Source organism: Dasypus novemcinctus, chromosome 16, assembly GCF_030445035.2.
Source record: "Dasypus novemcinctus isolate mDasNov1 chromosome 16, mDasNov1.1.hap2, whole genome shotgun sequence".
Classification (NCBI taxonomy): domain Eukaryota; kingdom Metazoa; phylum Chordata; class Mammalia; order Cingulata; family Dasypodidae; genus Dasypus; species Dasypus novemcinctus.
The window spans coordinates 7,786,501-7,930,679 of record NC_080688.1 but is presented as its reverse complement, the minus strand read 5'-3'; the positions used below and the strand labels follow the sequence as shown (position 1 = coordinate 7,930,679).

Sequence of the window (144,179 nt, the reverse complement as noted above, 5' to 3'; positions counted from 1 at the left end):
TGTCTATATATAATAACAGGAGTTAAAAATGCTGTTTGATGTAAAGTAAGGGGGAAATGGAAAGGACAAATGAGTTCATATGGCTGTGAGTCTCTAAAGAAGAGTCTGGAGGTTGTGAGAAGGATAGCCCTTATGCACACCTGAGCAGAGTCTCAGAGACAGATAAAGTAGATACAACCCCAGGTTTTGGTCCTTTTGAGGGCTAAAGAGACCCACAGGTTCTATGGTCATGGCAGATGGGGTTCACTGCCATGTCAGTTGGCCCTTCTTTGGAGCTGGTGTTTCTGTGTGATGGAGCTGGATTCAGATGGGATCTTTCTTCACAAGACTTTCATGCTACTTTACTGGAATTGTAGTTGGTGCTGGGGCTTAAGACATATCTAGGGCTTTTGAATCTCTGGACTGACAATAGGATAGCCAGGCCCTGAATCTCAACAGACTTCAGCTCCTACACTCTGATTTATTGAACTTACCCCACTCAGCTAACATGGAATTGAAGAAGGTCAACTACCACACCATGGAGCCAAGAGTGCCTACAACTGAAAGCAGGAGGGTTGCATCCAGCATCCATGTGGAATCTAAGCCCCCTCTTGACATAGATGTGGAATGGACACAACCTAGCCAAGGTCTACAGGAAGGAGGAATACAGTAAGGATGAGAGTGGACTTAATGATATCCTATTCATGAACTATTGTGGTTAATGATCGAGAAACTGTGGCATTGGTTTGGAAAAAGTGGCCATGGTGGCTGCTGTGTGTGGGGAAGTGGAGGAAGAGATGAGATGTGTAGGCTTTTTTGGGACTTGGAGTTGTCCTGGGTGGTGCTCCAGGGACAATTGCCAGACATTGTATGTCCTCTCATGGCCTGCTGGATGGAAGGTGGGAGAGTGTGGGCTGTGGTGTGGACCACAGGCCATGGGGTGCAGCTATGCCCAGAGATGTACTCACCACATGCAATGGATGTGTCATTATGATGGGGGAGAGTGTTACTGTGTGGTGAGTTGTAGGGTGGGAGCAGTGGGGGTGAATGGGGACCTCATATTTTTTTAATGTAATATTTTTAAAGGAAATGAATAAATAGAGTAGAATTTGAAAAAAAGGAGTTACCTCCTGAGAGTCTACATGTTGCTTAAATGTGGCCACTTTCAAAGCCAAACTCAGCATGTAAATGCATTATGTTTCCCAGCATGGGGAATGACACCTGGCATAAGCCTTCCTGGTGCAGAGTGATTACTAACAATCACTACCTGGTAATGCAACTAGAAAAAGACCTTGAATAAAAGGGGGATATGGTAAAGACATATGAGTTTATATGGCTCTGAGGCTTCAAAATGAGTCAGGAGGTCATCAGAGGGGCTGTGCTTATGCACATCTCAGTAGGATCTCAGAGAAAGCCAAAGTAGATACAATCCCAGGTAGTGGTGCTTCTGAGGGCTACAGAGACACCCAGGTCTTATAGTCATGGCAGATGGCTCTGGAGTTCAGTGCCTTGTCAGTGGGCCCTACTTTGGAATTTATGCTCATGTCTATGATGTAGTTGGACTTTGATGTGACCTCTCTACATATGCCTCTTCTATCACATTTCCTGAAGCTGTGGTTGGTGCTGAGGTTGCTGTATGCTCAGGAGACTTGAATCTCTGGACTGTCCATGTGCCAGCTGGGTCCTAAACCTCAGCAGAGTTGCAACACCTACTCTCCAATTTGTTAGGCTTACCCAGGTTAACTAGCAGGGAGGTGAGAATGGTCAACCACCAAAACAGATAACCAAAAAAAGTCTATAACAAGCAGGAAAATCACATCCATCAACCATGTGGAATCTAAGCTTCTTCTCAATTTAGAAGTGGAATGGACATTGTCATCCCAAGATTCAGAAGATGGAGGAATAAATTTTGGATTGGAGTGAACATACTGGTAGTCTACTATAGAGTGATTGTGACTACAGCAATGGAAGAAATTGTATCATTGATGTGAAGAGCAACCACCAGAGATGCTGAGGGCAGGGGAGGGAAGAACAGGTGTGGTATGGAAGCATTTTTGGGACTTGTAGTTGTCCTGAATAATATTGCAAGGACAGATGCAGAGCATTATACATCCTGCCATAACCCATTGAATGGACTGGGGTGGGGAGAGTATAAATTATAATGTAAACTATAATCCATTCTCCAAAATGCATTCATCAAATGCAATGAATGCACCACACTCATGAAAAAGGTGGTTTATGTGGGAGGAGTGAGGTTGTAGGGAGTCAACTATATGGGAATCTTTTATATTATGTAATTAACATTTTGTGCAATCTATGTATCTTTTTAAAAAGTCAATAAAAGTTCATTTTCAAAATATAAAAATGATGTAATATAAATCTTATTCAAACTCTTCCATAAATCTGGAACAGTACCAAGCACATTCTATAAAGCCAAAATCTTCCTAATACCAAATTCAAAGAAAAATATTAGGAGATAATAGGGCACTTTCCCTAATTAATATAAGCACAAAATATTCAACAAAATACTAACTTAATAAAAAAATTACATTAGAAAAGTTATACATCACAATCAAGTGTGTATTATACCAGGTATGAAAGGGTTGTTCACTTTACAAAATCAATGTTATCCACAACTTTAATAAATTGAAGAATACTGCATTATAGTCTCAATTAATGCAAAAAGGGAATTCAACAAAATACAACATCCTTTCTTGATAAAAAACACTCCAAAATATAGGAATAGATGGAAACTTTAAATGATAAAGCACATATATGAAAAATCCACAGCTAATATTGTACTCAATGCATAAAGACTGAAAGTTTTACTGCTGAAATCAGCAACAGGACAAACATGCTCATAGTCACCACACTTAGGCAATATGTGCTAGAATTTTCAGCCAGAGCACTTAGGCAAGATAAAGGAATAAAAATCAACCCAGTATGAAATGAAAAAGTATAACTTTCCCTATTCACTAATTATATTACCTTGACCTAGAAAATTCATGACAAAACTACTAGAAATAATAGAATTTATCAGCAAATTGGTTAAAAGATAAAAGAGTGCTACACAAAAAATCAACCATGTCACTAATGACTTACCTGAGGAGGAACTCAGATAAACATTTTCATGTTAATTTCTATTCTCTTCCTCCATTTGTCATTTTATACTGTGTTTTGTACATTTTAGGATGTCTTGTAAAGTTATTTTTCTTTATTGAAAGTTAGTCAGGATGTACAGAACAAAATACATTGAGGTAAATAGACTTCTAGTGTTCTTTTACTTTCTAGGCTTCTATGACAAATAAGGGTTGCCTTAACAAGTTCATTGGTTCATGGTTTCATAGACTAGAAGGCTTGCTACTTCAGCAGATCAGTTCCATTTTGACCGGCCAGTAATGTATGGCTTCCTTCAATAACCCCTCAAATAGAAATGTCTGGAAAATAGATGTAGCTCAAGCAGTTTTGCTCCCATTTACCATATAGGAGGTTGAGGGTTCAGTGCCTAGGGCCTCCTGGTGAAGGCACACTGGCCCAAATGGCAAGCTGGCCCATGTGGTGTTCTGGCTGAGGACAGGAGTGCCACCCCATATATGAATGCCACCCTACATGGGAGTGCCCCTCTATGCAGGAGTCCTGCCCCACACAGGAGTACTGGCCAATGTGGAGAACTGGCATCACAAGATGAAGCAATAAGAGACACAGAGGAGAGACAATAAGAGACATAGCAGAACAGGGAGCTGAGGTGGTGCAAGAAAATGAGTGCCTCTCTCCCACTCTGGAAGGTCAAAGGATTGGCTCTCAGAGCCACCTAAAGAGAATATAAGCAGACACAAGAACACACAACAAATGGACACAGAAAGCAGATAATGGGGGTGGGGGTGAGATAAATAAATAAATAAATCTTTTTTCTAAAAATAGCAGTGTCCTCTCCTTTCTCTCCCAAGATGTTTTGACTTACCACATTACTCCCTCAGGTGGCTTTAACTTCATAAAATCTGATAAACCTGATTTAACATGATAAAAATGTCCTATTTACAAACCCACTGTAATGGATTAAGAGTGAACATATCACAGTCTACCCTCAAAATCTTCAAAAGACATGTTTTTCCCATATTCAAAATGTACTCCTTCCATCAAATAAAAAAACCTTAATCCTTTAAATAATTCTGCATTAAATATCTCCTGAAAATCAGTTAGGGTTAGGCTATGTCTTGGGGCAAAATAACTCTATGTCTGATGGACCTGTGTAACCTAGAAAAAATGTACTTAAACAATAAAGTGGTGCCATAAGCATTGGATAAGCTTTCCCATTTCAAAGGGAGAAAGAAGAAAACAGGGAACATGGACCCCAAGGAAAGTAAGAAACACAACAGAAGAAATTCCACTAAAATTGCAGTGTCTAAGAGTTATCTGTTCATCAATGCTTTGCCCTCCAGGAATCACTGAACATCAACCCCATGCTCTCCAAGTGCTTTTGACAGGGCCCTGCTTTATCAGAGCACCAGAGAATATACCCCATCATCTCTGAACTTTGGAATGTTGGACACACTCTGAATACATGGGTCTGATGAGTCTTTTTATTCCATAAATCTACATCCATGCTTCTGTCTCTGACATTCTTTTGTATTGAAGTGGAAACTTCTCTCTCCCTTTCATTCTGGGTTTGTTATGCTGCTGTTTAAAACAATTTTCCAAAAACTTTTCATAACATACACAGTTGAAGGGGTTCAAAAATCAGATAAATGTATTTTCATGGCTCTTTTCTAGACAACTGCACTTTGATTCATGACTTCTACTGAAATGCCTAACTGGGTCCATGTTTAGCCATATCTTCATTAATAAAGTTTATTCAGTTAAATCCTCACATGGAGCCTAGTTCTCTCAGGAGTCATGTGCTGAATAATCAGGTTGTTCCCTGATAGAGACCTTTTGGCCCTCATCTCACTCGACATTATCTGGATAGGCTAATTAAATTCAAAATCAACCACTTGTGCTTTCTGTAACTTATCCATTGCCTCTAGAAATTTAACCCAAACTGAAAGAAGAACCAGGCTGCAATTTCCACACTTAACTGGGAAATATCTACAGCTAAATATTGAAAGCCATTGCTTACAAATTCCACTTTCAATTCAACATTAAGAAATTATTTAACAATTTTGTCATCTAACTTATAAAAAGATCACTTTCTGTCCAGCTTCCAATAACACATTCATCATTTCCTTCTAAATCCTCATTGCAGTACTTTTAATATCCATATTTCTATGAACAGTTTGTGCAAGGAAATCTATGCTTTTATCTGCTAAGTAACTCATCATTCTTTCAGTCTTTCCAGTTCCCCATTTCCAAAGCCATGTCCACATATTTAGAATTTTAGTAACAGCACCTCAATAATCAGTGATGAAAATATGTTAGTTTTCTAGGTAGTATGAAAAATATTACAAAATATTTTGGGTAATCACCAGCATTTATTTTCTGATAGTTTCTGAAGGTAGTTTCTATCCTCCTGGAATTGTTATCATTTTGGGTGCCTGTGAATTCTTGATTTTCTTTGCTTTCCTGTCATGTCAGTATCACCTCCTTTTTCAAGTTCTGTTGATTTTGAGCTTCTCCCTTCCTTGTGACTTTCTCCTATTGAAGTTCCTAGTAATATTAATAACTCTGAACCTCTGGTCAGTTGGATCACACCTTAACAAAAATAACATTTAAAAAGATTATATTTACAATAGCTTCACACCCACATGGATATATGAAAAGTAAGAACACCTTCCACCCAACCCATCCCAGCACCCAGTGTGGGTATATAATTTTACTATCACAAGTGTGAAGTTGTATATTTGCCTAAGTGTTAGGCTGCATTTACTGTTCTGTTGGTATTAGAGATGAATGATTCCCCAGACTTCCTTTGTGTGGGATCCCAATATTTGGCACATCCTAGAGACTTCTTAGCAAAGATTTCAGTATTTTACATTTTTCTGTTGTAGAGCAGGTTTTTATCTAAAAACTTTTGAAATCTTTGGGAGATATTGGAAAGGGTATAACCAGTATATAATATTATGATTTTGTCTTTCAATTTTAGTTAATCTTTTCCTCAGATCTATGACCTTAAAAAATAATTCACAGCTTTGTAAACCACCATCACTTCAGGTGACACAGGAAAACTTGAGTGAGAAGTATATGGCTTTTTCCTATCCCATACATCAAAAGGTAGGGGAAGACTAAATTCAGTATTTCTATACCCCAACAAGGAAGGGTGTAGGTGGCTTTATATTCCTTTCCTCCTGTCACTTAGATTTTGGTCAAGTTCAAATTTGTTATTGTCTAGTAAAATAGTTTGATTTTCATGTAGCCAGTTTTAGAATAGATCACTTTAATCCTATTCAAAATGGTTGATTTTCCATCTTCTACTGGAAGTACAACGAAACTTTTTGTCTAGTCTTCAGAAGGATCCTTGTATATCCCTTGGAGATAAAATTCGTTAGTGCATGTTCCTACTTCCTAAGCTGGGTTTCCTGGAGAATCAAACTCTCAAGATTGCACCGCTGATCATTCACATTTTTGTCAACTTCCACTGAAGCATTTCTACTCATACTACATCCAGCACAGCTCTTCAATATCTATCCTTCTCCTCTAAGTTAGCAATGATTCACATTAACCACAACTATTCTGTTTTCAGGGCAATACTTTGCCCTATGACTTAAATTAACAGATAGATATAAGAAGAGTGGTTGTTTTTCAGATTGCTTAGCATTTTTCTTATTATTGATATGTGAATGATAACTTCCAAGATGCTTAATTACTGGACCAGAAATTAGAAGAATGAGAAAAGTATTTTATTTTCTAACATCCCAGAAATATAAACAAATGGATTTTTAGCACTTTTGAAGATTTTTCAATACACTACTGTAACACACTCATTACCCTATTAAAAAAAACAAAAAGATAAAATAGCATCAAAAAAGAAAATTACAAAATTATTTCTATAATGAATATAACAAAATACTTGCAAACAAAATCCTAACACACATCAAAAGAATCTTCACCAATATCCAGTTTATTTTATCTCGTTTGCAAGTATTGCTCAACAAGAAAAAACAATATGTATAATAAACCACATTAATAAATTGAAAAACCACATGATACTCTCAATTGATGTAGAAAATTCACTTGATAAAACATAGCATATTTTCTTATATATTCCAAAAGATAGGAATAGAAGGCATTTTCTTAACATTGGATATATGAAAAACCCACAACTATCATTTTAATCAATGCTAAGAGATAGAAGACATTCCTGGTGAGATAATCAACAGAAATCATTTACACACTGTCACCACTGTTATCTGATATTGTACCAGAAGTTCTAGCTTGAGCAATTAAGCAGGAAAATGAAATAAAAAGCATATAAATATGAAAGGAAGATGTAAAACTTTCACTATTAAATAACAACATGATCCTATATCTATAAAATCCCTAAAAAACACAACAAAGCTACTAGGAATAATAGATAAGTTCAGTATGGTGGAGAGATACAAGATTAATATGCAAAAATGCATAGTGTTTCTATACACTACTTATGAGCAATCATGGGAAGAAGTCAAAAAAATCATTTAAAATAACAATTAATAAATGAAATATTTATGAATAATTTTAAGCAAATACATAAAGTCCCTGAATTCAGAAAACTATCAAACATTGTTTAAGAAACCCAAGAAGATCTAAATAAGTGGAAAGGCATTTCATGTTCAAGTATTGGTAGATGTTAAGATGTTAATTCTATCCAAAATGATTGACAGATTCAATGAAATCCCAATAAAATGCCAACAACTTTTTTTGGAGAAATGGAAAGCCAATTATCAAATTCCCTTGGAAGAGTAAGGGACCCAAATAAAAAGAAAAATCTTTGAAAAGAAGACCATTGTTGGAGGACTCTTATTTCCCGACATTAAATCATATTACTTGGCTATAGTTTTAAAAACAGCATTGTACTTGCCTGAATATACATATATTGACAAATGGAACCAAATCAGGAACTCAGAAATTGATCTTCCATCTATGGTCAAGTGATTTTTGACAAGACTCTAATTCACCCAGCTGATTCAGAACACTCTATTCAACAAACAGTTGTAGAAGAAGTGGATATCCATACCTAAAAGAAATAAAAAGGACCCTTTTCTTATGTCTAATGCAAAAATTAACTCAAAGTAGGTCAAGGCCATAAATATAAAAGTTATAGCCATAAAAATCCTAATAGAAATTGTAGGGAAACTCCTTCCAGTTCTTGTCGTATTTGGTAGTTTCTTACAACTTACAACTTCAGCAAGAGAAATGAAAGAAAAAATTACATAAATGGGATTTCCTCAAAACAAAACACTTTTTTAAAAGATTGATTTATTTATTTCTCTCCCTCCCCCACCCCCACCCTGTTGTCTGTTCTCTGTGTCTATTTGCTGCGTCTTCTTCTTTGTCTGCTTCTGATGTCAGCAGCACAGGAGTCTGTGTTTCTTTTTGTTGCACCATCTTGTTGTGTCAAAACAAAACACTTTTGTTCTTCAAAAGACTTTGTCACAAAGGTCAAAACCCAATCAATGTGAGAAAATATTTTAAAACCCCATAAAAGATAATAGTTTGATAGCCATGATTTTTAAAGCGATCATACAATTCAATCATAAAAAGGAAATCAAACCAAAAAAAAAAAAAGTGGGCAATTTCTTCAGTATGTTCTCCCAGTGTCTTTTTAATATACTTTATCTCTTCCTTCACTTCATTAAATTGATTCATTATACTTGATTGGGTATCTCTGATTAATTGTTCCACCTTTTTCATATCCTCCTGGTATTTATTTTGTTTATTGGACTTCATCATGTCTTCCTGTTTCTTAACATAGTTTGTAATTTTTTTATTGGTGTCTGGGCATCTGTGTATCTTGGGTTTATTTAGGCGATTAGTTTTTCTCTCTATTCTTTGCTTTTATTTTGTTGTTTTTATGTCTTTAACTTTTAACTTAGACACTTCATTATTTTTATTCTATTTACTTGTTGTCTATGCTCCCTTAGAAAAAAATAATAGGACCAAAGATAAGGAAAGAGTCAGGGAGAAAACAGAATAATAGTAATAATAATAATAAAAGATAGGGGAGGAACTGTACAAGAAATAGGAAATTCAAAAATTATCATGAAAAGAGTACAGAGGAATAAGATTAGAAAAGAAAAATAGAAACAAAGAAATGAGAAACAAAATAAAGATACATAGAAAGAATTAAAATGCCAGGATGGTGAGAAGAAAAGAAAATTTAAAAAAAAAGAAGAGAGAAGGAAAAAAACTCAAAAAAGCAAGAAAACAGAGAAAAAAGGAGAGAAAGAATTAGAAAAAAGAAAAATTGGAAACCAAACAAAAGAAATGGAATAAAATAAAAACAGAAGGAGAGAAAAGAATTAACACAGGTGAAGAATATTGGTAATAACAGAAACAAAAGAAAAGAAAGAGAAACAAAGGAAGGAGAATCTACAAAAAAAGAAACAAAACAGCAGTGACTTTTTTTAAAAAAGGGAGATAGTGGGGAAAAAAGATAAAAACATAAATAAACACAGAAAAATAGCTTTATGTCCTAGACTCCTACAGATCTTTTAAGGCTGCTGAGGTTCATAAACCAATCTTCCTGAAGCCTGCCCCCTGCATGTATTGAATCAAGTTTTAGTGAGTAAAATAAGGAAACTATTTTTAAAAAGATCATTTTCTTTAAAAAAAATAAAGGAAATCCAAGAAAGGCTAATACAAAAAGAATGTTTATATGCATTCCCTGTCATAAAGCTTCAGTTGGATGCCTGATATACCACTGAATCACTTTTCAAAGAACTGGGAATCAAAATCAAACCTTTTCAGAATGCTATCAAATTATTTTCCAATGGGTAGATTAGATTCCCTGCAGTCAGCCAGAATACCCTGCTGATCAGCTGCCTTTCTCTGCCTCCAATCTGATGTAATTTCTCTGTTTAACTATGTGGCTAGGCAGGACAGCCTGCTGAGATCACATTCCCTTTTCACTTTTGAGTCATGGTCTCTTCCAATATTCAAGGGGAGACCACAGGCTAGACTCACTGCAAAGAAACCCCTCTCCAACCTCCCAAACCCCTCTTACTCCCAGGGAATCTGTCATCATACTCCACTTGGAGCAAAGAGCTCCACCTAAGCTATCAGCCCTGAGCACAAGGAATATGTGCTGCATCCAGACACTAAGAAAAGCAACCAATGATTTTCCCCTGGCTTCCCTATCTGTCCAATAATCTCCTAGATGACCCTGAGCACCTTCCCATTCTATATATATCCAAAGAAGATGGCAGGGAGGAAGACATATGTTCTCCTCTCAGTTAGATACAATTTGACAAGAGTTCTATCTTCACTTAATGTCTTGGCAGTGGGAGAAAGGAGTCCTTCCCAGTGGCCAAGAAGCTTAATAAAGCACAGCTTTTTGTTTTGGCTTCATCATCACTCTGTCCCTCACTCTTCTGGGAGTTTTGAAGCAGTGTTTTTGACTGCTGCTACACAAAGTGGGTCCCCAAGGCAGATTCTGCCTGTTTCTCTATTGTTTTAGTGAGACCTCAGCCTTATCTGCCTAGCCTGTTGGCCAGGTTCCCCTGCAATTGTGAATATACATAAAATGGACATGATGGTGGTGAATAGCAAAATCCAAGAAATCAGAAATACACTGGAAACACATAACAGCAGATTTGAACAAACAGAGGAAATAATAAGCAATGTGGAAGACTTTACACCTGAAATCAAGCAGATAGTAGAAAAGATAAGCAAAAAGATGGGAAAATATCCAGCAAGGACTTAGGGCTATGCATGATAACATGGAATGCACAAATATATGCATTATAGGCATCTCAGAGGAAGAAGAAAAGGGAAAGGGGACAGAAGGAGTGTTGGAGGACATAATGGCTTAAAATTTCCCAACCCTATTGGGAGAGATGAATGAACATATCCAGAAAGTGCAACACAACCCAAACGGTATAAATCCTAACAGGCCTACTATAAGACATTTGCTTGTCAAATTGTCCAATGCTCAAGAAATGAGAGAACACTGAAAGTAGGAAGAGAAAAGAGAACCATCACATACAAGGGAAGCACGATAAGGTTAAGTGATGATTTCTCGTGTAAAACTGGGAAGGCAAGAAGGCAGTGATAAGATATACTTAAGGCCTAGAGAAAAAACTTCCAGTCAAGAATTCTCTATCCAGCAAATCTGACATTCAAAAATGAGAGTGAGTTCAAAATATTCACAGATAAACAAAAATTAAGAGAGTATGTCAATAAGAAAACTACACTTCAAAAAAAAGTAATTGTTACATCCATATGGGCATTGGCTCACAATTACCATCTTCCTTTCTATTTTCTGGAAATCTATCTTCCAGACAATAGCTCTCTGTGTCTGCTTGATTTGCTTAATTGATGTTAGTGCTGTCTTGTAATATTTGTCCTTCAATTCCTGTCTTGCCTCACTCAATATAAGGTCCTCATTATTTTTCTATTTATCCCATGTGTCAGCACTGTATTCCTTCTTACAGCAGAGTAGTATTCAATTAAATGTATGTACCACATTTTGTTTATCTATTCATACGTTGTGTACATATATCTGTTCATGTCCCTGTTTTTAAGGCTTCTGAGTATATGTTCAGCAGTGGAATTGCTGTATCATATGGCAGTTCTATAGATGGTTTATAGTTTGAGGAACTCCCAAACTGTGATCCAAAATGGCTGGACTATTCTTCATTCTCATGAGCAGTTAATGAGGGTTCCCATTCCTCTACATCTTCTTCAACACTTACAGTCCTCTATTTTTAATAGCCATCTGTCTAATGGGTGTAAGATGATATCTCATTGTAGTTTTGACTTGATTTTTCCTAATAGTTAGTTATGTTGAAGACATTTTCATCTGCTTTTTAGCCATTTTTATTTCTTCCACGGAGAAGTATCTTTTCAAGACAGTTGCCTATTTTTAAATGGGTTGTTTGTTTATATTTGAGGTGGAGGATTTCTTTTTATATGCTGGATATTATGCTCATCAGATATATGGTTGTCAAATATTTTCTCCCATTGAGTAGGCTGCCATTTTACTTTCTTGATAACCTCCTTTGAAGTACAAAAGTTTTTAATTTTGAGGAGATCACATTTATCTATTTTTTCTTTTGCTGCTCGTGCTTTGGGTGTGAAGTTCAAGAAATCATTTTGTATTACAAATTCCTGTAGATGTATCCCTAAATTATCTTCCAAGGTCTTTGTGTTCTTGTCTTTCATATTTAGATCTTTGATCCATCTTGAGTTGATTTTTGTATAAGGTGTGAGATGGTGTTTCTCTCTTATTCTTTTTCATATGGATATCCAGTTCTCAAAGCACTATTTGTTCTGAAGTTCATTCTCTCACATTTGAGTGGGCTTTGTGCCCTTGTCCAATATCAGATGATTTTATATGTTAGGATCTATATCAGAACTCTAAATTAAGTTCCATCATTTGGTATGTCTATCCTTGTGTCTTTGCCATGCAGCTTTGTCTGTTTATTTTTATTTTTTTCTTTCTTTCTTTTTACAAAATGCTATGTCCAAAAAATATGAGGTTCCCATATACCCCCCAGCTCCTTCACCCCACTTCTCCCACATCAACAACCTCTTTCATCATGGTGGGATATTCATTGAATTTGTTGAATACCTATTGGAGCACTGCTGCACCACATGGATAGGCATTTACATTGTAGTTTGCACTCTCCCCCAGTCCACCCAATGGGCCATGGCAGGACATACAATGTCCAGCATCTGTCCCTGCAGTGCCACCCAGGACAACTCCAAGTCCTGAAAATGCCTCCACATCATACCTCTTTTTCCCTCTCCCTACCCTCAGCAGCTACCATGGCCACTTTCTCCACATCAATGCTACAATTTCTTCTATTGCAGTTTTGACAACTATAGCTTTGTAGTATATTTTAAAATCAGGTAGTGTGATTACTCCAAGTTCATTTTACATTCTAATATGTTTTGGGCTTGTAATCTATGATAAGATGAAAGTGTGTAGTTGGGCATTGAAAGGTTATGACAGGAGGATAGTGATACTACTCAGTTGGGTGGTGCAGGTTTGACAGGTAGGTAGATAGGGGATGGTGACGTGGGCAGTCTATAGAACTTGGAGGAGGATTGGGGGAGGGAATATGTGACCACTGTGGTTTGGTGGGTATGTAGTTGAAAGTACAAAGTTAGGAATGATTTTACGGCAATATGACAAGGAAGAGTCACTGGTTTAGGGTCTTGGATGGGGGGCATTTGGTACAGGGTGCACCTGGAGTAGGCTTCTAGGGAGTGGGCATTTGTTCATTTTTGTATAGTGTTTTGTATCAGTGGGTGGAGACCCACATAATGAGCAGGAAGGAGTTGGACTCCCATCCTGGGGAGGGCAGATATGCTAACAAACAGAAGGGCAGGAGTCTCTCAAGAGCATAGATGGTTCTTAATAGGAGAGGACAAAGCAGTCTTCCAAAACCTTACTCCTGTTGCAAGTAACTATGAATCTTGTCATACAAGGAGTTAAGCCAGGGGGTCACTGTTGTCAGTGAAGGATGGGGATGGAGATATAGAATAGATGGAACAGGTATTTTAGTGGGCAGTGGATGTGTTCTACATGATCTTGTAATGATGGACACAGGCCATGTTAAATAATATCAAAATGTATAAAAGTGTACAGTCTAAAATGTAAACCATAATGTAAACCATTCACCATGGTTAATAGCTATGTTTCACTATTTGTATATCAGTTGTACCACCCACATATAAAAATGTATTAATTGGGAAGGGGGAAAAGGAGAGGATATTGGGTATATGGAAACCCCTGTACTCCCTATGTAAATTTACAGTGACCTAAAACTTCTTTGAAACAAAAGGAAAAGAAATAAGACACTGGAAAATAAAGAGAAGAAAATGTTACTCTACATAAAGGGCAACAGATATTACAGTGATAAAAGGCAAATGACAAAAAATTTAAAATATTTCTCATTGTTTTTAATATCCTAATCTTTTTATTGTATTTTATTTCTAACTTTTAAAAATTATGTATTTTATTTATTAAATTTAAACCATCATTATTATTTCATCTTCCTATTAATTGCATTTGGCTACTAATTTATTAGCTTCATTTATAAAGAAGCCTTGGATGATCTAAAGTTTATAATTGGGGCAGGGAAGGACCATTGACTTAGGGTGTCAGTGATGGATGACACATGGGAGGAAGGTCACCTGGGCAAGCATAGAAGGTATATAAATGTGTTCAAATGTTCATGGGGCATTTTCACAATGGGTGGAGACACATGATAACTGAGAGAATACTGAATTCCCATCCTGGAGAGCTACAACATGTTTCTTATGAGCAGCAATAGTCCTCCAAGTATGGGGACAATGACTGGCAAAGAAAGATGGTCCATTGATGGGCTCTTGATATTGATGACTATGCTTGAGAGTCTATGCTCTTGAAAGCGAAAAATAGTCTAGTGTTGTGGGATGCCTAAGAGTTGCCTCCTGAGAGCCCCCTTGTTGCTCAAATGTGACCTCTCTCTAAGCCAAACACAGCATATAAATGCATTATCTTCCCCCACTGTGAGAAATGTTTCCTGGGGATGAGTCTCCCTTGCACTGATGGATTACTACCAAGCACCAGTCAGCAATGCAACTGGAAAAAGACCTTGAATAAAAGGGGGATAAGGTAAGGACAAATGAGTTTTTATGGCTAAGAAACTTCAAAGTGAGTCAGGAGGTAATCCCAGAAGTAACAATTACACATATCTCAGCAGGATTTCAAAGATTGCCAAAGTGGATACTACCCCAAAAAGTGGGGCTCCTGAGGTCTCTGGAGACATCCAGGGCTATGCTCAGGGCAGATAGCTTCAGAGCTCAGTGCCTTGTCAATGGTCCTTACTTTGGAATATGTGCTCCTGAAGGACACAGTTGGACTCAGTTATGGCTTCCCTACTTATGGCTTATCTATCCCTTCTATTTAAACCTATATTTGTTGCTGGAGTTTGTGGGTATATGTACAAGATACTGGAATCTTTGGGCTGTCCATGTGCCAGCATGGTCCTGAGCCTCTGTAGTTGCAACATCTACTCTCCTGTTCATTGGATTTATGCAAGTAAACTAACAAAGGGGTGAGGATGGACAACAACCATACCAAGGAAATGAGAGTGCCTACAACTTCAAACAAGAAAGACCCATCCATTGGCTGTATGGGACCAAAGAACCCCTCTAAATTAGAGTGGAGTGGACATCACCATCCCAGAATCCTCAGGATTGGGGAATGTACTATAGACTAGAGTGGATTTTCTGGTATTCTACTAGAGATGTACTGTGATTCTAGCAATGGAAGAATTAAAACATTGATATGGAGACTGTGGTCACTGAAGGCTTGGAGACAGGGAGAGGGAAAAAGCAGGTACAATATGGGAACTCTTGTGGGACTTGTGAATCGTCCTGAATGACCTCACAACAACAGATATAGGCCATTTTATATCTTTCCATAACATGCAGAAATGCATGGGAGAGAGTGTAAACCACAAAGTGAACTACGGAACTAGCTCAGTGACAATGCCTCAGGATGCATTTACGACTTGCAATGAATATACCACATTAATGAAAGATGTTTATGTGGGAATGTGAGGATGTGTGGGGAGAGGGACATATGGGATTACCTATATTTTCTGCATAACATTCATGTAATTTAAGTATCATTTAAAAAATAAAAAATATATTTAAAAAGTATGAAGGATGACACAATATCAATTAAAAGGTACATTTGTAATCTTTAATGGTGAATACATAATTTAAAAAGAAAAAAGAAATAGTAGAAATAGTTTTGCAGATTGAAAGTAAATCATAGGAAAGTTGGAATCGAGTGAAAGAGGAATTAAAAAATATGAAAAGAGAAATAAAAACAACATATTACCCACAAAAACTTAAAGAACATAATGCAAACTTAATAAATCCTTGACAGTAATATCACTGAATTTTAATGGATTAAACTCATCAGTCAAGAGACACAGATTGGCAGAATGGATAAGGGAATATGACTCCTCTATATGTTATCTACAAGAAACTCACCTTAAATAGAAGGATGCAAAAAGGCTGAAAGTGAATGTTTGGAAAACAATTTTATAAGCATATGGTAACCAAAAATGGGTGGGAGTGTTATATTAATATCAGTCAAAATAAAGTTTAAGTGACAAACTACTGTAAGTGATAAAGAAGTACACTATATATTAATAAAAGAGGTAATTAAACAAGAAGAAAGAATAATCATAAATATTTATGCACCTAACCAGGGTGCCTCAAAATTCAGAAGGCCAACACTGGAAAAAGTAAGTGGAGAAAGAGATGCATCTACAATTACAGTGGAGAATTTTAATGCATCACTGTCACCATTAGAGAGAAGATCTCAATAGAGAATGAATAAAAAAATAAAGAATTTTAATAATACATTAGGGGACTGGATTTAATAGATATATACAAAACATTACACCCAAACACATCAGGATATATATTCTTCTCAAGTGCATATGGATCTTTCTCCAGGACAGACCATATGCTAGGCAATTAGAACAACTCTCAAAAAATTTTATCAGACAGATAAAAGTTATACAAAATAATTTCTCTGACCAAAATGGAATAAAGCTGCAACTCAATAATGGGCAGAGAAGTGGATTAGGCAAAAACATATGGAATTTAAACAGCAAACTCTTAGACAAATAGTGGGTCAAGAGGGAAATCTCAAAAGAAATCAATAACTACATTGAAACAAATGAAAATGACAACACAGTCTATCCAAAGCTATGGGATCAGCAAAAGCTGTAATGTGAGTGAAATTCATAACAATAAATGCCTATATTAAAAAAGAAGAAAGAGCTAAAATCAAAGACAAACCTGCATATTTGGAGTAATTATAAAAAGAAAACAAAATAACCCCAAAGGAAATAGAAAGAAAGAATGACAATATTTAGGGCAAAACTAAATGAAATTTGAAATACAAAATCACTGAAAAATATAAAACAAAATGTTGCTCTTTGAGAAGGTAATAAAATTGACACACCCTTAGCTAGACTAACAAAGAGAAAATGAGAGAAGATGCAAATACATAAAATAAGAAATGAGGAAGGGGATATCATCACTGATGCCATAGAAATAAGGAGCATCATAAGGGAATACTTTGAAAAATTATATGCCATTGAAATAGATAATTTAAAAGAAACAGATAAATTCCCGGAAACTCAAACAGCCTATATAATCAAAAAAGGAAAGGGATGAACCCAACAGAAACATCACAAGTAAAGATATAGAGTTACTCATGAAAAACCTCCCACCAAAAAAGAGTCCAGGACCAGATCACTTCGCAGGTGAATTCTGCTAAATATTCTGGAAAGAACTAACACCAATTCTCTTTAAACTCTTCAAAAATTAGAATTAGAGGGAACATTGTCTAACTCGTGCTTTGGTGCTGAAATCACCCTAATACTATAGCCAAAAATAGATGCCACAGGAAAGGAAAACCTATCTCTCTAATGATCCTGGATGCAAAAGTCCTCAACAAAATACCTGCTAGTTTTATTCAACAATACATCTAATGAATTACACACCATGATCAAGTGGGTTTCATGCCTCTTATGCAAGGATGGTTCAAAGTAAGAATATCAATGTAACAGAACACATAAACAGATCAAAGGAAAAATAACATAAGATCTTCTCTATAAATGGAGAAAAAGCATTCAACAAGATAGAGCCCACACTCCTGATAAAAACTTTGCAAAAGATAGAAGGAAATTTCCTCAACATGACACAGAATATATATGATAAACCCATAGTTAATATCATATGTGTTGGTGAAATCTTAAAACTTTTCTTCTGTGATCTGGAAAACACATGGATACACACTTTCACTACTTCTATTTAATATTTTGTTAGGATTACTTCCTTCAGCACTTAGGGAAGAAAAATACAAAAAATGCCTCCAAACTGGAAAGGAAGAAGTAAAAATTTAGTTGTTTGCAGATGACATTTTTCTATATACAGAAAGACCTAAAAAATCTACAACAAAACTTCTAAACTCTTGAAAGAGTTCAGTAAAGTTTCAGAACATAAGATCATCATGCGAAAATTAGTAGCATTTCTGTACACCAGTAATGAGCAATCTGAGGAGGAAACCAAGAAAAAAATCCCATTTTCAATACTAAATAAAAGAATCAAATACTTCGGAACAAATTTGACTAAAGTTGTACATGACTTATATGCAGAAAATTAAACAACACTGCTAAAGGAAATCAAAGAATATTTAAATAAATGGAACTTAAGCAAGTTCATGGATAAGCAGACTAAATATCTTTAACATGTCTTTCCTGCCCAAAATGATCTATAGATTTAATGCAATCCCAATAAATATCACCACAGAATTTTTATTGAGTTGTAAAAACTAACTATGAAATTCACTTTGGGAAGGCAAGAGGGCCTGGATAGTCAAAGAAATATTGAAAAAGAAAATGAAATTAGAACAATCACACTATAAGACTTTAAAACATGCTATTAAACTACACTGGTCAAAACTACTTGGTACTGGGACAAGGATAGACATACTGACCAAAGGAACCAAATTGAGAATTCTGATATAGATCCTTGCATATACAGTCATCTGATATTCAACGAGGCCACCAAGTCCACTCAAATGGAAGATAATAGCCTTTAGAATAAATAGTGCTTTAAGAACCAGCTATCCATATCCAAAACAATGATAGAGGAACAGCATCTCACACCTTATTAAAAAACCAACTCATGATGGATCAAAGATCTAAATATAAGAGGTAAGAACTTAAAGGTCTTGAAAGATAATGTAGGGTTGCATCTACAGGACTTTGTAATAGGAAATGGTTTCTTGAACTTCACACCCAAATCTCAAGCAGCCAAAGAAAAAAAATAGATAAATGTGATCTCCTCAAAATTAAAAACTTTTGGAACTCAAAGAGGTTATCAGGAAAGTAAAAAGGCAGCTTACCTGATGGAAGAAAATATTCAGCAGCCATATATGTGTTAGGAGCATAGTATCCAGCATATATAAATAAATCCTACACCTCAAAAAATAAACAAACAATCCATTTTAAAAATGAGCAAGTTATTTGAACAGATACTTCTCCAGAGAGAAAATACAAATGGCCACAAAGTCCAAGAAAAGATGCTCAACATCCCTAGCTATTAGAGAAATGCAAATCAAAACTATAATAAGATATCACCTTATACCCATTAGACTGGTGAACATTATAAAAACAGAGGAATCCAGATTTTGGAGAGGATATGGATTATTGGAAACCTTCATTCACTGCTGGTGGGAATGTAGAATGGTGCAACTATTGTGGAGGACAATGTGGCAATTCCTCAGAAAACTATAAAACTTCCATATGATCAAGCAATTCCACTGTAGAATACATACCCAGAAGAACTGAAAGCAAGGACATGAACAGATATATGCACACAATTGTTCATAGTGGCATTTTCACTATTGCCAAATTTGGAATTAAATGCCCTTCAACAGATGAATGGATAAACAAATTGTTGTATATACATATAATGAACACTACTCAGCAGTAAGAAGGAATACAGTATTAGCACATGGAATAGCATGGATGAATCTTGAGGACCTTATGTTGAGTGAAGCAAGCCATGCACAGAAGGACTGATAGTACATAACCTCATTGATTTGAATTAAGCAAATTGGGCAGACTCACAGACCTAGAGTCTGGAAGATAGGTTTACAGGAAATAAAAATGGAGAAGGAGGTTGTGAGGCAACACCCACATGGTAAAAATCTATGGTAAGATAGAAGTGTGTAGTTGTGCAGTGGAGGAGCATGACAGTGGTACAATGATAATTTTGGATTGGGCAAATTTGAAATTAGTTGTGGTTTCCCTACACATAGCTCTTCTCTCCTGTTTGAACCTATAATTAATACTAGAGTTGCTAGGTGTCTGTCCACAAGACTTAAATCTTTGGACTTTCCATGTGCCAGCTGGGCCTTGGATCTCAACAGAGTTGCAACACCTACTCTCCAGTTCAGTGTTCTCATCCAGGAGAGCTAACAAGGAGATGGTGATGGGCAACTACCATACCAAGGAACAGTGTGTGTCTACAACTGCAAGCAAGAGAGTCCCACCCATCAACTCTATGGGATCACAGCCCATTCTCAATTAGAGTTGGAGTAAACATCCAAATATCAGAAGCTTCACAACTGTGGAATGAAATATGGACTAAAATAGACTTATTGGTATTCTACAATGGACTTATTGTGATTCTAAAAATGGAAGAAATTATATCATTGTTGTGGAGGCAGTGGCTACTGGAGGTTCTGAGGGCAGGAAAAGAAAAACAGGTGAATACAGGGACATTTTTGTGACTTGTGAATCATCCTGGATGACATTCCAATGACAGATATAGTGCATTACATATCTTGCCATAGGGCACAAAATTTTGTGGGAGAGATTGTAAACTACATTGTAAACTATAATCCATGCATACTGGCAATGCTTCAAAAAGTTTTCATCAATTGTAATGAACATTCCAAACTTATGAGGGTGTTTTAATGTGGGGTAATGTGGGAAGTGTAAGCAGGGGGGCATATGGAGTTAAAAAATAAGTGTGCAAAATACTTGAATAGACATTTTTCTAGAATGGAAATGCAAATGGCAAAAAAAAATCACATGAAAAATGCTAACATAACTAATTAGGGAAATGCAGATAAGAAGTAAATGTTATATATTGGCCATTTTTTAAAAACAAAACAGGAAACTGAGCACTGAGAGGATGCAGAGAAATAGGAACACTCCTTCACTGTTGGTGGGAATGTAGAATGGTGCAACCTCTTTAGAAGTCAGTTTGGTGGTGCCTCATGAAGTTGAATAAAGAATTGCCCTATGATCCAGCAATCCTGTACTAGGAATATATTCAGAAGAACTTAAGGCAAGGATGTGAACTGACTTTTGCACATCAATTTTCATTGCAGCATTACTCACATTTGCTAAAATAAGGAATCAGCCCAATTGTCCATCATCCTATGGATAGGTTATATTAATTCAATGGAATACTATTTGGCTGTAAGAAGAAATTAAATTGGCATGTAGATGACAACATGAATGAATCTTGATGACATAATGTGGAGGGAAATAAGCCAGACAAAAATGATAAATATTGTATTTTGTCACTAATATCAACTAAATATGATGACTAAACTCACAGTGGTGAACTCTAGAGTATAGTTTACTGGGAGATAGAATGTGGGTTTTGGGAATGGGAGTTTATGATTAGTGTATGTTAAATTTTAATAAGATTTATTATAATAGCATAGAAATGAATAGAGTTGATGGTAACACAAGATAGTGAGTAAAACTAGCACTGATAATTTTTAAATGTGATTGTGGCTGAAAGGGGAGTTTATGGGTGTAAATATCAATAGAAATTAAGCTAGAGAATAATCTAGGGATTTTATAACTTTGATTTTACTTGTGGATGCTAATTTTGGTTAATAGCATACATTTATGAATGTTCTTGTTTTCCAGGGTGTTAGTAATATGGTGATAAATGGGAAAATTACAAGTAATGTAAATTTGTGGGCAATAGTTCACAGTAATATTGTAATATTTTTGCAGAAGTGGCAAAGAAGATATATCAATTCTAAGGGAAAAAAGGGGAATAAATGGGTATTATTTTTCTTTTGAGTAATGAAACATGAAAACTGACAGCACAACTGAAAAAAAATTGTCTGTATGGAACATACACTGAATGGATTTTACAAAGGATGGAACTGCATGGCATAGGGAAAACTGGGGTGAAAACGGGCTATGGTTAACAAAACAAATATGAGTAAATATGTTTTCTCATGAATTATATCAGATATATAATATTAATCCAGGGTGTTTGTAATGGGATGGGTTGAGGGAAAATACACCAAATGTAAGATATTGGCTATAGTTAGTAATACTAATTTTTATACATAATTTATTTTTATTTTTAAAGAAGCTTTAAGTTACATAAATGTTACCTAATAATATAAGGGATTCCCATATGCCCCACTCCCTCCTTCTCCCACACTTTCCCACATTAACAACATCCTTCGTTAGTGTGACATAATTATTACAATTGATGAACCCATATTGAAGAACTGCTAATAACCATAGACTACAGTTTACATTGTAGCTTACACTCTTCCCACACAATTTTGTATGTTATGACAAAATATACAATAGCATGTATCTATCACTGCAATGTTATGCATAACAAATATTTTCATGTTGTAGTTTCATAGATTGGAACAAATGTTTATCAACAATGCAATGTTTGGGAGCCATGTATGACGATAAACATTTGTGTTTTATAAGGTCACACTTTTACTGTATATTTATTCTTTTTATATGTTCTTATATGAATGATATACTACAGTAATTATTTTAAATGAAGAAAAAATCTAAAGCAAGAGTACTAAGGTTTAATATGAAGTCACATTAGATATAATTAATCAATTCCAAGAGATATTTAAAAATGAATGGAATAAGGCTAATATCTACCTGGATGATAGACTTTTATCAAACAAAATTGAACAATAGGGTAGCAGACAGATCAAAATTCAAGTTAGGGAAGAGGGGTGGTGAAATACATGCAAGTAAATTAATAATAAGCATCAATTATCTAAATGGTTTTGCTTTCACAGTCAAGTTTAATGTAGTGATTGAATCTCAGCATTATGTCCATCAATCAGAGAGAGAGAGAGAAGCAAAACTTGCATCTTGAAAAACATTTCAAAAGATCCACTTATATATACATATACATATATATATATAGTAACAGCTCTGAGAGAAGGAAAAATGAGAATCATACAAAATGTATAGAAACAAATTAGCTGGACATGCAAACTAAGCTATAATTCACCCAGAGTTTAAAACAAGTCACAAATTTCAGTTTAATATCAGTGGGAGGGGGAAGAACGACAAACAAATAATACACTCTTAAGCAGTATGTATATTTATTCCATCACGTATTCAACTAGCAGGTTTACTGTAATAAAATATTGGAAATTCAGTATAATTTTCCTTGGCATATAATTGTTTTTTCTGTTTTTTGTTTTATCATTAAACATAATAAAAAGAATATTCTGTTTTGGATAGAAACTTTTATTTGTTTGCTCTGGATGATATGCAACTAATTCTTTTTTTTATTCATTATAAAGTGAATTTTGATTGCTTACTTTCCATATATCAAGCTAAACTATGAAAACATCTACAATTCTTACGAAAGTAAACCTATTTGCTTTACATGATGACTTAGCAGTTAAAATAACAACATATGCTATATGGTAGACAAAGATGTAAAAAAAAAATTCTTACCCATCAAAAAGAATATTAACACACAAAAATATTAGCCAAGTTTAAAAATCAATTTTAAAACTTGGAATTATGCATTTAAAAATTATGTCATTATTGATCAAATGCAAATTCAAATATATATTAACCTTAAGCAAATATAAAATATTAATATTACAAGCAGGGAAATGAGCATTCTCACATATTAATAAATGAAAGATAAGTGCATATTAAATTATTTCCTTTCTGGATATTATTTTCTTAGTTTCCTGGTGCCAGTCTAATAAAGGATCTCAAACTGAGTTGTTTAATACCCCAATAATTTATCAGGTGTTTAAAACACAGTTCTAAACATTAGAACTCCTTATCCAAGTGTTGGAAGAGTTAGAGGTCTCTTGGGTTCTGAAAATGACAATTTATGACACAACTCAATATCTGCTTGTTCTCTCTCGTCTAAATTTTCTCTGATAAGTAAATTTCTCTTATAAGGAAATTTGTCAGTCATATTGCCAACACTTTCCAGCTTGGCTTCATTATTACTAATGATATCTTCAAATATTCTGTGACTAAATAGGATTACATTCATAATACTGAGGAGTATACTTGAACAGATGATAATGGGGGACAAAATACAATTCATACCATGATCAAGCTTAGAATCATGTATATGCCAGTATTGAACAGTTTAATTTCCTTTATAACACCTCGAGGAATAGTGAAACATTAATTATAAAAGACAGAAAATTGAATGGCACAGATTCCTAGCTAATATCAGACATAGTCAAAAAGACACAGTAGTAGAAGGAGTCAAATTGTTGGAAGGGTTTCCTGAATGAGCCACAAGACTCTTCTCATCCCCAACTTATATTTCCATGAGTCTATGTTGTCTCACAATTTTCTATCATAAATTTATATTTGTATGTGATACATTTTAATATGGTTGAATTGGTTTTCAAACAATTTGAAACTGTAAAATTCTGTGATAATTTGAATACTTTCCTTGGAAGAAAAACTTGGGGACCCCTGATTTGCCAAAACATTTCAAATATAAAAAAGCCCAGGGAAGGGAATAATTCATCCTGGCTTAAATAAATGTCCCTTCCTTGATCAGTAATTGTTGCTAGGCAAATGGATTAAATGTTGGCTCATTTTGAATAGTATGTTTATTAATTTTATTATGAGTTTAGAATCTTATTGAGGGTTGCCAACGTTTACTCACTGGAAAGAGAGAAGCAGTTTCTGAATAAGAAGAACTAAAGTTAGCATAGATACAGCAACAAAATTCAATATTTTTACATGTACTCAATTAGTCTCTTATATTGTACTTAAGAAGACCCTAACATCATATAGGGTGGGTTAAATTTTTGGATACAGGGTGACAGAAAGAAGAATTGGGCTTTTTAGTACACATCAGTTTATGAATTTTATTACAGTTTATAAATATTGACTATCTGGTGAATGTGAGGAAACAAATAATTACATGAGCTGAATCAATGTTAAAAATTATAGTGGTTATTGTATGTTGTCTATTTCATTTATACATAAATTTAATGTTATCTTAAATATATACAACTCATAAAATTATTTGTTAAATATATATTAAAAATTATATACTTGAACTAATTATTTTCACTTTTAAATATATATCAGGAAAAATTTCCATAGAAATTGGGAGTGCTATTTATATAAACATATATATGTGCATGTTTATATATGTATATGCACACATATATACATATACATCTGTATGCATCTATCTATATATTTCTATAAAGACACTCTTTAATTTAATTTCTTAGGATACAAAAATACCATGAAATGATTTGGCATAAATAATGAGACTATGTTTGCTCACAGATTGGATGTCAGAAATATGTCCAAATAAAGGAATCATCAATGCAATACTATCTCACAGAATACTGTAGTGTTCTACATTTGACTCCTGGAAATTTACGGTCTTAGTCCAACACAGGGCAAGGAAATGATGGCATCTTCTAGTCCTTCCTTTCTCAAATTCCATGGATTTCATCTACTGGCTACTTGGTCTGTGGCTTTCTCTCTTTTTCTTACACAGGTCTCCAGTATTAGGAAAAAGACTCATTGTGATAGATTTGATGTGCACATAACTGAAGTAACCTCAATAAATGGTCCTAGTTACAATGGCTTGACAACCACAAAAATGAATCAATCAAAAAACAGATATATTGGGAAGCATACAGTTCCAAAGCACAACAGGTACATATATAGACATACATAAATATCTCAATAAACTTGTACATGTATGTGTAATTATATATAGGATATAATAATGGATAATATTTTATTGGATTACTATATTTAATAGACTAAACTGTTATAATTTATTGGTAATAATTTATTATATAGAATAAGAAAATATGTGCATCTAACAGTTCAAAAGTCAAATATCATTTCCAAAACAAAGTGAAAAGAGGAAAATGTATATTTGTGGGTCACACTAGAAATATATACTTATAATTAAATGGTACCTTAATGGTTGGAACACTTCAGTTATAATTTAAAATATACATTTTTTAATAATGTATATTTTAAGTGATGTTATAATAATAGGATACTTCTATTTAGAGAGAGAACTGTAAAACAGTATAAGGTTTATATTGCTGAAATTTAGCATCTTTCTTACTTTCTAATATCAAAATATATTGTGTTCTCTATTATTTGATGATACCTGAAAATTTGGGGTGTCTTCTGACATAAAGAATTGTACTTATTCATTCTGTGAAGCTCAAATGAGTCTCAGCAGGAAGAAGTACCTGATGCATTAGGATTTTAACCAAGAAGAGGATGATGGAATTTGTCCATGACTTGTCCCCAGAAAACTTATAGTGGTTATTGTATGTTGTCTATTTCAGTTAGTTATACACATACATTTCTGTATATTAGTTCCATCCTTTCTGGTCTTATTCTCAATAGCTAATGAAAATTTAATGGAGTTTTACTTTCCTAGAACTTTCCTGAGGGCTCCACCCACATCTTTGTTCCGAAGACTGTAGATGAGAGGGTTGAGCATGGGAGTGATGATGGTATAGAAGACTGTTACTACTTCATCTTGCTCAGCAGTATGATAGGCTTTGGGGAGAAGATATTTAAATATTGCTGTACCATAGAAGAGAGACAGCACAATCATATGGGAAGAACAGGTTGCCAAAGCTTTTCTCATACCTAAGTTTGATTTTAATCTAGAAACAGTAGAAAATATCTGACTATATGAGGCCATAATGGCAGATATAGGAACAAGGAGGAACACAACACCACTAACATAGATCCCGTTTTCATAATGAGATGTATCAGCACAAACAAGTTTCAGGAGTGCTGGGAAGTCACAAAAGAAAAGATTAATTTCCCGGGAAGCACAGTAAGGGAGATTCAGTGTATAGGTGCCATGTACCACAGCATTGAACAAAGCTCCCAACCAGGTGCCTGCAACCATGAAAGCGCAGACTTTAGGGCGCATGAGAAATGAGTAGCGGAGAGGGTGGCATATAGCCACATAGCGATCATAAGCCATGGCTGCCAGGAGAAGGCACTCTGCTCCAATAAGTGTTGAGAAAATAATGAGTTGAATTCCACAGTATATGAAGGAAATAGTATTCTTCCCAGAGAGGAAGTCAGTTGCTATCTTGGGTACAAAATTGGAGCTATACAAAAGATCCATGATGGAAAGTTGGCTGAGAAGGAAGTACATAGGAGTATGGAGTCGTGAGTCTAACCTAATGAGAATAACCATCATAAGATTACCAACAAGGGCCACAAGAAATACCAAAAATATGAGAGAAAAGAGGAAATCAGGGGCTTGAATGTGCTGAAACAGTCCCAGAAGAACAAAGTCAGTTCTAGCACTCTGATTATACCATCTCCACATTCTCTGCTTCCTTATTCATTATCCTGGATAGATTAGATAAAAATATTAGTCCCACCACAAATTGGTCCCTCCCTTATTTTACAATGTGTTAACCTCCATTTCTTCCCTAGTTATACAATTATATATATATATATATATATAAAATGGGTTTCAAATATTCTCAACACTAGCCTTTTACCACACAGATTTCTATTTCTTTGATATTGCATTGTCACTGTATGCTGATTAAAACAGTTTAAACAAAATTAACCAAGTCATTACACTCTCAGTATTTAAAGGAAAGAAAGTTAGACTCCTTGGTGTTTGATAATTTTTTAAGTAGTTTTTAGGCAAAAATAAAGTTTAGACATCTCTATATAATCCTTTTCCGTGTCTAACATACATCTTCTTATCTCTGTACTCAGCAACTCTATCTCTCTAACTCTCTATATCTCAATCTCTCTATTTATCCCTATTATTTTTATCTTAGGTATATCTTTTTCTCTTTTATGAATATACCCAAGATAGTTACTTAAAGACATTCTAAGATTTTGCTTAGTTTAGCTTTGCAAGGAATTGGAACTGCATAAATAACATTGTAGTCATAAGAAATCTTCTATACAAATATGTTGAAAGTGTTGTTTTTCACGTGTCAATTTCATCTTACAACAACTTCAAGGGGATACTTTCTTGTTTTCAAGACAAGTTAATTTTCAGAAAGATCAAGTAATTTTGTATATTTAGAAATCAGTTAAAGTACCAGGACCATAATTATATTTAAATGTTTTTGGGTTCTCTTTTGCTTTGCATTTTACCTAATGTGGCCTTAAAATTAGTAATCTTACTAAGGTGCACTTAATTTTGAAAACATGATAGTTAAATTTCCCATTACCTTTTTGTGATTTGATAGCTGAAAACATGAAACCATCTAAAGAAGGTGAAAAACACTACTGTCAAACAAAATGTGTGCTAGTGAATTCAGTAATTTCAATCCACATAATTGAAAGACTGTTGAGAATATGACAAAGTATAAAAACAACAGAAACAAATGAACAAGCAAAAACTCCTTTAGTGGTATGATTTTGTCAGAGTTCTACACTTAAACTAACAGAACTCTGTGTGAAAGGAAACAGTTATCTCTCCAAACTGTCAACAACCTAGCTTGAAGGGAATTAAATGGAGACAACCTCTATAAACTGTATAAATGTAGAAATAAGATTGAAATGAATTGATTGGTTAATTTTCCTGATTTACAGCCATGATGTTATTTGAGATATTCCTCAAATTCGGGTCATTATAAAAACACAAAATCTATGACAGCATCAAAAAATAATTTTCATGCAACACAGTAGACTAGTCTATTTTTGGAAAGCTATGGTAACACTTGTTACCACACTCTATAGTGATCTGCTTCTTATATTTGGAAGCATGCCAACTATTAAAATATTCTATATAGGAAATACCATAAAATTCTATAAAATTCATGTATGAACTTATGGCTATAAGAATATTGCATTATATTAATTTATTTTGTGTTGTATAGCATGTATATCAGCACATATTTCTCCAAATTAAATTGAGAAAATTGAAAAATAACTGATCATTAGAAAGTTGTTCAAAACACAGGGGGTGAAATTAATATTGGCTTAAGTTATGGGAAGATTTTCCTGGTTAAAATAAAGTGAGTTGTTGTTACATTTTAATAATGTATTTTTTTTTTTTACAAATTGAGTGTTATAAATTCAAATCGATGGAATCATTACTGACACAATTAAAAATAAAATATATACTATTTTTAAAATAAAATACATGCATGAGGTTCATTTGAGAGTACTTTTCCAAAATGTTTTTGAAATTTTTAAATTTAATACTGCCAAATTTCTTTCATTTCTTTTATACAATATTTCTAATTTGAATATGCAAATGCAGATAGATTAATGAATTAATAAATAAATATTAATCTGCCCATTTTTGAAGGTGTTCAGTAACTATGTATTAACAATTTTTTTTTCTATTTCAAATACTGTTTAAGAAAATATTTCTCCTCTTGCTACTGAAGATTCACTGAACGATACATGGCATCAACATCACATAAGTAGCAAATAAATAACATTTAAGAGCTACTCAATTTCAAGTATATTTATACTGATTTCAAGATTAGAAGTGATTATTATTTTACATTAGTTTGCTGTCCTAAAAAGGCTGATATTGCATGAACTAGTCATTTGCATAATAGTAATATTATCTCCAAGTCTATTATCCAATTGAAATTCCTTGCTTTAAGTAAATTCAGTTTTCTTTTCAGAAACATTAAATAAAGAAAAAATTACCTTTTATGTTTTTCCTTAAGATATCACCAGAAATCTAGTTAGTTAATGGCAATGTTGCAAAGAAATGTGTCCACAGAGATTCACCTTCCTTTGCTATCAGAGTCATATATTAGACAGAACTAAGGAGGTTAAATACAACAAGAATTTCTCTACCATAGAGGTTTGGGACAATTTACAATTCAATCAGTAAGGTCCTTTGAGAAAATCTACATTGTCCCTTATTCCATTAGGTAGGCCTAGCACAATTTCTCCATTTGTCCTTCAAATGCCCAGTTAAGAAAATCTGTTGTTTAGAAATGAGCAAACAAAAATATCATTCAGTCACATAATCATTCATTCACCATCCCAAGCTAACACCATCTGAGAACTGGAAAATTGCAATGGTAAAATCCCAGGACATAATTCAACAGCTTCTGCTATGATCCACAGTGAGTGATATTCCTTCCTGACTTCACCATTATTAGTGACTTCAGATGTATTACTTAACTTTTTTTTTCCTCTCTGGTCCATCGTGTAAAAATGGGGATGATAAGAATATACATGTTATAGGGTTGTTTGAGTTCAAAGTGAATTCATTCAAGCAACATGTGTGGAACATGGCCAGGTGCTTGGGCGAGACAAAATGTTAACAATAATGAAGATGAGATTTAAAATTTTATGTACTGCAAAATCATTCAGGGACATTATATATCCTGCCATAAACCAATAAATGGACTAGGAGAGAGCATAAATTACATTGTAAACTATAATCCATGCTGTGTAACAGTGCTCCAAAATGTATTCATCAAATGCAATAAATTTGCCTCAATGATGAAAGAGTTTGGTGATGTGAGATTAATGGAGGAGTGGTGAGTGGTGGTATGCAGGATCCTCATATTTTTTAATGTAACATTTTGGATGATCTAAGTATCTTTAAAAAATAAATAAAAATATATTAAAATTGTATGTATTACTAGGATGATGTGCAATAATTTATCCATAATAATTAGTTTTATTTTTCTGTTGGTATCATCAAATTTGCAAATTAGAAACCTGTATAAAGTAAAACATTTTTTAAATATTGGCCTACATGTGGCTCCATCAACTAATTGGCTATGAGATCTCTAATTCAGATATAAACCATGAAGCAATATACATTATTCTCTATATGAGTAAAGATACTTTCTTTGTCTTATTCATTTTGAAATTAGGATCATGACTGTTATTTTTGCATGTATTTATATAACTGTACAATTTCATTAAAGATATCTGAGCATTCTAATCAGAAAATGATTTCTTATTTTTTCCTGTATAGACATAGAGGATGAGATGAACATTGATCCTAAGAATTGAACTTGGTTATAGAATAAAATCTCTGGCTGTGTATGGGACACAGGGGACTTTATTTTGGGGTAGAACTGATTTTAAGGTCTTGTGCACATAAGCTATTAAGTTAATTTTAACTTTAATTGATTATCTCTAATTTGCTGGTCAAAGAAATATGTGCTTTATTTATATATTCAATCCTCAGAACTCCCAATATCTCTTTTAGCTAGGCACTAAGAACAATGCCTACATTTATCAAATGTAGACATTGTCCATGTTCACAAAGAGAGCAAGTAGTGGAGTCATATGTATCCCATCAGAGTGCTTGCATTCTTCTTGACCACATTTTATAGAAACACAACCTATAACACACCACAGAATGAGTTTAGTATTCTTTACTCTACTGAGATAATTTTAAAATACAGCTAAAAAAACAAATATAACAAGAATTAGCAATTGAAAAGTGCTTCCACACAACTGAAGTTCATTACATCAAACATTAGAAACAGCCCATCTATTATTTTCCCATGAGCATTTTGTGCTGGAATAACCAAACCATCTACTAAAAGCAAAACAAAAATAATAGCAGTATAGATACGAAAGCAAAGGCAAAGTTTGAAAAAAAGTTTTGAATTAATTTGGTCTTTTTTAAATTAAATTCTTTTTTTCCCCAAAATCCACGTTTTATTTCTTGCCAGTATTTGAGGTTAAAATGGAAGCTAAAGGAAAGAAGAACCTGAAATAGATGGATTCTTTTCAGTCAGTCAAAACCCAGCACCTCTGTTTTAGAGAAGGTGTTGAGAGTGTAGGAAAAAAGACAAATGACACTGATGGAGGTAAGCCTCCACCTGTTTTCACCTTCTTTTTTTTTTTTTTTTTAAGATTTATTTATTTAATTCCCCCCCCCCTCCCCTGGTTGTCTGTTCTTGGTGTCTATTTGCTGCGTCTTGTTTCTTTGTCCGCTTCTGTTGTCGTCAGCGGCACGGGAAGTGTGGGCGGCGCCATTCCCGGGCAGGCAGCTCTTTCTTTTCACGCTGGGCGGCTTTCCTCACGGGCGCACTCCTTGCGCGTGTGGCTCCCCCACGCGGGGGACACCCTTGCGTGGCACGGCACTCCTTGCGCGCATCAGCGCTGTGCATGGCCAGCTCCACACGGGTCAGGGAGGCCCGGGGTTTGAACCGCGGACCTCCCATATGGTAGACGGACGCCCTAACCAGTGGGCCAAAGTCCGTTTCCTCACCTTCTTTTTTATTATCATTTTTTAAAGAGACATAGATCACACAAAATGTTACATTAAAAAAAATATGATGGACGTGCATGTGGCTCAAGTGATTGGGATCCTGTCTACAATATAGGAGGTCCAGGTTTCTATTCCCAGGGCCTCCTGGTGAAAGCAAGCTGGTGCTTATGGCCAGATGGCCCATGCAGAGTGCTGGCCCAGTATCAAGCTGGCCTGAATAGAGTGCTGGCCCATGCAGGAGTGCAGGGCTACATGACTGCTGGCCTGAGTGGATAACTGGCACAGTAAGATGATGCAACAAAAAAGGGACAGAGAGAAGAGACAATAAGACACACAGCAGACCAGGGAGATGAGGTGGCACATCAGAATGAGCTCCTCTCCTGCACTCTGGAAAGTCTCAGGATTGTTTCCCAGTGCTGCTTAAAGAGAAGACAAGTAGACAGAGAAGAACACATATAAAATGGATGCAAAGATCAGACAATGAGGAAGGAGGGGAATAAATAAATATTTTAAAAGTATAAAAGATTTTCCCATATATCCTTATTCCCTATACCCCTCACTCATCCCACATCACCAATCTCTTTCATCAGTTTGGCATATTCATTTCATTGATGAATACATTTTGGAACACCACTACACAGTCACGGCATGGATGGTAATTTACATTGTAGTTTTACACTCTGTCCCAGTCCATTCAGTTGGTTATGGCAGGATATATAATATCTGGTATCTGTTCCTGCAATATCATTCAGGACTAATTCAAGTCCCAAAAATGTCCCTTAATAACACCTCATTTTCCTTCTTTCTGCCTTCAGCAACTACCATGACCACTGTTTCCACATCAATGATATAATTACTTCCATTGCTAGAGTCACAATAATTCTATAGTAGAACTTCAGTAAGTCCACTCTAATTCATATTTTATTCCTCTGGGATGGCAATATCCACTCCACCTCTAAATTGAGAGGGGTTTAGATCCTACCTAGCTCATGAATGGTACTTTATGAGTACCATGCTTGCAGTTGTAGACTCTCTCGGTTCCCTGCTATCATTGTTGACCATCCTCACCTCCCTGTTAACTGACCTGGATAAGTCTAATGAACTGTAGTGTAGGTTATCCTCAACTCTGCTGAGGCTCAGAGCCCAGCTGGCCCATGGCCAGTCAAGAGATTCAAGTCTCCTGAACACACACCAACCCCCATGCCAACCACAGGTTCAGTAAAAGTAACAGAAGAGGCATGTTTGGAGAGATCACATCTGAATCCCTTGGTCTAAGGTAAGTTTCTTGTAGACAGCATATAGATGGGTCATATTTCCTTATCTGTTCTGCCAATGAGAGTTTATTGACAGATGAGTTTAACTCATGAACATTCAGTATTATTACTCTCAAGGAATTACTTACATTAGCCATATTTTCTTTAGATTTGTGTGTCATATGTTGTTTTTATTTCTATTTTGTCTTTTTATATGTTCTTATACTCTCCTCCAATTCTGTCTCTTCTGTGTTTTTTTCTTTCATCTCATCCTGTAGAAATCCCTTTAGTATTTCTTGAAAAGCAGGTTTCTTATTGGCATACACTCTTAGTTTCTGTTTCTCTGAAAATTTTGAACTCACCATGATTTGGATGGTCAGCTTTGCTGGGAAGAGTATTCTTGGTCTGAAATTTGTCATACCACTGCCTTCTTGCCACCATGGTTTTAAGTGAGAAATCAGACCTTAATTTTATTGAGCTTCCTTTTTGTGTGATGGTTCTCTTTACTCCTGCTTCCTTTAGTATTTTCTCTTTGTCTTTAAGCACTGGAAAATTGGACAAGTGTAAGTCTTGGAGTTGGTCTGTTGGGATTTATACTGTTTGGGGTCCACTGTCTATCCTGGACATGGATATCCATCTCCCTCAATATGTTCGGGAGGCTTTCAGCCATTATTTCCTCCAACAACCTTTCTCTCCCTTTTCACTTCTGTTCTCCTTCTGGGATGCCTATAATGCATATGTTTGTGCGATTTGAGTTGTCATTCAAATCTCTAAGTCCCTGATGGAATTTTTCTATCTTTTTATTGATCAATTCTACTATCTGTTCAAATATGCTGTTATTTGCAGAGGGTTTTTAAATTTTATTTGATTGTGCCATTCATAACCATCATATCTGTGATGTTTTGATGTATGTTCGTAATTTATTCATTATGCTCTCCCAGTGTTTTCTTAATATACTTCATCTCTTCCTTCACTTTATTAAGTTGTTCCATGATATTTGTTTGGACAGCTTTGATTACTTGTTCAATGTTCTGATCCTCTTCCTGGTTTTTAATTTGTTCATTGGACTGGACCATTTATTTGTGATTATTGGTATGGTCTGCAATTTTTTGCTGCATTCTGGTCTTCATTTTAACTTGATAGGTTTGTTTAGTAAATTAGCTTTTCCCTCTAATCTCAGGTTTTATGTAGGTGCTGTTTTTTTGTGTTTTAAGTTTTCTCTTTGACACTTTGTTCTTCTTATTCTATTTCTTTGTTGTTGTTTAATTTCCCTTGAAGGAAATTGATTAGGGCTGGGGAAAACAAATGATGTAAGAACAGAAAAAAAAATGTAATGATAGTTTTGATAGTAAATGTTAGCAGAAGAACTGTATAATACCTAGGAGTATGAATATTAAACTCAAGTTAATAGTGTACAGTTATAGGAATAAAAAGTGAAGGGCCTAAAATGAAATGGGAAAATGAATATGGAGAAGAATACATCATGAAATAAAAGGCCAGTGTGATCAGGAGAGAGAGAAAGAAAAAAGAAGGCGAAATAAGATAAAGAGTCTATAAAAGAGAAAAAGAATAGAAGTGTTAGGAATAAAAAGCAAGAAAATTTGGGGGCTGAAGAAAGAGGTGGAATATAAGAACAACAGAAGGTAGAAGATGGAAAGATGTAGGAAGGAAATAGATAACATTGGTATCCAAAATCAGTATAAACAGAAAAGAGCAAATTGGGGAAGAGAAAGCACAGCAAACAAGAAACAAGCTGGTAGTTTTAATTGGAAAAAAATAAGGGGGTGGAGGGATAAAGAAGAAGGAAAAACAAGAATACAGAAAAAAAAAGACAAGTCCTCAAGCAAGGTGTCAGTCAAACATTAAGAAAAAACAGACTTCCCTCTAAAATCCCTGTGGACCTTGTAAGGCTGTTTGTGTTTATTTATCAGTTACCCTAAAGATTTCTTACTGCAGATGTTGAAGTGGGTTTTAGTGAGTAAACTCAGTTAACTTATGTAACAAATTAATCTTTTTGGGGGTGGGCGGGAATTTGCAACCCAAGAAAAGCTAATACACAGACAATGCCTATGTTTTCTCTGTCCCAAATTATCAAGCAGATGTTTACTCTCCAAATGGATCAATACTGTAAGAGGAACTGAGACCTGAACCAGAGACCTTGTACCTTCAAGGTTGGAACTCCTCCACTGAGCCAAACCCTCCCTCTGGGTCAACCTGCTCTTCACAAAGATTCCCCTTCCTGTGTAAGGGTCAACTCCTTGAGACTAAACAAATTGATTAGAAATCTGTCCTTTCCCTTTCTCCCTCCCCCCCCTTCCCTATCTCCCAGGGCAGTAGGAAGCCCACATGAGTGCTTCCCTCCAAATTTCAAATTGGACCCTGGGAAACCTCCCCACCACAGAAAAAAATGACACTCAGTCTCCTCAATAGAGAGCACCCACACCTTGCCAGGAACCTCAGATATGCTCCTGGAAGGCTACCAAGCACTTCCCACTCTCCTCCTCCTCAGATTTGCTGCTCAGTACCAGTCGATTGCCTGGCTCCACTTCCTCCCAGACCAATTCCACTTATTCCACGGAGTTTAGGCAAATCAGACTGCTTCAGCAGGTTTGCTTATACCCTCTTCCTGGTTTCTCTTTAAGCAATCTTATTTGGTCCTCAAATCTCAAAATGGGGAGACCAGACAATTGAAACTGCCCTTGCGGGAACCCTCTCCACCCTTCACCCTAACCTTCCCAGTCTCGGAGTTTGTCTCCTCAAGCTTTGTTACTGTCCACATTCAGGGAATGCTGGAGCTAACCTGCCCCAAGAGAGGATATCAGCCACACCACAGTTCTAGCCTCAAGCTCCAGAAACTAATGGATTTATCTTGAGCAATCACTCTTCCTGTCAAACTCTCACCAGATTGATGTTCTGAAATCTCATGCTTTGTGAGTTGCCAAAACAGCTCACTCAGGCAGGATTTTGTCCCCACTCAGCCACTTTTTGCAGGAGAGATAATGTGGATACACTTTCTCTGAAGTCATCTTGCCCTGTCTCTCCATCATTATTTATTAAGTAATTTGGTCCATTGAGTTTCTAAAAGAGAGAGATCACGCTTATGCACAACTCAGGAGGATCCCAAAGACAGCCAAAGTAGATACAACCCCAAGTACTGGTGCTGTTGAGGATTATGGGGACACATTTGTTCTACAGTGATGACAGATGGCTCTGGAGTTCATCACCTTGCAAGCGTGCCCAACTTTGGAATTTGTGATCCTGATTGTGATGGAGTTGGACTCAGATGTGAACTCTCTACACATGCCTCTTTTTCACTTTTACTGAACCTCTGATGGCACTTGTGTTTGTGAATGCTCAAGAGACTTGAATCTTTGGACTGACCATGTGCCAGCTGGGCCCTGAACCTCAGCAGTGTTGCAAGACCTACTCTCTTGTTTTTTGGGCTTACCCAGGTCAGCTGATGGGGAGGTGAGAATGGTCAACCACCACAACAGGGAAGTGAGAATGTCTGCAACTCCACGCAGGAGAATCACATCCATCAGCCATCAGTCAATATGGATTGGAGTGGACTTGCTGGTATTCTACTATAGAACAGTTGTGACTCTAGCAATGTAAGAAATTTTATCATTAATATGGAGATGGTGGCTGCAGGATTTACTGCGGGCAGGAATTGTTAGGAAGAGGTGTGATATGGGGCTATTTTGAGACTTGGAGTTGTCCTTAATGATATTGCAGAGACAGTTGCAGGACATTATATATCCTGCCATAATCCACTGGATGAACTGGGGAAGAGTATGAAGTACAATGTAAACTATTGTCCATGTGGTGTGGCAGTGTTCCAGGTTGTATTCACCAAATGCAATGAATGTGCCTTATTGATGAAAGGGAATATTGATGTGAGAGGTACAGGGGTAGTGTAGGGAGTGGGGTACATGGGAACCTCTTATGTTTTTAATGTAGCATTTTATGCAACTTATCTTTTTAAAAAGACAATAAAAGTGAACAAAAAAGAATTAGTACATAAAAATTTTAGAATTTACTTTAGGAAGCCTCAAGATTTTTTCTGATTTTTTTTTTGTGTGTGTGTCCCAATCATATATTGGAGATTGAAAATTTTCCACTGATGATTCATTACATTAAATTATCATAAATTCTTCTACAGATAGCACCATTTCTAGCAAAGGATCTTTCTTCATTTGCTAAGGTATCTCTTGTCAGGGGCTATTATTTCCACACAGAACTTATTTGTAACTTCACAGCAAATGGAATACAGACACTACATATCCCCAAATCCCATTTTGTACACAATTCATGTTTACCATCTATTAACTAGATGTAATCATGTGATTGGGAAGATTTGAAAAAATGAAAATGAGTTATTCTCCATAGCAGCTGACATGTGGACAGTTTCAATACAAATACTGATACTGATGTTCTTTTTTTTTTTTTTTACTTATGATTATTTAAAAATAATTTCACTAACTGTATTAGTCAGACAAATGGGTGTTGATACAAAGTACCAGAAATCTGTTGGCTTTTTTAAAGGTTATTTTTGGGTTAGAAGCTTATGTTTCCAAATCCATAAGAGCCAAACTTAAGGTACCATAAGATGTACTCTCTCACCAAAGATTGTTGCTAATGTCTGTGAGGGTTCAGCATTTCTTCCTCCTGTGGCTCCATGTTCCCAGCTTCTTCCAATCTCAGCTGTAGGCTTTCATGAGCCTCTTCTCTCTTCCTGTGGATTTCTCAGTACTGTAAGGTATCAGGGAAATGGCTCATCTCTCCCAGAGGCCTCTGCTTTGCCTATGGAAATGCCTCTCTTCCTTTCTGTTTTTCTTCTGTCTCCTTGATGGAATGCCCATTTATATGGGCAACCAAGGTAGCACGGGTTCAATGATTTGACTGAATCAAAGCCATAAACTTGATTTAATTAAGCAAAGGTAACACTGAATTTAATACAGTCAATGGATGTTACACCCAGAGGAACAGACCATTTTCAAATATAGTCAAGATCTCTTGTAGGAATTCATAAATAATATCAAACTGTCACACTCCACCTTCTAAATTCCAAAAAGGCATTACAATATTAAAAAAAAATTAAATCAGTAACAATGCTATGTAATAAATCATATTACAATCAGTATCTAGAAATAGATTTTGTCTCAGGACAGAGTCCCGAGGCCTCTGAAACTTGCAAAATAAATTACCTGCTTCCAATATACAAAGAGGAAGACAAAGAATAAACATTTGCTCTACCACAAGGAGAATTTTGGAGGGAAATGTGATTCATTGCTGCCCTAAGTTCCATAAACCTGCAGTGCATACTTCATTAGATGTCAAAGTCTGAGAACAATTCTCAGGATAATAGTTTCTTCTCCCTAGACCAACATGGGCCCCACCCTTTCCATAGGCTCACTCAATGGCCATTTTCTTAGTTCCACCATCATCAAGCATCGGGGTGGTGACTGGGCTGCAGAACTCAACCACCAATAATACTGGGATAATGGTCATATTTACCCAAACTTTGGGGTAGAGTCTCAACCCCTTTCGTGCAATGAAAGGAGGTAAAACTCCCCATAACCTCTGGCCTATAAACCCAATCCTCTCAAAGCCATGAGTTGGTGATGTGGCCTTCCTAAATCTGTGGTGAGGCAGGCCCACCCCTCTCAGATCTATGGAGAATTAATCTTACTTTCCACAACCATTGGCAAACTAATGAAACTAATGAAAATCACAACACAACATATCAAAACTTATGGAATGCACCAAAAACTGTATCGCAAATTCATTGTCATAAATTCATATGGCAGAAGAAAAAGTTAAATCAAAGACCTAACTGTACACTTGGATGAATTAATAAAAAACAAAAATCTAACTCCAAATGAAGAAGAAAGAAAGAAAGAACAAGGATCAGAAGAGAACTAAATGAAATAGAAAATTAGAAAACACTAGAAAAATTTTTTAAAAATAAAAAATTTACAAACACTTAGGTGGAATAACAAAGAAAAACAGAGAAGATGTAGATACACAAAATAAGAAATCAGAAGGGGAACATCAGCACTGAACCCACTGAAATAAAGAAAATATTTAGAGGATAATTTGAAAAACTATATGCCAGGAAGGACAATCTAGAGAAAATGGATAAATTCCTTGAAACACATAAGCAGCCTACAGTAACAAAAGAAGATTTTGATTATCCCACAAACAAATCACAAGAGATAGAATCAGTCATTAAAACTTCCCAAATAAGAAAAGCCCTGGGACAGATGGCATCACAGGCGAATTCTACCAAATATTCTGGAATGAACTAACACCAATCTTGCTTAAATGCTTCCAAAAAATTGAAATAGAAGGAACTTTGCTAATCATTCCATGATGCCAACATTACCCTAATACCAAAGCCAAAAAAAAAAACAAAACACCACAAGAAAGGAATATTACAAACCAAATTCTAATGAACCTAGATGCTAAAATCCTCAACAAAATTCTTGATAGTCATATTCAACAATATATCAAATGAAATATACATAATGACAAAGTGTGTTTCATCCCTGATATGCAAGGAAAGTTCAACATAAGAAAATCAGTCAATGTAATACACCACATAAACAGATCAAAAGAAAAAATTATGATTGTACCTATAGGAGCAGAAAAAGCTTTCAATACAATATAGCACCTCTTCTTGATTAAAAAAAAAAATAGCAAAACATAGGACTAGAAGGAAACTTTCTTTACATGATAAAGGGTATATATGAAAAACTCACACCTAACATCATCCACAATGGTGAAACCCTAAAATATTTCCCTCTAAGATCAAGAACAAGACAAGGTCTGAAGTAGGGACAACTGGCAAGCACCAAACTGTGGAGCCATCAGCCATGACTGTAGAACCTGGGCCTTTCTGTGGTTCTCAGAAGCACCACTCCCTTTGGTTGTATCTACTTTGGCTGTCTCTGAGATCCTGCTGAGATGTGCATAAGCATGATCCCTAGAATGATCTCCCAACTCATTTTGAAGTCTGTTAGCCATATAAACTCATTTGTCTTTATGATTTGACTGATTTATTCAAAGTATATTTTCTAGTTTTATCACCAGCTGGTAATGGTAGTATTCCCTTGGCACCAGGGAGCCTTATCCCTGTGAGTCATTTCCCACACTGGGGGGAAGATAATGTATTTGCATGCTGAGTTTAGCTTAGAGAGTGGCCACATTTTAGCAACATGGAGGCTCTCAGGAGGTAATTCTTAAAACACTGCAACTCTAGGTCTAGTTGAAATTTAAAACACACAGGCTTATGAGCATAGTCATCAGTATCAAGGGCCCATCACTGGGCCATTCTTCTTCACAGTTCTTTGTCCTTACACTTAGGTTATTGTTGCTGTTCCTTTGGGGAATGTGACAGAGCTCACCAAGATGGGAAGTCAGCACCCCATCAGTTGTCAGGTGTAACTCTATCCACTATGACAATACCCAGTGAACATTCGAACATATCTATATGCCCTATATGCATGCCATGGAGAACTCCTTCTTACCTATGCATCCCCCATCAATGACACCCCACACCAGTGCTCCTCCCCTGCCATAGTTGAACCCCTCTGTGATCCAAAACTTCTTAAAAAATAAAGCCTAATATATTGCTAAATTCAATTAGAATGAAAATAAAATAATATTGACAGGAATAAGATTAGAAATAGAATATATAATAATTTATAAAAATTAAAATAAAGTAAAAAATTAAAAGTGGTATTAAAAAATGAAAAATGTCATAAAACTTTGTTTTTGACATTTTACCTTTCACCAAAGTAGTAGGTGTAGCCCTGCATGTACAGTGGCAAGGCAATCTCTTCCATTCCTTCCTCAGTGTCTACACCTACTATTTTATTTTTAACTTTATCTTATAAAAAGTTTTAGATCACAGTAAAGTCACCTATACAATATAGGGTACTCACATATACCCAACATCAAACTATTTTCCCACTTCCCCAGCAATGGTCTTTTTACATGTTGATGTTATATTTCCTACAGCTGATATGCAGATATTGAAAAATAACTATCAACAGTGATTCCATTATGGATTACCTTATCATTTATATTTTAAACTGTACATTTTTCTAAATTTTTGGTTACATTATGCTTTACATTATGGTTTACATTTTAGACTATACACATATATTTTGGTGAAATTAAACATGACATATATACATTGTTGCACAAACTTGTGGAACACTTCCAATGTCCCCAGTTACCGCTACTTCCATCTACTCTCTTCCTCTCTCCCTCTCCCATCAGGGCCCACAGTGACAACTAATCTTCACTGATTGAAGGACAAGATTCATAGACACTTACAACAGTGCTAGAGAGCTGGAAACTCTAGTCTGTCCTCCCCCATTGGTAGGCACTCATGCTCTTGAGAGACAGCCACTCCTGTCTCTGAGAACTCGAGTCCACCCCAGGATGTGGATACGACAATTTCCTGCTCATTGTATGTGTCTCCACCCACTGATCTAACACAATATGACAAAATAAGCATTCACACACTCCCTAGAAGCCTGCCCCAAGTGCACCCTGTGACATATGCCCCCATCAAATACCCAAAACAAGTAACCCATCCTTATATTTTCTAAAGAATTTTCTCAACATAATAGTTTCAACCACATACCTGACACTCTCCCTTGTTCATCCATTCACCCAAATCCTCCCCCCAATTTCGTGGACTTTCTGACCCATCCTCCCAACCCTAGAGCCCCTCAAGATTGCAAAGCCCCACCCAATAGCATTCCTGTTCTCCATCTTATCCCTTCACTGCACAACTACTTACCTTCACTTTATCATAGATTTTGCCCATGTAGGCATCAGTTCACATCCTTCCCCCCTGCCTATTTTCTATAACCCTATCATCTGGCCTATAGTTCTCTGAGACAGTTTGATTTGCTTTAATTCATATCAGAGAGGTCCTGTTTTATTTGTCCTTCAACACCTGGCTTGCTTCACTCAACATAAGGTCCTCAAGATTCATCCATGTTATCCAATGTCTTAATACTACATTCATTCTTAGAGCTGAGCAGTATTCCATTGTATGCATATGCCACATTTTGTTTATCCATTGATCTGTTGATGGGCATTTGGGTTGATTCCAACTTTTGGCAATAGTGAATAAGCTATGAACATTTGTGTGTCCTTGTTATCACTTCTTTTGGGTATATACCCAGCAGTCATATTGCTGAGTCATATGGCAAATCTATAACTAGTTTTTTTAGGAACCACCAAACTGTCGTCCAGAATGACTGGATTCTTCTATGTTCCCAACAGCACTAGAGGAGAGTTCACATTACTTTGCATCTGCTCCAACACTTTTAGTTCTGTTTTATTAATAGCCACCAGCCTTATGGGTATAAGATGCTATCTCATTGCAGTTTTGATTTGCATTTCCATAATTTCCAGTGATGTTGAGCATATTTTCTTTTTTTTTTTCTTTCATGATATGGCCATTTTATTTTATTTTATTTTTAATTTTTTATATTTAATTCATTTTTAAAAATTACATTAAAAAATATGAGGTCCCATTCAACCCCACTGCCCCAACCCCCCCACTCCCCCCACAGCAACACTCTCTCCCGTCATCATGACACATCCATTGCACCTGGTAAGTACCTCTCTGGGCATCGCTGCACCCCATAGTCAATGGTCCACATCATAGCCCACACTCTCCCACGTTCCATTCAGTGGGCCCTGGGGGGATGTACAATGTCCCATAATTGACCATGAAGCACCACCCAGGACAACTCCATGTCCCGAAAATGCCTCCCCATCTCATCTCTTCCTCCCATTGCCCGCACCCAGCAGCCACCATGGCCACCCTTCCCACACCAATGCCACATTTTCTCTGTGGACATTGGATTGGTTGTGTCCATTGCACATCTATGTCAAGTGGGGGCTCAGATTCCACATGGATACTGGATGCAATCCTCCTCCTTTCAGTTGTAGGCACTCTAGGCTCCATGGTGTGGTGGTTGACCTTCTTCAACTCCATGTTAGCTGAGTGGGGTAAGTCCAATAAATCAGAGTGTAGGAGCTGAAGTCTGTTGAGGCTCAGGGCCTGGCTATCATATTGTCAGTCCAGAGATTTAAATCCCCTAAATATATCTTAAACCCCAACACCAACTACAATTCCAGTAAAGTAGCATGAAAGTCTTGTGAAAAGAGATCCCATCTGAGTCCAGTTCCATCACGCAGAAACACCAGCTCCAAAGAAGGGCCATCTGACATGGCAGTGAACCCCATCTGCCATGACCATAGAACCCTCGGGTCTCTTTATCCCTCAGAAGAACCAATACCTGGGGTTGTATCTACTTTATCTGTCTCTGAGACTCTGCTCAGGTGTGCATAAGGGCAATCCTTCTAAAAACCTCCAGACTCTTTTTTAGAGACTCGTAGCCATATAAACTCATTTCTCCTTTCCATTTCTCCCTCACATTAGGTCAAACAGCATTTTAAAGTCATGTTATTATTTGTAGACAATGATATTCTGCTGTTCCGCATTGAACGTTTAATTCAAGGTCATTTTCTAGTTGCATCTTCAGCTGGTATTTGGTAGTGATCCCTCGGTGCCAGGGAGGCTCATCCCTGGGTGTCATGTCCCACGCTGGGGGGAATGCACTGCATCTACATGCTGAGTTTGGCTTTGAGACTGGCCACATTTGAGTAACATGAAGGCTGTCAGGAGGAAACTCCCAGGCACAGTGCTGCTCTAGGCCTTGTTCTTATTTCAGGTGTATAGGCTCACAAGCATAGTCATTAGTATCAGCAGCCCACTGTTGGACCCTCATTCCTTCCTGGTTCTTACCGTTGCAACTGGGGGACTGCTGCTGCTCCCCTAGGGACCATGACAGAGCACCCCCGGCCAGGAACTCAGTACACCCCCAGCTGTTGTTTTTAATTGTTTCCACTATGAGTATATCCAAGCATTTCCATGCACCCTGGACATATGTCCTGTATAACTCCCTGTCAATCATGTATAGCCTGTCAATAACCTCCCATACCAGTATTCCTCCACCGTCATTGTTGAAGCACTCTGTGATCCAAAACTTCCTGTAAAGTGAATCCCAATATAATGTCAGGTTCCCTTACTAGTAAAATGGAATATAGCGATGAGTTTAAAGATTAGATCTAGAGTACATTTTGATTTGGAAGAATTTCTACATTCTCTCTTTTTCTTTTCTTTTTTCCTAATTATTGAGCTTCTCTTCACAAGAGTCTCAGATCACAGTAATTCATATATACAATATACAGTACTCCCAAACATCCACCATAAAACCTTTTCCCTTCCACAGCGATGATCTTTTAACTTATTTGTATCATATTTACTGAAACTGATGTACAGACTCTGAAACAATAGCTTTCAAACAAGGTGACATCTGTACTTACAATGTGGTCCATACTTTAGGATATACAGTTTTCTAAATTTTTTAGTTATCCTATGTTTTTACATTATGGTTTCCATTATTAGTCTGTCATTCCCTGTATGTTTTTGGTGTAATATTACATGTTTTATTTCATCCTCATGTACTTTCGTGAAACTCCTCTCTTGCTCCCACATTTACCTTGGTTCCATCCATTCAATATCCATTTTCACCTCCCCTTGGGGCCCACAGCGACAGCAATCTCCATTTCCCGAGGAGCCACGTCCAGAGATACTTGCAACAGTGTTCAGGGCCTGACTTGCTCAACTGCCCTAATGCCCTGGGAGCCACCCTTTCTCTCAAGAGATACAGTTCTCTCTATTTGATGGTATTAGTCCTCCCCAGGATGTGGGACCACCCCAACTCTCACTTCTTGGGTCTCTACCCAATGGTACAACCCACCCTGGCAAAATGAGCATTCAGACATTCCCCAGGAGTCCGTCCTGCATCAGGCCATCCCCTCCGAGCATCCTAACAGGTTACCCTCCTAATTATATTTTGATACGATTTTCTCAGCATTTTACTCTCAACCAACACCTGACACTCTCCTATATGTTGCCCCTCCCTCCCGCCAATCCTGTGGGCAATATTACCCATCTGCCCATTCCCAGCCCCCCTCAGACCTGCAAAACCCCACTCAAAGGCAACCCCTTGCCCCCATTATTATCTCTTCTTTGTGCTCATACTTACCGCCAGCTCATCATAGATTCCACCCCTGCAGAAGTTGGCTCACATCCTTCCTACACCCCCCGATTTCCTGTAAGCCTATTTTCCAGTCTCTAGCTCTCTGAGGCAGCTTGTTTATTTCATATCATTGATGTCATGTAGTATTTGTCCTTCAATGCCTGAGTTGCTTCACTCAACATAGGGTTCTCAAGATTCATCCATGTTATCACATGTGTTTGTAGTGTATTTGTTCTTACAGGTGAGTAGTATTCCATTGTGTGTATATACAACATTTTATTGATCCACTCTTCTGTTGATGGGCATTTGGGTTGATTCCAACTTTTGGCGAAAGTGAACAATGCTGCTATGAACATTGGTGTACATATATGGGTTTGTGTCCTTGTTTTCAGTTCTGCTGGATATATACCCAGCAGTGGTATTGCTGGGTCATATGGCAAATCTAAGGTTAGTTTTTTGAGAAACCACCAAACTGTCCTCCAGAATGGTTGAATCCTTCTGCGTTCCCACCAGCAGTGGATGAGTGTTCCCATTTCTTCACATCCTCTCCAGCATTTGTTTTCTTCTGTTTTATTCATAGCTGCCAATCTTATGGGAGTAAGATGGTATTTCATTGTAGTTTTGATTTGCATTTCCCTGATAGCTAGAGATTTGGAGCACTTTTTCATGTCCTTTATAGCCATTTGTATTTCTTCTTTGGAGAAGTGTCTGTTTAAATCTTTTTCCCATTTTTTAAATGAGTTGTTTATCTTTTTATTTTCAAGATGTAGGAGTTCTTTACATATGCAAGTTATAAGTCTCTTATCAGATATATGGATGCCAAATATTTTCTCCCATTGTGTGGGTTCCCTTTTTACTTTCTTGACAAACTCCTTTGAGGTGCAGAAGGCTTTAATTTTGAGGAAGTCCCATTTATCTATTTGTTCTTTTGTTGCTCGTGCTTTTGGTGTGTTATTCATGAAGCCATTTCCTATTACAAGGTCCCGTACATGTTTCTCTACACTGCTTTCCAAGATCTTTATGGTCTTGACTCTTATATTTAGGTCTTTGATTCATCTTGAGTTGATCTTTGTATATGGTGTGAGATGGTAATCCTCTTTCATTCTACTTCATATGGCTATCCAGTTCTTCAGGCACCATTTGTTGAATAGGCCATTCTCTCACAGTTGAGAGGGTTTGGTGGCGTTATCGAATATTATATGGTTATATATTTGAGGTTCTATATCAGAACTTTGAATTCCATTCCATCGGTCTGTGTGTCTCTCCTTATGCCAATACCATGATGTTTTCAATACTGTAGCTTTGTAGTATGTTTTGAAGTCAGGAAGTGTGTGTCTTCCAATTTTGTTTTTCTTTTTCAATATGTCTTTGGCTATTCGGGGCCTCTTTCCTTTCCAAATGAATTTCATAGTTAGTTTTTCTAGTTCCTTAAAGAAGGCCATGTTGATTTTTATTGGGATTGCATTGAATGTGTAGATCCATTTTGGTAGGATAGACATCTTAATAATATTCAGTCTTCCTGTCCATGAACAAGGAATATTCTTCCATTTATTTAGGTCTTCTTTGATTTCCTTGAACAGTCTTGTATAGTTCTCGGTGAATAAGTTTTTTACCTCTTTAGTTAAATTTATTCCTAAGTATTTGATTTTTTTAATTACTATTGTGAATGGTATTTGTTTCTTGATTTCCTCCTGATCTTGCTCATTGTTGGTGTACAGAAATGCTACTGATTTTGTGCATTTATCTTATAACCTGTGACTTTAATAAACTCATTTATGAGTTCTAGAAGCTTTGTTGTAGATCTCTCAGGGTTTTCTATGTATAGGATCATGTCATCTGCAAATAATGAAATTCTGACTTCTTCCTTTCCAATTTGAATGCCTTTTATATCTGGTTCTTGCCTCAGTGCTCGAGCAAGTACTTCTAAGACAATGTTAAATAGGAGCGGAGACAATGGGCATCCTTGTCTTGTTCCTGAGTTTAGAGGGAAGGATTTTAGGATTTCTCCATTGTAAACAATATTGGCTGTAGATTTTTCATATATACTCTTTATCATGTTCAAAAAATTTCCTTGTATTCTGATCTTTTGGAGTGTTTTTATCAAGAAATTGGGCTGTATTTTGTCAAATGCTTTTTCTGCATCTATAGATATAATCATGTGATTTTTTTTCCTTTAATCTGTTTCTATGGTGTATTACATTGATTGATTTTCTTATGTTGAACCATCCTTGCATACCTGGAATGAATCTCACTTTGTCATGGTGTATAATTCGTTTAATGTGTTGTTGAATACGATTAGCAAGTATTTTGTTAAGTATTTTTGCGTCTAGGTTCATTAGAAAAATTGGTCTGTAATTTTCCTTTCTTGTGTTGTCTCTGTTTGGCTTTGGTACTAGGGTAATGTTGGCATCATAGAAGGAGTTAGGCAATGTTCCTTCTGTTTCAATTTTTTGGAAGAGTTTCAGCAGGATTGGTGTTAGTTCTTTCCGGAAGGCTTTTGTAGAATTCACCTGTGAAGCCGTCTGGCCCGGGGCTCTTCTTAGTTGGGAGGTTTTTAATGACTGATTCTATCTCTTTACTTGTGATTGGTTTGTTGAGATCATCAATTTCTTCTTTCGTCAATATGGGCTGCTTATGTGTTTCTAGGAATTTGTCCATTTCCTCTGAATTGTCATTTTTGTTGGAATATAGTTTTTCAAAGTATCCTCTTATGATAGTCTTTATTTCTGTGGGGTCAGTGGTGATATCTCATTTCTCATTTCTTATTTTGTGTATTTGCATCTTCTCTCTTTTTTTCTTTGTTAGTCTCACTAAAGGTTTGTCAGTTTTGTTGATCTCAAAAAACCAGCTCTTGGTCTTGTTTATTTTTTCAAGTGCTTTCTCATTTTCTATTTCATTTAGTTATGCTCTTATCTTTATTATTTCCTTTCTTCTTCTTCCTTTTGGATTACTTTGTTGTTTTTGTTTCTAATTCCTTCCAATGTGCAGTTAGTTCTTCAATTTTTGCTCTTTCTTCTTTTCAATATATGAATTTATGGCTATAAATTTCCCTCTCAGTACTGCTTTTGCTGCATCCCATAAATTTTGGTATGTTGTCTTATCATTATCATTTGTTTAAAGGTAGTCATTGATTTCTTTTGAGATTTCCTCTTTGACCCACTGTTTTTCTAAGAGTGTGCAGATTAATTTCGAAATCATGGTATGAAATCTGGACCTCTGACCCTTGCAAATTTCCAGCTTCACTCCACTGTGGTCACAGATATTGTTTTGTATGATTTCAATCTTTCTGAATTCATTAAGCCTTTCTTTGTGGCCTAGCATATGGTCTATTTTGGAGAATGATCCATGTGTGCTTGAGAAAATTGTATATCCTGCTGTGTTTGGGTGTAATGATCTATATATGTCTATTAGATCCAGCTCCTCTAATATACTTTTCAAATGTTTTGTTTCTTTAGTGATTCTCTTTTCAGATGTTCTGTCAAGAGATGATAGTGGTGTATTAAAATCCTCCACTATAATTGTAGATGCATCTAATCTTTCACTTAGCTTTTCCAGCGTTTGCCTCACGTGTTTAGAGGCACCCTTGTTAGGAGCATAAAAATTTATGATTGTTCGCTCTTCTTGACAGATTGTCCCTTTCACTAAAATGTAGTATCCTTCTTTGTCTCTCAAAACTTTTTTCGCATTTAAAGTCTATTTTGTCTGATATTAATATAGCTACTCCTGCCTTTTTTTGGTTATTGTTTGCTTGTATGTTTGTTTTCCAGCCATTCACTTTCAGCCTCCATCAGTCTCTGGGTCTAAGATGTGTCTCCTGTAGACAGCATATAGATGGGTCATATTTCCATATCCAATGTCCCAGTCTGAATCTTTTGATAGGTGAGTTTAATCCGTTGACATTCAGTGTTATTACTTTCAAGGAATTATTTGTGTTAGCCTTATTTTGATTGGACTTCTGTTTGTCATAGTTTGTTTGCTTTTTTTTTCCTTCTCTTTTTGTCTTTTTTGTTGCTCTTACACTCTCCTCCAACTCTGCCTGTCCTGTTATTTTCTTTCTTCCTGCAGAACTCACTTTAGAATTTCTTGAAGGGGAGGTTTCTTGTTGGCATATTTTTTCATTTTCTGTTTATCTGCTAATATTTTGAACTCTCCATCATTTTTGAATGCTAGTTTAGCTGGATAGAGTATTCTTGGTTGGAATTTTTTTCCTTTAGTACCTTGACTATATCATACCACTGCCTTCTTGCATCCATGGTTTCAGATGAGAAATCAGCACTTAATCTTATGGAGCTTCCCCTGTATGTGATGGTTTTCTTTTCTCTTGCTGCTTTTAGAATTTTCTCTTTGTCTTGAGTATTGGATAATTTGACAAGTATATGTCTTGGGGTGGGCCTGTTGGGGTTTATGACCAGTGGAGTGCACTGTGCTTCTTGGATATGTACATCTGTCTCTTTCAGTAGATTCGGGAAGTTTTCAGCCATTATTTCCTGCAACACTCCTTCTGACCCCTTTCCCTTCTCTTCTCCTTCTGGAAAGCCTATAATATGTATGTTTAAGCATTTTGCATTATGATTCAGTCCCTAAGTCCTACCTGGATTTTTTCTATCTTTTTATCGACCACTTCTACTATCTGTTTGATTTCCAATGTACTGTCTTCCACATCACTAATTCTGAGCTCTGCCTCTTCTAGTCTGCTGATATTTGCTGCAAGTGTATTTTTGATTTCTTGAACTGTGTTGTTCATTTCCATCATATCTGTTATCTTTTTGTGTATGTCTGCAATTTTCCCTCCATGTGTTGTCTTCATGTTGTTAACCTCTTCCTTTACTTCATCAAATTTGTCGGTGATAAATATTCTGAGAGCTATATCCCAGAGCTCACCACTGTGACCCTGCAGGTCAGGTGAAAGGGCTGCATTATTTTCATAGGGTAGGACAGGGACCTCAGGGGTTCAGCCTCTCACTCCCTTGGACCTTGACAGGAGTCCTTCCTCTTGCCATTTCAACAGCCTTCAGGGAAAATCCCTTGTTCCTCAGTATCCTAATGATTCCAGCTAATCCAGCATAGACTCCTGGGAATGAGATGTCCTGGTTGAAGTTTAGGCATGGAAAAAATCTGAATCCCTCTGGCCAGATTACAAAACAGTGAAGGAGCAAAAAGTTGCCTGTGTCCCTGCCATCTGACAACCTTCTGTGTGAAAAGGTTTGAAACTCTTGCCTGGTGTCACCACAGGAAATAAAGCCACATTTGCAGTTTCCTCAGTGAGAACATGATCCAGTGTGAATATTTTCAAGACCATTTAGAATTTATCTTCACTGCTTCATCAGCTCATTTTCTTGGGCAAATTAGGATCTTTCTCCCACCATTAATTTACCAATATGCAGAATCAGGAATCACCCTAGCATGAAATTATCAAAACTCACTTTAATGCAAAGACAGAAGGCATCCTGCTTTGTGATCAAAGGCATACAGTGTGGGTCTCCCTGTCATTGTCAGTAACCTCAAGGAATCCATGTCCCACCTGATGCCCCAGACCCTGAGTTCTTGGAGTTTCCTGGTCTGAGTCCATCCCCAACCCTCCTGGTGGACACAGAGAATGTGTGATTGTGTATTCCTCCTTTGTCCCTGATGCCCCCACACCATTGGCAAAATGAGACTGCTGAGGATATGGAGAAGACCAGCCCAGGGTAGATGTTCCACAGGGATAGAAGTCAGAAGGAGCCAGGCCAGAGTTCAGTGCTCAAACATCTGGGCAGGAATGCCCAGTCACCTGCCCTTTTTGGGGAAATACAGAAACTTCAACTGCAGCCAACAACAGTCCCTGTACCAGCTGGTCACCAGGTGAGTATGCCACTAGTCCCTATTCTACAGGAATTCAGCATGTGTCTTGAAATATCACTTTAACTTCTTGCACCTGAAGTGGCTCCTTGGAAGACTAGGGCTTGAGAAGGCACGTGTAACAGGGTTATTGTGTGGAAAAAACAGGATATGCCATGAGAAATGCTGACACTGTGCTAGCCAATGTGATGGGCTGCTAGAGGACTGTAGGTTATTCTTGATTTCTCCTATGGAAAAACCTATGACTAGGCCCTCACATACCCTTGGCCATGAAGCCACCTGTTCCCTTTATGTCAAGACACTGGAGATGACATCTAATGTCCATAACTGAGGTCAAGTTGGAAGACAGTTGCAGGGGCATTGGAGGATTTCCCCAGGCCCATTCTGACTTCTGGGAAGGTGTTGGTGGGAACCAAACAATAAATATACAGGGTACCTTCGTCTCAGGTACATTTTTTTATTTAGCCTAGTTGCAAAAATAAGGAAAAAAAATTCTGGCTATTGGGCTTCCATTCCAGTCAGGTAATCAGACAGTGACCCTAGATCTCATGAGCAGGAAGGGTGCAGAGTCCTTTAGATGTGACATCCTTATGGCTCCCAATAGACATGGAAGTGTCTTCCATCTTGCTGACCTCAAAAAGAACTGAAATATGACTCTAGGTCATGAATAAAGGGTTCCTGACTCTTCATTGGAATGAAAAATAAGGGGTGTGGGTAGTGACTGGGAGGGGCAGGGCAGGTCACTGGACAACCACTTGGGATGGTTCCTGTCATCCCAAGATATGTCCATCATGGTTCAAATTGCTGCCATTCCCAACTCCGGCCCAGGACACCAGTCCCAGAATAGATGTGTTGAACAGCCTGCCCCCCATCTGCCTGGATGCTCAGTCAAGTTTGCTCAGCTGCAGGCAGGGGTTGTCTAGGCTCTAGCCATGCCTCCAGGAGGACAGTGTTAGGAGAATGATAGTTTTCAGGACCCAGCAAATAAGGTAATTCCTGTTACACACGCCTCAGGTTCAGGTACAATGAGGGCCCTGGGAAGGCTCATGTAGGAGGACACCCATCCACCAGGAGCATCTACTCTTGCATACTCAGTGCAGTGAACAGAACAGATGCAGCCCATCTCTGCCCAGTTGTAGTCCAGTTTCCTATAGTGCATGCAGGGAGAGAGAGAAATTTGTGTCAAAGATACCTTAAGTAGGAGACACTTGGAAATGTACATTCCAGGCTCTCTATTGCTATGCCCATATTTCCTTTGTTGAGTCTGAAACACTATATTCAAGTTTGTGTGAGCCAGAATTGAGAAAGACTGGAGGCAATGACTCTTGAGCTGAGGGGAGGTCCAGAATATCCAGGGGGACCCTAGGCAGGAACTTCAAGGCCTGGTGTAGGCCTAGGGCAAAAGGAACCACAGATGAGTCTTCTGGGGGACTTCTATAATGGACGGCTTCTTGGGGTGGGTGTATGACTTTGGGTGTTTGCATCCAAAAGGCATGGGTATATTTTCTGCCTTTGTAAAGGCACCTGGAAAGACTGGTATTTTAGTGGACACTCCGTCTTTTCCAACTGCAGCATCAAGATGTTTACAAGTGTTTTGGCAGCTCTAGCTCCTGCCCAACACCATTGCCAGAGGGAGAAATACCTAAACAGCTAGAGCTCTGTCTCCATCAGATTTTGAGAGTGTCCCTGGATGTGGAGCCAATTTTGATTAGAATTCCAAGAGTAACCCTAGATGAATGGAGACCTCTACACCATGATGTACATGTGGAAAATTGGGAGGACACTATGGAGACCAGCCCAGAGCAGACTCCCCTCAGATCTGGTAGGATAGAGGAGATGGGCCATGATGTGCTGCCTGCACAACTGGGCAAGGTGTGCTCTGTCACTTTCTGATTACTGAAGAGCAATTGACCCTTTATCAGAAATCAACAGACCCTGATACAGCTGATCCCCAGGTGAGTACACTCTCTCCACCATGGCCACCACTATAGCAGACTTCTCCATGGCTCCTCAAGGAACCTCAGGTGGCACCTTAGAGGACCAGGGACTGAGAGAAAATATGACTCTTGGTTATAGAGTGGAACAAAGATGAGCCATAAGAATGGATGAGCCATTCCTGAGCCATTGTGAAGGGAGCTTGAAGACTGGGCATTTTCAAATCTATTTTAGGTATCTGCCCCATGAAGAAGCATCTGACTTGGCCCTCGCCTACCGCCTTACTATGAACACGTGTATTTTCCCTTGTGTAAAGTGGGTTGGGTATTCCATTATTAGGTCCCCATTGGTAGTCTAATCAAAGCAGACAAACTTGGGTGCTGGGAGAAATGCCCAGTACATGCTGACATTGAGGAAGGAACAGGTGGTGTCAAACAACAAATATATATTGGGTGCCTAAGTGTAGAGGCATACTTCTATATTCTGAATAGTTGGAAGAATTTTTTTTTAAGTTGCTGAATCATGTGCTTCTATTCTAATCAGGGGATCAGACAGTGACTCTAGACTCCATGAAAAGGGAGGGTACAGAGCATGTCCAATGTGATGCTCTCATGTCTCCCTCTAGGTATGGACAAGCCAATTTAGACATGAGATTAATGGAAGATCTCTGAAAGAAATGAAAATCTGAGTGGACTCTTGGGCATGAATAAGTGTTTCCTTTCCCCTCAGTGGAGTGGGAAATGTGGGATGTGAATAGTGTCTGGGAGGGGCAGGTCAGTTCACTGTATCCCCCACATCTGCTGTCTTCTACCATCTCCTCAACACCCCATGTGGTCATACTTGCCATGCCTGGTCCCAGAGCAGGAGATGTGGTGAGCAGCATGTTCCCCAGTCTTCCTGGATTCTCAGTGGAGTGTGCTCCGCTGCATCAAGGGGTGACCAGGCTGTAGCCATCCCTTCAGGAGAACATATCAGGGGGATGAGGACCTACCAAGGACACACAGTAGAAGGACCCATTTTGCTAGAGCCTCAGATTGTGGTACAAAGAGGACCCTGGGTAAACTAAGGGATGCGATCCTCCTACCTCTTGTTATTTAGTAATTACCTGCTTTTGATATGAGCAGAGCAGACACAGCCCCTCCCTTTTGTCTAAACAGTCATTGAGACAGATGGATATGCATCACAGCAGGGACAAATGTCTGAAGTCTGAGGTACCCATTTTGATACTGAGACCCTCCCTTCTGCCCCTGCCACTGGCTCAACACCATGCACCTTTTCAATTTCTAGCAGAGTTGGTCCAGGAGATGCTCTTTGTTGACAGGGTGTGGCCAAAGTCAAGTGTATGGAGAACAGCAACCTGTAGCCTCCTGGAATTGTCCACATTGTCTTCCCCACCATGTGGGCTCTTGGTCATGCAGGAAGATTCAGAAAGAGATAGGGAGAGGTTTGGTACTCCTGAGGATGACAAAGGAGGATGCCTTATATGGCAAGGCACACACTGGGTGTGATCATCACAAAAAGTTTCCTGGAAGAAGCTGTAAGTGGAGCATAGAAGGACCTGGGGAATCACTCAGGACTCAGAAACTGTAATTCCTATGCCTGGGTGAGGTTAAACCATTGGCCTTATTTTGGGTATCTACAATTTCAAGTGAGTTTATACTCACCTCTACTCAACATTTTGGGGCATGTTCTTCCTCTTACTCACTATCATGAAAAAGGTTTTTCTATCCAAGTGAATTTGTATTCTTCATATAATTGGATAAGGTACATGTCCTGTGTGTTTTCACTTTTGACCTTGACTGACAGGATGCTTAGAGCTACCTTTTCTCCATTCTGGCTGAAAAATTTCTTCCCACATTTTTAGGTATATTTTATCTTTTAAGAATTCCCAATATTTTTTATTTTAATTCACTATTAATTTATAGAGGTTTTTAATATTTTATAGGCTTATGCTCTATTGGAAAAGTTGTAGATGGACCCCTAAGAGTCCATCATACCATGTTCTCTCTTTTCCTGTAGCATCAGTGCTCTCAGATAGACATAAGTGAATAATGCTGCAATGAACATCATTGTGCATATATGCACTCATGTCCCTATCTGTTTACCTCCAGGAGACTTAAATCTTTAGACTGTCCATTTGACACTTGGGCCCTGAATCCCAACCGTGTTGCAACACCTACTTTCCAGTTCATTAGACACATCCAGGACCATTAACAATGAGATGATGATTAACAGTGCACATCCTAAAGAACACAGAGTGCCTGCAACTGCAAGCAAGTTCATCCCATCCATTACCCTCATGGAATTTAAGCCCCCTCTAAATTAGAGGTGGAGTCAGCATTACCATCCCAGCATCCTCAGGATTGGGGATGGAAAAATGGACTTGGGTAGGCTTATGGTTTCTCTACAAATAAGTACTGTTATTCTGTGGAAGAACTTTTATTATTGATTTGGAGACAGTGGTCACCAGAAATCCTAAGGGGTCTGAGAAGACAGGTGTAATATGGGAGCATTGTGGGGACATTGGACTTGTCCTGAATGATGTTGCAATGATGGATACAGATTATTATATAATTTTTCTTAACATACAAAATTGTGTGGGACAGGATAAAGTATAAAGCAAACTGTAATCCACAGTTAGTGGCAATGCTCCAATATAGACTCATCCACTGTAACAAATGTACCACACTAGTGAAGGTGTTGTTAATGTGGGAAAGTGTGGGAGAGGGAGGATGTGGGGCATATGGGAATCCCCTATATTTCTTATGTAACTTTTATGTAACTTAAAGCATTTTTTTAAATAAAAAAATATTAAGAAAAAAATAAGGACATAGAGATATTTGCCAAAAATAAGATAGACTTAAGGACTTACCAGTGTGTTGGCCTGGAGGATGTGTAAGTGTGGGCAGGGTTAGGTGGGACAGGGAATCCTACAAGGATTTTGTAAACACTTTGAAACTGAGATGTTAAAATAGAACTCTCAATTCTCTTCAGGTCTTGTCAAATCATATGATGCAGGAAAATGTTGGAACCTATGCAAGGCTTCCCCAGTGGTCCTGAGGTATTTGAGCTGCCTGCTTCTGAGGATGTCACAGGATGGTCAAGAGTCCCAGATGGGTCCCCCCTGGAACCACCCCACACCCATTTCCACTCTTCATTTTTGTTCCTTGTGCCCAGGGCATGGTGGGTGAAGATTCGGGAGAGGACCATTCCAGGGAGAGGTGGGAGAAAGGCAGCTGAATACAGTGATGGAAAGGAATGCACTGGTCCCATCCACATTTGAACCATTCTCTGCTGGGATGCCCAAGGCCATCTTGGTTGAGAAGGAAAAAAAACAAAAAACAACTTTCTGTAAAAATTGGTTTTTATGAGTGTGTTTCCTTGGTCAGGCATCATATTGTCACTACGGAGACAGGAAGGAGCCTGAGGGAGAGCGGTGTGCCCTACAGAGCTGATCATCTGAATCTTGGGAACAGTGATGAGGTTGGTCCAGATCTGGGTAAGTTTAAAATGCTCCACATACAGCTCATTGTGTGCTTCCCAGCAGAAAATGGAGCACAGGATGGGGTGGGATGTGGGGTAGACACTTGGACATCTGTAAGCGTAGGAGGTGGTGGTCCAGAGAATTTGTGGTGAGCAAAAAGACAAACAAAACTGTGTATATTTTCTTTTCCCTAATGCATCATTGGTTAGCAATAGGTAATAGTCCCTCCATACCAGGGAGGTTTATTCCTAAGAGCCATTTCCCACACTGGGGGGAAGGGAATGAGTTTCTTTGCTGAATTTTGCTTAGAGAAAGGGAGAAAACTTAAAAAAAAAATGAGTTTCTATGGCTACGAGATTTCAAAGCCAGTCTGGTGTTTATTCCTGATGTTTTACTTATGCATGCCTCAGGCAGATTTCACTAACTGTTACAGGAAACAAAGACTCAAACAAAAGCACATCTGTGGTCTTTATAGACATCTGGACACTCTAAGCAAGGCACACACACCCGTGAAATCTGCACCACTTCAGCAGGCCCTCCTTGGGAATAGGAGATAATCTATTTCCCCAATATCACATAGTTTTCCCCATTAATAATTTCTTTACCCATGATTATTCTAGTCCTTTTATTTGAACCTATAATTATCCTTACATCTATTAAATAAATGTCTCAGAGACTTAATATTTCAAATTGTTCGTAAGTCATTTGAACCCAGAATCTCAACATGGTTGCATTCAACTCTTATTTTCTAATTTATTGGTCATGCCTGAACAACCACCAAAATGATTGTGATGGACAAGTCCCACCCAATAACAAGGAGTATCTACAAATAAAAGCAAAGCATTTCCTTCCATCTGCCCCATAGTATCTAAGCCCCATCTCAAACTGAAGTAGTCAGTACAGATATCATCCCAGGGGGCAAGGTAGGTAGTTCATGGGGATCCCCAGGATCTCAGGGAGGCCTCAGTGTAGTAAAGCATGAGAAAGTACTTACTGACTGATATAACCCCAGGATGGGATGTCCTGCTGCAGCTTTCCCAACCTAGGCTTCTCATGAGGAAGTGAAGACAGCTGAGGAGCACCAGGTTGGGGGATAGTGGTTTCTATGGAATATATATTCCTAGAGATTATTATGCAACCCAGCCATTTTAAGGGACCTTGAAGCTGGGTAGGTCAAAGAGCCACCAAGAATCATGCAGAGAAAGTGTTCAATCCCAAGAGTGAGCCAATGACTGAGCACATGAACTTGGGCAAGAAACAGAAAAATCTGCATTAGTTTGCTTAGTGATGGCTCTTCTTATAGAGGTCTTCAACAGAGCCTCGCTTTCAATGAATTTATAAAAATAGTAATTCTGTAAGATTTTCTTTCTCAAATATTTTCTGAGATGTGTTAATAAATTAACTGCTATCTTTATACGTAGCATTCTACCATCTCTTACTTCCTCTCTATTATTCCTCAAAGGTCTGTCAAATGGGCAGAAATTTAAATGCCTTGAGTCCCGTCTGCCCTTTGGCAACAAAAGGTTTAGTGCCCCAGTGTTAGAGTTTCCCTGTGAAATTAGCTCTGAGCATCAGAGCAGGATGTGACCCCAGGACCTCCTGGGCAGCTTCCACAGTGTTGGCAAAACCAGCCCTGCCCAGAGAATGGCGAATTCAGTCTGGTAAACTCCCCAGAGTTTGGGGATCCCTGATGGAGACTGGCTGTGTCCCTGAGTTCAGGAGATGAAGGAGAACCCAAGAGGACATTGAGGCCAGAATTTACAGTGCACATTGCCTGAGGGATGGAGCTGCAGACAGAGGAGTGGCCTGCCCAGGGAGGGAGGAATTGAAATAAGGGGAGACAGAGAGAGAAAACAAGAGAGTGAGATGAGAGAGAGAGCTCTCCAGAGCTGTATATCAGGCTCCCTTCAGGCATCAGCTGAGCACAGTGCATGTGCAAAGATCTACCCCAGTCCTGGGATGAAACCAGCAGAAAGGAACTGGCCAAGGAATCCTTATAACTCATCAAAGATGGGAAATACTTTTATGTTCTCACCAGTCAGTGGGGAAAATCTTGTAATTATGGTCCATCAGGTAAAAGATTCAGAGGCTTGCCACATTTGAAGATTAATGATTATGAAATTAACATTGTAAAACCTGTGAAAAATGTTATACAACTAAAGAACAAGTTGATGAACAAGCAATTGTTTTAAAAAATATACAGGTTACAAGGTTACCATGGAAATATCAGTTTTCTTTATATATATCAGAAATTAACTACCCAAAATAGAAAAATAAGAAAGGAATTTCATTATAGTAGCATCTAAATGAAAAAGAATATCTATGAATAAATTTAGATAAGCATGTGACAGACATGTACACTGAAAAAATACAAAACACTGTCCAAAGAAATTTACAATGAATAAATGGAAGGAAATCCTATGTTCATCAATAGGAAGACCTAGTATAGTTAAGGTGTCAATACCACCCCAAAAGGTCTATGGATTCAATGCAGAGCCTAATAAAACTCAGCAGCATTATTTTAGGAATCAGAAAACCTATTAAATTCATAAGGATGGATTAAAAAAATAACCCTGAACATTCAAAACTATTTTGAAGTAGAAAAACAAAATGGAGCTCTGACACCTTCTAATTTCAAAACATGCTACAATCACAACCATCAAAAGAATGTGGTGACAGCATAGAAAAAGACACATATTAGACTAATGGAATAGAATTGAGGGCTCAGGAGTAAACTCACACTCAGACTTGCATGATTTGGGGTAAGGGATCCAAGTATATAAAACAGAAATAAAATTGTCCATTCAGGAAATGGTGCAGGGATAATCAAATGTTTACATGCAAAAGGATACCTGCCATCACCACAAACAGAAATGAACTGTTTCAAATACCTAAACTTGAGGGCTAAAATCTTAACAGTCTAGAAGGAAACAGGGAAAATACTCTTGTCCTTGGATTTGAAAGTGATTTCCTAGATTAACACCAAAAGCATGAACATCAAAAAAGGAATAATAGATAAAATGGAAGACAGCAGAAGTTCAAAAAAATTTTTTTTTGTACATCAAAGAAAGTGAAAACACAACCTGCAGAGTGGGAGAAAATACATCTGATAAGGGTTTAAGAGCTAAAAAGCTCTTGCATCTACACAATATAAAGATGAAAAAACAATAAAAAATTGGCCAAGGTCTTGAGTAGATATTTGTCCAATGAAGATATTCAAACAAGCACATAAGAAGATTTTCAACAACATTAGGCATTAGAGGAATGCCACTCAATACCACAGTAAGGTACCCTGTCAATCTAATGACAACAGCTGTTTTGTTTTGTTTTTAAATGGATGAAAATAATGAGTATTGGATGAGATACAGAGAAACTGGAACCCTTACACTTTTTTGGTAGGAATGTCCAATGCTTGGAAAAGAGTTGGCTGTTTCCCAGAAAGTTGGGTATAGAATTAACACATGAGTGAGCATTCCCTCATTTAAGTATATTAACTCCAAATATTGAAAGTTGGCACTCAAGCTGATATTTATACACCACTTTTCAGAGAGCGTCATTCTCAATAGCATGAGGTGGAAGCAACCTAAATGACCATCAAGCAGATGAAAGAATGAATAAATGGGGTTTATACATGAGCTGGAATATTATTCAGCAAGAATAAGGATTAAATAAAATAAATGTGCCTGAACAGCAATTTAATTTTTTTTTGTTTTTATTTTTATAGAAGCTATAGATTACATAAATGTATAAAATATGCAGGGAATTCTCATAATCCCAACCCCCATCTTCCTCCCATATTTTCCCTCTTTAACAACATCTTTCATGGTTGTGGTAAATTTGTTACAATTGATGAACACACATTGAAGCATTGCTACTCACCGTGGACTATAGTTCATATTATGGTTTATAGTCTTCTTCACACAATTTTATAGGTAATGACAAAATGTGTAATGGGGACAACCAGCAAAATGGCATGGGCTAAGGAGCTCCTAGGTCAGCTCCTGCTACAGGACAGTTAGTAAATGCCCAGAGCTATCTGGAGCTAGGTGAATCACCTGTTTTGGGACTCCAGGAGATGAGAAGATTATCCTGCCACATTCTTGAAGGAACGGAAAAAGGAGACAGCCCATATGCAGAGAAGACTAGTAAGTAGAATGCTCTGCACCCCAGAGGCCAGTGCCCATCCTCCACTGGAGGCACAAGCCATCTCAGGATCTGTTCCATGGCTGGAATTGGAAGCTCCACTTTCTAAGAGCAGGGGAAGAATATGCAGTTGGGCACCAACTTCTTCTATGAGGAGAAAATTCAGTGAGCTAAACCATAATCCTGAAAACAGCTAAAGTTCGAATCTGTACAAGTCTGAAAGAGGCCAGAGCTGCCATCTTAACTCCATGCCTGGCACAAGGGGAAGTGAGGCAGACTAAAAATCCGAGTGCTGGTGGGGACTGGTTACTTTCCTCTAGATCAGATTGCAGCTCTAGCCTAGGCCAACGTCCAGGAGGGAGCATGCTGCAGGGACCTGCACCAGTCTCTCGAGGAAATTACCAGCCAAGCCACAGAGGCCAGTGATTATACTACTCTGGCACATGAGCTGACCCAGGAACTATTCTGTGGCTGCAATTGGAAGCTCCATGTCCCAAAAACAGGGTAGAAGGAGAAGGTTGGCTCTGATTTTGGCTACTGACTGGTAGACTCAGTGGGCTAAGATATAACCCTGGGAACAGCTGGTGTATGAATCTGCCCAAGTCAGAAAGAGGCTGGTGACTGCCATTTTGACTGAGGGGCAAGCCAGGACCAAAAATCCAGCCTAAGGGGAAGCCAGGACAGAAAATCACAGTGACTGTAGGAACCAATGTCTTTCACCCAGATCAGCCTATAGCCCTAACCTAGGCTTCAGCCCTGCCTCTGGCAGGAGGAGGCCTGCAGGCCCTGCATCACCCTATCCAGGTAATGGCATGTACCTTTGCCCGGCACAGACTGAAGATCAGAAGTCTACTGGGACAACTGCAGTGATCTTGGACCTACACAGCATAGATTGTTGCCCACGCCTGCAGCTCCATCCCTGCCCCAGTCAGGGGAGAAAGGGTGTGAAGCATGATCAGTCTCTCTGGGCAAACACGATCTAGGCCTGCATGGCTTGAATTATTCCACACAGCTCTGAATCTGAGTAATGTTACACAGCAGGTGCAGCTCCATTGTTGAGTGCCTACTTCGCATGTATAAGGTCCAGGGTTCAATCTCCATTATCTCCTAAAAATAAAAAAGAGAGTAACATTTTTCTATTCAATTATTAATCTTCCTTCAGCTTTTAGAGCACTTAATAAATCATGAAGTTAAAGAATTTTAGAAAATGAACATCTGGTACATTTATAACCCCTTCTACTATGCCTCCTTCCCCAACATCCAGAATGATCTCAAATTTTCTCCAGAATTTTCCCTGTTCTACTTTGTGTGTAGAGACTAATATTGCATAGAGATTATAAATGGGGTTTGGCATCTGGACTATGGTCAATCTCAGTTCTTCTATTTACTAGCTAAGGGATCTTTTTACTTGAAAAATAGGATAAACAGTTACTCATAGGGCTCATGTGAGCATTAAAGAAATGAAAAATGTAAAATATTTACCACAATGCTGAAGACTCCTTTCAATGCCAGATTTAGTGAGAGGAATGTTAGTAATGGTGATGATATTCGCTGCAGTTGTGATGATGGTGGTGTGGAGATGATGGCGTTAGTGGTGATGGGTGTGGTGGTAGTGGCAATGGTGGTGATGGTGGTGATGATGATAATGATATAATGTGTGACCTGACACTTAATAGTTAAGAGACTGTGCAGGTTAATTTTCTGTGACAACTTGGCTACATTTTATTGTTCAGTACTGTGGTCAAGCACTGACCTAGATGTTCTTATGGAGGTATTTTCTAGATATCTCAGTTGTCTGTAAGTAAAGAAGATCAACTTAAATGGTGAACATGGGCCAGATCCATCATTTGGAGGCAGTAGGAGCAAAGAACTGAGGTCTTCAGAAGATGAAATACAGCCTCAAGACTGCAACATCAACTCCTCTCTAAGTTCCAGCTTGTTGGACTTCTATGGGTTGGATTTCAGAATCAATACATCAATATCAACTTGAATGGAATTTTTCACCTGCCTGGCTTCCCTACAGATTTCAGACTTGCCAGCGAGAACAAACGTGAGCCAATTTGTTAAATAAATCTGATGGATGATTGAGAGATAGAGAGTGAAAGAGAGAGAGACACACACACACGTGTTGGTTCCTTTAACTGTACAGTCAGGACTGATGCAGAGAACTTAGAGATGCCCTCTCTCTTTATTTCCATTTCTTTCCTGACCAGTGAGGACAATGGGACTGTGACATTGGAACTTAGCTAGGCCTGAAATCTGGTCTGAATGGAGGAGTCTCCTGTGAAATTTCTCTGCACTTCCTGCAGCCTCTTCATAAACACCCAATGTGCCTATGTCTCCTGTTACTTGTATCTTTGGACCTGCAGGCACATAGCCAGGTTTTCCAGGAAGTCAGGTGGGGAAGAATCCAGGAGGGTACAGAGAAAAGCAAACAACTCTGTGAAGAGGGCAAAGGGAGCCCTTCCTTCACTCCCTCCCAGTAGACTCACCTGCAATTCACTGTGCTGCCCCGTGGCTCACTGGTCCCTGAGCCATGATCTTCATAAATGTTTCTTAGATTTCTACAGACCCCCACATCATCCTTGGTAAGTGAGGTAGAAATACTAATGGGGCATGGAGTTGGGTAAATACCTTATAAACTTCCTCCGGGTATGAAAAGTGTCCGGTGAAACCATTCTCCTTAACAAAATTTTTTTTGTTAAGGAGACTTCTCTGAGTTTATTCACAATGGTTACTCTATTCTTCCACTATCAGAGGGTAAAAGGGGATTCTTCTTGACTTTCTTCAGGAGAACTGGGTAGGGATCCTATTCCCCAGTTCACATGAAAGTGAGAAGATGAAGAGGGGACCTACAACTGCAGCCCCATGGGTTTTCCAGTCTCAGGCTAGAAAACCATCATTATTCAACAATTCATGAAAAATGTCATTTATGTGTTATTACCAGTTGATTGCCACAGCAGATTATATTCTAGAGAAGCAGAACTTGGTTGTGACTCTGTAGCTATACCTTTCTCCCCAGAAATATGGGATGAACATCAATTCTGTGATCACTGAAGAAAAGTCACTGATTTTTATTTACATTTAATTTTTAGTATTTTCCTTTTGTAAAGATTGGAGTCCTGAATTCCAAACTATTTACATGCCTGGGATGAAAAAGTAACTTCTCAATATATATTTTTATGTCGGTTTTTTTTTCAAGTGACCTATTGACTTTTTAAAACACTAGGTATTATTATTTAAAATATTTTAAAAATTGTAATTTACTTAATATTTGATATACTATCATTTGACAAACATTATTCCCCAATGCACGTACTTACAATAAATGTGAGTAAGCTATTCATTTTTTTTGTAATCATGAATGACAGGGATGTAATTGATGCATTGTTTACCTAAGGACACAGAGCTGCTGACAAGGGACAACTTCTCTAAGGAATGCGTGTGGAACTGTAAATTGGCCTTGGACCCTGAAGTAATAATACATTCTTTCTTCAGAAAAGCTTTTTTTTTCTGGTATTTTAAGGAAGATGCAAGGTACCTACAAAACTTTATATGCAGCATCAGTTTCTTCATTTGAGTAAGTAATCATAATTTTTAAAGAAAAGTTGAAGATAATCTGTTACTATGTCTTGAACAGCCTAGTATATTATACACTAACCTTATGAATAAAATATAAAATATCAGACAAGCTTTCTACCTAGTCATTGCTTAATATTGTCAAAAAAAATTTATTGTTATGCTGTTGAATCAGGATGATCAATTTAGCTTATGTTTTATATTAAGGCATTTTCTCATTCATAGATTGATAATTTTGGTTTTATTTCATTTCAGACAGGTATAATGCACAACTCCCAGGTTGAGAAGAGCTACCCAGACATGTGTAAATATAATATATTTTATATTGAGTTATTCCAAGATTTTATCAGCAGAGCTGACAGAATTTCCTAAAATAATTTTTTAAAACTTTAGGAAATAAGGTTTTTGGGCTACTATAAATAAATCATATTATTATAATAATACAGAAATAGCTACTTTACTATATTATACTCTTTTTTCAGTTTATTTTATTTTTTATAATTTCAAACTTATTGCAGTAGTGAATTAAATTTACTCAAAGTTATAAGAAGCACATTTTTACAAAGTCAGGTGGGCCCCACTTAGGACCAAGTCCTCACAATTACCATTGAATGTTAAACATAAATCTGGAAAATATCTGGTGAGTAATTTCTGAAACCATCAAAAGATATATTAGAATAAATGACGTATTACAATCCTTGTAATTATATAATGCAGTGAATCAATCAATTCAGTCAATGAATCCCAATCAAAGCATTCTTTAAGTCTCTCTGTAATTAAAATGTGCCTTTTTTATTAGAGATAAAGATCAGTAGGGTGTTATTTGTTAGCAGTTAGATTATACAATTCTGTTTTAATTGTACAATGTGTGTTTTGTTGTTATCTTTGCCTTACAGTGAAAGATGTGAGAAGACATGGTGAATTTTAAATGATTAGTGTGGGGTGGTGGAAAAGCCCTAGAAGACAATGTATTATTTGATGTGTAATTATATTTAAATCTAATCTGATCAGTTCAAGTTCTGTGATGTGTTCTTTCAAACACCCCTCTTTTCATTTACTCTTTCATTAAAGAACAAATGTTTTTTGAACAAATTCTCTATTCTAGTCTGACTGCAAGACACTGTGTATTGAAACATAAGTACAAAAGATGCTCTTCTTGTCACCTGAGGGTTAGAGTGCAATGAATTTACTGAAATGATGTATAAGAAATTGCTTTGAAACTAAGCCAATCCAAACATAACTATAAAACCAGCTTTGCCTATTTTGTCTTTTTAAATTAATGTCATACAGGCAATATATTCAATGAAATAATTGTGGAAAGTTTCATTATATTTAAAATTTATGAGGTTTCTCCATTATGCATCGCACAAGAAGAAAACTAATTTTCAATATAAAATCAATATTAAAAATAAAGTCAATGTAAAAATACAAGAATTTTTAAATTCATTAAATAATTGTTCCTCAATTTCATGAGAGTATTCTTTGATATACCCTATATCACATCAAAAGTTACTATATTTTTGTAGCATTGTTTAGATGGAATGAAAAAATAATAGGAAGAAGTTGTTGTGTCTTTTCAACTAAAAACAATACTTCTGTACTACCACTAGAATGAGCAAAAATTCTAATTATGTTTCAAGAAGCAGAAATACATTTTCAATGTGTAATCTATTTTCTACCAGATACCTCTTTATCCTTAATATCCTTCATTCAAGGAATCAGGTTTTTATAATAAGACATAATAATTATGTAAGCAAGTGAACTTCCAGATATAGAGATTAAATCAATAACAGCATAAAATAAAAATGTTTAAAGAATGTCATTTACATAATTTATGTTTTTAAAATGTTTCCTTCCTTTTTTTTCTTTTCTTGCAACATGTCAGATTTATGGAGGCAACTGTCCTGCATGTATGACATTTAATTAATGACAGCTTTGGCTTTCTTTTCACTCTGAATTTTTCTGCAGTCTTTTTTCATGCTTGCTCCTTAAAATTTATTGATAAACAGAAAAAGAAAATATCTAAATACTAATTCACTCCTTTAGGTTTAGAGCAAAGAAGTTAAGTTAGAAATTTACTATGACTTTATGTTATAAATGTTTCAATTTCTAGAAAATTTTAATTGAAAATATTTGAAATAATGTCTTAAATATAAGCAGCAATAATGTTCCCTCCCCCAGTGGTATAAGAGTCATATATTGGATGTTCTCTTAAGTTTCCATAGTGAAGTCTGATGAAAGGCAAACATATTCACTAACTACAAGTAAAAGGTGAAGGATAGGGAAGAAAACAGATTTGAGATGTTGAAAAATGATGAAAATATCTCCACATTGTCATGATTTTTAAAATTGTCTCCAAAGTTACAGGTTAGAAGCTATAGCACTGTATACATGAACAACGAGACAACAGGGAGTGATTTCGTCCTGCTGGACCTATTTCAACACAACCAGGCTCCCTGGGTCCTTTTTGCTCTCCTCATGCTGGCTCTCCTGTTTGCACTGTTTGGCAACACAACAATTATCATTCTTGTTAGGGCAGATCCTCAGCTTCATAGCCCCATGTACTTTCTGCTCAGTCAGCTATCCTTCATGGATCTTCTATCTATCTCCACATTTGTTCCCAAATTGGCCCTTGACTTTCTGTCTGGGAACCATCACATTTCCTTTATTGGTTGTGCAGCTCAGCTCTTCCTCTTCATGACCCTGGTGGCTTCAGAGTGTCTTTTGCTGGCCGTTATGGCTTATGACCGCTATGTGGCCATCTGTCACCCCTTGCGCTACCCCATTCTTATGCGTCCCACCATCTGTGTGCTCATGGTGGTTGGGTCCTGGTTGGGAGCTCTGCTCAATGCCCTAATCCATGTCATATACATACTGACTCTCCCTTACTGCGCCTCCAGGGAAATCCACCATTTCTTTTGTGAGATCCCAGCACTCTTGAAACTTGTCTGTGCTGAAACTTCCCAGTATGAAACAGGTCTATTTGTCAGTGGTGTTATTTTTCTCCTCCCTCCCATCTCAGCCATTTTAGCCTCTTATGGAAGAATACTGTCCACTGTGCTGGCTATGGGCTCAAGCATGGGCTTTAGGAAAGCCTTGGCCACCTGCTCTTCTCACATGACTGTGGTGTCTCTATTCTATGGAGCTGCTATCATCAAGTATCTTTTGCCGAAGACTTACCACTCCCCAGAGCAGGATGAAGTTGTCTCTGTCTTCTATACCATCCTTACACCCATGTTCAACCCTCTCATCTACAGTTTGAGAAACAAGGATGTTGCTAGAGCCTTTAGTAAAGTTTTCAAAAAATAAGAACCTTTAAATGTTTTCTAGTTTCCAATATAAACCTAAAGTAATGAAGGCATTTACATTTAAATTGTGAGAGTTATATGTCTGTAAACATATATATTCATATATGTGGCAGATATTTTGAGAAATATAAAGCAAACAAACTTAAAACTCCATAACCGATGTTAATATATAATACCATTTTAAACATTTTTGTATTTTTACTCAGTGCCACATGAACGTATTTTATTTACTCACATAAGATCTCAAATGGATGTTTCTTATTCATGTGCAGTTATCATATTTATTCAATTTTTTAAAATGTACACCTCATCTAGTGGAGGAAACATGAGTTCTGCATGTAATTATCTCTGTTTAGAAAGTTGAATTCTTCCAAAATTATCCTTATAAATGATATACTCATGATACTTCTAACAAACATTAAGTTATTTCCTAAACTAATCCTGGCTCTAATATTTTGATGGAATTATTGAATCAAAAAATATGAATACAGGGAAGCAAATAGGACTCAAGTTGTTGAATGACTTCTTGTCACATGGGTGGTCCCTGATTCATTCCCCAGTCCCTGGTATCTCAAAAATGAAGCACTGATACACTTACAAGTTTAAAATATTAATTGAGCAATGAGGTTGTGATTGTTTTATATTTATATATTTTTATGACTCAATCTTTTTTTACTATAAAATATGAATTTTAGGGAATATGTGTGATTTATAATGATTATATAATTTACAGTCTACCCTCTACTTTTGTTTCAGTAGAATTATACCTTTACTTTTTAATATTTGTTTCAGAAATCTACTCATATATTATGGCTTCCTCAATTCCTACAATCTGTTTGCAATTTTATATTTATTTTCCTATTAATATTGTGCTTAAGATACATTTATTAGCAATCATATCTTTTATTGTAGTATACTAATTCCATATGGTAATTTTTCTTGTACCGTATTAGATGTGTTAACCTATGTTTCTTTTCTGGAATTAGTCCAATTTCTGTTTGTTTATTCTGACTTCTCTTACAGTTGACTAAAAAAACTACAAAGTGTAATTGCTAGAATGTAGTAGCATGTTTTGGTGCAATCTTAGAGCTCCTACTCACAAGAGATCATAATCCAGGAATAAATAATGAGGAAATACACTCACCAATGTATAGATAATACAAGACAGCCATTGGTTCATAAGTATTTATCATTTCTTAGTCTTATTTTGTATGATAGTTACACAATTGGTGATCCTTTATGATTTCCATACAATAAAATAAAATTTATATAGTGACTGAATATGTATAAATTTGTTTCATAAAATGAAAGATTTGTGTACTTTTTTTCTCAGATTTTTGGTGATCTACACCAAATTTCAGATCGTCAATGCCATATTTATAATATTAGAAGTTCAATTTTTGCATGAAAAAGTAATTTATAGATAAAAACTACTTTGATGAGGAAAAGAGTCATATGGATTCTCAGAGGGATGTTGCAGAATATATACAATTTTTAATAATACACTATATCTGGTGATCCTTTCTTGCCTTCCATGAAAACCCTTTAAGTACTGACAGAAACAAGACAGATTCAAGGCCCAGCTTATTATGATATACTCAGTGCCTCTTCTTTTTTAAAAATTATTTATTTATTTATTTTATTTCCTGTCCCCCATTGTGGCTTGCTTGCTGTCTGCTCTCTGTGTCCATTTGCTGCATGCTCTTCTGTGTTTTTGTTTGTCTCCCTTTTTTAGTTGTATCACCTTGCTGAGTTTGCTCTCCATGGTGCTTGTGGGCCAGGTGTCTCTCTGCAGCATGCAGATGAGCCTTCCTTCACAAGGAGGTCCTGGCACATGAACCCAGGGCTTCCCATATGGTAAATGGGAGCCCAACTGATTGAGCTGCTTCCTTACTCAGTGCCTGTTTTTAAAAGCTTGACGATAAAAGTTGTTTACCTCTAATGGAAAGATGTTTATATTAAAATAATAATCACATATGAATGTTGATGTCAAGTGTAATTTTTGAGAGTCCTTCTTTAACTTTGGAACTCAATGTAATTCAGAGAAATATGAGAAGATCACAAAAATTTATCTTTTTTTTGTCCCTAATTCATATTCTATCATATTCCAGTTCAGTATATTTTACTATTATGATATTTCAGATTCTATGCCCCAAATTTTAAATTAAAAAAGTTCTATTAAATTATTTTTGCCTCATTTCTTCCACTTATACAAACCCAACTTATCTCAGACATTATAATTTTGTCCAGTGTGTCATTAGCTAAATTTCCCAACTTTCACATTAGAATGACATAAAATCTTGGCAAGAGGAAAGTTAGTGATATATGAGTGAAAACACATATCTGATTTTTTTTGAGAATGTGCAAACAAATTACAATAGTTTAGTTTATCTTGTAGGATTCAATAATGGCTTAAAACCTGTATGCTTTAAAACCACAAATGATCTATTAACTTTTTAAAAAGGTAATTAAAAAATAGAATAAAATTTAAAAAATAAAACTAAAAAACCAAAACTACAAATGAAGATTTGGTGCTCATTTCACCTGTTATTTTGAGATTCATTCTCCCTCTGGGATGTACACTGATGATGCTTTCCCCAATGGGAACATCATTAGTTTGTGAAAGGCTAATAGAAGTAGGTGGAAAGTCACTTACTGGCTCTTATATCTTTTGACCAGTAATTGCTCTTGCACTAAAGTTTCATAGTCCACTCCTAAATTTAAAGATAAGTACCATCTTGTATGGATTGAATAATTTTTCCCTCAAAGATCAATTCAAGTCCTAATCCCAGTCTTGTGGATGGGAACTCGTTTGTAAATAGTATATTCAAAGATTCTATTAGATAAGAGGACACCATACTAAATTAGGATGGGATTTAATTCAATATGACTGGAGTTCTTATAAGAAGTGGAAACTTAGAGATAGAGGTAGAAGTAGACAAGTGGCCAAGAGATGGAGCTTTAAATTGAGTTATGGCTATAGCCACCAACAGAACCCTACAGACTTTGGAGAAATCATGATGCTGCTGACACATTAATTTTGAATTTGTAGCCTACAAAACTGTGATAAAATACTTTCCAACCAGTATTTAAACCCACCAGTCTGTGATAATTGTTGCAGCAGCCCTGGTAAACTAAGACACATCAGACCTTTAGTCCAACAGGAATAGGTCAAGGTTATTGACCAACATCACTGATCATGTTCACCCTTCTTATTAGCAAATATTAAACTCATTTTCCTTTTCTCGTACAAAATACACTCAATATATCTCCAAAGAAAATATTTGGAAATCATGTATTCAATAATGTTTTAATATCTGTGATATACAAAGAGATTATAAACTCAACAATCAAAGACAAACTGCCCAATTAAAATATTGGAAAAACTATTGAAAAGACACTTGTCCTAAAAAAAAAATGCAAATGGTGAAGGAACACATGAAAATATGTTCAAAACCACTAGAGATTTTGGAAATTGAAATCAAAACTACAATGAGGAATCATTACATACCTATTAGACTGGCTACTATTAATAACTCAGAAAACTGAAAATGGAGAAAATGTGAAGAGATAAGAACACTTCTTCGCTTTCTGTGGGACTGTAGAACAGTACAGCCCCTAAGGAGAACTGTTTGGCTGTTCCTAAGAAAGTTGAACATAGACTTACCTTGGGACCTGGCAATACAATTGCTGGGTATATTACCACAGTCCTGTGAGCAGTGACATGAATAGATATGTGCACACTGATGTTAATAGCAGTGTTATTCACAATAGTCAAAAGTTGGAAACAACACACATGTCCATCACAACTGATGAATGGATAAACAAATTGTGCAGTATATACATGAAGAAATAATTTGCAGTGATAAGAAGAAATGAAGTCATCATGAAAGATGATATCATGGATGCACCTGGAGGACATTATATTGAGTGAACCAAGCCAGACACAAAAGGAAAATTATTGTATGATTGCCCTATTATAAACTCAATATATTAGTGATATATAAATATGGGTAGCATTGTATATATAGAAAATTTTACTTTGAAACTGAAAAAATAGGTTAATAGCCCAAAATGTTAAATCAGACAAAAAGTTATACTACATGAAGGAGACCAGACACAGAATACTACATAATATATGATTCCATTTATATAAAATATAAATATAAATCCATTTATAAACATGGAAGAGATTAGTGGTTATGTAGGTCTGATGAAGGAATGTTAAGGGGTGAAGAGTCTTTCTTCTCAGAATAATGAAATTGCCCTCAAATTTTTGAGGTGATAAATGTACATTTTGATTATACTAAAAGCCTTGATTATATACTTTGGATAGAAAAGCCAGAAACAGCAGCTATGTAGAGTGGGGGAAGCACAGAGAGATTGAGAGTTGCGGAGTTTTCTTGTTTGTGTGTTTTTTGTTTATTAATATTATCATTGAAATAATGAAAATGCTTTAATAATGATTGAGGTGATGAATGGAAAACTATGTGGTTATAGCAAATACCATTGATTGCACACTTTGGATGAATTGTATGCTTATTAATATATATCAATAAAATTGATTTCTTAAAAATAAAATACACTCAATCTATCTCCAAAAGAGACCACCAAATTCCAGATTAATCTTACCACAAGACCCTGTCCTATGATGAGCAAATATCCAATTAAGAAGAGGGAAGGGGAACAGAATTTACCAGTGGCAGAGCTGTAAGAAGCCACCAGAGAAGCCATGACCAGAGCCACCTTCAGCTTCATCATCAGGTGGATTATAGCTTCTCTAATCCTCCCTGGCCTTGGTGCACAGAAACACGGAACTATTAATGCACACTCAGACTTAATAACTACATTGAGCCTTCCAGAAACTCCTTCTGGAGGATTTGATGAAAGTGACTTGGCTGAAAATTCATGGAAACCTGTTTTGTGTTGTTTTTTTCCCTTTTCTATAGGAGGAGCTCGGGGATTAATGTATGTATGTTTGTGAATGTGGTGGGTGGGTGATGACATTCACAGGTGCTGAACTAGCAAGGCAGTATTTAAGGTCATCATAATGGCATGTACTAGGAGTAGAGTGCTGGGAGAGGAGTATGAGCACAGGGAATTGTGGTGTGGGAGATTGGTGACAGGCAGCAAAAAATAAAGTAAAGCTATTTAAGTTTTATGTTCCTGATTAACTCATAAGCAATTCAGGAGATTTCTATTGAATTTCTATTATAAATATGGAAGACACTCTAGCTTTTCAAATATAGGGAACATAATTCAGAAAATGTGTTTAATCGGAAATGGATGAAACAAGTAGCCAAATAGAGAAAGCTGAATCAATCTGGACACTAGCAACAACAGGAAACTCCCTCCTCTCAGGGAAATGGAGAGGCACTTGAACAAGGCTTAAGTGGACACCAGGGGGTGGGTCATCCTTCAAAATCTGGAGCCAGTGTAGGTACTGACAGGCAAGATTCAGAACCCTGGAGAATGTGGCTGGCTTTGGGACCTGGAATCCTCAAGAGTCAAAGCTACTGCTAGGACCCTAAATGAAATTGAAAGAAATGCAGAAATGTTAACAGCTTTGTATTGTGTCCTTCCAGCCCTCTACCAGGGCCTCATTGTGGAATTTCCTGTAGAAAATAATGTGCTTAATGATCATGGAGAACAGAGTATCCTCTACTTAAGTTCAGAGAAGCGTAAGAATACTGAAAATATTTTCAAGTAAACAGAGTCATCGACATGGAGATTAATATTATGTGTCTTATATTGTGTTTGTCAGTTACTTGATATTTGTTAATGCTTTTGCCATAAAATCTGCTTGGTTTAATATTGCCAGAGTTATACCAGTTTTCCTTTAAGTTGAAATTTTTCTGATGTACCTTTACTCATTCTTCAATTTTCATATATTCTGAAAGTTTAAATTTCATGTGTCTACTTAAAAATAACCTTCCTCTAGATTCTTTGTTTTTTACTCAGAATATTATGTCTGTTTACATTTTCTGAAAGGACAGATATACTTAGATTTATTTCTACCATTTTATGCGGTAGTTTCTAATTGTCTACCTTTTCCATATTCCCCTTCAACTCATTCTCATTTTCTTTCTGATTATTTCTCTTTTTGTGCTTTGCTTCTTCTAGTTAAGAGAGCATACAATATGTTTCTATATTTTTAGTAATTATCTAAAATATTTCTACCATGTGATATATTTATTTTTAATTTTATTACACCTTTGACATTTTATTAAACAATTTTATATATTTTAATTAATCCTCCCATCTATTTCTGTTTAACAAATCATCAAAAATCTTAGTGGTTTTAGATAAAAATTATTATTACTGTTCATGTGCTGTTTGTTCACTGGACTGAATGTGAGAGTTATATGCTAGGGCAGGGGTTTCTAATAATTTTAAAGTCAGGTTATGCTTGTAGTCACCTGAAATCTCCATTGGAATGTATGTTCAAGAAGGTTACTTTAATCCAATATCTATTGCATCAACACTGCTTCTTCTGGAATTTATCTCCAGCAGATAAATTCTTTCTGTGGCTTGTACATGCCTCAACTGAGTCCTTAGTCACTCTTTAGTGACACTCATAGGGACAGGAACTTTTACTGAGATCCATGATCTGCTGAGTGAATGTGTAAGATTTAGTTCAGGTTTCTCTAACACACATTGTCTCTACCTTCCTTACTTTAGTCAGTGGGCTTCTGTATACCTCTCACCAGAGCAGGGCCCTATATTTTTGCCTCTTGTTTACCAAACCAAATATGGTCATGAATACAGATACCATTTTGTTTATGTCTTTTGACCAATATTTTCGTAAGGAGGTTGATATCCTTTTGTTTTATTTTACTGAATTCCTCCTTGTTTTTAACTAGATAAATAAGATTTTACATTTTAGTCTGGTGTAGGTCAGGTGTGATGCAAAGGAGAAAATAAGGCCCTATGTATTAGAAAATATAGTGCATTGTATTTCCCATAGAGAGAGGACAGCATGAGGGTTTGACAAGAAGGACAATTGACTCAATTGTCTCAAGCAAGAGGTGGGGAGCACACAAAGTATAACAAGAAGAGCCTGTGTAATTGTTCTTTATTGTGGTCCAGGGTTGGAAGATTTCCATGTGAATTAAGGTTTGGTTAGTTAAAAGAAAATGAGCACATAAAGGGGTTTGAGGATGGTGGACATGGTTAGATAATAATTTAGGACCAAATGTGGAATTTGGGTGAGATCTGAGGTGGTATAGGGAATGACTTCAGAAGTGATTTTGGACTTTGGGAGAATTTATTCCCCAAGACTGTAAGTTTTCTTGTTAACTAGGCCAAAGGTCATAGTTCAGGCAAGTGGCTTAGCCAAATTAAGATGCATGATGAAGCAATACACAAAAATCTTTTGATAGTCATAACACTGCTTCAATTTAGGTTTTCATCTCTTTAATACATAAATAAAAACACTCATGCACCTCTCTCTCTCTCTCTCTCTCTCTCTCTATATATATATATATATATATATGTATATATATATCTCCAAATGGATCAAAATCTTTGGATTGTTTATGGTACAGAATCTTTCAAAATTCTACAAATTAGTGTCTGTCATTTAATTTTCAAAGTATTTATAATAATTTTTTAATACAAAATTGTTATGAGATAAAGAAGTCCACTATGTATTAATAAAAGGGGCAATTTCCAAAGATATAACAATAATAAATATTTATGTCTCTAAACTAGTTTGGCCAAAATACATGAGAAAACACTGGCAAAACTGAAAGTAAAAATAGACAGCTCCAAACTAATAATTGGAGATTTCAACACACCACCTTCAGAGTTGAATGGTACATCTGGACAGAGGATAAATAATGTGTAACAGGAATCTTAAATAATATGATAAATTAATTACACCCAACAGATATTTATATAACATTGAACCCTAAAATAGAAGGATGTACATTCTTCTCAAGTGCTCATGAGAATATATGTTTTTTCAAAAGACGGCTCTCAATAAATTTAAAGATTGAAATTGTAGAAAGCACTTTCTCTATTTTTTTAATTTTTAAAGAAACTTCACATTACATAAATTTTATATAAAAAATAAGGGATTCCCATATATCCCTCCTTCTTTCCTTCCCACACTTTCCCACCTAACAACTTCCTTAATTAGTGTGGTACTCTTGTTACAATTTATGAGCTCATATTGAAATATTGCTACTAACCATGAATTTCAGTTTACCTGATAGTTTACACTCTATCTTGCATAATTTTGTAGATTATGACAAAATTTATAATGACCAATAGCTGTCATTGCAATACCATGCAGGACAATTCCAGCTTACAAAAAATGCCCCCATATTACACATCTTCTTCCCTCCACTACCCCTCAGAAACTCTGGTGGTAACTACATAGAACTGAGGAAGGGATCAATCATTGGGCTGATGGTGATAGATGTATGTATATGGGACATGCCTCTAAGTCATATGAACATGATCAAGTGTACATGGGCCATTGTCTCAATGGGTGGAGACCAACACAACAGAAAGAATATTGACGTTCTATTCTGCAGAGCCCTGTTACATTCTCTAATAGGACAGCAAGAATCCCATGAGTAGAAGAGCAGTTCCTAGTGAAGAAAAACAGACCATTACACCATGTGCTTGTTACTGGTGATTTTACTTACAAACCTTTTCTTGTGAAAATGAAACTTAACCTAGGATTATTGGTTGCCTAAGAGTTTCCTTCTGACATCGTACTAGTTGCTCAAATGTGGCCTCTCTCTTAACCAAACACAGCACATAAATGCATTGCCTTCCCCTCAGCATGGAACATGACTCCTGGGATTGAGCCTGCCTGGCATCAGGGGATTAGTAACAAGCATGAACTAGCAAAGCATCTGGAAAAAAGACCTTGAACAAAAGGGGCAAATATCATCTATAAATGAGTTTTTATGCCCTAATGATTTGAAAGTGAGTTGGGAGGTGATTCCAGAGGTTACCTTCATGAATGTCTCAGGAGGATCTCACTGACTGCCCGAATAAACAGTACCACAAACAATAGGACTCTTGAGGGCTCTATAGACATCCAGACACTATAAGCAGGACAAATAAACTGGAATTCATTGGGTCTTACTTTGGAATACATGTTACCCACTATAACAGAATTAGACACATTTATAGTTTCCCAAGACATGACTTTTCTGCCCTTTTAATTTGAATGTATAATTAGTACTATACTTGTTAAATATATGTCTCAGAGACTTAAATCTTTGATCTGTTCATTTGCCATTTGAGGTCTGAATCTCAGCAGGGTTGTAAAACCTACTCTCCAGTTAATTGGACTTACCCACAACAACTAAAATTTATTTATTTATTTAATAATTTTTATTGTCTTCATTTTTGAAGGATGTCTTCAATGGATATTGATTCCAGTTTAGCAATTTTTCTCCCTTATCACTTTAAATTTTTTTTAGATTTATTTATTTATTTATTTATCTCCCCTTCCCCGCCCCCAACCCCGGTTGTCTGTTCTCTGTGTCTATTTGCTGTGTCTTCTTTGTCCACTTCTGTTGTTGTCAGTGGCATGGGAATCTGTGTTTCTTTTCATTGCATCATCTTGTTGTGTCAGTTCTCTGTGTGTGCGGCACCATTCCTGGGGAGGCTGCACTTTCTTTCATGCTGGGTGGCTCTCCTGAGGGGGCACACTCCTTGTGTGTGGGGCTCCCCGACATGGGGGACACCCCTGCATGGCACGGCACTCCTTGCGCACATCAGCACTGTGCATGGGCCAGCTCCACACGGGTCAAGGAGGCCCAGAGTTTGAACCATGGACCTCCCATGTGGTAGACGGATGCCCTAACCACTGGACCAAGTCCACTGCCAACAACTAAAATTTAAATGGATATGGACATTGCCTATGCAAAGAACAGAGAGTGTCTGCAACTGCAAACAAAATAGTTCCATCTAACTGCTCCATGACATCTATGCCCCTCTCAATTAGAAAGAGAATAGGCATCACTATCCCAATATCATTAGGATTGGGGAATAAACAATGGACTACAGTAGACTGATTATTATTCCATTAGACTTATTATTATTCTAGCATTAGGAAAACTTTCATTGATACAAAGGCAGTGGACACTTTCTCTAATCTTAGTGGAATAAAGCTAGAAACTAATAACAGGAAGAAAATGGGAACATTCACAAATATATGGAGATTAAGCAGTATAATCTTAAATAGTAATAGGGTTAAACAAGAGCTGACAAGAGATATTAGTTAAAAAAAATCAAGACAAATAAAATGGGAAGATCAAAGATCAAAACTAAAGTCAGTGCTGAGAGGGAAATGTATAACCCTTAATGGTTATATTCAAAAAGAAGAAAGAGCTAAAAGCAAAGACCTAATTGAACATCTAACAGTAATAAGAAAAAAAACAGAAAATTAATCTCAAAATAACCTGAAAAAATGAAAGAATGAAGAGTTGAAATAAATGAATGGAGAATTAAAAAAACAACAATAGAGAGAATCAACAAAAGCAAAAGTTGATTCTTTAAGAACAACAAACTCAATAAAATCCTATCTTGACTAAGAAAGTAAAAAAGAGAGGAGATGCAAATAAATAAAATAAGAAATGGAATGATGGACATTACTACTTACCTAGGAGGAAAAAAAAAGACCATAAGAGGACACTCTATAAAAATACATATGCCAACAACCTAGAAAATATTGATGAACTGGACACATCATGAGGAAATCTTCTAAAAATTGAATGGAGAATGCTACAAAACTTAATCTATGAAGCCAACACTAGCATAACATCAAAGTCAAATAAATAAATAATGAAAAAAATACAGACAAATCCCTCAAATGAATGTTGATGCAAAATTCCTAAACAAAATTATTGTTAACTGAAACCAAAAGCACTTTAAAATAATTTTACACCATGATCAAGTGGGTTTTATCCCAGAATGTAAAGAAGGATCGATAATAGGAAATGAATCAGTGTATTTTACTACATTAATAACTTGAAGAAAAATTACATGATAATCTCAATTGATACAGAAAAGAGATTTGACAAAATACAGCATCCTATCCTGATTAAAAAAAAAATATTGTGAAAGAAAGAGAAGAGGTAAGTATTCTCAATTTGATAAAGGGGATAAATGAAAACCCAAAGCTAGCATTTTAGTAAATGATAAAAGACTGAAAGCATTCCCACTGAGATCAGAAACAAGTGAAGGATGCCTCTGTTTCCACTGTTATTTGATATTGAGGTAGATGTTCTAGGTAAAACAATTAGGCAAGAACAAGAAATAAAGTTACCCAAATAGGAAAAGAAGTAAAACTTTCAATATTTACTTATGATATGAATTCCCATAGAAAATCCTGAAAAATCCACAAGAAAACTACTAGAACTAATAGATGGTTTCAACATGTGATTGGATACAGGACTACTATGCAAAAAATGACTATTAATTCTATACACAAAAATGAGCAAATGGAGGTGCAAGTGAGAAAAACTTCCATTTTACAATAGCAGCTAAAATAATCACATATTTAGGAATAAATTTTACCAAGGATATAAAGGCAAATATTTAGAAAACTATAAAACATTGCTAACAGAAACCAAATACACAAATAAAGGATATTCTGAGTTCCTGAATTGGAAAACCAAATATCAAGGTGATGCCAATTCTACTCAAACTGATTTACAAATATAAGATAATCAAATTTATCTTAAGAGAAAGTGGCTCCAAATAGCCAAAAATATTTGAGTCTACAACTGCAAGCAGGAGAATCCCATCCAACAGCCATGTGAGATCTAAGCCCCCTGTCAATTTAAAAGTGGAATGTACATTGCCATCCCAGGATCCTCAGGATGGAGGAATAAAATATGGATTAGAGTGGACTTACTGGTATTCTACTATAGAATTATTGTGACTCTAGCAATGGAAGAGACTGTATCTTTGATGTGAAGACAGTGGCCATGGGAGTTGCTAAGTGCAGGGAGAGGGAGGAAGAGGTGTGATATGAGGGCATTTTAGGGTCTAGGAGATGTCCTGAATGCTATTGCAGAGACAGATGCAGGACATTATATATCCTGCCATAACCCCCTGAATCGACTGGCAGAAAGTGTAAACTACAACATAAACTATAATCCATGCTGTGTAGCAGTGTTCCAAAATGTATTCATCAAATGCAATGAATGTGTAACATTAGTGAAAAAGGTTGTTGATGTGGGAAGAGCTTGGGGGTGGGAAGCAGGAGTATATGGAAACCCCTTATATTTTTTAATGTAACATTTTGTGTGATCTATGTATCTTTAAAAAAGATAATAAAAATAAAAACGAGGAGTGAGCTAGGAGTCTCTCTTCATGACTTTAAGCATTTTACTTAGCTTGAGTGGTAAAAATAGCAAGGTATTGGTAGTAGATTTATCAATGGAATTAGAGTTCAGAAATAGTCCCTCACATCTATGGCCAAGTGATTTTTTTTTTTACTTTAAAAAATTCATTAAATTTTATCATGCATACACAAACATACATAATAAGTGTATAGTAAAAGTTGTGACCTTAAAAAATATGCATATCACACAAGACTCCATACATCACTCCACCACCAAAACCATGTATTGTTTTGGAATATTTGTTATAGATGATGAAAGAGCATCATCAAATTACTACTACTAATTACAGTCCATATCTTACATTTGGTGTACTTTATCCCAAAACCACCTTATTACTAAAGTCCTGTGTTAGTATTATATATTTGTTATAGTTCATGTGAGAACATTCTCATATGTTTTGCTAAATATAGCCAATTGTCCACCACAGGATGTATGGTTATACAACCTCATGCCTTTTAAAATCAATTTAAAGTGACTCTCAGCATGCCTACAACTCCAAGCAGGAGAATTGCATACATCAGTGATGTGAGATCCAAGCCCTCTCTCAATTTATAGGTGGAATGGACATCATCAATGCAGGGATCACAGGAAGGAGGAATAAAATATGGATTGAAGTGAACTTACTGATATTCTACTATATAACTATTGTGACTAGTAATGGAAGAAACTGTAGCAGTTATCTGGAGAAAGTGGCGATAGTAGTTGCTCAGGGCAGGGAGAGAGAGGAAGAGATGAGATGTGGGGGCATTTTTGGGACTTCGAGTTGTCCTAAATGATATTGCAGGGACAGATGCTGGAAATCATATATCCTGCCATAACCCACTGAATGTACTGGGGGAGAGTGTAACCTGTAGTCTAGACTATAGTCCATGCTGGGCAACAGTACACCAAAATGTATTCACCAAGTGCAATGTATGTGCCACAACGATTAAAGAGGTTGTTGATGTGGGAGGAGTGAGGAGTGGAGTATGGGGTATGTGGGAACCTCATATTTTTAATGTAACATTTTTTTGTCATCTATGTATCTTAGAAAAACAGGCACTTTAATAAGAAATAAAAATAAATAACATAAATAAAAAACAGGGAGCAGATGTGGATAAAATAATTGGGCAATCACCTCCCACATGGGAGGTTCTGGATTTGGTTCCAGTTTCCTCTTGAGGAAGCTGAGCAGGCTGGGAAGCTATCTCAGGGATAGAAAACAAATTTAAAAGAAGTTGCTCTCATTTCCAGCAGAGTTGTGCTATCCTCACCTCCATAAGTTTTAGAAAATTTTCATTACTCCAGAAGGAAAAATTCCATACTTCCTTATATCCCATTATTGTTAAACTTTAGAATCGATATGATATTTTTTCCCATTACTGAAAAAATATTGCAATATTACGGTTAACTATTGTCCATAATTTATGTTCGCTTTTTTTCCCATTTATCACCATATTCTTAACCCTTTGTAATAGAAGAACATTCTTATATTTATACCATTAACCAGAGAGTGCATTCTTCAACAAAATCACTGTTATACAGTTCCTAGATTATCCTCTGGCTCCCATTCATTGACATTCACATGGAACATCCTTCTACACAAGTCAGTGTGACTTTATCAATGGAAGAACTGTATCTTATGGACATTTAGCTAATGGAATGTAAACGTATCTAATTGACACTTACATGGGACATCCTTCTACACTAGTCATTGGGACACTAGCAGTGGAAGATATTGTAACTAATGGAATTGGTGTTCAATTAGAGAATGTGGTAGAGATCCTGAGGATGGGAATTTGATATTCCTTCAGTTATTGTGTGAATCTCCACACACCATAGAAATGTCCTATAACATTTGAACACATTTATATGTCTTATATGTATGTCCAAGTGAGCTTCTTCCCTTGTATGCCCATTACTGAAACCCCACACCAATGACCCTCCCCTGCCACAGTTATAACCTTTCTGTGATCCAAAATATCTTCAAAAATGAAGCCAAAGATAGCCAAATACAATTAGTTAGAAAATGAAATAACAATGATAGTTTAAAAATAAGTAATAAAATACAGAAAATAAATAATTTTTTTTTGGATAATGAAAACTAATGAAAAAATACTTAAAATTTTTTGACATTTTGCCTTTCATCATTGTAAGATCTACTGTCCTATATGTACAATGATATTTTCTTCCTTTTATTTTCCCAGTGTCTTACTTTTCCCATTTTGTATTCAAAGAAGTTTCAGGTTATAGAAAAGTCATATCCTGAATACAGGGTACTGCCATATAACCATTATCTTCCCCCTTCCCCATTCCCCTATTTTTTTTTTTTTTTTCTGAAGAGAAAATCTCTTTACTAAAACTGTGAGTCTATTCCTATTACAAGGGTTTTACATTCAGGCTACATATTACATAAAACACAATTCTTTAGAAGAGGTGTTCTCAGAGGAAAACAAATGAGAAGTCATCAGCTATGAAGCCGCTTCAACATTTATGAATTTCATACAGGAATATTTGCTGCAACAGTCTCTCCTGTGCTTACTTTCTTCTTAGAAAAAGACATGAAGCAAAACTTCTCCTCCCATCATAGCAGATGCCCAGCACTGAATTTTTTTTAACTCGGAAGATTTTCTCTCTCCTTTGACTCTGCTTCCAGATAGTTTTCCTTTGTAGACTTTTCATGGCATTGATGCTAGAAATTTCTAAAAGGATCTATTAAGTCTGGCTCTTTTGGACCCTGAAACAGGGTTCTTTTCTCATTTGGGGAGAAGGCCAGTTATAAGCTGCTTAGGTATATTCATAATATTGATGGATATGTCTGACCAGTGTAAAGAAAGGTGCTTAGTGTTCAAAAATCATTAAGTTTTAAATAATTATCAACACTCTTACAAAATCCCTTATCACTGGGGATCTCACTGGAGACTATTCTACTACTCCCTTTTTAAAAGTAAATAAATACAGTTGCCAAAGTGTGGCAGACAGATCTTAAACTGATCTCCATGCCCCACATCTCCTGAGGTTCACATATTTGTGTACTCCTCTCCCTTTGAGTGTGCATGGGCCCTGTGTCTTATTACCAATCAAGAGAATAAAGTAAAAGCTTAATTATGGGTATGCAATTGCATAAGAGTATAGCATCCGGCTTTCTAGAACTTTTCTCTCTCTGTTATTGACTTTGAAGGAACAACTTATCATGAATCTCACATCTGCACAGAAATGAAATTTACGAGGAACCTACGGAAGTTTGGGAAACACATTGTTCCTCACTTGAGCTTTGGACAGGAATCTAGCCCTGGGGTTCACACTGATTTTAACTTTGTGCAACTCCAAGCAGAGGACACAACAAAACCATGCCACAAATTCTGATCCACAGAACTGTGAGTAAATAAATGTGGGTTGTGCTAAGTTGAAGGTTATTTGGTATGCAGCATAAACAAAATAATACACAAAGCATCTTCATTTTTGGTCAACAAAGGACTATATTTCCTTGTTATACTCTTCTTTCACTGATTCATAATTTTTTTTAAAGAATGAATTTGATTTAATGTATATATATTGAATTTTGGGTTGTAAAATAGAGACACGTAAAAGTATTTTCCATGTACTAAACCAAAAAGCAGGTTACAGAAAGTAATATATATATATAATATGTATATTTGCATATAAATATACATACATAAATGTACACACAATTGTCTATGTATATATGCATATATGTGGGTTTATATAGATATATGCATGTATGTATATTTTATTGTCTTTTTAAAGATACATAGATCACAAAAACTGTTACATTAAAAAATGTAAGTTTCCCATATACCACATAACCCACACCCCCACTCTTCCCAAAGCGACAACCTCTTTCATCATTGTGGCACATTCATTGCATTTGGTGAATACATTTTTGAGTGCTGCTGTCCTGCATGAATTATAGTTCACATTTTAGTTTACACTCTCCCCCAGTCCATTCAGTGCATTATGGCAGTATATAAAATGTCCAGCATTTGTTCCTGCAGTATTATTTAGGACAACTCCAAGTTCCGAAAATGCTACCACATCACTTCTCCTCTTCCCTATCCCTGCTATCAGCAATTGCTTGGCCACTGTCCCGCATCAATGATACAATTTCTTCTATTGGTAGAGTTATAATAGTTCTATAGTAGAATACCAGTAAGTCCACTCTAATCCATATTTTATTCTTCCATCCTGTGGTCACTGGGATGGTATTGTCCCCTCCACCTCTAAATTGAGAGACGAATTAGATCCCACATGGATGATGGATGCAATTCTCCTGATTGAATTTGTAGGCACTCTTGGTTCCCTTGTGTGGTGGTTGACCATTTTCACCTCCCTATTAGTTGACCTGGGTAAGTCCAATGAACTGGAGAGTAGACATTACAACTCTGCTGAGGCTTATGAGCCTGTGTGCCTGAAATTTTAAAGAGGCCTAGACCTGCAGGGTGTCTAATTGTTATTTCCTGAGAGCCTCCATATTGCTCAAATGTGGCCACTCTTGAAGCCAAACTCAGCATGTAAATGCATTATCTTCCCCCCAGCATGGGGCATGACTCCTGGGCGTGAGCCTTAACTGGTGCCGAGATATTACTACCAATCACCAGCTCATGATGCAACTATAAAAAAGATGTTGAATAAAAGGAGGAAATGTTGAAGACAGATGAGTTTATATGGCTAAGAAACTTCAAAATGAGTCAGAAGGTCAACAGAAGGGTCACACTTATGCACTTTTCAGCAGGATCCAATAGACAGCCGAAGTAGATACAACCCCATTCCCCTATTAATGACAGTTTATATGCAGGTGGTACGTTTGTTACAACTGGCGTACAAATATTAAAACATAGCTACCAACCGTGGTTAATTATTTACATTCTGGCTTACATTTTGGACCATGCACTTTTATAAATTTTGATGTAATTTAACATGGCCTGTAGTCATCATAACAAGCCCATGCAGAAAACTTCCATTGCCTCCCAAAAGCCCCCTGTTCAATATATTCTATTCCTCCCACACCCCCACCTCAGGAACTAGTCTTCACTCATCGACAGATAAGATTAATAGTTACTTGTGACAGCATTGAGGGCTTGACACACTGGTCTGTCCTCCCTCATTTGGCACTGCACATGCTCTCAAGAAACTCTCAACCCAGTATTTGAGAACATAGTGAGCCTCTCCAAGATGGAAACCCACCACTGTGCCATTAATTATGTGGGCCTCCACACACTGATATAACAAACTATGGCAAGATTAACACTCACACATTCCCTAGAAACCTGCCCCAGGTATGCCATGTCCCAAATGCTTCCACATCGAACACCCCAAGTCAGCAACACTCACTTGCCATTTTGCCACCAGATCATTCCTAACATTGAAGTTTCAACTATGTTCCCACCAATCCCCAGTACTCACCTGCTCCCTCCCTCTATCTCCACCCCATTCCATGGACACTCCAAAACACCCTCCCCACTCCACACCCCTGACAAATCAGCACCACCCAACTCAACAGAATCATTACACCACTGTCATGACTCTCCACTGTACAACTACACACTACCACCTTATCATAGATAAGCCTCTTCTTCCCTCCTATTTCCTGTATACCTATCTTCCATACTCTAGCCCTGTGAGTCTGTTCAATTTGTTTAATTCATATCAGTGTGGCTATGTAATATTTGTCCTTCAGTGCCTGGCTTGCTTCACTCAACATAATGTCCTCAAGATTCATCCATGATATCCTGTGTATTAATACTGTATTTCTTTTTACAGCTGATTAATATTCCATTGTATATATATACCTGAATTTCCAGTTCCAGCAATATGGCATCAACCTAGGTGTCTACTCACAAGCTACTTCATAGAGCATGGCTGAAAAGGAGCAAAATCCTTTAGAATGAACTGTTTTGTGACCCTGCAGAGCAAGAAGCTTCAGTGCATCGATCTGGAGGGAACTAGACAAAGAGATGAAGAGCTCAAGGGAAAACCATGAGTTTCTTGCCCCTGTGGCTGGAAATGGTGGGTGGCTGGGACCCACCCTCAAGGCAAAGAGCCTTTGTGGACCCCCTGACTCCTACCAGCCACCAAGAAGTAACAGGCATTCTCTGTGAGGAAGAGGGTACCGGCAAAGAGTGGAGAGGGTTTCCTTTTTGTTTGATTACCTGGGCTCCCTTTGAACTTTGGAGAGCATACCACTGGCCACTGAGGTGGCCCCAGGAAGAGAGGAGAGAATAATCTGCTAAGGAAGGCTGACATCCCAGCTACCCTGAAAGAGAAAACTTTGGCAAGGGAGAGGGCAGAGACAGGCAACACACTAGTCTGACAATTGAAAACTACCAAAATTCCACCTCTCCTAAGGAAGGCAGATTGTAGGAAGCCTCAATAAGCTCTCAAGGGTTGATTTAAGATGCCCTGGGAAGAGGAACATTCTCCAAGAAGATCAAGAGTGGTTTCTTTGTGGTGAGTTCCGTCACCAGGGTCACCTTTGAATTCTGGAAAGGACATCAAACTGATCTGGAAGGGAAGATGGACCTTCTCACATATGCCATATTGCCCAGGTTCCATGGGACAGAAAGCAATTCAAATAGAAAGGGGGCAGGAACAAACAAGTACTTTATCAGCAGGAACCTTGAAATTGCTAAGCACCTAACCTATCAAAGGCAAAGTGGGTTGACAACTTTCTCAAAGGCTCACAGAGCCCAGGAGAAACTTTAGTTCTGTGGAATAGTTTCTGCTTCGAACATAGGATATACTTGGTTCCATTTTGAGGTCTTCTTAGAGAAGTGATCCACTAAGTTATCATACATCCAGCTGATACTTTAAGACAAGAAACACCGAGATCTTCATTTTATATTGTTTTTTCTCAAATCTCATATTTTTCTTTAAAAATATTCCTTTTCTTCATTTTAACTTTGTTTACTTACAAAAACTCATTTCAAAACCTGCAGAGGTTAGGTTACAGTGTGATTGATTGATGAACATCAGCAGCCTGAGAAATTCATTAGTGACCTAGGAGGGATGACTTGTTTATCCACTGTTTTTGTTTGTTTGCCTTTTGTTCTTTTTTCTCCTTTTTTCTTCCATTTCCCCTGTTTGTTAGTTTTTTATTAATTAGTTGCTGCTCATTTGTTTCTTCTTTGTGGTACTTCCCCTTCCTTTTTTTCTCTATCTTTTGTTTACCAATTTTGTCCACCTGTGCTATTTCTTTTCCTTCTTCAATCTTTCTATCTTCTGTTTTGGGTTGTTTATCTTTCATCACATTTTTATCTTTTTTGTTTGGACTTCCTTTTTTTTTTTTAGAGTTAATTGTCACTTCTCTCTTTTTTTTAAGATTTATTTATTTATTTCTCTCCCCTTCCCCCCCTCCCTCAGTTGTCTGTTCTCTGTGTCTATTTGCTGTGTCTTCTTTGTCCGCTTCTGTTGTTGTCAGCGGTATGGGAATCTGTGTTTTTTTTTGTGTGTCATCTTGTTGTGTCAGCTCTCCGTGTGTGTGTGACACCATTCCTGGGCAGGTTCCACTTTCTTTCGTGCTGGGTGGCTCTCCTTACAGTGCGCACACCTAGTGTGTGGGGCTCCCCTACACAGGGGGACACACCTGCGTGGCACAGCACTCCTTGTGCACATCAGCACTGCATGTGGGCCAGCTCCACATGGGTCAAGGAGGCCCAGGGTTTGAACCACGGACCTCCCATGTGGTAGATGGAAGCCCTAACCACTAGGCTAAGTCTGCCACCTGGACTTCCATTTCTATGGTCCTTATTTCTCTCCATATTTTTCTATTTTCTTTCTTTTTTTATTTTTTTCTTTCTGTTTATTTTTTTTCTTTTCTCTTTCCCTCTCACCTCATCTTTCTGGCCTTTTAATTCATTCTACATATTTTACTCTATGCAGTTCCACATTTCTTTATTTATACTCCACCTTTTTCCTCTTATTCCTCTGCACTTATTATTCAAGTGAATTACTCATTTTCCTAGGTCTTCTATAATTCCTCTTCTACCTTTTACTATTATTTTTACTATTCTCCTTTATCTTTTCATAATTCTTTCCTTTTCTGAAACTCTAATATTTTTTCAAGGGAACATAGAGAACAGCAAGAAAATAGAATAAGAGAAATCAAGTGTCAAAGTGAGAGCTGACAATACACACAGAAACAACAACAAAATAAAATCCTAGGCTTGAAAGAGAAGCTAATTAACTGTACAAACCCTAGATAAACACACCCAAGGTAAACCAATACCTAGATACCAACAAGAAATTACAACCCATACTAAAAAATAGCAAGACAAGGCCCAGCATGATGAAAGAAGAAATTGATGAACTCAATAGACCAATTACAAGTAATGAGATAGAATTAGTCATCATAACTTTTCAATTTATTAGACCCCAGAACCAGACTGTTCCACTGGTGAATTCTACTGAACATATCAGAAAGAACACTAATCCTGCTTAAAATCTTCCAAATTAGAAGTGAAGAGTACATTGCTTATCTTATTCTCTGATTCCAAAATCATCCAAATACCAAAGCCAAACAAAGACATCACAAGAAAGCAAAATTATAGACCAATCTCTCGAGTGAACTTAGAAGTTAAAATGTGCAATAAAATGTTTGCTATTAATATTTTTAATTCATTTAAAAAAATATATTACATTCAAAAAAATATGAGTTCCCCATGCACCCCCCACCTCCCCCACCCCTCTATTAATGTTTAGTAACATATCAAATGAATTATACACCTTGACCAAGTGGGTTTCATCCCTAGTATGCAAGGATTTTTCAACAAAAGAAAATCTATCAATATCATATACCACACAAACAGATATAAAAAATAAACCTCAAATGATTATCTATATAAATGAAGAAAAAGCATTTGACTACATACACTACACTTTCTTGATAAAAACACTACAAAAAGATAGGAATAGAAGGAAACTTCTTCAATATGATAAAGGGTATGTGAAAAACCTACAACTAGCATCATATTCAAAGGAGAAATCCTAAAAGCTTTCCCTCTGAGATAGGAAATAAGACAAGGATGTCCACACTCACTACTCCTATTTAACATTGTGTTAGAAGTAGTTGCTTAAGTAGTAGAGAAGAAAAGGATATAGAAGACATCCAAATTAGAAAGAAAGAAGTAAAAATTTCACTGTTTGTAAATGACAAGATTCTATACTTAGGAAGTCCTTAGAAATCTACATCAAAGATTCTAGATCATACACATGACTTCAGTAAAGTCACAGGTTATAAGATTAATGTGCAAAAATCAGTAACATTTCTGCACACTAATAGTGTGCAATCTGTGGAAGAAATTAAGGAAATTGATCCATTTACAATAGCAACTAAATGAATCAAATACCTAGAAATAAGTTTAATTAAAGAGGTAAATGACTTATACCAAGAAAACTGCACAACTCTGTTAAAGGAAAGCAGTGAAGACAGATAAATGAAAGAATATTCCTGTTTCATGGATAGGAAGACAAGACATCATTAAGATGTCTATCCTACACAAACTGATCTACAGATTTAAAGCAATCTCAATAAAAATTTTTACGGAAATGAAGAAACTAACTGAAATTTATCTGGAGGGGCAAGATGCTCTGAATAACCAAGATATAATGGAATATAAAAGTGAAATTGGAGGAATCACATTACCTGAATGTAAACATATTACAAAGCTACAGTGGTCAAAATTGCATGGTTGGCACAAGGATAGATGTACTGACCAATGGAACTGAATTGAGAGTTCTGCTATAGATCATTACATATACAGTCACTGATCTTTCAGAAGGCCATCAAGCATATTCAACTAGGAGAGAATGGCCTGTTCAACAAATGGTCCTTTATTACTGGATATCCATATTCAAAAGGATGCCAGAAGAGCACCATCTCACACCTTATGCAAAAATGAACTCTAGTTGGATCAAAGATCAAAATATAATAGTCAAAACCATAAAGACTGTGGAACATAATGTAGGGAATCATACACAGGATCTTATAATAGGAAATGATTTCATGAACTTCACACCCAAAGTACAAGCCATGAAAGAAAAAATGAATGGGACCTCATCAAAATTTAACTTTTGCACCTCAAAGGTGTTTATAAAGAAAGTGAAAATGTAGCCTACTCAATCATAGAAACTATTTGGTAACCATGTATCTGATAGGGGTCTCATATCCAGCATGTATGAAGAAAAGCTACACTTCAAAAATAAAAAGGCAAACAAACCATTTAAAAATGGACAAGTGATTTGAATAAACAGTTCTCCAAGAATAAATACAATTTGCTAAAAAGCACATGAAAAGATGCTCCACATCATTAGCTATTAGGAAAATGCAAATGAAAACTACAATGAAATATTATCTTACCTCCATTCGACTTGTTGCTGTTAAAGTAACAGAGGACTACAAGTGTTGGAGAGGACATGGAGTAATGGAAACTCTCATCCACTGCTGTTAGGATTGTAAAATGGTGCAGGACTGTTGATGACAGTTTGGAAGTCCCTCAGTAAACTAACTGTAGAACTGCCATACGATACAGCAATTCCACTGCTGGGTATACCCAGAAGAACTGAAAGCACAGACATGAACAGATAAATGCACACCAGTGTTCATAGTGGCATTATTCACTATTGCCAAAAGCTAGAATCAAACCAAATACCCTCAACAGATGAATGGATAAACAGAAGTCTGCTAATATTTAATATTCTTTTCAGTATGTCATACATAATACTGACATATTATATTTCTAATCCCAGTCTACTACACCTTTTGCATTTCTGTTTTAATTGCTTCAGATTCATGCATTTTAGTGCTTGATGTGACATGTCACACGATCATGAATTTTTATTGTTTTTTATGTTTTTTGTTTATTTTTATCTTAAATTGTCTTTTTATAAAGTACATAGATTAAAAAAATGTTACATTAAAAAATATGAAGTTCCCACATACCCCACACTCCACACCCCCACTCTTCCCACATCAACAACCTCTTTCATCATTGTGGCACATTCATTGCATTTGGTGAATACATTTTGGAGAATGCTGCACCACATGGATTATAGTCTGCCATAACCCACTGAATGTACTGGGAACGAGTGCAAACTACAGTGATTATGAATTTTATTTCTCCTTTATTACTTTGATATGATATTTTCTTCTTTTCCTTCAATACTGTGATGAATTAAAGATTTTAAAGTAACAAATAAGCTTCCTTAATTTGAAGTAAAAAATAATCATTTAATTATGGCTTACTAAGTAAACTTTTTCTCATGAAATGAACCTGCAGTCCAGAAAATTCTTCAAATAAAATATGAGGCATCACATTTCCTTGCAAAGAGAGCTTCTTTTATCACTAATCCCTCTAAATTCCATTTCTCTCACTTATTATTTTGTGTATAAATGTATATATATGTGCAAAAGGCTTCTCACGATATACTTATTATATGAGGTGTGTCTTTTGCACATAAATTTGAATTGTCAAAGAGTAATGGCCTGATGATTACAAAGAGGATTATGTTTGGGATTCATCTGTAAGTAAGCATTTGTATAGCAAATCTTTTTTTTTTTAGTTAATTTGTTACTTAATTGAAAAGTAACTAATGTGTATCTGGGCATCATACCTTTAGTAAATACCACCATTTTTGATTAATAGTATATACATCATCAATGTCATTCATGTCATTAAAATATATACAAGTTCCAACATGTTCTCTTTGTCAAAATTGAAATACAATATAATATTGAGCATACCACTCTCTCATGCTTTGTTTACATATTAATATGTAATATATATACACGTTAATAAATTAGTTTCCCCTGCAAATTATTATAGTGTATTCATATAGAATATAAAATTTAGGAATATTTTGGTTATTTCTAACCTCCTTAAAATAATCCCTGCTCTTGTACATGAGACAAAAGTTTCCTTAGTAAATATGAAAAAAGTATGTTTTCAAATTAAAGATAACTGTATCCCCAACAGTTATACTCCCATTAACTCTTGATTTATATTGTGATTCTTCCAAATGTGATATTGGTAAGTATAACAAGGTAAAATAATTATTGCCAAACATAAAGAATGGAAAGCAATTTTTTTTCAAGTTTCATGTCCCTTTATGAGATTGAGGCAAAAACTCTTGCCTAGTTTTTCTTCTACAATCACTCTGTGAATATCTCATGTACATATTTTCTATTAAATTGTTTAAATTTTCCTTATTGATTTAAATAATTACTTGTGTTTGTTATTTATATATTTTTATATGTCATGATATTTATATATAGTGCAATCTCTTTTGCAGTCCAATTTTTTGTGTTTATAATTTGTTACATTATTTTCTGCTGGAGTTTCATTATTATTAATATTAATGTTATGTTAAGATATTTGCCCATGTTAAACTACCGGAACATGACTTCAATAAAACTTGTTATTGACATAAAATTTCTGAATCTGTAATCACAGTAATTTTAGCATTAATTTTGTATTATTTTTGCATTTTGTAGATATCAGATACATTTATGTCACAAAATGTATTTTATAGAGGTCATCTTTTATTTTAGATTTTCTGAAATTTTAATGAAAGTAAGGATAATCTCCTTGAGGGAAATGCAACTATGGACTTAAGTGGACTTATGATTATTCCAGCAATAGAAGAACTTGTATCATTCATTTAAATGCAGTAGCCACCAGAGTTTCTGAGGGGAGAGAGAAGGAAGAATAGGTGTAGCACAGGTACAACAGGGACATTGTCCTGCACGATGTTGTAATGACAGATAAGATCATTACAAATTTTGTCAAAACCTATGAAATTATGCAGTGCAAAGTGTAAGCTTTTTTTAGTAGTTGGATAAATTTGGATAGTATGATTACTTTTATTTTTTAGGAGGTACTGGAGATTAAACCTGGAGTATTTTATATGTGAAGAAGGCACTCAATCACTGAGCTACACCCACTCACCAGGACAATATGTTTAAATATCACCTTTGTTATGTGCAAAATTGAATGAAATAATATATATCTCTTTTAAGAGTACTGATGATTAGAAGAAAAAATGCATTTGAGCGAATACTGGATTTCATGAAACAATAAAATAGCTCCACATAGGTTAGTCACTATTATGATTCTTAATTATTAATATTATTAAATATGAATCATTATTTCCCATTCACAAATTTAAGAAGTAAAACTAATATTTTTTAAAGTCCATATGATATGGTGGTAATTATTTTTTAAACAAAGGAAAAATTTTATTATTCATATGTCAGTCTACTTTTTTTCAGTTTAAGACAATGTTTTCTATGTGTTTGGATTGGTCTTTCTGTACTCTATCTGCCTTCTAAGAATATTTTTCACATAGAGTCAAAATCATGATAAATTATATTATGATAAATATAATCACTCTAAGGCTATTAAATATTTGATTATTAATTTTGAAATTTGCTATGTCATTCAATATGTTATAAGAATTTAAATTTGCATAATGGAACTTTTCATCTATGCAGTAATTTCTTTCAGTCTCAAAAATTCAAAGAAGCTGGGTAAATGCTGAAATCTCATTATGTGATATTTCATATTTCATATAAAAAGAAGCTTTTGCACTCAAGTGAATTCAATTTTGAGTATTTTAGCAGGATCTAAGTGCAAAATACATATGTTGGTAACTTGAATTTCTCCTTTCCATAATGTTGTTCTTCAAGCTGCATACAGGTTAAGAATGACATTCTCTTTAATTTTCTAGTTGTAGAAGATATCTGATTACAAAGAACCCAATGTCTCATTTCTATCTGTGTTTCAATGCAGTATTCTCACAATAAGCAAAACTGAACTCTTCCCTGTTGTATACTCTTTTATACATTGCTATCCAATATTTTGATCTGCCCTTATTATAGCCTTCTTCTTAAATTTGCTGCTAGAATTTTAAAGTTGGACAAACTCTAATTCCATATCTATGTCTTTTATATGTGACAACTTTGCCATAACAAGAATTTTATTAATTGTGCCAATTGTCACAAGCATTATGCTAACCTCTTAATATGCGCTGTTTCATCTAATGTCACAAAACTAATTGAGGCAGACTGTTATTATAGAAGAATTGCAGATTAAGGACATGAGAATTAGAATAGGTCTAATCTAGGCATCATGAGTCCAGAATCTAAGTTTCAAAAATAAATTTTCCATGGTTGTTTTACTTTCTTTGTTATTATTGCTGTTGGTCTAATTAGTATATCAATTATAACAAGGTGGCAAAATACAGTGAATAAAACAAGCAAAATAAAATTAATAATAGCCTCTCAAACCTATAAGCTGGACCATAGGTTTCTCTTTTGTGTAAATAGATAAATTAATTCAAAAAAGAATAAATGTTTTCCATAGTCACTCACAGTGAAGGTTGTCCCATGCCCTGTTTTCTCTGTAGAACATATATTCACTGCAAAAAGAAATGTTTTTTTCTTTGCACAAGGAGTATTTAATGGATTCTTGAATAAATGAAAAACATATATAGAATAACTGTAGGAACTTTGATTTACACAAGTGAAAAAAAGTCCAATCCTCTATGTAATGTAAATTACACAATTAACTCTATCTTGAAATTCCAATACATCCATGATTTGAGCAGTGAGATTTAAGTGCATGGGTTTGTGTTAGACATCTTAGACCTCATGAGCTCAGTTTAGTGTACTTACATTGGTTTTATCTATTGTCCTGCAGGGTTGTTCTAAGAATGAAATAATTTAGTATATGTAGAGTGCACACTGAATTACTGGCTTTCAGTAATATCTCAATATGTGGTAGTCACTATTGTTTTTAGCTACCCCCAACTGTCATATTTCTAAGTGGAAATTGATGAGCAGTTGATTTAAATGATACAATTGAATATATCCATCTATCTTCAGGGTTCAATATGAATCAAAGCCCAAGTCTCCTGAATAACATATCTAAAAGTTTTCTCATAATTACAATTTGTTATATGTACGTATGTACAATATAAACATGGAGAGATGTCCAGTCACATGGGAAATTAAATAAATTTACTGTTTAAATCAAATGGTTAATATTTAATTTGCTCATACTTGAAATTAAGTTGTAATATGCATTCCTAATAGAAAAGTAGTGAATATAACTGAAGGGTAATCATGAAAAGTCTTTTACAAATCAGAGTTTGCAAATAAGGGGTGAGATTTCTAGAGCCTGTCTTGTCTCTTAGAATCATTAATATGTGTTCAGGATTTCACTCTAAGAAAAAACCCAAAATAATGGATGGGGAACAATTTACACAAAAACAATTATAAAACCCTTCACAATATATAAAGGGAAAACCTATCATGACACTATTAAATTGCCCCATGGATCACAATATGAAAGGGCAGTCTCATGTGTCATGTTAAATAATAGAAACAAAGCAATGCTTTTCAAATTCTATATGTATATGGCAGAGAGTAAATGGGCATAGCTGTAATGATATTGGGTGAAATCTGGGTACTTGAATTCGCCTGTTTTCAAAATGATATGGACCGTGATTTGTTTCTCAAAATCAAAGAGATAAAATGGACAACATTGAAAGGATTACAGAACATGTCCCCCAGTTGTAAACAGTCTCAGAATGTGGCAGTAAGCTGCGCAGGAGGACCGCCATGCAGGAAGTGCCTAATGTTGATGGACCTTGCCCTTTGTATCTTTGTTTAGAACTCACTGATTTCTGCTTGTTGCTATTATAACATGCAAAACACATGGCTAAATCATTAGGGAGCTGTGAGTATCAAGATATGGTAAGAACGGTAGGGAAATATTTAGGAAAATAGGAGGACTAAGTGTCCTCTCCTTTATCTCCATATAGGATTATTTTCAAGTCTCAGAATGTTTGATGCCTGATGAAAATGGATTGTTTTAGTAACATGATACTAAAATCAGGATATGTCTAATTTGAAATTGATAGCTTCTTTATGGTATTGTATTACATGAGATACACGTGAAGTGCTTATCTTACACCTGGTAATTTACTTAGCATTCAATCCTGCTAGCCTATACTTTGGCAATTGTCAATAAAGAGCCGATAATTAAAGGGGGATAGAGGTTTATTTATAGAGAACTTTTTTCCCTCAAAATATCCTTCCAAACGAGAAAGGTTGAACTGAACTCTTCTAGAATTGACATTTTTTAGCTCTATGAACTGGGGGAAAGACCACAAACTCTCTGAACCTTGGCTTAATCATCTGTAAAAGAGAGAAAATGTTCCTCTCCCATGAGATTATTTAAAGGTAAATTTACATAATAAATATAAAGCTCCAGATCTATCAAATAAATGTTAGCTCCTTTTTCTCCTTTTTCATTCATCTAGCCAAAATGTTGCTTTCTGATTTGATGAGCAGTAATGAGAAGATACAGTTTTAAAAAGAAGGAAAAAATGTTTTACCTGATTAAAAAGATAACCTTAAACCTGAGAGATTGTTACAATGCTGCACTGTAAAGAAACCATAATAAGCTTTCTTTAATTGATCGAATAACCTCTTTGTACCAAAAATGGTCAGGATATATATAGTGATACTAAGATTCCCCAAAATAAAATATAAAGGACTACTTGAAATTTAAATTAAAACAGGTATATAGAAATAAAAATAGTACTGTAAGAAAGGAGAGGATAAAAAGCAAAACTAGAAATCAAAGACTGGTAATTATGAATAAAATAAATAAAAATTTAACAATAGTATCTGTAATGAGAAGATGATTAATTCTTACTAAGGAATTACTGTCTGATAGGAACTATGCTTGAATTTGCATGATTTTACTTAATTAGGCCCATGAAGCAAGTGTTAATTTTGTACTTCAAATACAGGCAAGGACACTGGGTCTTAACAAGTTTAAGTAACTACTGAAGCCATATCTGCAATAAGAACAGGATGTAGGACTCAAACCAAGGCCATGCAATAATCATTTGAACCATGTTCAAAAGGTGAGAAGACAAGGGAGGAGACTTTACATTCTTTCCTACAAATTTCAATGATTTTTTAGAAATTTCTGAAACAAATAATTGCATTAAATATTTTGTTTTATTCAAAATTACAGCTAATAATGATTGAATCAATCATATATGTCTCAAAAAAAAAGCATGGCAACTAGTAACTATCAAAAGCACTGTAAACAGTATTACATTTTTTTCTCGTACATACTTAATTCAGCATACACAGACAGGTCCATGGGAATGGAGGCCTATTTAAAATTGTATTATATCTGATATCAAGTTTTTGATGTACATACATTTTACCTTATTTTAAATTTCATTTTCTAAGTATTTTGCTTCTGTTTTATGGAAATAGAGTTTTCATAGAAGAATTATACATGCAACAAACTTGTTAAATTCACTTTCATTCATATTTTATTTGCTTACAAATGCATTAAAGCCTATAATCAAATCTTATCTCCATACTCTTTAGCTCATAGTATTTTCTAACTTCCATTTTAACTATTGAGCTTTGTGATCTATATACTTTATCTATCCCAGCACATACAAACCTTATCATCTGTTATACATCACACATTTAGATATGTAACTATCAGATAGACAGGCATATCTGCACCCTAGACATATACTAGAATATTCACATTGGCACTATTCAAAATATATTCACATCAACATAAACCAAATAACATTCATGAAAATAATACATATATAAATCTGATTATAATCATATAATGTAATGCAATAGAGTAACAAATGAATTAACTAATTCTAACTATACTGATCAATGAGTCTAATAAACAGAGCGTTATTTAAAAGTTGCCAGATACAGTAAGTATATACAATATGAACTCATATATATAACTTAAACAACATGTACACATTTTATGTTTGTTGTAGCCTGTTACAAATAATATAATGGTTCCTGTTAGTTGGGATGATGGATAGTGTATGGGAGAGAATACAATTGCAGCATCCCAAAAGCTGGTTATATGTTATTAATTTTCTTCAAATGTGTTCATTTGGTGATAATTTATCTCATGACTTATGACCTTATTCTATTTAGGTTATAGTTTCTACATAAATCTATGTAAGCCACCCTTCAAGTAATTATTCACATAAAAAGTATGTTAACAATATAAATGTGCGTGTACTTTAGTGTATGTAGATTAGAAGCCCTGTTGGAACTTACAGATAAAAATAAATAAAATGATATAAAATATTAAAATTAATTACATCAAGGAGAAATCAAGAATAGATGGGAGAAGCAGATGTGGCTCAAATGACAGAACTTCTGCCTTCCATATGGGAGGACCTAGGTTCAATCCCTGGGGCCTCCAGGTGAAAAAGAAGAGAAAGTGTGTCTGCATGGCAAGCCAGTGCCCACACAAGCACCTGTGTGATATGCCAGTGCCCCACACAAATGAGTCAAGCAGCAAGATGATGACACATCAAAAGAGAGACAGGAGGAGAGTAAAGATGAAGTGCAGCAGAAACCTGGAACTGAGGCACTGCAATTGACAGGGAACCTTTCTCCACATCAGAGAACTCCAGGATCAAATCCTGGCGAATCCTAGAGGAGAGAAAATGAGAACAGAAGACAGCACAGACAGCAAAAACAGCAGGGCAGGAGGAGAGGAATGGAGGAAAATAAATAAATAAAATCTTTAAAAATATATATGTATGGAATACAGAGGCCAGGATAAAAGTGAAAATAGAGTTAAGCTGGGCACTGAAGGTACAATTGGACATAAATGTCATATGTTGGCATGTGATTTTGTCTACAGATATAACCTGGGGAGTAATCATTGTGGGAAATGTTTAACTACTTTAAAATTCTTTACAGTGTAGTTTTTGTAATATATTTCCTCCTTGATTCTGAGTATACTTTAGACACAAAACTATGTAAATTAGTATTTCATATATAACACAAATTGCTCACACAAATATGGATATCCAAAGGAATAGTACAATGAAAATTGAAATATTTCTTTTAATTTTTTTAAACTGCTTTTTTTTCTTTTTATTTCTCTCCCTTTCCCCCCCTCACCCCAGTTGTCTGTTCCCATTTGCCGTGTGTTCTTCTTTGTCCGCTTCTGTTGTTGTCAGCGTGAAATATTATTTTAAATGTTCCCAATTGTCAAACATTACGATGTCTTAACTGACAAAACTGGATATTGGAGATGTTGGTCAAGAAGACATTATATATTCCTCTTGGGAATGTAAATTGTTATGATTATTTTGAATGATTATAACTACTCATCATTATTCTGTAGTCATGATCATTTTCATAACATCTAAAAAAGCGATTCTAGTCATTGATATACACCCAATATGAACTCTTGTACTGGAAATCAGGTGACTTGCACAGAAATGCTCATTACAATGTAATATCAGGAAGCTAAATATAATACAAGCACCCATGGATGAAGATTGGTTACTTGTCTGATATAGTCATAAAATAGAATTATATTGAACAGAATAAATGAGCCATAGTTACTTACAAGTATGTTAATGCTGTAAAATTGTCAAGTGAAAAAAAATCCATTCTCAAAAAGATTACCTTCACCTTGTGATCCCTTTTATAAAGTTCACAACAACTATTAATAAAACTATATATTCTATAAGTTCCCATGAATATATATTTGGTGATATTATAATGAGGGAAGAATAGGGATAGAGCATGGAGGAGAACTGAAAAGACAATTTTATTGATTTAGATCTTCGTTTTGTTAATGGGCTCAATGTACACACTAAAAGAAAAAGGATATCTAAAGTAAGACATGCATGCACCAATAAATACATTCTGTCTTGAACCAATAATGACTGCATGTTTAGCAGACATTCTTACTGTTTTCTGTTCCATGCACTCCTTTGACAGGCAGGTGAAAACAAAGGAGGCCTTACTAAGTTCACACTATCCTGTGTATTATTTAATAAATATATTACACCCACACCAAAACATCCACATTAGAATAATATTTCTCTGAATTTCAATTCACTCTCACAAACACCTTTTTAAGAACCACTGGTCTAAAGGATATTACAAAATTGATTTTAAAATTATTGACCATGAATACAAAGAAGTTGCCTATGAATCACTAAGATATGCCACAGACAATATATTATCCCTTCTAATATCATTGTTCATGCACAAATGGATTATCAAGAGCAGATTATTTTCATGATTGCGGCGGCTTGCTCAGTCGGTAGAGGTGGGGTCTGGCTGCGGACGAGGGGTTGGTCCAGCTCTGGACGAGGGGTCGGTCCCGCTTGGGACGAGGGGTCGGTCCCACTTGGGACGAGGGGTCGGTCCGGCAGCAGACGAGGGATCAGTCTCACAAGGGGTTGCGCGGTTCGGCTGACGGGGTCACCCGGCGAAGCCGGCGACGAAGGGGTCGCCGGGAGAAGCAGGCGATGAACTGGGGACAAGGGAGGCCAGGCCCTTGTCGGGGGCTCTCAGGACTGGAGGGCGCACGGCAGAAGAACTACCGCGGAGACAAGGTAAACACGCAAGTCCACTTTATTGAGGGAGAGGCAACAGTTTTATAGGGGCTGGGGAAGGCTGATTGGTTGAAGCCACGCCCTGTTCTGATTGGTTGCCAGAGAAAGGTCAGTGGGCGGTACTGGATGGGGGAGGGGTGGTGGTTAGGGATTGGCTGTTGCTGTTGCTGGGGGAAGGGACAGAGTTTAGGGATTGGTGGCTGCTGTTGCTGGGGTAGAGGGCAGACTGGACTTTTCCGCCCACGCCTGGCTGTTGCTGCTGTCGGGGGGAGGGAAAAGGGCAGACTGGAATTTTCCGCCCTGCGCCTGTGCAGGGAGAAAGAAGAAGAAGGGTGCCGCCCCACAGGCATCGTGTGGCACCATCCGGGAGGAGGGGCGGCCGCGGAAGCATGGCTGCCGAGAAGGGGAGACCCGAGGGCACTCTGCACCCATGCCGAGCTCCCTTCAGGGGTGGCGGTGAGTCCGACCAGCCACCCTATTATGGGGCAGCGGCTTGGCCTGCCGCGGCTGCCCCCCTGCCAGGCCAGCAAACCACACTTCAGCCCGAGGGGTGACCGCACATGATGATGAATATCTAACTTTAAATTTAGCACCAGTTGATTTAGAAATCCACTGCTTTACTTATTATCAACAGATAGGTCTTAAAAGACTCAATTTGCTGATTGGAATATAAAATATTAAAAGCATTTTGGGAAACTGTTATAATATATTTGAACATATGAATCATCAGTGGGACCAACTGATTCCCTCCTAGGTACATGTCCATGAAAATTTAGTTTATACACCCACAAAAGAGATTCACAGAGAAATATTTATGGCAGTTTTATTTATGATAGCACAAAATGTACATTTTCAAAATGGAAAGAATTGCAGTATGTCTCAAGTTTGGAATGTTAATCAGCAATATGTGATGGCATTATTGATACAGTAAAAAATATGGTTGAAACACATTAACATGTTAAGGAAAAGGACCAGGCACAAAAGTGAAATTATTTTCTAATTCCAGTAATAAGAGCTTCCACTCAGTGATGACACAAATCAACCTAATGATTAACTGGGTTCAGGCCAATTAACAAAGGAATTGGACAACAGAATTGTTCCACCTCTGCTTCCCCTCTGGAATAATGACATTTTCATACTTCCATTTCCTTAATGCAAAGTTTTAGTGTAATTTTGACCTGTTTTAATTCCCTAATATTACCCTCTGTTCATAAACTTCAAATATCCCTCTTTTACTATGTATTTTGCTCCTCTACCATTATATCCCTTGTGCAAAGCAGTAGCACAGCTGTACTTCTGCAGCAGCTTCCTAACTGCCCATTTCAGTTCTTTACTTAAAACCTTACAATGGTCCTTTCCAGTTGCATTTTTAGTTGGTGCTTTGTTAGTAGTTCCTCTGAGATAGGGAGGCTTATCTCTGTGATACATATCCTATGCTGGGGGGAAGATAATGTATTTATATGCTGAGTTTGGCTGAGAAAAAGGCAATAGTTGAGCAACAAGGGGGCTCACAGGAGGTAACTCTTAAGAACCCTTTAATACTAAGCTAAGTTTCAATTTCGAAAGTAAAGTTTCATAAGTCATCATTATCAGGGTCCCATCAATGGTCTATGCTTCTTCACTAGTCAGTGCCCCTGTACTCAGGGGTTTCTTGTTGTTCCATTAGAGAATGTGACAGAGCTCCTCAGGATGGGTATTCAATATTCCATTAGTTATTGTGTGAATGTCCACCCAATGTGATAATGCCCCATGAACACTTGAACACATTCACATGCCTTATAAATATGCTGCAGGTTATCCTCCTCCCTTGCTGCATGATGTAAAGGGTAAAGACAAATGAGCTTATATGGCTAAGAATCTTCATATTAGTCAGTGGTCATTCCAGCAGTTACATTTATGTGCATCTCTGCAGGAACTCATTGACTGCCAAAGTAAATATTCCCTCAAATAGTGGGGCTCCTAAGGACTCTGGAAACATTCAGACACTATATGGAGGGCAGACAGCTCAGGACATTGGCACTCTGCCAGGTGGCCCTACTTTTTAATTTATGCTACCCAATATGACAGAGTAGAATTCAGTTGTGGTTTACCTACACGTGGCTTCTCTGCCACTTCTATTTGAACCTATATTTAGTACTAGAGTTAATAAGTGTACTTCCAAGAGACTTTAGTCTTTGGCTGTCCATGTCCCAGCTGGGCCCTGAATCTCCACAGATTGCAACAGCTACTCTCTAGTTCATTGGGCTCACCCTGGAAAATTAACAAGGACATGATGACTGACAATGTCCCTCTCAAGTAACAGAGTCTGCAACTGCAAGCAATTTAGTCCCATTCACCTGCCACATGGACCTAAATCACCTTTCAACCAGAGACAGATTAAGCATCACCATCTCAGGATGCTCAGGATTTGTGAATGAAGGAAGGACTAGGGTAAATTTACTATTACTCTACTAAAGACTTATTGTCATCTTAGCAAGGGAAGAACTTTTATCATTGATGTGGAAGCAGTGGCCACAGGAGGTTCTTAGGGGAAGAACAGGGAAAAATAGGTATAATTCGGGAGAATTTTCAGGACTTGGGAATGGTCCTGAATGACATTGAAATGACAGGCCATTTTGTATCTTGCAAAAACTTATAAAAATGTGCAGGAGGGACTGTAAACTACAATGTAAAGTATAATAATAACTTAGTGATAATGCTCCAAGGTGAACTCATCAAATGCAGGAAATATACCACACGAAGGAAGGTTTTTGTTGTGTGAAAATGTGGGAGGGCTAGGGAACAGGGCATATGGGAAATACCTATATTTTTTATATAACAGTTATGCAATTGGTTTCTTTTTAAAAAAAATAAAAAGGTATATTTAAAAAGCAATTATTGTACCATTAACTTAAAATAAAGACATCATCATCACTATGATCTCTCATACAGCAAGCTCTGGCCCTTCTTCTCACTTCCTACCATTTGACAATTTACTCTTTTGACTAAGTAATGCATGTTCCTTCCTCAGCATATCCTCAGTTACTTCTCTATTTTTCCAGAAAATTAATCCTCATAGGTCCACTTCACTCACTTTCTTATCTCCCTCCAGTCATTGTCTAAATGTTTCCTTTTTCATTTCTCCTTCCCTAACAAGTTTAATTAAAATTTTAAGACTTCCTCACTTTCCTTATCTTAATTTCCTGCTTAAATTTTTTCATGGCAATTATTACTTTTTGATACTTCATAAAATGTATCTGTTCCTTTAATTATTTTTATATTTTCTATACTGAAATATAGACTTCCTGAGAGGAGAGAATTCTATCACATTTCATCTTTCTTTATACCCATGCCTGAACTACTTTTCTGTAACAGTTTGAAGCTTTTGTGAAACCTAGAGTATCATATTCATACAGCTGTGCATGTAAATCTACTCTTGGTGGGAAAATTTGATTAGATTACAGCAGAGAAGGGCCTTTGATAAGATTGCAGAACCATGTTTGGTTACAAGCATCTTACTATAGTCCTTTATAAATGGAGGAATAAAATGATGAAGGCACAGGAAGAGAACCCAGAAGATGAGAGAGATGACACTGAGAGTCAGAAGCTGAAAGGAGGAAATTTTGGCTTGAAACAGAAATCAAAAACCCAAGGAAGAGCAGAGATGAGCACACTCTGCCATTGTGTGCTGAATTGTGCATGATCACTCACAGCAGCAGATCTGGGAAAAGGATCTCCTGGTGATGCCTTGATTTAGGCATTTTCATGGCATGAGAACTCTATTAGTTTAATCTAATAAATTCTAATTGTAAAAGCCAATCAATTTCTGGTACATTTACTCCCCACATCTTTTAGCAAATTAAAACAGAAATTACTTGTAATGACTGAATGAATGAATGAACAAGTGAATGTATGTGTTTTATATTATTGCTTATTTATTATATAGAGTCTCTTGATGAAATCTGTTTAGATAGATTCTATTTTCTATATATTGCATTTCTGAGTGTTAAATATGAAATTTAAAAATACTTGTTATGCATATAGCAAATGTGACAAATGTTAAAAGCTGATGCATCTGGGTTTCTGGATGAGGGGCATGATGGAGTTCTTTCTATGTGTTTTCTATCATTTTTACAACTGTCCTGTAATTTTGACATTATGCCTCATTAAAATAAATGAAAATCTTTATGAAATGTTGACATTCAGTTGATATGGTAGGGTTTAATTATTTCAGAAGCTTAAGAAAGTTCATATATATCCAAGGTTCCTTGTTTCTAGTTTGAAAATCCATCTAGATCCACTACAATGTTTTAAATTTAAAATACAACTTTTGCACAAATATATTAATCACAATAGTTTTTTAAAATGTTTTGTTGAATTTTTTATAATTGTCTTTTTTTAAAGACAAATAGATCACACAAAATGTTAAGTTAAAAAACATAAGAGACTCCCATATACCTCACTCCCCAACCCGCACCCCACCTCCAATATCAGCATACCCTTTCCTCAGTAAGGAACATTCCTTGCATTTGATGAATACACCCTGAAGCACTGCCACACTACATGGGCCATCATTTGCATTGTATTTCACATTCTTCCCCAGTCATTCCATGGGGTATGACAGGATAATCAATGTCCTCCATCTGTCCCTGCAATATCGTTTAGGACAACTCCAAGTCCCCAAAATGCCCCATATGATACCTTTTCCTCCCTCTCCCTGCCCTCAGCAACTCCCATGGCCACCATCTCCACATCAGTACTACAATTACTAACATTGCAAGAGTTATAACAGTTCTTTAGCAGAATACCAGCAAGTTGACTCCAATCCATATTATATTCCTCCATCTGGTGGACCCTGGGATGGTGATATCCACTCAACCTATCAAATGGGAGGGGAATAAATCCCACATGGCTGATAGATGTGATTCTTCTGCTTGCAGTTGAAGACACTCTTGGTTCCCTGGTGTGGTGGTTGACCATTCTTACCTCCCCATCAGATGACTTGGGTAAGTCCAATGAACCGGAGAGTATGTGTTACAACTCTCCTGAGGCTCAGGGCCCAGCTGGCACATGGAGAGTCTAGATGTTCAAGTCTCCTGAGTATACACAAACACCAGTGCCAATCACAGCTTCAGTAAAAGTGACAGAAGAGGTGTGTGTAGAGAGGTCACATCTGAGTCTAATACCATCACATTCAGGAACACATATTCCAAAGTAAGGTCAACTAGTAAGGCACTGAACTCTAGAGCCATCTGTCATGACCATAGACCCTGTGCATTTCTCTAGCACTCAGAAGAATCAGTACCTGGGTTTTTATCTACTTTGGCTGTCTCTGGTGTCCTGCTGATACATGTATAAACACGACCCCTCTGATGACCTCCTGACTCATATTGAAGTCTCTTAGCACATAAACTCATTTTTTCTTTACCATTTCCCCCTTTTATTCAATATCATTTTTCTAATTGTATCACCAGCTGGTGATACAACTCAACACCAGGAAGGCTAATTCCCGGGAGTCATGTCCCATGCTGGGGAAAGGTAATGCATTTACATGCTGAGTTTGGCTTAGAGACTGGCCACATTAGAGCAACATGGCAGCTCTCAAGAAATAACTCTCAGCCACCCTGCAGCTCTAGGCCTAGTTGAAATTTCAAGCACAGAGGCTCATAAGCATAAGCATAGTTATGAGTATCAAAGGCCCATCATTGGAATATTCTTTTCAATGGTTTTTGTCCTAGCCCTTGGGAGATTTTTGCTGTTCCATTGGAGAGTTCAACAGAGCTCCCCAGGATGGGAACTCAGCACTCCTTCAGTTGTCATGTGTAACTCTATCCACTATGACAATACATAATGAATATCTGAACATATTTATATACTCTATATGCATGCTCTGAATAATGCCCTCCCATTCATCCATGCCCCATCAATGACAACTCATACAAGTGCTCCTTCCCAGGCATAGTTGAAACCGTCTGTGGTCCAAAATTTCTTCAAAACTAACACCTAATATATTGCCAAATTCAGTTTGTAGGAAAATGAAATAGCATTGATAGGTTTAAAGATTAGAAACATAATACATAATAATTTAGAAAAACTAAAATAAAAAATAATTTAGGGTATTAGCAAGTGAAAAGTATAAATCTTTGTTTTTGACATTTTGCCTTTTGTCACAATAATAAGTGTTGCGCTGCATGTACAGTGGAAAGACGATTTCCTTCAGTCCTTCCTCGGTGTCTACATCTTTTACTTTTATTTTTAATTTTGTCTTCAAAAAAGTTTTAGATGACAGTAAAGGCGCATGCAATATAGGGGAGTTCCATATACCCAACATCAAACCCTTTTCCCAGTTCCCCAGCAATGATCTTTTTACATGTGGAGGATGTATTTGCTACAGCTGATATACAGATATTGAAACATAGCTATGAACCATGGTTCCATTATGGCTTACATTATGACTTATATTTTAGACTGTACACTTTAATAAATTTTTGGTTACATTATGGTTTACATTTTAGACTATACACTTATAAATCTTTGGTGAAATATAAGATGGCTTTAATCCATCATTATACAATCTTGCAGAACACTTCCATTTCTCCCCAGTTACCCCCTCTTTCATCTATTCTATTCCTCTCTCCCACTCCAATCAGGACTCAAAATGACAACCAAACTTCACTGCTTAAAGGACAAGATTCATAGATACTTACAACAATGCAGAGGGCTTGACACTCTAATCTTCCCTCCTCCATTTGGAGTCAACCATGCTCTCAAGAAATACCCTTTCCTCTGTTTGAGAACAACAGTCCACCCCAGGATGGGGTGTATGTATCTCATTGCATGTGTCTCCCCCCACTGATATAACACAATATAAGTTATATACCCTCACCCTAGCAACCTGCCTAAGATGAACCCTTTGCCAGATGCCCGTCAAGCATTTTAAGCAAGTAAACCTTCCTTATTATATTTTCTAAAGAGTTTTCTCAATATTATAGCTCCAACCAAGTATCTGACTATCTACCATGTTCACCCACTCCCCCCAAGTCCTCTGACCTCTTCCATGAACTGTCTGACCCATCCTACAACCCAGCCCCCATCAAGCCTGCAAAGCCCCAACCAATAGTATCCCATTGCCCCCATATTATCTCTTCACTGCACAATTATTTGCCTCCACTTTATCATAGATTTCCTCCATCTGGTAACAACCTTCCTCTACCCCCAATTTCCTGTAAGCCTATCATCCAGTTTCTAACTCTCTGAGACAGGTTGATATGCTTAATTCGTATCAGGGAGATCTTGTAGTATTTGTCCTTCAATGCCTGGCTTGCTTCACTCAAGGTCCTCAAGATTCATCCATATTATTCCCTGTGTTATTACTGTATTCTCTGTTACATCTGAGTAGTATTCCATTGTCTGTACACACCACATTTTGTTTATCCATTCAACTGTTGATGGCATTTGGGTTGATTTCAACTTTTGGCAATAGTGAATAGTGTCATTATGAACATTGGTGTGCATATATGAGTTCATATCCTTGTTTTCAGTTCTGGGTATATACTCAGCAGTGGAATTGCTGGGTTGTATGGCAAATCTATAACTAGCTTTTCTTAAAAGGAACAGACAAACTGTCCTCCAGAATGGCTGAATCCTTTTACAGTCCCACCAGCAGTGGATGAGGCTTCCCATATCTCCTCAACCTCTCCAACACTTGTAGTCCTCTGATTTGTTTTTAATGGCCACCAGTCTAATTGGTGTAAGATGGCACCTTCTTGTAGTTTTGGTTTGCATTTCCCTAATAGATAGTTATGTAAGCAGCTTTTCATGTGCTTTTTAGCCATTTGTATTTCTTAATTAAAGAATCATCTGTTCAAATCTCTTGCCCATTTTTTGAATGGTTTGTCTTTTATTTTTGAGATATAGGATTTCTTTATATATGTTGGATATTAAGCTCCTATCAGATACATGGTTACAAAACAGTTTCTCCCATTGGGTAGTCTATCTTTTCAGTTTATTGATAAATTCCTTTGAAGTGCACAAGGCTTTAATTCTGAGGAGGTCCCATTTATCTATTTTTTCTTTCATTCCTTGTGCTTTGGGTGTGAAGTTCATGAAGCCATTTCCTATCACCAGGTCCTGTAGATGCTTTCCTGCATTGCCTTCCAAGATCTTTTTAGTCTTGACTCTTATATTTAGATCTTTGATCCATCTTAAGTTGCTTTTTCTATAAGGTTTGAGATGGTGATCTCTCATTCTTTTGCATATTGATATCCAGTTCTCCCATTATCATTTGTTGAAGAGGTCAGCCTCTCCCAGATGAGTGGGCTCTGTGGCCCTGTTGAAGTTCAGATGACTCTATATGAGAGGATCTATATCCAAAATCTCAATTTGATTCCATTGTTCAGGGTGCCTATCCTTATGTCAACACCATGATGTTTTGAGCACTGTAGCTTTGTAGTATGTTTAAAGTCAAGTAGTGTGATTCCTCCAATTTCATTTTTCTTTCTCAATATATCTTTGGCTATCAGGGCCTATTTCCCTTCCAAATAAATTTCAAAGTTATTTTTTCCAGTTCAATAAGAAATGCTGTGTTGATTTTTATTGGGGTTGCATTAAATATGTAGATGAGTTTCAGTAGTGTAAGTATCTTTTTTAAAAAGTCTTCTTTGGCATCCTTGAACAGTGTTGTGTACATTTCTGTGTATAAGTCTTTTAAATCTTAACTTAAATTTGTTCCAAGGTATTTGAGTTTTTATTTACTATCATAAATGCTGTTTTCTTCTTGATTTCCTCCTCAGGTTGCACATTATTGGCATATCAAAATACTACTGATATTTCATATTGATCTTATAACTGTAACTTTACTGAAATCATTTATAAGCTCTAGAAGCTTTGTTGTAGATTTCTCAGAGTTTTCTTTTTTCTCTTTATTTTTTAAATGTTACATTAAAAAAAATGAGGTCCCCATATACCCCCACCCTCTTCACTCCACTCCTCCCATATCAACAACCTCTTTCATCATCATGGGAAATTCATTGCATTTGGTGAATACATTTTGGAGCACTGCTGCACCACATAGATAATGGTTTACATCCAGTGGGTCATGGCAGGACTTACTATGTCCAGCAACTGTCCCTGCTACACCACCCTGGACAACTCCAATTCCTGACTTTCTATGTACAGAATCATGCCATCTGAAAATGGTGAAATTTTGACTTCTTTCTTTCCAATTCAGATGGCTTTTATATATGTTTCTTGCCTCAGTGCTCAAGCAAGAACTTCTAAAACAATGTTAAATAAGAGTGGTGAGAGTGGCATACTTGTCTCATTCCTGATCTTAGAGGGAAAGGCTTTAGGATTTCAAAATTGGAAATGATGTTAGCTGTAAGTATTTCATATATACCCTTGATCATATTCAGAAAATTTCCTTCTATTCCTATCTGTTGCAGTGTTTTTATCAGGAAAGTATGCTGTATTTTGTCAAATGTTTTTTCTGTATCTATAGATATCATCATGTGATTTTTTTTCTTTCTGTTTATGTACTGTATTGCATTGATTGATTTTCATATGTTGAACCATCCTTGCATACCAGAGATGAAACCCATTTTCCATGGTGCATAATTTCTTTGATGTGTTGTTGAATATGATTAGCGAGTGTTTTCTTGAGGATTTTAGCATCTAGATTCATTAGAGAGATTGGTTTGTAATTTTCCTTTCTTGTGTTGTCTTTGTTTGCCTTTGGTGTTAGGATAATGTTGTCATCATGTAATAAATTAGGCAATTTTCCTTCTATTTCAATATTTTGAAGAGTTTAAGGAAGAATGGAATTAATTCTTTCTGGAATGTTTGGTAGAATTCACCTGGGAATTCATCTGGCCCATAGGTCTTCTTATTTTGGAGATTTTTAATGACAGATTCTATCTCTTTATTTGTGATTGGTTTGTTGAGATCATCAATTTTTTTTCAACAATGTAGGCTGCTTATGTTTTCCTAGAAATTTGTCAATTTCTTCTAAATTATCCTTCTTGTTGAAATATAGGTTTTCAAAGTATCCATTTATGATAGTCTTTATCTGTGAGATCAGTGGTGAGATCTTTCTCATTTCTTATTTTGCATATTTGCATATTCTCTCTTTTTTTCTTTGTTAATCCAGTTAAAGGTATGTCAATTTTATTGATCTTCTTAAAAAAACCAGCTCTTATTTTCAATTTCATTATTTCTGTTCTGATCTTTGTTATTTCTATCTTTCTTTTTCCTTTGGGGTTAGTTTTTTGTTGTTTTTTAACTAATTCCTCCAAGTATGTAGTAAGGTCTTCAATTTTAGTTCTTTCCACTTTTCTGATGCCTTAAATTTCTGGCTATAAATTTCCCTCTGTACACACCTTATTTTCCTTATTTCAATGTAGTTAACTGATATCATTTGAGATTTCCTCCTTGACCCACTGTGTTAGTCAGAAAAATGGGTGTTGATGCAAAATACCAGAAATCTGCTGTCCATTACAAAAGGTATTTATTTAAAGAAGGAGGCTACAGAAATAAGGCCATAAAGAATAAGTTACTTCCATCAACAGTCTGTTTTCACATGTTGGAGCAAGATGGTTGCCAGCATCTGCATGGATTCAGGGTTCCTGGGTTTCTCCTTGCCAGTGTCTTGTTCTCTCTCAATTCAGAGTTCTGCCTTCCTGGGGCTTGCTTCTCTTTACTCCATGTGCTTACTTTCTAGGTCTCCAGCTTAAGACTTCAGCATTAAACTCCAACATCAAAACTCCAACGTCAAATACCCTTAACTCTGCCCTTTGCAATGCCTTTTATCTGTGAATACCCACAAGAGTTTTACATAATTACTAAATTAACTAAATCTCTGAATTAAATATGTTCAATGGAGAAGATCAGTTTGCAACATAATCCAATATTTATTTTTGGAATTCATCAATAATATCAAACTGCTACACACAGTGTTTGTCTAAGATTGTGTTGCTTAACTTCCATATCTTAGTACCTAATCCGGGTCTGTGGCCCATGCAGACTTCAAGATTTATTCCACTGTCATCGGAGAAATTATTTTTTATGATTTCAATCTTTTTGGATTCATCAACACATTCTCTGTGGTATAGCATATGGTCTGTCTTTGAGAATGATCCAAGTGCACTTGAGAAGAATGTATATTCTGCTCTATTGTGGTATATTGTTCTGTATATGTCTATTAGATCAAGATACTCTGATATATTATTCAAGGTCTCTGTGTCTTTATGGATTCATTATTGAGATTTTCTAATGGTGATAACGGTGCATTAAAGTCTTTCACCATAATTGTAGAAGCATCTATTTCTCCACTTAAGTTTTCTGGTGTTTGCCTCACATATTTGGAAGCACCCTGATTAGGTGCATAAATATTTATGATTGTTTTTTCTTCTTGAAAGATTACCCTTTTTATTAATATGTAGTGTTTAGCTTTGTGTCTCAAAATAGTTTTGTATTTAAAGTATATGTTGTCCTGACCTTTTTTATTTATTGTTTGCTTGTAAGATTGTTATCCAGCCATTCATTTTCAACCTCCTTGAATCTCTGGGTCAAAGTTGGCTTTCTTGTAGATAGCATATTGATGATTCTTATTTCTTTATCCATTCTGCCAATCTGCATCTCTTGACAGATGAGTTTAATCCACTAACATTCAGTTTTAATACTCTCAAGGAATTACATACAGTAGTCATATTTTCTTTAGGTTTGTGTATGTCATATATTGTTTTTATTTCTCTTTTTGGTTTTTTTGGTTATTCATACACTCTCCTACAACTGTTTTTTTTTTTTTTCCCCTCCTGTAGAAGTCCCTTTCATATTTCGTGTATGGCAAGTTTCTCATTCACATAGTCTATTCTTTTTTTAAGATTTATTTTTTATTTATTTCTCTCCCATTCTGCCCCCCCAATTGTCTGCTCTTCTGTGTCCATTCACTGTATATTCTTCTATGACCACTTCTATCCTTATCAGCTTCTTTTTTTTTTGTTGCATGATCTTGTGGTGTCAGCTTTCTGTGTGTGCGACACCATTCTTGGTCAGGCTGCGCTTTCTTTTGCACTGGGCGGCTCTCTTTACCAGGTGCACTCCTTGCACATGGTGCTCCCCTACATGGGGGACACCCCTACACAGGGGACATCCTGTGTGACAGGGCACTCCTTCCATGCAACAGGGCTGTGCATGGGCCAGCTCCACACGGGTCAAGGAGGCCCAGGGTTTGAACTGTGGACCTCCCATATGGTAGGGGGACACCCTGTACATTGGGCCAAGTCCGCTTCCCAGCATAGTATCTTAGTTTCTGTTTATTTGTGAATATTTTGAACTTTACATCATTTTTGGATACCAGTACTCTTGGCTGTTTTTTTTTTTTTTCCTTTAATACCTTGACTATGTCATACCACTGCCTTCTTGTCTCCATGGTTTCACATAAGAAATCAGCACTTAATCTTATTGAACTTCCTTTGTATGTGATCATTCTCTTTTCTCTTGCTGCCTTCAGTATTTTCTCTTTGTTTTGATTATTGGATAATTTGACAAGTATATGTTTTGGTGTAGGTGTGTTGGGATTTATACTGTTTGGAGTGTGGTGTACTTTCTGGACATGCACATCCATCTCCTTCAATAGGTATGGAAAGTTGTCAGCCATTATTTCCTCCAACACCCCTTTTGTACCCTTTGCCTTCTCTTCTCCTTCTAGGATGCCTATAATGTGTATGTTTTTTATTTTTTTATTTTTCTTTTCTAAAGGATATTTATTTGGGTTAGAAGTTTACAGGTACAAGAGGATAAAGTGTAAGTTTCTTCCCTCACCAAAGTCTGCTGCCATGTGTTGGAGAGAGATGGCTTCCAACATCTGCAAGAATCTGGGCTTCCTCTTCCTTTTAAGGCTTCATGGTCCCAGCTTCTTCCAATATAAGCTGTAGGCTGTGATGCTTTTGTGTTTTGTGCTGTCATTCAAATCCCTAAGTCCCTCCTGAATTTTTTCTAGTACTGTCTTTCACATGACTAATTCTTTTCTTTGTTTCTATAAATCTGCTGGTATTTGCTGAGTGTATTTTTGATTTCTTGAATGGTGCCATTCAACTCCATCATATTCATTTTCTTTTTTAGTATGTTTACAATTTCTTCATTATGCTATCCAAGTGTTTTCTTAATATCCTTAATGTCTTCTTTACTTCAGTAAGTTGGGCTTTAAGTGATTGTAGAGCTTTAATTCGTTGTTTGATGTTCTGCTTTTTTCCTGGTATTAATTTGTTAATTGGGATGGGCAATGTCTTCCTGATTATCAGTTTGTTTTGTACTTTTTATTGCTGTCTGGTCATCATTTTATCTTGGTTGGATTGTTCAGTTGATTAGCTTTTCCCTCTAGTCTCAAGTTTTTTTAGGTGCTGTTTTTGTGTGTGTTAATTTTTTCTCTTTGACACTTTTTTCTTCTTATTCTACTGCCTTGTTGCTTTCTAAGTTATCCTGAAGGAAATAAATTAGGGCCAAGAAAAGCTAAAGTGATAAGAAAAAAGTATAATAGTAGTAGTGGTAGTAAATATTAGCAGAAGAACCATAAAAGACCTAGGAGAATTAATATTAAACTCATGTAAGCAGAGTATAGTTATAGGAATAAGAAAGTGGAGTACCTATAATGAAATGGGAAACTGAATATAGAGAAGAATATAATATGAGTTAAAAGGATAGCATCAGGAGAGAGGGAAAGAGAAAAGAAATGACAATAAGATAAAGAGTTAATAAATGATAGAAAACAGAATAGAAGTGCCAGAAAGAAAAAGTCTGAGAAATTGGGGGCTAAACAAAGAGAGGGACTGTAAGAGCAACAACAGAAGATGGAATGTAGAAAAATTTATGAAGGAAAAGAGATATTGTTGGTAGCCAAAATCAATACACACAGAAAAAAGGAGTTTGAGGATGAGGAAGAACAATAAACAAGCTGGTAGCAACTAATTGAAAAAAGGGAAAAAAAGAGCAAAGAAAGAAAGAAAGGGTGGGGGGATAAAGAGGAAGAAAAGACAAGCTAACAAGAAAAAGAAACACAAGCCCTCAAGCAAGGAGTCAACCAAACAATAATAATAATAATAAAACAGACTTCCCTCTTAAGCTCTTATTTAGGGAAAATAAAAGACCCAAGGGAAGCTAATACAATGATATTATCCATATTTCCCTGGCTTGAAGTATTGGCTAATATCCCATTGGGTCACTACTTTAAGAAGATCTGGGAAAAGCGCCAGAGACCTTGCACATTCAGGGCTGAAATTCCTCTACTAAGCCAAACCCTCCTTCAGGGACAATGTGCTCCTCAAAAATGTCCCTTTCTAGGGGTGGGATAGACTTTTTGCAATTGAATAAATTGATTAAGAACCTCCCTTTCTCCCTTTCTTACTTCCCTCTCTCCCAGGGCAGCAGGAAGCCCATGTGAGAACTCCCCTCTGAAATTCAAATGGGACCCTGGTGAACCAAATCACCACAGAAAATAATGACTCAGTCTCTTTGAGAGGCAGCATCCACACCTTGCTGGGAATCCTAAATATGCTCTTGGAAGTCTACCAAGCACTTCCTACTATCCCCATCCCTTAGGTGTTTTGCACAGGTTTAGTTAATTGCCTGGTTCAACCTTATCCTACAGAGGTTAGGTAATTCGGGCAGCCACTGTAAATTTGCCTCTCCCCTCTTTCTGGTTTCTCCTCAAGCCAGCTTCTGTGCTCCTCAAAGCTCAAAAAATAGGGGTCCAGAAAATTGAACCCACACTTGTAAGTCCCTTCTCCACCTTTCAGCAGAACCCTCCAACTCTTGGAGTTTTTCTCCTCTGGCTATGACTGGTGAGGGTCTGGGAAAACCTGGACTTCTTGCCCTGGGGCATGAGCTGAAACCCATGGTTTTACCTTGAGCTATCATGTTTCTTGTCTGCTCTCTTCAGATTGATGTCCAGCAGCCTCCTGCTTTGTGCATTCCCAAAACAGCTCACTCAGGCAGTATTTTATCCCCACTCCCACAATAGCTTTAACAAGTGCAATTTAGTAAGATAAGCATTGGATTAAAAAATAGTACTTAAAATCAAAGTTATGAGAGAGCATGCCTATAGTCAAAAAAAATGATCCAGAAACTAGATAGTTACAGATTTTAGAAACATATACACATACACATGATGAGTAAAACAGAAAAGCACAGTTACAAGACTTGTTGATTATAAAACAGTCAAATTATATTCTGTGATTTGAAAAATAAAAGAAATAAAACAACCAAATCAAAACTATCATGGTGCTGGTGTACTGCATGATTTCATTCTTAATTTGGCTGCCATATATTCCACAGTTTTTATGATTTTTGCAAATTTACCTACCTCCAAACCTTTTTCTTCAGCCAAGTAAGATATCCGAACAATACATTACTCTGATTCTCTTCATGAATGGTGCTATAATCCAAATTATGAAATTATATTACCTTCCAGAGAATAGGCCCTGGATGTGAAAGGCTTAATTAGAATCTACAAGCAGTTTGACTTGCAAAGAGAATATAGTTACACATCTAATTCCCATGAGTTCTGACTAGATTTTAACAATTGAACATCTTAATTATGACAAATTCTCCATTAATTTTTCTCAGCATGAAATATATATTGAATTTCTGCAATGTTTAAAAGTTGGATGTAAAGGTCTCTTGATTCATTTTAATAAGGACAGAATTCACAGGCTTTTGGTTACACATAAAGGAAAATTTCTAATCTAGTTATCTACCACCTCTATTTCCAAAATAAAATCCTTTTTGCAATCATTACCAGCAATGAGAGCAATGAGTTCTGTTAAAACTTCTCCATAACTTGAGGAAGAAATCAATTATAGACCATAATTTATAATGTATTAAGATATAAAATATTTCACCTGCTTGATGAGAAAAATATGTTAAAATTATTGTGTCAGTTCAAAATTACTTAAATCTCTTTTGCCGATTGAAATAAACCCATTTCCTCCCTGTTGCATCTCTCTAAACCTAAAATCATAACTTTAACTTAGGTGAAACTCCAAATGAGAGCTTCAGTAAGAGTTTGTTTTAGAACTGGTTAGCAATAGACTCATAGACTAAAAATCTAGATTTCTTGATAAACAACTTTAATAAATAACTTATTAAATTGTATTTATTTCATTGTAACATAACCTTTTGATTTCAAGTCATCATCCACCAACCTTTTCTGATTGAAGCCCTCCAAATTTCCCGTTCATTAAAATTCTCTGTCAGAAAGTTTATTTAGTGTATTAAATGTGTGATTTCAAAACATTGTATGTAACTTGTGTATCATAGTGGTTTTAAACTTGTTAAATATGTACATTTTACAAATTACTTTAATACTACTTTATAAAATTATCATGTTATATTTGTATTTAAAATATTTTAATAAATTGTACCATTCCAATAATATAGAACCAAGATAAAAAATATGATCATGCAGGAAGATACACACATATTTCATTTATTGTGCTTTGATTTATTTCATTTTGCAGATATGCATTTTATAATAAATTGAAATTTTGTGGTCACCCTGTCTCATGCAAATCTGTGCCATGTTTCTCAATAACCTATGCTCATTTTGCTTCTCTATGTCACATTTTGGTAATTCTCACATTACAAGTGCTTTCATTATTATTATATGAATTATGGTCTGTTATCAGTTATCTTTCAAATTACTATTGGCAATATAGTTACTGAAGGCAGGGAGAGGGAAGAAGAGAGGTGATGTGGGGGCATTTTGGGGACTTGGAGTTGTCCTAAATGATATTGCAGGGACAGACGCTGGACATTATATATCCTGCCATAACCCACTTAATATACTGGGGGAGGGCGTAAACTGCTCTATAAAATATTATCCATATGTGATGCAGCAGTGCTCCAAAATGTGTTCACCTCATGCAGATGTCCCAAACTGATGAAAGAGGTTGTTGATGTTGGAGGAGTGGGTTGGGGGTTGGGGTATATGGGAACGTCGCATTTTTTTATGTAACATTTTTGTGATCTATATATCTTCAAAAAGTACAATTAAAAATGATGAGGGTGGGGAGTGGGGTATATGGGAACCTCTTATGCTTTTTAATGTGACATTTTCTATGATCTGTTAACTTTTAAAAAAAGACAATTAAAAAATAAAATTAAATAAAAATTACTATTGGAATTTTTTTGGGGTCTCATGTAACATACCTATATAAGATGACAAATTTAATCAATAAAAGTTAAGTGTACTGATAGCTTCACTGACTGGTCTTTTTACTGTCTCTCTCTCTCCTCAGGGCTCCCTATTCCTGGAGACAGAATAATATTGAAAGTAGGTCAACTAATCAACTTACAAAGGTTTCTAAGTGATCACACTAGAGGAAAAGACTCACATCTTTTAAAATCAAAAGTTAGAAATGATTAAGCTTACTGAGGAAGGCATGTAGAAAGCCAAGATAGGATGAAATATAGACCTATTGCTGTTATAAATGCAAATCAAAGTTATTGAAGGAAATTGAAAGTGCTACCTTGGTGAACATAAGAATGATAGGAAAGTAAAACAGATTATTGACATGAAGAAAGTTTTAGAGATCTGGATAGAAGATCAAACCAGTCATAACATTCCCTTAAACCAAAGCCTAATCCAGAGCATCACCCTAACTCACTTCTATTCTTTTAATCCTGAGAGAGGTGAAGAAACTAGAGAAGAAAAGGTTGTTTGGGGATTTTAAAGAAAGAGGCCATCCTTATAACATAAAAGTGCAAGGTAAAGTTGCAGAGGTTTTAAAAAAGCTGCAGCAAGTTATCAAGAAATCTAGCTAAGATAATTGATGAAGGTGGTGACAAGAAACAACAGATTTTCAATGTAGATGAAACAGTCTTACCTTGGAAGAAGATGATATTTAGGACTTTCATAGCTAGAGAGAGAAGCCAATACCTATTTTCAGGCTTGAACAGACAGGCTTTCTAAGAAGAGGTTAATATAGCTGGTGACTTTAAAGAGAAGCCAATGGACATTTACGAATTCAAAATCCCAGGACTCTTATGAATTGTTCTAAGTCAACTCTGCCTTTGCTCACTGTGATTTTTAGGCTAATGTGTCAACTCATCCAGGCAATTGTGCCCAGCTGTTTGGTCAAGCAAGCACTGGGCTAACTGTAATACAAGGGCATTTACGGATTTTAGTCACCATTGACTTTACTGCAGTGGTAAATCATAGATAGCTGATAATATTTACATCAATCAGGGAGATTGCCATTAGCAAAAGTGATGCTTTATCCAATCAGTTGAGTGCCTTAAAAGGGGAAGTGATTCCAGCATTGAGTGAGAACTTCCCAACTCACCTTTGGACAGCCAACGTTTCTCAGAACTCATCAAGAACCTTCATTGGGCTTTCATTTGAGCCCTTGTTTGCAGTCTCTCTGTAGAACCTGGACTTGGGCATTTTCAAAGTCATGTGAGAGACTCTAATAAAATCACATACTATTGACACATAGTGCTTATTGATTCTCTTTCCCTAGAGAACCCTGACTAATATACTCACTAAATAGATGAACACAGTCTTCATGACAGCATTTCCAGAGAGCTTTGGAAGAAGGTTGGTCTCTAGCCCCCAATGAAGCATTTTATAATCATGGGGGTGCTTTGTTAGAATTGGTGTCTACAAGCCAATAAAATTGACTTAAATTATTAGGTAAAATATATATTATTCAAATGAAAAATAGAATCAGGCAATTGATATTAACATACTTGCTTTTGAAAAAGGACATTTATTTTCCCTCTGAAGGTCATATATAGAATCAGAATCCACATGATTAATAATTGATTAATAAGTACTTTGATATTATGCATGTAATATATTTATATATAAATTACTGAGGAATTACACAAAAGAGGAGGAATAATATATTATTATTGAAATCATTTGTTTTTCCTCAAAATACCAATATCAGCATGTTAATGAGAGTGAAGATTCTTTCTAGATGTTGACAGGTCCAATTCAAATGTATCCAGTAAGTGTTCATTTTGCCCAGATTTAATGAAATGAATTTAGATAATATCATGGTGACCACTTTAACTTGTTTAATTGTGAGGGGATTTATTGAGAATGGGAAAATTAAAGTTATGTTGATTTTAATCAATAAATCCCCTTACCTAATTCTATGGATAATAAGATAACCCATGTACTCATAAATGATTATGGAACTAACAATAACTCAATAGCCAAGGTGATACAGGTTAGGGTTTGGAGAAAACACACAAGGTTACATGGTCATGTACATAACTTTACATCAGTTAATTTCCATTGAATAAGTAAGAATATCTCATGTTAAGTTCCTCAGTAATAAATAAATGTTATTCTTTACTTTGAAACATCATTTTTTCTCACTTTTCTGTAAAACATCTTTTATAAACTTCTCCTAAAGAAAAGACCAGTGGTCAGACAAACATTCAATGCCAATTTTAGGAGGAAACATAGTTGTCATGAAATTCAAGTTACAGATTTTTAATGATGACCCATAAACATTTCCCAGTTGCCATGAGTTCATGAACTGAGAGGAATATTTCTAGAATAGTGAAGTAACATATTTAAATTCTAAAGAGCATGAAATTTTAAAGTTTTCAATGCTTTTCTTCAAAGAACATAGATACAATACAAAATTAAGATATGGCCTTAGAAGGGTCCTATGTGAAAAAGTGAATTTGAAGTTAAAGTTCTTTTAGCAAGAAGGTAAATCTACCTCTGAATTTAGGTCTAATACCTCATGGATGTGTTTAATGTAGGGGTAATGTGGGCATGGTAAGATCACTAGTATCCGGTGTCAGTTGTGGGGGGATGTATGGGGAGGAGTGCACTTGATGCATGCCTCTATCACATACGAATAATTTCAATTGGTCATAATATATTGTCAGAATGGTTGGAGACTCACACAATAACTAAAAGAATATCAAATTCCCATCCTTGAGCATCCTGCTATGTTTTCTAGTGGGACAGCAAGTGTCTCCTGAGTAATGGCCCTTGATATTGATGTTTGTACTCATGAACCTTTCCTGTGAAATTGAAACTTAGCCTAGTATTATATATTGCCTAAGAGCTACCTCTTGAAAGCTGTCTTGTGGCTCAAATGTGGCCTCTCTTTAAGCCAAACTCAGCATATAAATGCAGTACCTTCCTCCTGGTAGTGGAACAGGACTCCCAGGGAAAAGCCAACCTCGTGCTGTGGAATTGTTACCAAGTGCCAACTAGTGATGCCTTTGGAAAAAGAACGTGACCAAAAAGGGGAAAATATTAAATACAAATGAGTTTTTGTGGGTAAAAGATTTCAAAATGAGTTAGGAGGTTATTCCAGAAGTTACAATTATGTACATTTGAGCAGGATCTCATTGATTGCCACAGTAAATAGTGCCTTGAACAGCAGGGCTCCCAAGGGCTTGAAAGACATCTAGACACTATAAGCAGTGCCAGCTGGCTCAGGGATTTGGCACCATGTCAGTGGGCCTTAATTTGGAATTTATGCTCCCAAATATAACACCGAATCATTCATAATTTCCCTACACATAGTTCTTCTGTGTCTTATATTTGAGACTATAGTTGATGCTATGCTTGTTAAATATTTGTCCCAGAGACTTAAATCTTTGGTCTGTTCATGTGCCAGTTGAGTCTTCCACAGGACAGTTGCAATACCTGCTTTACAGTTCAGTAAACACAACCAGGATAACTAACAGGGAAATGATGGACAACACCCATCCCAAGGAACTGGGTGTCTGCAACTGCAAGCAAAACTGTTCCATCCATCTGCCCCATGGAATTTAAGTCCCCTATTAGAAAGAGTGGTCATCACTACCCCAAAATCTTCAAGATTGGGGAATAAACAATGGACTAAAATAGATTTAGTGTTATTCTCTTACAGACTTATTGTTCTAGCAATGGAAGATAACTTGCTGCATTGTTATAAAGGCAGAAACCATCAGAAGTTTCTAAGGGGAAGGAGAGGGAAGAATGAATAAGTACAATATGTGGACATTTTTGGAACATTGGAATTGTCCTGCATGACATTTCAATGATGAATATAGGCCATTATACATTTTGTCAAAACCATAAAATCAAGTCCAGCAGTGTGTGAAGTAAAATGTAAACTGTAATTCATGGTTAGTAGCAATGCTTAAGTATGAGTTCATCAATGGTAACATATATAGCACACTAAAGAAAGATGTTAATATGAGAACATATGGGAAGGGAAGGTGGTGAGGCATAGGAAAATCCCTTATATTTTTAATGTAAATTTATGTAATCTAAAGTGTCTTTTAAAAAATTACAACCCAGAACACTGTCATGTACCAGTGAGGGTACCTCCTTAGGGACCAATATTTGGAGTAAAGAAGTTAAAGTAGAGTCAGTGGTGAGGGAGAGTAGGAAGATGGTTTGGGATGGGAATAGGCTTGCTCTAATTAGGAGAAACAGGAATTTTGCTTCCTTTCATCACCCGGGAATTTACTCTTAACTTTCTATTGTGTCTGATTATGCACCTATCACCAAGGATGTTTTGGAGAATTAAACTAGTTAACACTTGCAAACTATTTACAATGTAACATAACAAACAGCAAACACTCAATAAATATTATCTTTAATTATGATATGGATTATTGTTGTTACTGCTTTTAAATTATTATTACACATAAGTGACATGGATTCAGAGATAAGGTCATCTTCTTTACTGCTTTGCTAAAATTTGAACAGAAGCATTTCAAAATATCCACATCCCAGTATGAACATATTCTACTAAAATCTGAAAAAGTAAACAATCAAGTAGGGAAAGGGAACAACCTTTCCAGGCAGAAAGTATAAATATTGACTCTGCTAGTAAATCCACATTCACATTGCCCATATACCCAGCCTAACCAGCTGGTCAATATTGTGGGCTGAACTCTGCCCCAACTGCACACACCTACCTAACACTGGCTTTCCAGGTACCAACTCCTCAGAACCACACTCCAAAGAGGTACCCAAATAGTAGGCTGTACCCAAATAGTAGGGCAGGAAAGGGCCTGGAAAAATGCTTTTAATTTTTATTTATTTTTCTTTAACTTATTTTTAAAGAAGTTTTAGATTTAAGAAAATTTACATAAAAAACATAGGGGATTCCCATATACCCCAACCCTATCCCTATTCACATTTTAACCTACCAATAATATTTTATATTAGTGTGGTGCATTTGTTACAAATGATGAACAAATGTTGAAGCATTATATTTCCTGGGTTGCCTGCCCAGTCAGTAGCCTACAGATGTCTCTAGAATGCTCAGGAGAAACTCTGCTTGACGTTTTATTTACTGTGGCAGTTAGTGAGATCTGACTGAGATGTACATAAGTGTAACCTCTGAACTGAGCTCTCAACTTACTTTGAAGTCCCTTAGCCATAAAAACTCTTTTGTAATTAGTGTTTCCCCTGTTGTTCAAGGTCCTTTTCCAAAGGCATCACTGGTTGGACCTTGGTATTAATGCCTTGCTGCCAAGGAGGATCAGTCCCACTAGTCACGTCCCACACTGAGGGGTAGGTAGTGAGTTTATTTGCTGAGCTTGTTTAGAGAAAGGTCAGATATGAGTAAAATGGAGGTTTTTAGGAGGTAACTCTTTGTCAATAAGTATTACTAGTTTATGTTTCAATTTTACAGGAATAAGTTTCATAAATACAAGTATTAGTGGTCCGTTTTCTTTTATTAAGCACTAGCTCTATACTCTAGAGGTTTTTGCCACTCTATTAGAGAACATAGTACTACTCTCCAAAAAGGGAATTTAATTTTTTGTTTGTTATTGTATGGGTCTCCATTTCTGGAGTTAACACCCTGTGACCACATGATCATATTCATTTTCTATAGAGGCTTTCTCCAGGTGTACCCTTCCCCACACATCTCCCCACAACTGACACCCTGCACCAGTGACCCTTCCCTGTCATGGTTGCCAAAAGAACAGTCCCACAATTGTATTCTCAACCATAGTCCTTAATATCCCCAAAGTTCACCTGTTCCTTCCTCCATCCCCTCCCCCCAGCACTATGGGTAACCCAAACCCACACCCAAATTGCTGCTAGCTCTCATATGTAAGCATTGCCAACCCCACTCACACTACTGCTGCACCACCATCTCCCCTGTCTACTGCCAAACCTCCCCCACTCACTTTGTCATTGATTTTGCACAGATAGAGCATCTACTCACCATGCTCTACTTCCTTTCTTTCTCCTGGTAACCTAACTTCCACAGTTTATCTTTATGAATCTGCTAAACCTCTTTACCTCATGTCAATGAGATCATACAATGTTTGTCCTTTAATGACTGGTTTACTTCACTTAATATAAGATCTTTGAGAATCACCCATGTTGTTGCATGTATCAATACTTTACAAAATCTTATAATTGAGTAATATTCCATCATACAACCATACTGTATTTTCTTTATCCATTCATCCATTGATAGACATCTAAGTTGATTCCAAATTTGGCAATTGTGAATAATTCTGCAATGAACATTGGTGTCCATATATCTGTTCATATCTCTGCTTTCAATTTTTCTGGGCATATTCCTAGGAGTGTGATTTCTAAATCATACATGAATTTTATACTGAGGAACTGCCAACCCATCCTCCACAATGTCTCCACCTTCCTACATTCACTCCATCAGTGGATGATTTCATCAACATCCTCTCCAACACTTATAGTCCTCTTTTTTTAATAGCTTCCAGTTTAATAGGTGTAAGATGATATTTCATTATACTTATGATTTGCATTTCCCTAATAGATAGTGATATTGAGCATGTTTTAATGAGCTCTTTTTGTTTTGTTTTCCTCTCTTTATTTTTCATTGGTAAATTCAAAAATATAAGAGGTCTCCATATACCCCCCACCTGACCCACCACACTCCTCCCACATCAACAACTTCTTTCATCATCATGGGACATTCATTTCATTTGGTGAATACATCTTGTAGCACTGCTGCACCACATGGAAAATGGTTTACATTGTAGTTTACACTCTCCCCCTGTCCACGCAGTGGGCCATGGCAGGACATAAATTATCCAGCATCTGTCCCTGCAGTACCACCCAGGACAAATTCAAGTCCTGAAAATGCCCCCACATCATATGTCTTCTTCCCTCTCCCTACCCTCAGCAGCTACCATGGACACTTTTCCACATCAATGCCACAATTTCTTTCATTACTAATCACAATAGTTCCATAGTGGAATATCAGTAAGTTCACTCAAATCCATACCCAATTCTTCCATTCTGTGGACCCTGGGATGGTTATGTTCACTTCACCTTTATATTGAGAGAAGACTTAGATTCCACAAAGATGATGGATGCAATTCTCCTGCTTGCAGTTGTAGGCACTCTTGGCTCACTGGAGTGGTTGGTAACCTTCTTCACCTCCCTGTTAGCTGGCCAGGGTAAGTCCAATAAATCAGAAGGTAGAAGTTGCAAGTCTGCTGAGGTTCAGGGCCTGGCTGTCACATGGATGATCCAGAGATTCAGGTCTCCTGAGGGTACACAAACCCCAGCACCAATTACAGGTCCAGTAAAAGTGACAGAAGAGGCATGTGTAGAAAGGTCACATCTAAGTCCATCTCCTTCACACTCAGGAATACAAACTTCAAAGTAGGGTCAATTGACATTGCACTGAACTCCAGAGCCATGTGCCATGACAATAGAAACTGTGCGTCTCTATAACTCTAAGGAGAACCAGTACCTGGGGTTGTATCTTCTTTGGCTGTCTCTGGGACCCTGCTGAGGTGTGCATAAGTGCAACCCCTCTGATGACCTCCCAACTCTTTTTTGGAGACTCATAGCCATAAAAATTCATTAGTCCTTTCATTTTCCCCTTTTATTCAAGGTCAAATAAGCAGTTTTTATCACATGATATTATATGTAGTCTGAGGCATTCTGCTGGGCAAGGTTGGTCCTTTTATTCAAGGTCTTTTACTAGTTACATCATCAGCTGGTGCTTGGTAGTAATCCCTTGGCACCAGGGAGGCTCATCCCTGGGAGCCGTGTCCAATGCTGGGGGGGAAGATAATACATTTACATGCTGAGTTTGTCTTAGAGCATGGTCATATTAGAGCCTTTGTATTTCTTCTTTGAAAAACTTTCTATTCAAATTTCTTGCCTTTTTTAAGAGTTTATTTATTTGTTTATTTGTTTTCAAGATGTAATATTTCTTTATATATGCTGGATATTTGACCCTTATCAGATAGGCAGTTCCCAAATATGTTTGCCCATTGAATAGGATGATTTTGCCTTTCTTGACAAAAGTGCAAATTTTTCAGTTTTGAGGAGGTCCCATTTATCTATCTTTTGTTGTTGTTGCTGCTAGTACTTTGGAAGTAAGGTATATGAAAACATTTCCTACTAACTGATTTTACAGATACCCTTTTGGATTTATTTTTTACCTTCACATTTAAGTGATTTAATTTTATAGAAGTAAGGAATACAAAACATATAAAAGATCATCCTTCTGTATTTAATCAATATTAATGTGAAGGAATTTAAAGCCTTTGTAATGTGAGGAAATTTGTCTATGTGAATCCATATCACAGATTACTTTCCTTAAGGCAAACAGATACCTCACTATCACCTTTGTTCTTTAAAATTCAGGACCATTTTAAGTTTCATATTTTGAACTGAAGTTCAAAAATATTGAAAATATAGTTCTGATACAATAGCAAGTAGAGACTTAAAGTCTATAGTTCTGATACAATAGCAAGTAGAGACTTAAAGTCCAGCCCTCAAAAATTATAACTAGTGTCAAGTTTTGTTTTGAAAGTTATTCTGAAGAGACATCATTACTGTTATTCACTTATTCATTTATTTATTAGTAATAATTTATCTATTACCAAATAATTCCCCTATAAATGCTCAGTATGAGAAATATAAACATGTATATGTACTCCCTCTCTTCAGGATATTTATAAATTAGAGTGATAGGCAATCAGATCACCTACTTTCAGTTAAAGGTTTCCTTACAAGACTTTCATGGGATGGATTCTGTTCACAAATAAGTGTATTTAATCCTGCTGAGGTAAACAAGGTTAAAAAGGAGGGGAAATTGGTACAAATGCATCAAGAGGAAACATTCTGTAAGAATTGAAAATAAAATGAAGATCTTAAATATAACACAAATTTAGAACTATAAAAACATATGAGTATATTATAAGCAATTTATAATTTTGACAAGCATTAAACAATTATTATAAATATTCCAAATTTATATAGACTGGAGATTGGTCACTACAGAGGGCTAAATGTACAGAAAAGTATTGGTAGTTTAAAACAGTCTGTCTATTGAAGAGCATTTAACTGAGATGCGTATTCATGTTTATTATTAAAATCAGAAATAAAACAGAACAAAAACAAACACCCATGATTAAAGGCAAGTTCCTTAGAGAGGATCTGTTCAACTGTTAACCCCACTTCTTGACATCACAGCACTATATATCTATACAATTTAACAAAATACCATTTTCATCCACATTCAACGGCACCATGGTAGATATCTTGATCAATACAATTTTCTCCATATTAGAACATTTTCAAAAATGTTAAAATGACCTGATACCTAGACAAGGTAAACATTTTCCTAGCTCTATATCCGTAGTCTCCAGAGACTTAAAAATTTATGGATAACAGGAGGAAGATAGAGATTATTAAAAATATTAGCATGTTTAAGGATAGGAAAACAGAATGTTTACATGAGGATCAGGTAAAATACACATGATGTGTACACTTATTCAGAAGCTTATAATACAAATACTTTTGTATCATTAGGCTTTGCTTACAAACTTAGTATCCATAAGTGCTTACCTAAAATGACAGGAATGATCTCACTAAATATATCCCCAGCATTGTGTAGAAAATAACTAAATATTATTTTTCTTCCATGAAATTCATATTCCAATTGGAGTTTCAATATGAATATTCCAATTGGAATGAGGCAAATTGGGATTGAATCAAATCTATAATTCAGTTTGTGTGTAACTGGCATCTTCACATTATTGGCCTTCTAACCACTGAATATGGAGGAATTTAAATTTATTTATATATTTCATTTTAATGAACAATATGTTTTATTTACTTTCAAACATATAGGTCTTAAACATTTATTTTAGAATTTCTCCTAAAAAATGTGATATTATAAATTCAATTTAGTATTTTATTTTTGATTTGTTCATGATAGCTTTTTATGTTTATTTGTATTCAGAACCCATGCTAACATTACTTAAACTAGTAAAGAGATTGTATTTGGATTCTTTAGATTTTCTACCTACAACTTTATGTAACCTCAGAATAAAGTTAGTTTTACTTATTCCTCTCAAATCACTGTGCTATTCTCTTTCTTGTTATACTGCAGTGTTGAATGGATTAGATAATGAATATTCTTTACATAATTTCCCAAATTCAAAGAGAAAGTGTTCACTAGTTCCCAAATATGTATCATAGGTTTCTTTGTAGGTTCACCTTATCAAATTAAATAAGTTCCCCATCTACTTTTCATTTTCTGAGCATTTTCAACATAGATAACTTCTATCGAATACTTTTTCTGCATCAATTGACATAGCTCAAGATTTTTTTTGTCCTTTAAGTTATAAATAAGTTGAATTATATTATTTGAATATTTAGAATAATTTTCAGGTGGCAGACTTGGCCCAGTGGTTAGGGCATCCATCTACCACATGGGAGGTCCGCAGTTCAAACCCTGGGCCTCCTTGACCCATGTGCAGCTGGCCCATGCACAGTGCTGATACATGTAAGGAGTGCCATGGCACCCAGGGGTGTCCCCTGCATCAGGGAGCCCCACGCACAAGGAGTGTGCCCCATAAGGAGAGCCGCCCAGCGTGAAAGAAAGTGCAGCCTGCCCAGGAATGGTGCCGCACACACAGAGAGCTGACACAACAATATGACCCAACAAAAAAAAACACAGATTCCCATGCCACTGACAACAACAGAAGCGGACAAAGAAGACGCAGCAAAATAGACACAGAGAACAGACAAGCACGGGAGGGGGGGAAGGGGAGAGAAATAGATAAATAAATAAATCTTAAAATAAATAAATAAAAGGATTAGTTTTAAAAAAATAGAATAATTTTCAGTCTTGAAAAAATCCAAGTTTTGTATTTTGTATTCAATTAGCCAATATTTTGAGGTGGGCTTCAGGGTCTAAATTCATAATAATATTGATGTATGTTTTTTTCATTCTTGCAATATTCTGATGAAGTTTTCTGTCAGAGCCATTTTGGCCTCAGATATTGAATTGTCATAGGTTCATCTCTATATTATCTGGAAACATTTGAAGAAGATTGTTATGGCAGCATAATATAAATCTAATATACATTTTAATTAAAATAATTGAAATAATTTCTTCTACCCTTTATTAATTATATAACATTTTGAATTCAAAGGAAATTGTTGAAAGAGCTCATTCTGCAAAAATATATTTTTTTCATTTTCAATGAGTTCATTTTTATTCAGTATCATATAACACATACTTTTGTAGTCAGTTTTCAAAGTAACAATTATACTTGTGAACCAAACAATAAGTGTCTCCCCAAATTTTGATACTCCTGCAAAAGTAATTTTGTAATTGCATATGAAAAGAAATCAACAAAAATTAACACTGAGATGACACATATGGTAGAATTAGCTTGCAATTCTTTAAGGCAGCTACTAAATAACATCACTGATAATCATGAATGCTTTTGAAGTGAATGTGAGCAAAGTATCAGCAAAGAAATAGAAAACAGAAAATAATCAATTGAAGTTTTGTAAGGAAAATACAGTAAACAAAATAGTAATTAAAATATTCAGTATGTATCTTCTAATAGTGAATGGAGACAGTGGATGCAAGAAAAAGAGAACTTGATGATAGGCCTATAGAAATGACACAATCTTAAAAACGGAGAATAAAAATATTGAAAAAAGAGAAACAATGCTCCAAGGCCTTTGGAACATTGCTACAGTTCTAACATTATCACTGCATGATCATCATCCTCTTATGGAGAGGAGAAAGTGCAATGGTGAATATACATTTGAAGGAAGAATGACTAAAAAGCTCATCTTTTGATTATCAAAAAAAATCAAGCTAGATATTCAAAGAAGAACAATGAAATTCTCAAGATTTTCTTTGAAGTTGTTATGAAAACAGTAACCTGAATAATTGTCCCCTACACATTAAGTCCTAATCTGTGAACTATGGGTCTGTAAAATTAAAATTGTAAAGTTTTGCAGATATGATTAATTAAAAATCTTAAGATGAAGCAATTATCCTGAATTATGAAGGTAAACCCTTAAAGCATCATATATTTTCCTATGTGAGGGAAAATTGGTATAGTCAGATGATGAGAAGATAATGTGAACATAGTTGAGGTGATACATTTATAAGTAATGAAAAGCTAGATGCTTTCAAAACCATGAAGAAGAAAGGAGCAATTCTCCTTAAAGCCTTGGTTTGTGCCAATGATAATTTCTTTCAGACTTTATGCTCCAGAATGTGAGAGAATATATTTATGTTGTTTGTGGACAGCAACTCTCTGGTGATTTGCTTTAGCATACACAGAAAATCAATACATGAATCTTGAGAATTTCTTAGCATTTCCAAATGAAATATCAATCTACTTCTTAAAAAAGAAGCTTCTTGGAACCAACTTTCAAACTTATGATGACCCATACCTATGGTTTTACAGTAGTTTAAAATATATCATATTAACATATATTAAAAATCTTAACATTTCCCCTCTTAACTGGTTGCAAGTTGGGACTCAGCAGGGTACCAGGGAAGTGGCAGGTAGTGGGATGATCAGACTGCAATGTGGGTGTAACCAGGAAATTGAGGAATAGCAGTCAGATTGGTGATCAGGGTAGAGTGGGAGCACTCTTCTGGGCACCTGGGAAGCAGGAAGCTATGGGGTGATCAGGACAGCAATGTGGTACTCAGCCAGGCAAGGGGCAAGTGGCAGTTGGCAGAGTGATCAAGCCAGTGGGGCTGATCAAGCCAGTAGAGCTGCTAATAGGGGTGCACAGAGGTTCAAAAGAGGAGTAACCGTTCATGAAGAAATTCATCTGGCAAAGGGATCCTAGCCAGATGCTGGAGGCCTGAGTGGGAAACATGTTTTAATTTTAAGGCTCATTTCTCATTCTGGTAACAGCAGAAAGGTGAGCTGAGCATAGGTTAGTTGGCAGGCACAGGCTGTGTAAAAGGAGGCATTTAGAAGCCTGTGACCTGAGAGAACAGTCATTTGGCTTCATTTTATGCCCTTTTCTTTTTTCTTTCTTTTTTCATTCTTTTTATTTCCCTTCTTTCTTATATAATTATTTCTTTCCCTATTTTTCTCATTTCTTTTTTCTCTGCCTGTTTTTCATGTGTTTTATTTTTCTTTATTTCACTCCCTTCCTACTTTTTTCTTTTTTTAAAAGTTAAACATGGGAAATTTTAAGATTTAGAATAAGTGGGATTAATTGCCAAATAAGACCCAGAACACAAAGGTGAAAAAAAGCACCCCAGGAAAGAGAGAGAGAAACTGACAAACCAAAAACACCTCAAGATAAACAGATACTTAAACATCAACAAAAAGTACAAGCCTTTTTAAGAAACAAGAAGTTGTGACCCAGCCAAATGAAGAAAATTAAATAATTAGGTGGAGATAAAAAGGAGGAATGACTAATCTAAGCTGTCCAATCAAATCTTTTAAATCAATCCAATGAGATAAGAAAAGACATAAAGAATATTAAGAAGACACTGGGGGAAGCAACTGTGGCTCAATCAGTTGGGCTCCCATCTACCATATGGGAGGCTCTGGGTTCACATCCTGGGACCTCCTTGTGAAGGCAGGCTCACCCACATGCTGCAGAGAATCACTGGCCCACAGGTGCCATGGAGTGCCACCTGGCCTGCAAGCACTGTGGAGTGATGATTTAGCAAGGTGACACAACAAAAAGGGAGTCAAGCAAAAAGCAAACAAACCAACAAAAAACCCACAGAAGAATGCACAGTGAACGAACATACAGAGCAGACAGCAAACAAGTCACAAGGGGGAGGGCGGGAATTTAAAAATAATTTAAAAAAATAAAAAAGAAGACACCAGATGAACATACAGTCGAAATTGTTAACATATATAAAAAAAAAACACACCTCATGGTATTGAAAGTAACAATGGTAGAAATTAAAAATATACTATAAGCATAAAACAGCAGATTTGAATGCAGAGGAAAGAATAAACAACTTGGAAGATAGAGCATATGAAATTGCAAGGATAGTAAAACAGACAAAACAATGTAAAAAATCAGCAGGGACTCACAGAAACAAATGGCAGCACAAAATGCACTGTCATATGTATTATAAGTTCCCAGGGGGAGAAAATAAGAGAAAATAAACAGAAGGAGGGATGGAGGAAATAATGACTGAAAATTTCCCAACATGGATATAAATATACAAGAAGGGCACTTTACTGCAAACAGATCAATTACTAACATACCTACTCCAAGAAACATAACAATCAGATTGTCACATGGCAAAGAAAAATAGAGAATCCTGAAAGCAGAAAGAGAAAAGTGATCTATCATATAGAAGGGATAGTCAATAAGATTAAGTTCTAATTTCTAATGTGAAACCACAGGGGTGTGAAGTCATTGGTATAGTGTTAAGGTGGTGAAAGTAAAATCTACCAGCCAAGAATTCTGTAGACATTGAAATTGTCCTCAGAATGAGGGGGATATCAAAATAATCCAAGACTAACAGAAATTGAGAAAATTTCATATCATCATCAAGATATACTAGTGGGAATTTGGCAGATTGAAAGTAAAGAACAGGAGAAAGAAGAATGGAGTAGACTGTAGAAGTAAAGATTTTTAATAAGGGTAAGGAGTGAAACCAAAATATGATATATAGTATCCTAAAGAGAATCTGGACAAGGTGGCAGGGTAAGGAAGGAGAGGCTACATTCTTCCTCTAGCAACCGAGAGAAGGTAGATAGGATTGCAAAGCATAAAAGAAGCCAGGGTGTTTTAGGGGTGATTGGAGAGCCCGACTGGAGACGGAAGGGTCATAGCTGGGCACCAGTTGAAGGGAAGACTCCCAACTGATTCCAGAGAAGAAAATAATATACAAAAAAGCCCTGACAGAGAGGAAAACCATGCAGTTTGACCTGGGTGAGGAGAGCCACACCGCCAGCTCTGAGGGAGAAGGGAGCTGCTAATGAGTGACCCCACAGGTGGGACTATTACCAGGTTGCCTAGGATACAGGAGCTGGGTGAGGTGTGGGGAGAGCTGAGGGAATTTAAATGGATGTTTTTCCTCTCTTTTTTTTTCCCCCTATTTCCTACTCTATCCCTTAATACAGTTAGAAATAAAGATATAGATGCTTCTATCATCATATTTGAGGACTATAATACACCATTATAACTATTAGACAGAACATTTCAACAGAAGCTAAAAAAAAAAAGAAAAAAAAAACTACCTCAAATAATGTGTTAGAAAAACTAGATCTAGTGGACTTATACAGAACATTTTACCCCAAAACAGCAGGATATATGTTCTTCTCATGTGTTTTTGGGTATTTCACCAAGAGAAAATGTGTGGTAGGTCCTAGAACAATAAACAATAAATTTAGAAAGTTTGAAATTATATAAAGTAATTTTTCTGACCACAATGATGTAAATAAACTGAAAATCAATAAAGGATGGAGAACAGGAGTAGGCACAAATTGACGGAAACAACACACTCTTGAATAATTAAGAGTGAAGAGCAAACTGCCAGATAAATCCATAACTACTTCAAAGTAAATGAGAATGTGTGGGGAGCCGCCTGGAGCTACGTGCATTTGCAGTCTCCAGCAACATGGCGGTTTTCATAAGTACGCCCACTCCACCCCTGTGCTTCCGCCTTCTTCTTCCCCTTTCCCCAGTTTCCCGGGCAAAAAGTGTCGTGCCTGCGCAACAAAATGTTGAAGCCATGACCAGCATTGAAGACTCGCAACCTATAGCAAGTGGTGTAACAGCATTTTATTGCCTTATATGGAAGAGCCGCTTCATCAGCCTATCACCCCCTGCTAATACCCTCCCCTTAGTATATATTCTGATGCTCTACTCTCAATAACCAGAGACTTGGTCAGAATTCTGTCTTGTCTCCATTTCTCTCGCTTCTTGTCCCCCAATTCCCACTCCCTCTTTCAGGTGCCGGTTCATTTGACCTGCGGGCTGGGTCAATTGGGGCCAAACACAGGGACCTGAAAATGAGGGATCCAGTGAGGAACGCCAACAGTAAGTCTGGCCGGACCAAGTGTAACGTAACATCCAGAAATCAAAAAGGAGAATCAGAGAGTAATAAGAGGATGCCACAAGGGAAACTGCCTCCCGGTTGCGAAGCCTTGGTAAGTGATCGGTGAATATGGGACAAGCAATGAGTGAGCACGAACTTTTTATTAAGAGCCTCAGAGAGGCATTAAAGGTGAGAGGAATAAAGGTTAAATTTAAGGAGCTAATAGAATTCTTTAGATTTTTTATAGAAGTCTGTCCGTGGCTTCCTCAGGAAGGGACCATAAATGAAAGGTGGTGAAGTAGAGTTGGGGATGCTCTACAAGACTTTTATAAAACCTTTCGCCCTGAGAGAGTTCCTGTAACCGCTTTCTTCTACTGGAATGTTATCAACGACCTCTTCGTGATCTGCCACACCAACGTATTGGCTGCACAAGTAGTTGCTAAAGGTGAGGAACTCCTAGCACAGGACAGGTCTAAATCCCTCCAGCAAAAAGTCCTGCTAAATACCCCCCGATTCAGACTCAGTGTCTATTAAAATAGATAGTGATGATGAGAGTGCCCCTTCCCCTTGCTCTAAGGGAAGAGCTGGCCCTAATCAGAGGAGGAGAGTTATTAGTAATCCAAACCCTAATGCCCCATGTACGGATTCCGGTAACTCCAACCCTGAGGCTGAAGAACACTCTGTTGGTTTCTGCCCCCGCTAGCCTAGACCCCAATGCAGATCTAAAGCTATGGCTCTCTCGTTTAAAAGAGAGAAAGGATCTACAATCTCAATGCGCAACTCTGCAGCATCAGCTCAACTTAACCCCTCCTCTAAAAAATCCCCTAACTGCCAATTTCCGCAAACCACCCCTTTTTTCATTCCCTGTTATCGAGAGGCCTGGGAGCCCTAATGAGGCTGATGAGGGGAGCGAGATTGCTGTTGAACCTGAGCCTGAGCGCATCTATAACCCTTTCCCTTTCAAAACCTTGAAGGAGCTTAAGTCCGGGGTCACCACCTATGCCCCTACTGCTCCATACACCCTCTCTCTGTTAGAACACATTGCTGATGGGTGGCTCACCCCCCATGACTAGCACACCCTTGCCCACTCCGCTCTCAGTGCAGGAGATTATCTCCTCTGGAAGCCAGAATATTGTGAGTTTTGCAAGGAAACCACACAGCGGAATCTCAGAACTGAGAATGGGTGGACCGAGGACATGCTTCTCGGCGCAGGAGATTTTAAGCAGAACTCAAATCAGTTGCATTATGATGCTGGACTTTTCGAACCATGCTGCAGCCCTTATGGCCTGGAAAAGACTGCCTACCAAGGGACAATCCCTCACCTCCTTAGCTTCTATGCTTCAGGGCCGGGAGAAACTATTCTCCAACTTCTTAGGTAGACTTTGCACTGCCGCTGAGAGAATGTTTGGTGATGCAAATACCGATGCTGACTATGTAAAACAACTTGCCTTTGAAAATGCTAATGCAGCCTGCCAAGCAGCTATCCGGCTCTATAGAGAAAGGGAAAATCTCTCTGGCTACATTAAGCTTTGCTCAGACATAGGCCCCACAAAGCAGCAGGGCCTGGTTATAGCTGCCACCATAAGGGAGGCCACCTCTGAACAGGCCCAAGCCTTCACAGTGGCCTTGAGAGAAGTGCTTCCATCCCAGGTCCCTGTGCACCTAGGGCCTGTTTCTCTTGTGGCAACCCTGGCCATCTAGCCAGACATTGTCATCGCTGCCCCCTGCTAGCCAAAAGCCACACCCCCTTCCCAACTCCTGCCCCTGTTGCCACAGGGGCAGACACTGGGCTAATGAATGCAAATCAAGAACCAATTCTTCAGGTTGCCCACTCCCTCCTTATCAGGGAAATGGGAGGAGGGGCCAGCCCCAGGTCCCAACAAACAATCAGACTTATGGGGCAATCAGCTTTGTTCCCGCCAGCGGCAATCTATTTCTGACCTCTGTAGAGCCACCTCAGGGAGCACAGGATTGGACCTCTGTACCTACTCCCACACAGTACTAACACCGCCTATGGGAGTTCAAGCCCTGCCTACAGGTGTAGGCCCACTACCAAAAGGCACTTTTGGCCTCATCATTGGGCGAGGCAGCTCCCTTATTAGTGGCCTCCACATTTCCCCTGGAGTTGTGGATAGTGATTTCACTGGAGAAATAAAAATTGTGGCTTCTGCTCCAAAAAGCATTATTTCCTTCCCTGCCAGACAGCGGGTCACTCAACTACTAATACTCCCCCTAATACCCACCAACAACACTGCCATTGATAGTGACCACAGGGATAGAGCATTCGGCTCCTCTGATGCACACTGGGTACACCCCATCACCACCCACAAATTACTATGTCTCTTTGGCTTGACGGTAAACAATTCGAAGGCCTAATAGATACAGGGGCAGACATTACCATCTTAAAAAAGGCTGATTGGCCATCCACCTGGCCCCTTTCTCCCTCCTTAACCAACTTACAGGGCATTGGGCAAACCTGAAATCCCGAAAGAAGTTCCAAGCTCTTGACTTGGTAAGATAGGGAGGGAAATCAAGGAACTATACAGCCCTATGTCCTCCAAGGGCTCCCTGTCAATCTGTGGGGATGAGACTTACTTGCCCAAATGGGACTCTGCATGGGTAGCCCCAATGATATAGTCACATCTCAAATGCTTTCCCAGGGATTTAAGCCAGGAAAAGACTTAGGAAAGCTTGAGACAGGCATTACTCAACCCATACCAGCCACAGGACACACCCACAAAAAAGGCCTGGGAAATGTAGCCTAGGGGTCGTTGATCTTCCTGTACCCCATGCAGACCAAATCACCTGGCTTTCAGATGAACCTGTATGGGTCGATCAATGGCCTTTATCCTCAGACAAGCTACAGGCCGCCCAGCGGTTAGTGCAGGAACAGCTAGCAGCGGGACATATTACAGAAAGTGACTCTCCCTGGAATACTCCTATTTTTGTCATTAAAAAGAAATCTGGAAAATGGCAATTATTGCAAGACTTAAGAGCAGTAAACAAAACAATGATACCTAAGGGAGCCCTGCATCCTGGTCTTCCAACCCCTGTAACCATTCCCCTTTGGATATTATAAAATTATCATAGATCTAAAAGATTGTTTCTTTACTATCCCATTACACCAGCTGATCAAAAACGCTTTGAATTTAGCTTCACCTCTGTGAATTTCAAAGAACCTATGAGGAGATATCACTGGAAGGTTTTACCCCAAGGCATGACAAACAGCCCTACCTTATGTCAAAAATTTGTGGCTGCCGCCATAAGAGAAATAAGGGCAATGGGGAAAGATCTTTATGTTATTCACTACATGGATGAGATTTTAATGGCTGGTAAAAAGGAACAAGATGTCCTAACATGTTACCATGATATGAAAACAGCCTTAAAGGCACACAGGCTTCAAATTGCCCCTGATTAAGTATAATTACAAGACCCTTATGCCTATCTGGGGTTTCATATGGCAGGAAATAAAATAACCACCCAGAAGGCCAACCTCAGACTAGATAGACTAAAAACCCTAAACGACTTCCAAAAGCTCTTAGGCAACATAAACTGGCTCTGCCCCTACTTAAAACTAACCACAGGAGATTGAAAACCCCTATTTAACATATTACAAGGAGACTCTAACCCCAACTCCCCTAGAAGTCTTACTCCAGAAGGATGCCAAGCCCTTAAAATAGTCGAGCAAGTTATACAATCACAATTTGTCACTACCATGGACTATAGCCAACCCTTGTTTTTTGTGATATGTAAAACTTCTCTCACTCCCACAGCAGTATTCTGGCAAACAGCCCCCATAATGTGGGTACACTTACCTGCATCACCCGTTAAAGTAATTTCTTACTACCAAGCTGTCGCAGATATTGTCCGCCTAGGGAGAGAGCAAGGCAAACATTATTTTGGTAAGGAACCCGATACCGTTATTCAGCCCTATACTAAGGAACAAATCAGCTGGCTGTTGCAGACAACTGACAGCTGGCCTATTGCTTGTGCATCTTATGCCAGACAAATAGATAACCATTACCCCAATGATAAGCTACTACAATTTTTGAGTACGCATGACTTCATTTTCCCCTTCACCACTTCTCTCCAACCCATCACTGGAGCCCTATCAGTATTCACCAACAGGTCCTCCTCGGGAATGGCTGCTTATGTCTTTAATAACAAAACTGTCCGGTTTCAAACCCACTCCAAGTCTGTGCAGCTTACAGAGCTACGAGCTGTCATAGCTGTATTCTCTGCATTCTGAGATGCCTCTTTCAATCTCTTCACAGATAGTGCTTATATAGCTCAGTCAATCCCTTTGCTTGAAACTGCCACTCAAATAAAGAATGTCTCAGAAGAGACAACCTTATTTACTCAACTACAATCTCTTATTCAAAAAAGAAATCACCCCTTTTTTATTGGTCACCTTAGAGCTCATTCCAATCTTCCTGGTCCCCTTACCCTAGGAAACCATTTAGCTGGTCAAGCCACTCAGCTACTGTGCTATGTTAACCAGGGCATGCATAATAACTCGGATAACCTTAACAAGGCTGTTAAAGCTCACCAATTACATCATATTAATGCACATACTTTAAGGCTTATGTTCAAAATTACCAGAGAACAGGCTCGTCAGATTGTTAAAGGATGCCCTTCCTGTGTAACCCTTTTACCTACACCTCATTGAGGAGTGAATCCTCGAGGTCTCATACCCAATGCCCTCTGGCAAATGGATGTAACTCATATTCCTGAATTTGGTAATCTAAAATATGTGCATGTTACAGTTGATACCTTTACTGGCTTTATTTTCACCACCCCACAAACAGGGGAAGCAGGAAAAAACGTTATTGCACATGTGGTAACTGCCATGTCAGTATTAGGAATCCCACAACAAATAAATACAGATAATGGCCCCGGTTATACCAGTCACATGTTTGCCACCTTCTGCCAACATCTGGGCATAAAACACATCACAGGCATTCCATATAACCCCCAGGGCCAAAGTATAGTTGAAAGAGCACATCTGTCTCTAAAAAACATCATAGAAAAAATAAAAAAGGGAGAGTGGTATCCCGTCAAAAGATCCCCCAAAAATCTATTATCCCACTCTCTCTTTATTCTAAATTTTTTAAGCTTAGATCAAAAAGGACATTCTGCAGCTGACCACTTCTGGCACCCTAATACCAGCACAAAACATGCCACAGTCCTATGGAAAGACCTAATGGATAATACCTGGCATGGACCCAATCCCATCCTAATATGGGGCAGAGGATCAGTTTGCGTCTATTCCAAAGAACTAGATGCATCCAGGTGGCTGCTGGAATGATTGGTAAAACAAATAGATAATAACAACCTTTCCAGGGTAGAGAACTCTCCCTAAGATGAACTCTGCTTTCTTGCAGGAGAGCAACCAACGCTAAAACCCATGTGGCTGTACAGCCCCCCTGGAATCCTTCTGTGATGCCGGCACTCCGAGTCTTTAGTACAACCCAAGAGTGTATTGGCCAACACTGCACACCACGTCCACCAGCACCAGCTGCTTGCGACTGAAGAGCCCATCCTTGCTACCGCTCCCTCATGTTTCTCTCTCCCCCTCTTGCTTTCACCTCCCCAAACCTCCATTATGAAACTGCAGTAAGAGAATGCAGTGTGTACCGCACCTCCCTCTGGCCTCCACACATTATAACCAAAATGGGAGCACCCTGACTGCTGGCAGCGGTTCTCAAATACATATGAACCCTGTCAGGTTCTGAGGTGATGAACTGGATAGCCAATGATGGGCAACTGGGCATGATTGGTTCCATGGCAGAGCCACCTAAGACAGAGACACAGCCTTTCGCCGCTGTTGCATTCTCCATGACGGGTAAGGCAATCCGCCTAACCATTTGCACACCCTGACCTAAGACAGGCACAGTTCCCCCCGAACTCAGGGTGCTTCATAAAATATAATAAAAAAGGGGGACCTGTGGGAAGCCGCCCGGAGCTACATGCATTTGCAGTCTCCAGCAACATGGCGGTTTTCATAAGTACGCCCACTCCACCCCTGTGCTTCCTGCCTTCTTCTTTCCCTTTCCCCAGTTTCCTGGGCAAAAAGTGTCGCACCTGTGCAACAAGATGTTGAAGCCATGACCAGCATTGAAGACTCGCAACCTTTAGCAAGTGGTGTAACAGCATTTTATTGCCTTATATGGAAGAGCCACTTTATCAGCCTATCACCCCCTGCTAATACCCTCCCCTTAGTATATATTCTGATGCTCTACCCTCAATAAATGGAGACTTGATCAGAATCCTGTCTTGTCTCCATTTCTCTTGCCTCCTGTCCCCCAATTCCCACTCCCTCTTTCAGGTGCCGGTTCATTTGACCTGGGCGCCGGGTCAAGAATGAGGACATAACATTAAAAAAACAACAACAACAACTAAAACAAAACTTTGGGATAGAGGTAAATCATTGCCGAGAAGGAAATTTAGAGTCTTAAATTCCCACATTTAAAAATAAGAAAGAACTGGACACAACCAATCCAATGTCCACATAGAAAAGGTGGCATTGGATTGGGAAAAGTGGACATGGTGGCTGATGGGTATGGGGAAAGACAGGAAGAGATGAGAGGGGGAGGCATCTTTGGGACATGGAGCAGCCCTGGATGGTGCTTCAGGAGCAATCACTGGACATTGTAAATCCTCACAGGGCCCACTGGATGAAATGGGGGAGAGTATGGGCCATGATGTGGACCATTGACCATGAGGTGCAGTGGTGCCCAAAGATGTACTTACCAAATGCAATGGATGTGTCATGATGATGGGAATGAGTGTTGCTGGGGGGGAGAGGTGGGGTGGGGGTGGTGGGGTTGAATGGGACCTCATATATATATTTTTTTTTAATGTAATATTATTACAAAGTCAATAAAATAAATAAATAAATAAATAAATAAAAGAAAAATGAAAAAAAGAAAGAACTAAAAAGACAACTGCCATTTTGAAAGAAATAAAAAGCAAAACTAATCTCAAAGCAAGCAGGAGGAAGGAAATATCAAAGATTAGAGAAAAATTAAATGAAATTGAGAGTAGCGAAACACTAGAAAAAATAAAAAGCAGATTCTTTCAGAAGATTAATAAAATTAGCAAAACTTTCACTAGGCTAACAGAAAGAAGAGAAAAGAGGCAAATAAATAAAAATAAGAAATGCTGAGATCCTTCAAAAAATAGTCGGGAGGTCATCAGAGAGGTTACACTTATGCATGCCTCAGGAGGATCCCAGAGACTGCCAAAGTAGATGCAACCCCAGGTACTGGTGCTCCTGAGGGCTACAGACACACAGGTTCTACTATCATGGCAGATGGCTCTGGAGTTCAATGCCTTGTCAGTGGACCCTACTTTGTAATTTGTGTTCCTGAGTGTGATGAAGTTAGACTCAGATGTGAACTTTCTACACATGCTTTCTCTGTCACTTTTATTGAACCTGTGGTTGATGCTGGGATTGGTGTATCCTCAGGAGATTTGAATCTCTGGACTGGCCATGTGCCAGCCAGACCCTGAGCCTCACAGAGTTGCAACTCCTACTCTTCAGTTCCTTGGAATTACCCAGGTCACCTAACAGGGAGGTGATGATGGTCAACCACTACACCAGGGAAATGAGAGTGCCTACAACACCAAGCAGGAGAATTGCATACATCAACCATGTGGGATTTAAGCCCCCTCTTGATATAGGTGCAGTGGACATCACAATCCCAAGGTCCACAAGATGGAGGAATTAAAATATGAATTAGAATGAACTTACTGGTATTCTACTATAGAACTATTTTGACTATTAATGGAAGAAACTGTAGCATTGATGTGGAGAAAGTAACAATTGTAGTTGCTGAGGTCAGGGAGAGGAAAGAGGAGATGTGATGTGGAGGCATTTTTGGGACTTGGAGTTGTCATAAATGATATTGCAGGGACCAATGCTGGACATTATACATCCTGCCATAACCCACTGAAGGTATTGGAGGATAGTGCAAACTACAATGTAAACTATGATCCATGCAGTGCAACAATGCTCCAAAATGTATTCACCAAATGCAATGAATGTGCCACAATGATGAAAGAGGTTGTTAATGTGGCAAGAGTGGAGGAGGGTGAATATGGGGTATATGGGACCCTCATATTTTTAATGTAACATTTTTTGTGACCTATGTATCTTCAAAAAACAATTTAAAAAAAGATGGAAGGGGGGATATCACCACAGACCCTACAGAAATAGGAAGTATCATAATGGGATAATGTGGAAAATTGTATGACAAGATGGACAATTTAGATGAGAGGGATGAATTTGTGTGTGTGTGTATATATATATATACACACACACACACACACACACAAAGAACATACGTTGACAAAATTAGACATAGAAAAACTTAACAGAACAATCTCAAATAATGAGATTGAATTAGTCATCAAAAACTTCTTACACAAGGAAAAGACAGGACCAGATGGCTTCACAGTTTAATTCAACCAATTATTCAAGAAAGTACTCATATCAATTATGTTCAAAATCTTCCAAAAAAAAAAAAAAAAAATGAAGAGGATGGAAAATTACCAAATCCATTCTGATGCAAAAATCAATACCAAAACTACATAAATATGCTGAAAGTAAACTACAGACCAATCTATCTAATGAACTTAGATGCAAAAATCTTCAAGAAAATACATGTTCCTTGATGCTACAACACATCAATCAAATTACTGCACGGTCACGTGGGTTTCATCATTGGTATGCAAGGGTGGGTCAATATAAGAAAATCAATTAATGCAATACACCACACTAACAGATCAAAGGAAAATAAAATCATATGATCATGTTTTTAGATGCAGAATAGGGATTCAACAAATCTAACATCATTTTTTTTATAAAAACTCTTCAAAATATAGAATTAGAAAGAAAATTCCTCAACATCATAATATGTATATATGAAAAACCCACAGGTAATTTCATACTCAGTGTTGGGATGCTAAATGTTTTTATTCTAAGATCTGGAAGAAGATAAGGTTGCCCACTGCCATCACTTTTATTTAACATTGTATTAGAAGCACTTGCTAGAGCTCTTAGGCAAGAAAATAAATAAATAAATAACATGCATCCAAATTAGAAAGGAAGAATTTAAGATTTTCACTATTTACAGATGACATCATGCTATATCTAGGAAGTTCTGAAATATCTTCCAGAAAACTTCTAGAGCTGATATATGTGTTCAGTAAAGTGGCAATAAATAAAGTCAAGACACAGAAATCATCAGCTTTTCTGTGTCCTAAAAATGAACAGTCTGAGGAGGAAGTCAACAAAAATGTTCATTTGCAATAGCAACAAAATTAACCAGATATTTAAAAATAAAAATTAACTAAGGATGTAAAGTATTTGTACACAGAAATCTACACAGCATTGCCAAGAGAAATCTAAGAAAGCCTAAGTAAATGGATGACTATTCTATATTCATGGATTGGAAGACTAAATATAATTAAGATGTCTGTCCTACCCAAATTTATTTTAAGATTCAATTCAGTCCCAATAAAAGATATTTACTGAACTGGGAAAGTCAATTATGAAGTTTATTTGGAAAGATAAGTGTCCCTGAATAGCCAGAAACATCTTGAAAAAAAAATTGAAACTGGAAAAAATTGGCTACCTGGCTGTACAGCATTCTACAGAGCTACAATGATCAAATACTGCATGGTATTGTATGTGTATTCAATTCCATTGGTCAGTTTCTGAATAGAGAGTTCAGATATCAACCTGCACATATTTGACCAATTTATATTTGACAAGGCCAATAATCCCACTTATTTGAGACAGAATAACCTCTTCAATAAATGGCACTTGTAAAACTGGATATCTGTATTATCCAAAGAAGTGCTGAGGCAAATTTCCAGAAATCTGTTGGCTTTTCTAAAGGGTATTTATTTAGGTAGAAATTTAAAGCTACAATGTCCTAAAGAGTCCAACTCAAGTTACCATAAGATATACTTTCTCGCCCAAAATCTCTTGCCACTTGTTGGAGCAAAATGGTGGAGATGTCGTCTAGTGTTCATCCTTCCTCTTTCCTGTTAAGACTCCATGGGACCAGGTTCTTCTGATGATCTCAGCTGTAAACTGGAGGGATTGTTTCTTTCCAGGACTGCTCAGCTGCTCTGGGATCTGGCCTCTTCACCTGCAAACTATCAGGTGAATTTCCCATCTCTCTTCCTGGGGTTATGTCTATGGAACACTCTCTCTTCCTATATATCTGCTTCCGTGTTTCTACTATT

The 144,179-nt window shown here is 36.8% G+C and overlaps 2 protein-coding genes across 2 annotated transcripts; one reads left to right on the top strand and one right to left on the bottom strand.

Moving 5' to 3' along the window:
- Nucleotides 1–26,367: 26,367 nt before the first annotated feature.
- On the bottom strand, nucleotides 26,368–26,940 carry LOC101412795 (olfactory receptor 2AG2-like). Its single transcript, XM_004463531.3, has one exon. It carries the CDS (start codon nucleotides 26,938–26,940, stop codon nucleotides 26,368–26,370), a length of 573 nt encoding a protein of 190 aa, XP_004463588.3.
- A 35,490-nt stretch (nucleotides 26,941–62,430) lies between these two features.
- On the top strand, nucleotides 62,431–134,453 carry LOC101414992 (olfactory receptor 2T27-like). Its single transcript, XM_023590245.3, has 5 exons — nucleotides 62,431–62,577; nucleotides 66,885–67,812; nucleotides 73,417–73,512; nucleotides 133,835–134,031; nucleotides 134,268–134,453. Exons 1-5 carry the CDS (start codon nucleotides 62,431–62,433, stop codon nucleotides 134,451–134,453), a joined length of 1,554 nt encoding a protein of 517 aa, XP_023446013.3.
- The last annotated feature ends 9,726 nt before the right edge of the window (nucleotides 134,454–144,179 follow it).

Coding starts and splice junctions, on each gene's coding strand:
- LOC101412795 (XM_004463531.3), bottom strand. CDS start 26,940: ATGGCTTATGATCGCTATGTGGCTATATGCCACCCTCTCCGCTACTCA.
- LOC101414992 (XM_023590245.3), top strand. CDS start 62,431: ATGCTGAAGACTCCTTTCAATGCCAGATTTAGTGAGAGGAATGTTAGT. Junction 62,578..66,884: donor TGGCAATGGTGGTGATGGTG/GTGATGATGATA, acceptor TTGTCTCCAAAG/TTACAGGTTAGAAGCTATAG. Junction 134,032..134,267: donor CTCCCGGTTGCGAAGCCTTG/GTAAGTGATCGG, acceptor TTTCGCCCTGAG/AGAGTTCCTGTAACCGCTTT.